General features: G+C 45.9%; 3 protein-coding genes across 8 annotated transcripts; 2 read left to right on the plus strand and 1 right to left on the minus strand.

Moving 5' to 3' along the window:
* The first annotated feature begins 19,549 nt into the window (after positions 1-19,549).
* On the plus strand, positions 19,550-103,659 carry PAK2 (p21 (RAC1) activated kinase 2). Of its 6 annotated transcripts, none has more exons than XM_054038922.1 (17): positions 19,550-19,750; positions 20,661-20,711; positions 25,412-25,527; positions 59,717-59,927; positions 68,878-68,978; positions 69,630-69,780; positions 70,913-70,944; positions 71,517-71,621; positions 73,639-73,768; positions 74,595-74,658; positions 77,128-77,176; positions 79,861-79,973; positions 82,102-82,219; positions 85,499-85,598; positions 92,106-92,302; positions 97,961-98,098; positions 99,188-103,659. In XM_054038922.1, the coding sequence occupies exons 4-17, from the start codon at positions 59,741-59,743 to the stop codon at positions 99,272-99,274; spliced, it is 1,572 nt and encodes a 523-aa protein (XP_053894897.1). In that variant the 5' UTR covers positions 19,550-19,750; positions 20,661-20,711; positions 25,412-25,527; positions 59,717-59,740; the 3' UTR covers positions 99,275-103,659. The 6 variants fall into 6 exon arrangements, with proteins under 6 accessions (XP_053894897.1, XP_053894899.1, XP_053894894.1 ...); XM_054038924.1 differs by having other exon boundaries at positions 19,550-19,707; XM_054038919.1 differs by lacking the exon at positions 25,412-25,527.
* A 9,249-nt stretch (positions 103,660-112,908) lies between these two features.
* LOC128843286 (aquaporin-12-like) lies at positions 112,909-118,522 on the plus strand. Its single transcript, XM_054040005.1, has 3 exons — positions 112,909-113,515; positions 114,634-114,750; positions 115,637-118,522. Exons 1-3 carry the CDS (start codon positions 112,909-112,911, stop codon positions 115,813-115,815), a joined length of 903 nt encoding a protein of 300 aa, XP_053895980.1. The 3' UTR covers positions 115,816-118,522.
* Positions 118,523-128,228: 9,706 nt separating this feature from the next.
* On the minus strand, positions 128,229-141,588 carry LOC128843754 (galactose-3-O-sulfotransferase 2-like). Its single transcript, XM_054040861.1, has 4 exons — positions 141,506-141,588; positions 133,938-134,045; positions 131,292-132,288; positions 128,229-130,471 (listed from the first exon to the last, which is right to left on the minus strand). The coding sequence occupies exons 1-4, from the start codon at positions 141,547-141,549 to the stop codon at positions 129,632-129,634; spliced, it is 1,989 nt and encodes a 662-aa protein (XP_053896836.1). The 5' UTR covers positions 141,550-141,588; the 3' UTR covers positions 128,229-129,631.
* Positions 141,589-143,253: the final 1,665 nt, after the last annotated feature.

Below are 143,253 nucleotides of genomic sequence, written 5' to 3' on the forward strand. Positions count from 1 at the left end.
GTCTCCGACTTTGGTGACTTCTGCTAGGACCAACCTCTGGCACACCATGGGGGACTCCGCCACCTGCACACGAAACTGGGGGTTGTATAGCAGGGGCTCCACGAGGAGATCTGCCCCCACGGTGGCCGCCACGGACCTGGTCACTGAAAACAGTTTCCAGGTCCGGAGGAGGTCCTGGTAGAAGACCGGCAGCTCGGAGAGGCCTCGCGGAAGACCTCTCGGATGGAGACAAAGGAGCTGCCGGTCATATCGGAGCCCTCGGAAGCGGCGCAGGAAGGCGTGCGCCAATAAGCTCCATGCCGGACTACCTGTACCATAAAGGAGCCTCTGCAGGGCCTGGAGGCGGAAGACGTGGACCTGAGCGTGCAGACACTTCAGGCCCTGCCCTCCCTCCTCCAGGGGTAGATGGAGAACCCCCGCAGAGACCCAGTGCAGTCCTGACCAAAAGAACTCCAGAATCAATGTCTGGAGGGTGGTCAGGAAACCCGGGGCCGGGACCAGGGTGTTGAGCTGGTACCAGAGCATGGACAGGACTAGTTGATTGAGCAGCAGTGCTCTCCCTCAAAGGGAGAGACACCGGAGCAGTCCTGTCCATTTCCAGATCCGCTCCGACACTCTGCCCTCTAAACCTAGCCAGTTCTCCGGTGGAGACGGATGCGTGGCAGAAAGGTAAACGCCGAGATAGAGCAGCGGACCCGCGCTCCACCGGATGGCCTGAAGCGTGGGTGGGAGGGAGCTCGCCTGCCACCCGTCCCCTACCACCAGGCCAGAGCTCTTGACCCAGTTAACCCGAGCAGAGGAGGCCGCCGAATAGATGGTCTGGCAAGCCTCCACCCGCACCAAGTCGCCCGGGTCCTGGACCACGAGGAGCACGTCGTCGGCGTACGCCGACAGGACCAGCCGCAGCTCCGGCTCCTGCAGCACCAACCCTGCCAACCTCCTACGGAGGAGACAGAGGAAGGGCTCGATCGCCAGAGCATACAGCTGGCCCGAGAGGGGGCACCCTTGTCGTACTCCTCGCCCGAAGCTGACTAGTCCGGTCAGGGTCCAGTTGAGCCTGACCAAACACTCTGCGGAGGGGTACAGCACCTGGAGAAAACCCACAAACTGGGGCCCGAAGCCAAATGCTCACAGAGTGCCCAGGAAATACCCATGGTCCACCCTGTCGAACGCATTCTCCTGATCCAGGGACAGGAGGGCGAACGGCAGACCATCCCTACACCCGAGTTCCAAGAGGTCCTGGACCAGATACAAGTTGTCGAAGATGGTGCGGCCCGGGACGGTGTAGGTCTGGTCTGGGTGGATCACGTCCACCAGCACGGACCCTAGCCGCAGCGAGATGGCCTTCGCTACGATTTTATAGTCTGTGCTGAGAAGCGAGATGGGACGCCAATTCCGTAAATCGCGGAGGTCCCCCTTCTTCGGCAATAAGGTGAGCACGGCTTGCCTGCACGAAAGATGGAGGACCCCGCCCTGCAAGGACTCAGCCCAGAGGGTGACAAGGTCCGGGCCGAGGACGTCCCAAAACACACGGTAGAACTCCACGGTCAGCCCGTCCATGCCCGGAGATTTATTGGTGGGCATGCGGCGGAGGGCTTCCGAGAACTCGGCCAGAGTGAGAGGCAGCTCCAGCCGGTCTCGGTCGCCCGCGCTGACCGTCGGGAGTTCATCCCAGAGCATTCTGCAAGCGTTAGGATCGGTCGGATCCGGGGAGAAAAGGCCTGCGTAGAAGGCCCTGGCCCTCCCGCACATTTCCACCGGATCAGTGAGGGGGGTGCTGTCCTCTGCTAGAAGGCAGGTGACGTACTTCTTGGCCCCCCTCTTTTTTTCCAGGGCGTAGAAGAAGCGGGAGCTGCAATCCATCTCCCGAAGGAGGCGGATGTGGGATCGAACAAAGGCACCTCTGGCCCGATGGTCCTCGAGGGTCCGGAGCTCTTCCTGCTTCTCCCGGCACACTCCGCAGAGGGATGGATCACTGGGGCTGGCGGCCAGACGCCTCTCCAGCTCTAAGACCTCCCGTTCCAACTGCCCTATCGCCGCATCCCTCCATCAGCTGGCGCCCCGGGTGTAGTCACAGCAGAAGAGCCGGGCGCGCACCTTCCCCAGGTCCCACCACCGCTGCGCCGAGGGAAAGGCACGCCGCTACCCTCGCCAGGCCAGCCAGAACTCCCGGAAGGACGCCACGAAGCCCACATCCTCCAACAAGCTATTATTAAAGTACCAATAGGCCGGCCTCAGCCTCTCCGCACAAAGAGAGGCTGTCACGGTGGCTAGATGGTGATCTGAAAAAGGGGCCGGCCGGACGCTCGAGGACTGGGCCCGGGAAAGATGGAAGCATGACATATAGATGCGGTCCAACCGGGAGTGGTACGACCGATGGACCTCCACCTGGACAAAAGTGAATGTCGAAACATCATCCGGGTGGTGGTCGCGCCAGACGTCCACCAGGGAGTGATGTTCGACAATCTTCCAGAGGACATCCGCAGCGGCCGGGTGCTGCTTGGTCCCTGAGCGGTCCCGTTCCTCAAGGGTGGCGTTAAAGTCCCCGCCCAGGACCAGGCACTCGCGAGGATCCAAGGTGCCGAGGAAGGCGGACGCCTGCTGATAAAAACACAACCTCTCTGGGCCCAATGTCGGGGCGTAAACGTTGACGAGATTAACTACAAAAGCCCCTCCATGTGGACCCGGAGGTGCAGCAGGTGCCCCGGCACAGCCTCGGTGACCCCCAGCACCTCGGGCCGTAGGTCGGGGGAGAACAGGGTCACCACTCCAGCCGTACGAACTGTGAGGTGGCTAAAATAGACCCTGTCCCCCCACTCCAGCCGCCAGCTAGCTTCAGCGGCCGGATCCGTATGGGTCTCCTGCAGGAAAATCACAGAGTACCCCCCCTCCCGAAGGAAGGAGAGCACCTGACTCCTGCGGAGACCCATCCTACAGCCCCGGATGTTTAATGTTGCGAAGATGATCGGTGCCATGAGGAGGGCTGGGGGGGATCCTCGCTAGCAGAGACACCCACGGCCTCCGTCGAGCCGCACAACAATCCATGACCTACCCCATAAGCAATTAAGGAGTCACGGAAGAGGCGGACCCGTTGGTAGGCCGCGGCGGCCTGCCTCCCGGTCCTCTTATCCTCCCCCATGAGGGCCCTCGTGGCCCGGAGGATCTGATGGAAATCCCCCCATCGCTGGAGTGCAAGCTGTACCTTATTGTGGGAGCCACGGACGTCCTCAAGGAAGTCCCGTAGCTCCTCTCTCAGCGTATGGGGGGGTGGGGTTATTGATCTATGGCTATCCCCCAGCGGGGCCCCTGTCACAGCCCCGTGGCCCACCGGGATGGGCAAGCAGGGGGCAGACCCTCGACGTGGCGTCCGATGGGCTGGCGCCACATGGCCCCCCTCAGACCCTGACTCAATGGGGGGCGGCGGAGGGAAAATAGCAGCCCCTGGTGGGTCGGGACAGGGAAAAACAAAGGCCGCTCCTTGGGGGTCATCCTCTGGGATATGGAAGGAGACGGCCCCAGGGGCGGCAATAGCATCATGGGAAGTGGAGGGGACAGGGACGGGGTCGGTGACAGGGGCAGGGTCGGAGTCAGGAATAGGGACAGGGGAAGGGGCGACAGTGGGATCGGGGGGCTCAGCAGCCAGGCCACTGGGTGGGGGGGTGGCACCCCACAAAGGGGCTCAGGGATTTGCAGGGAGGGAGGGAGGTGGGCCCTCGGCGATGCCGGACTCGTGCTCCAAGGCAGATGGTAAGGCCACGGCATCCGTAGGTGGAGAATCAACGATGGGGCCCCCACCCGGAAAGGAGGTCGGCTGTCCCTCAGCCATGAGGGAGTCCCCTGGCGACTCGGGTCCCGGTTGCGTGGCACTGGCCGTCGCCTCAAGAGGTTTGGCGGCTGCTAGCGGGGTGCCATCTGCAGCTGGGATGGTGGAAGAGTCCAGGGGCTCCTCGGAGGCGGGAGTGGAAGCAGTGGGTAAGGGGATGGAATACGGGGAAAGGGGGGCCGAGGCGAGGTCGCTCAGATCGAGGCCCGCTGGCAGAGGGTCGTCCTCCCCCTGGGTAACCGGGGTTAGACCCAGGGCCTCGATCTCCTCATAAATGGAAGGGAGATCACCTTCCACCACCCCAGGGCTCTCCCCTCCTGTACCCGAAGCGACGCTCGCCTTGGTGCATGCAGGGGCTTCAGATTGTAAGGGGGCGAGAGGGGCTCCATCAGGCGTTTCCATAGGAAGGGACACCGGAGGAGGGGTAGTGATTTCCTCCGATGCTGCCACTTCTTCCCTAGCCGGCAATGGTGGACAAAACCCACCCGGGGGCAAAGCGGAAGGCTCAGCATCGGTTCCCCCCTTCCTGGTCTTCCGGGGGGCTACCGCATCAGATGGAGGGAGCGGAGCTCGAGCCTTCCGCTTGCCCCGCTTCCCCTGTACTAAGGACCAGCCCTCCATGGCATCATCCGGGGGCTGGCTAACAGGAGTTGGGTCAGGGAGCAAGAGTGAAGGCTTAGGGACTCGGGGAGGCAATGGTGGGGCAGCATGTAGGAGGGAGGATTCTCTCTGGGGCATGCCCTCTTCTATGCCTGGCGATATCCCTACCTCACCCTCCTCCACAGGCCCCGCCAGATCGCAGGCGGCAGAGGCAGGGCCCTCTCGCTCGTCTAGGCGCACTGGGAGAGATACCCCTTGTGCCCGAACGGGAGCATTGGTGGGCCGGAAAGGAGGAGGGGCGGCTTTGGGCGCCGGGCAGGTAGGGGCGTCAGCGATGATGGGGCCGGTGCCCTGCCGGGGCTCGGGGGTCCCGGATGTCCCTCCGTGCCGGGCCAAAGGGCAGTCCCTCCGGACGTGTCCCATCGCCCAGCAGAGGTAGCACCGGGCCTCCCCCGTTGAATAATGTACCTGGTAGCGGCCCCCTTGGTAGGGGACCAAGAAGGACCCCTCGAGCGCCTCACCGTCACGTGCCACCGGCGGCCGTTGTAACTGTACCTGCCGGCGGAACGAGAGGACATGACGGAGGGCGGGGTCTTTGCAGCCCAATGGGAGAGGGCTGACCACAGAGATCGGCCTCCCCAGGTAGAGAGGGCGGGTAACAGGGCGGCATTTGGAAGGAAGGGAGGGACAGAAGTCAGGACCAGTTGCGTGCCCAGGTTTTCTAGCGGCTCCAGGGGGACATACACGCCCCCCACCGCCAGGCCCTTCTCCACTGCCTCCTGGGCAGTGGCCTCCGATGCTAGGAAGAAGACGATTTTTCTGTACATCTTGGATGCCGCCACAATGGCTGTGGGCCCCACCACCCTTGCCAACACCCGCACGTAGGTCTCCACGTGAGGCGAGGTGGGTACCAGGAGGCAACGGACACCATGCTTCCTGGTCAAGGTGGGGAAGGGGTCCCGGCTGCTATATATGGTAGCAGAGGCGGTGGATGGGGGAGATGATGTAGCGGCAGGCGGGGGGGCCGCCGCCACCTGGGCGTATGCCCTGGGAACTGGGGGTGGGACACCCATAAAGCTGGTGGAGGGAACAGCAGGGAGGGACGCCGCGGCTTGTTGCGGGGCCGTGGCAGTGGGGGCACCCCTTGCCATGGAGGGCCTGGCTTTTTTAGCGGGGCCTTTACCCTTCTTTGTGCCCTGGCCCTTCCTGCCGGCTGGGGGGACTCCCCCAGAGTCAGAGGGGGCGAGGGACGTGGCAGCAGCGGAGGTCACCTCGTTACCCACCGCTGCCGGCGCTCCAGCAGGGATGGTAGTAGGTGGCTCGGCAGCGGCGGTTGAGGTAGAGGCTGGGGGGGGATGATGGTGGGGCGGGTGGAGGAGGGGCAGCAGGGTCTGCCCGAGGGGTCTCACTCTCCTCGTCCCCTGCCATAATGAGGACGGGGGGAGAGCAAACACTGGAGGGGGGGGTAGGGAAAGGGGAAGCAGGTCGACCACTCCTCCCCGCTAGGCTGTAGGCAGGGGAGGAGGGCGCCAAAAAAGGGTGGGGTGGATGGGGGGCTATCAAGGGCTAGGGGTCAGTCACTGACTCAGGGAAGGTTTCCGGCTCCTCTCGTTGCACCAAGGAAGGGAGGATATAACAGCATTGGGCGGGGGGTACAGTGAAATAGAATCAAACTAAAATGGGGAGGGGCACAAGCGCATAGGAGGGGACATGGGTGCACGCGGGGAGGGGCTAATCAGGGCAAAGGGACCACAGGGGGAAGGGAGCAACCAGGCAGGAAAATGGGGCAGAGAAACCACGGGGCTAGCTTCGGAGGCTGGGGCGGGTCAAACAAAGGCTGCAGAGGGAAAGGGCGGGGCAGGCAAACAGACAGGAGCTAGCGAGGGGCTGGGGCAAGGGGGAGGGGCAAAAGGCAGCAAGGGGCAAATGGGTAGGCAGCAGGGGCAAAGCTGGGGGCTTGTTGCAGGGGGGAAAGGGTCAGTCCAAAAAGGGCGGGGGGGAAGATACGTGCACCCACATGCGCTTGCAACAAAAACAAAGTCCTTGTAAGCTGGCTGCTGCATCAGGCCCAATGGTGGCAACAGGGCGTGGCAAGCAATGGGGAGCAGCTGAGTCCCAGAGGCAGGAGCCCAAGGCAGATGGTGAGTAGCCAGTGGGGGTGGTGGAGGGGGCAACAATGATGGTGATGGTGGTGGTGGGGGTCGGGGGGGGACGACACAGATGGACCAGGGGGCAGGCTCCACACCACACCCCGTGTCCCACAAACACAGTCTAGACCCCCACCACTGGAGCACAGTTCAAAAGTTACTCAGTCCGTGAGAACCCCCTCCACGGTGGTCTGTTCCTACATGCTTCCCAGCTGGCAAATGGTCTTCTCCTCGGGGCTCCAGTAGCAAACACAGCAGCTTTAAACGGCAGTCTGGTGGCCAGCAGGAAGGACCCCTCTCAGGTGTCAATGGTAGTGGTGTCCTCAGCAGCAGGAGCAATAGCTGGCTCCCTCCCTCCTCTTCTCTGGGGAGTGGGCCAGCAGGCCCCCCCAGGGGCTGTAACTGGAGCAGCAGCAAGCAAGGAGGGGCGGAGGGGGGTCTAGCAGCCAGCCAGCCAGGAAGCAGGTAGCAGAGATGGGGGGGGGTTAGCCCAGCCAGGGGAGTAGCTGGAGCAGCAGCAACAGACAGCAGTTGTAGGGAGAACCCAGGGCCTAGTAGTAGGAGGAGCAGCTCTCTACCTTCCTTCCTCCAGGCCAGTGGGGTACAGGAGTCTGATCAAAGGCAAACACCTTGGCCACTAGCTGAACAGTTTTCTGTTCCCTGAGTGACCAGAACAGGGGCTGCACTAGAGTACTCAGGAACCTGCTAGAACCAGTTAAGGCAGGCAGGCTAATTAGGACACCTGGAGCCAATTAAGAAGAAGCTTCTAGAATCAATTAAGACAGGCTAATCAGGGCACCTGGGTTTTAAAAAGGAGCTCACCCCAGTTTGTGGTGGGAGTGTGAGGAGCAAGAGGTGCAAGGAGCTGAGAGGGAGAGGTTGCGCTGCTGGAGGACTGAGGAGCACAAGCGTTATCAGACACCAGGAGGAAGGTCCTGTGGTGAGAATAAGGAAGGTGTTTGGAGGAGGCCATGGGGAAGTAGCCCAGGGAGTTGTAGCTGTCATGCAGCTGTTACAGGAGGCACTATAGACAGCTGCAGTTCACAAGGCCCTGGGCTGGAACCCGGAGTAGAGGGTGGGCCCGGGTTCCCCCCAAACCTTCCAATTGACCTGGACTGTGGGTTCTCCCAGAGGGGAAGGTCTCTGGGCTGTTCCCCAACCCACATGGTGAATTTCTGAGGCAAGAAAATCCGCCAATAAGTGAAGGACCCACCAAGATAGAGGCGGAACTTTGTCACATAGTTTATAATAAGAGTAATGAGTTGCTTGGGGACAGTGGCAGGATGGCCAATAGGAACAAGGACATGGAAATTGAAATTACCACATCTGAGGTGGAAGTGAAACTCAAATGTCTTGGGGGGGCCTGGATTACCTCCATCCAAGAATATTAAAGGAAATGGCACATGAAATTGCAAGCCCAAGAGCAAGGATTTTTAATGCATCCATAAACTTGAGGTGCATACCCCCTGACTGGAGAATTGCAAATGTATTTATATTTAAGAAAGGTTAAAAAAGTGACGTCAGAAACTACATGGTGATTAGTTTGACCTTAATTGTATGCAAGGTTGTAGAACAAATTTTAAAAGAGAAAGTAATTAAGGACATAAAGGTAAACAGTAAGTGGGATAAAATACAACATGGTTTTACAAAAGGTAGATTGTGCCAGACCAACCTGATCTCCTTCTTTGAGAAGATAACTGGTTGTCTAGACAAAGAAATGCAGTAGAACTAATCTGCCTGGATTTCAGTAAGGCATTTGATATGGTTGCACAATGGAAATTGGTGAAGATGGGGATTAATATGAGAATCAAAAGCTTGGTAAGGAACTAGTTAAAGGGGGGACTACAACAGGTCATCCTGAAAGGTGAACTGTCAGAATGGAGGCAGGTTACTAGTGGAGTTCCTCAAGTATTGGTCTTGGGACCAATCTTATTTCACATTTTCATTACTGACTTTGGCATAATAAGTGGAAGTGTGCTAGTAAAATTTGCGAATGACACAAAATTGGGAGGGATTGCCAATATGTAGGAGGACTGGAATATTGTACAAAAAGCGTTGGAAACTGGAGTAATACAAATGGGATGAAATTTAATAGTGCAAAGTCATGAGTTAGGGACTAACAAGAATTTTTGCTATAAACTGGGCACGTATCAGTTGGAAGTGACAGAGGAGGAGCAAAACCTGGGTGTACTGGTTGATCAAAAGATGACTATGAGCCACCAATCTGATGCGGCTGTGAAAAATGCTAATGCGGTCCTGGGGTGCATCGGACAAGCTATTTCTAGTAAAGCTATGGAAGTGTTGTAACCATTATACACTGGTGAGAACTCATCTGGAATAGTGTGTGCAATTCTGGTCACCCATGTTTAAGAAAGATGAATTCAAACTGGAACAAAGGTACAGAGAATGGCTACTAGGATCATTAGAGGAATGGAGAACCTACCATACAAGAGGAGACTTAAGGAGCTTATCTTGTTTAGCTGAACCAAAGGAAGGCTGAGGGGAGATATGACTGCTCCCTATAAATATATCAGAGGGGTAAACGCCAGGAAGGAAGAGGAGTTATTTAAATTAAGGGCCAATGTGGAAACAATAATAAGTTTAGGCTAGAAATTAGACAAAGGTTTCCAACCATCATAGGAGTGAAGTTCCAGAACAGCCTTCCCAGGGGAGCAGTGGGACAAAAACAAACAAACAAAAAAAACCCACAACTTGTTTCAAGACTGAGTTTGCTAAGTTTATGGAGGGGATAAAATCCTAGAATATCAGGGTTGGAAGGGACCTCAGGAGGTCATCAAGTCCAACCCCCTGCTCAAAGCTGGACCTAATCCCCAACTAGTATGATGAGAGTGCCTGTAATGGCATATAGCCCATCCATGATGTCTTTTAGCAAATATCTCTAGTGACCAAAGATGGGACACTAGATGGGGAGGGCTTGGAGTTACTGGGAAAACCCAGATATCTGGCTGGTGGGTCCCATCTACGTGGTCAGGGTCTAATTGATCACCATATTTGGGGTCGGGAAGGAAATTTCCCCCCAGGTCAGATCAGCAGAGGCCCGTTTTTTTTTTTTTTTTTTGCCTTCCTCTGTTGTGTGGGGCAGAGTCACTTGTTGGTTTTAACTAGAGTAAATGGTGGATTCTGTGTAACTTGAAGTCTTTAAATGAAGATTTGGAGACTTCAGTAACTCAGCCAGAGGTTATGGGTCTATTACAGGAGTGGGTGGGTGAGGTTCTGTGGCTTGGGATGTTCAGGAGATCCGACTAGATGATTGATGGTCCCTTCTGGTCTTAAACTCTGACTCAATTTTGCTTTAAAAAAACTGGCAAGAACCTGAGAGGAGAATAAACTGTATGGAGCTGAGAGGATCTGAAGGTGAAAAAGAATCAACCAGGGTTGGAGGCACAAAACTCAAGTGAAGAGAAGTGAAATATTTTTAAAGCGGAAGAAAGTGTATCTGAAAGAAACATGAACAAAATTTAGGAGGCTACCTTAGTTACAGAATTTTCTCCAAATGTGTTCAATGGTGCAGGATTCAAAGATGGCAAACCTGGGTGGAGGGGGAGTGAAGGGAATTAGAGGAGCAGACAAAGCAGTATAAAGGGGAATAAGGAAGATAAGAATAGAGAAGCAGAGACTATGGCCTTATCTACATAAGGGAAATTGACTGGCTTATTTATGACAGAATAAGCTGTTTTGCAATAGTTATTTCAGAATAGCTCCTCATGTGGACAAGGCCAAAAGCTCTGCTTCTGTACTTTTCTCTTCGGGTATGTCTACACTACAGGATTAATCCAAATTTATATAATTCAAATTTTGGAAACAGATTGTATAAAGTCGAATGTATGTGGCCACACCAAGCACATTAATTTGGCGGTGTGCGTCCATGTACCGGAGCTAGCGTCGATTTCCGGAGCGTTGCACTGTGGGTAGCTATCCCATAGTTCCCGCAGTCTCCTCCACCCATTGGAATTCTGGGTTGAGATCCCAATGCCTGATGGGGCCAAAAACATTTTTGTGGGTGGTTCTGGGTACATCCTCCGCCCTCTCCAGGGAAGCAATGGCAGACAACCGTTTCGCACCTTTTTCCTGGGTGAACAGTGCAGAGGCCATACCACGGTAAGCATGGAGCCCGCTCAGCTCAAGACAGCAGTCATGAACATTGTAAACACCTCGTGCGTTATCGTGCAGTTTATGCTGAACCAGAACCTGCAAAACCAGGCGGCGAGGAGTAGGCTACGCCAGCACGGCGGTGAGAGTGATGAGGACATGGACATGGAATTCTATCAAACCGTGGGCCCTGGTGCTTTGGAGATCATGCTGTTAATGGGGCAGGTTCATGCCGTGGAACACCGATTCTGGGCCCGGGAAACAAGCACAGACTGGTGGGACCGCATAGTGTTGCAGGTGTGGGACGATTCCCAGTGGCTGTGAAACTTTCGCATGCGTAAGGGTACTTTCTTGGAACTTTGTGACTTGCTTTCCCCTGCCCTGAAGCGCCAGAATACCAAGATGAGAGCAGCCCTCACAGTTGAGAAGCGAGTGGCGATAGCCCTGTGGAAGCTTGCAACGCCAGACAGCTACCGGCCAGTGGGGAATCAATTTGGAATGGGCAAATCTACTGTGGGGGCTGCTGTGATGCAAGTAGCCAAAGCAATCACTGAGCTGCTGCTACCAAAGGTAGTGACTCTGGGAAATGTGCAGGTCATAGTGGATGGCTTTGCTGCAATGGGATTCCCTAACTGTGGTGGGGCGATAGATGGAACCCATATCCCTATCTTGGCACCGGAGCACCAGGGTACCCAGTACATAAACCGCAAGGGGTACTTTTCAATGGTGCTGCAAGCACTTGTGGATCACAAGGGACATTTCACCAACATCAAAGTGGGCTGGCCGGGAAGGGTTCATGACGTTCGCGTCTTCAGGAACACTAATCTGTTTAAACGGCTGCAGCAAGGGACTTACTTCCCGGACCAGAAAATAACCGTTGGGGATGTTGAAATGCCTATAGTTATCCTTGGGGACCCAGCCTACCCCTTAATGCTACGGCTCATGAAGCCATACACAGGCAACCTGGACAGGAGTCAGGAGCTGTTCAACTACAGGCTGAGCAAGTGCAGAATGATGGTAGAATGTGCCTTTGGCCGTTTAAAAGGTTGCTGGCGCTCGTTACTGACTCGGTCAGACCTCAGCCAAACCAATATCCCCATTGCTATTGCTGCTTGCTGTGTGCTCCACAATCTCTGTGAGAATAAGGGGGAGACCTTTATGGCAGGGTGGGAGGCTGAGGCAAATCGCCTGGCTGCTGATTATGCGCAGCCAGACACCAGGGCGATTAGAAGAGCACACCAGGAAGTGCTGCACATCAGAGAAGCTTTGAAAACCAGTTTCATGACTGGCCAGGCTACGGTGTGAAAGTTCTGTTTGTTGAAAACCCGCCCCCTTGATTGACTCATTCCCTGTAAGCAAACCACCCTCCCCCCTCAAATCACAGCTTGCTTTTAAAGGAAATAAAGTCACTATCGTTTAAAAATCATGTATTCTTTATTAATTGATTATAAACATGGGGAGAGAACCGACAAGGTAACCTGGGTGAGGTTTGGGAGGAGGATAGGAGGGAAGTAAAAGGCCACTGAAAAAATTCAATATAATGACAGCCTTTTGGTTGGGCTTTCCACTGGGGTGGAGTGGGAGGGTGCACGGAGCCCCCCCCCACATTCTTACACATCTGGGTGAGGAGGATACGGAACATGGTGAGGGGGAGGGAGGTTATACAGTGGCTGCAGCGGCAGTCTGTTATCCTGCTGCCGTTCCTGAAGCTCCACCAGACGCCGGAGCATGTCCGTTTGATCACGCAGCAGTCCCAGCGTTGCAGCCTGCCACCTCTCATCTCGAGCATCCCTCATGACCTCACGTTCACTGGCATCTTTTCTGTATTTGTCTGTTTCAGCTGTCCCCCTGCTGGATTCCTTTTTTCCCCTTCCTTTCTGTTTGTGCTGAGTGGCCGCCCCCCCACCCTCCCCGGCCCTGGAACTGACCAAAGTCACAGCCTGGCCCTGCTCATGGAAATGGCTTGTGCGGACTGACTGGAGCCATTGCTCTGCTCAGGGAGGTGGGGGCTTTTTCACTCCTTTGTCTAGCTTCTTTGTTCGGACCCGGCTCGGTGTAGGGTGCTCTGCCCAGGTATGCAAGACCTAAAGTGGCCACATAGCTGAGCATATGACTCATACCTGTGACTCAGAACTTGCCCAGACATGTCCTGTGCCTACCTGCAGTTTCCCTGCCTTCTCTCCTCCCCTGAATTAAGGGGAACCAATCAAAGTTACTGGCGGGAAACTGCCTGAATTTGCCCTTAAAACCGGATATTTTCTGATCAGACCCCTGGAGAAGGTCCTTGCTTTGCCACCTTGTCTGATCTGCTAGGGGTCTTTGGGGGGCCCTCTCCCCGCTCTCATTTGTTTTTTGAGCATACCCCAGTTTTTAAACTCCCCTCCCATGAACAACGAATTTGTGCCTGGAGATCTCCTGATTATTGTAAGCGAATTGAGTCCTCTCTGCGTCTTCTGATGCTGAAACTGCTGTTCCTCCTGCTGCTTTGGGGATTGGTAAGGAAAAATCTCTTGCACACTCCCCTTGTTCTAGTTGCTGGCTTTCTTTCCCCAGCAGGCAGACCCAAGCTAACTCCTTGGTCTGTATCTGTAATCTGCTTCTAGCTCCGCAGCACCTTTGCTGCTAGAAATAAGCCTGCTTGCAGCCACCACTAGTTAAACACCACCCCCCTTGAAGCTGTATCCTGGGCACACACCACTCTGCCCTCTGGAACTACCCCTAGTATAAGGTGCACCCATTAGGTTAGATTTAGCCTTTAGTCTAGATAAATTGTAATTTCATTTTGCATAGTTGTGGCTAAGTTAGGTTTAGAAAATTGCTTGCATCTGTAAGTTAGGCTTAAAGAATTGTTGCGTTGTGTTTTATTACTTGCTAATTTGGGTACTCTTGGTTAAGTTAAATCATAAGATTTTGCTGTGTTCTGTATAATTGTCTCTCTGCTGTTTAAACTTGCAGCCTGTCTGCTCTGTGTCTCTCTCTCTCTCTCTCTCTCTTAATCCCTTCCCCCACATGCTCACCCCGCTCCTACTGCTGCCAAACCTCAATTGTATTACTGAAGTCTAGCCTAAAACCCCATTGGTTACCCTTTTTCTCTCTAACACACCTCACATTTTACATTTAACCGCTGTGACATATTTTTACCTAGAGTTGTTGGTTATTTAACACATTTTACCCATAACTGTTAGTTGGTTATATGCTGCTGTGACACACCCTTTATATAGGAACTGTAAGCTACCTGTTACGTTTATACTTCAGTGTTAATTGGTTACCAACTGTATTGTACCCCACTATTGAAACCCCCTATCCTATTTACTAAAAGAAACCCTTCCCCAATTGTTTACCTTAACAAACCCCAGACCCCTCACTATTGAATTTTCCCTGTTTTTGCATTTTCTTAATAAAGTTTATTTTGCACCCCACCAGTGCAGTAGTTGTCCCCCAAGATCCCCTACCTGCTGACAGGGTCAGTATTTAGGGCTGGTCTACACTTAGTCCGGACTTCGGACTAAGGTACGCAAATTCAGCTAAGTTAATAACGTAGCTGAATTCGAAGTACCTTACTCCGGACTTACCGCGGTCCAGACGCGGCCGGAAGTCTCCCCCCGTCGGCGCCGCGTACTCCTCTCGGCGAGTTGGAGTACCGGCGTCGATTGTGAGCACTTCCGGGATCGATTTATCGCGTCTTAACCAGACGCGATAAATCGATCCCAGAACATCGATGGCGTGCCTCCGGACCAGCCGGTAAGTGAAGACTAGGCCTTAGATACCGTGTCCTTCCACTCATTCAAATGAGCTCTTTCATTGGAGGTGCATTTCATTATTTCCGAGAACACCTCATCTTGCGTCCTCTTTCTCCCCCGCCTTATCTGAGATAGCCTTCGGGACTGAGGCGGGAGGCTTGAAAAATTTGCAGCTGCTGGAGGGAGGGATGAAAAAAAGGAGAGAAGTTTTTAAAATGATACATTTTTACAGAACAATGCTTATACTCTTTCATGGTGAACAACACTATTCACATTACATAGCACATGTGATTTCAGTACAAGGTCGCATTTTCCATCTTAATATTGAGTGCCTGTGGCTTTGGTGTTAGAGATCACAGACGCAGGTCTGGGCAACAGAATTCAGCTTGTATGCGGCCATGGTAAACCATTGTCTTTTGGCTTCTGCGCCCTCCTTTCCCACATACCAAGCAAAGCCTGTTGACTGCTGCGGTTTTCCTGTTAACCTTCAGCAGCAGAAAACAAACTAACCCCTCCCCCCCATCCAATTCTCTGGGATGATCGCTTTATCCCTCCCCCCCACCGCGTGGCTGGTATCAGGGAAGCTCCCTGCTAGCCAAACGCGAAAAGCTCAGGCCCAATTTCCCCTCCCTCCCCCCCGCTTGGCTAACTGCAGGGAAGGATTTCTTTTCAGCCACAGGCAAACAGCCCAGTAGGAACGGCCACCTCTGTCCCCTTAATTAAATTCCCGTATTTCAACCAGGTTACCATGAGCGATATCACTCTCCTGAGGATTACACAGCGAGATAAAGAACGGATGTTGCTTGAATGCCAGCAAAAACCGGGACCATACGCTGCCAGGCTTTGTCATGCAATGATACCAGATTACTTGCTACTAGCATGGCGTGGTCAAGTGTCCTACCATGGAGGATGGAATAAGGCTGCACTGCCCAGAATCCTTGTGGCAAGGCTTTTGGAGTACCTCCAGGAGAGCTTCATGGAGATGTCCCTGGAGGATTTCCGCTCCATCCCCAGGCACATTAACAAACTTTTCCAGTAGCTGTACTGCCTGCGAATGCATCCCAAGTCCTCAGGGCAAAGTAATCATTAAACGCTTGCTTTTAAAACAAGTTTTATATTTTAAAAGGTAAATTCACCTGAGTTCCCTTCCACTGGGTCATGGTCTTGTATACTGGGTTGGGAGGATACTTCAGTCAGGCTGAGAAAAAGATCCTGGCTGTTGGGGAGAACAGAGTGCTGTGTGCTCTCCGCAAACTCATCTTATCCTCCTCCTCTTCATCTGCAGAATCCTCAGGTGTAGCGGATGAGATTACCCCCGCCTCGGAATCCACGGTCAGCGGTGGGGTAGTGGTGGCAGCCCCCCCCTACAACTGCATGCAGCTCGGCATAGAAGCGGCATGTCCGTGGCTCTGACCCGGAGCGACCGTTTGCCTCCTTTGTTTTTTGATAGGCTTGTCTGAGCTCCTTGACTTTCACATGGCACTGTAGTGAGTCCCTATTGAGGCCTCTCTCCATCATGCCCTTGGAGATTTTTTCAAAAGTTTTGGTATTTCGTCTTTTAGAACGAAGTTCTGCTAGCACTGAATCCTCTCCCCATATAGCGATCAGATCCAGTACCTCCCGTATAGTCCATGCTGGTGCTCTTTTTCAATTATCGGCCTGCATGGTTACCTGTGCTGATGAGCTATCTGTGATCACCTGTGCTCTCCACGCTGGGCAAACAGGAAATAAAATTCAAATGTTCACGGGGCTTTTCCTGTCTGTCTGGCCAGTGCATCCGAGTTCAGATTGCTGTCCAGAGCGGTCACCATGGTGCACTGTGGGATAGCTCTCGGAGGCCAATACCATCAAATTGTGGCCATACTAACCCTAATTCAAAATTACAATATCGATTTTGGCACTACTCCACTCATCGGGGTGGAGTACAGAAATCGATTTTAAGAGCCCTTTATTTCGAAATAAATGGCTGCGTTGTGTGGACGGGTGCAGGGTTAATTCGATTTAACGCTGCTAAATCTGAATTAAAGTCATAGTGTAGACCAGGCCTTCCACGTGGTCATTTTATTCCAGAATTCGTGTCTGCACATGAAGTTATTCTGGAATAGTTATGCTGGTCAATTTCCCTGTGTATTAAAGGCATATGCTGTCAAAAGAGAGGTGGGGTGGAGAGGAGTCGAGGAAACAGTTGAGAGCAACAGAAGTTGGAAAGTTTAATAGAGAGATTGCTTCTGACCTTGTGGATAGGTCTTAAAGTCTGCTACTTCTCCAAGGCTGTGTGAAAACAAGTTGCCTGATAGGTGGGAGAAGTTGGTGTTTCTGATTTTGAAGGAAAATCAGCTGTTGCATGAAACCTGGGGTGAAAGGAGAGCTTAGCAAAAGGGAGAGGTCAGGACATGTGGATGAGCTGGGAGGTCAACTCAAAGATTAAATCTGTGGTAGGCAGCTTCTGGAGAAGCCATGGAGACTAAGCATGCTGTTCTCAGCTTCTCTTACTGCTGCAGAACCTCCTCCTTCAATTTTGGCTGCACTTTTCCCTGCATCTCCTTATTTATGCACACCCTATCTGTGGCCCTATGAAGTTGCAAAACTGCCTCATCAGCCTCCTCCTGATGCTGGCCAAGGTGGCCATCCACCATAACAAGAGGAGAATGCTCGACAGGGAGGTATTTTGCGACTGTGGGGTCTATTTCCATTTCTCCCTTCGCTCACGTATCCGGGTAGAGGTCCTCTGGGCTGCATCCACTGGCTCCCTAGACACCTTCCAGGAGCAGTGGGTACTGTCCAGGATTCTCTGCTCGGCGTCCCCCTCTGACTCCCTGTTTATGACCCTCTGACTCTCTCTCCTGTTCCTGTTTATAATTTATTGCCCCCTGAACTTGCTTGAGGCCTGGGTTCAGTAGCTCCTCCCCTTAGGCTGTGGGAGGGGCCTTCCAATATGTATGGGCTTGCACCCCTAGGGACTTCAAGAGATACGTTTACTGCTGCAGAACCTTCTCCTTCAGTTCTGGCTGCACTTTTCCCCGCACCTCTTTATTTACACACACCCTATTTGTGGCCCCACAAAGTTGCGAGACTGCCTCATCAACCTCCTCCTGATGCTGGCCAAGATAGCCGGCCACTATACCAGGGTAGGAAGTTGGATGGGGTAGGGGGTGCTCTGCGACTGTGGGGCCTACTTCAGATCCTCCCTTAAGTCCTGTGTGGGGGAAGAGTTCCTTTGGGCAGTGTCCACTGGCTCCCTGGACACCTATGAGGAGCAGTTGGCGCTGTCTGGGGCGGGAGTCTCTGCTTGGTGTCCCCCTCTGCATCCTTGATTTTGAACCTGTCTTTAATGTCTGGGTGTACTGGTTGCTCCCCGTAGGCTGAGGAGAAGGGCCTTTATCTGTGGGTAGGACCACACAAACCCATCTTGAGTGCTGCTATTGGCACCCCTGTGTTAGAAGAGTGGCACACACCGGTGAATGGTGGAGGATGGCAATAGTGGAAGCTGCTGCCATTTGTTCCCCCTAACTACCAATGTGTTTTGATGGTAGGGCAAGAAAAAGCTGTGCAAGCTACGAGCTGCAGAGACTGGTGGTGCTTAAGGAATGTAGAACTCTGCTCGAACATGGTTAATTTTTCTTCAGTGATGTTGATACAAGCATTAGTTCCCCCTCCCCCAAACACCTTAAGGGAAGAGGAAGGATGAGTAAAGTATATTTGTAGGGATGTGAGATGCAGCCACCTGGTGCTGCCAGGCATCCTTGCATAACTTTGTCACAAACACAGAATAAACTAACATTGTCTCTGAAATACAAGAAAATGTGGATTTCAAGGAGACAATTTGTGTCCTGTCTCCTATTGCAATAAAGAAGCAGGATACCCACTCCCTCACTCATGGTAAAGACATTTTATTCAGCACTCTAAGACATACTGAGGAAATATATCAAATTTCAAAAGAAAGGAAGTCAGAGCTGAAGTGTGAATTAGCGATAGACAAAAGTGCAGATGACCAGAGATTCTATTCTCCGACAATTCCATCTCTCTTTTAGAAAGCAACCAGCTCTTAATCTGTGTTTTGCCACGTACAGTAATGGTGCTATAGAATAATTAGAGACTGTTTGGCTACTATTCAGGAAATATATTACTTAAGGAATTTTGCATTTTGAAGTAGTTTATTTCACAAATAACAGCCATCTATCTGTAGGGACTGTAGGCAACTATCCAGAGGTGCCACTAGACTCCTCGTTTTTAACCAAAGGCTTGTCAGTTGCTGCCTATCAGTCTTCTGTAGGATTTCTCAGGCCTTCAGGACTTTTGAGGGTGAAGCAGCATTTTAGTGCCCCCTGGCTATTGGGGTTGCCATTTTAAAGTAACAGGAAATCAAAGAGCAAGAAAATAAGCAGTCCAACTGCAGGTTAGGAGCTGCTGGCAAGAGCACACACTTGCACCTGGACAGGATAGTATTTATTAAAAAAGTCTTTTTGCCCCCAAAAGGGGAAAGAATTGCACAGCTCAGAGAAGCAAAGGACTCCAGGCTTTTCCATAGCCTGTATGCCCACAATGAGAAAATAAAAAGCCTGCAAGTGTAGTCTGACTGAGGCACGTATTAATACATGGGTTTTGTTTTAAATGAGGGAAATAATCCCCTCCTGGTAAGTGAATCTATCCGTGGTGGGGGAGGGGGCGAAGCTCTGTCTTTAGCTGCCTGGACAGGGGTGACCGACTGGGTGCCGCTTTAAATGCCTGTGGCTCCTCTTTAGACAGGAACACGCAGAGAGCTGAGGATTGGTGCTAGGCGCTGTATGGCCGCATGGGAGAACCCAGCCCCCCAGCGGAGGCCAGCATTTAAGACAAATGACGTATGGCTTGTGGGGGAGGGGGCTGCGGGACCGCTCCGCTTCCGCCTGCGTCGGGAATCGGGGCCGGACAGGTGCTGATTAACCAGGACAACACTTTCCAGCGGGCTCCGCGCAACGTCGGCTGCCTGTCTCGGGGGCAGCCCGGCAGCGTTGTTGCATCATGGGAACTATAGTCCTCAATCGAAGCACCTCCCCCTCCGCATTGCCGCTGTGTCATGGGAACTGTAGTCCCCGCGCCCTGCGCGTGAACATCTGCGCGAGGGGCAGCCCCTCCCCCTTCCCCTCCTGGGCTGTGGCCACGCGCGGCGGTTCCGCTTCCCCCTCCGGCTGCCGCCGCCTCGGTGGGTCCCACTGCCGCCATTGCAGGAGGCTCTGTGCGGCGGCCGCGCCGTGCGAACGAGAGGTCCCGCCCCGCAGCCCCCTCGGCGACTGGCTCCTTTCCGGAGGTGGGTGGCGCCGCGGCGCAGCGGGCAACCCCGTCTGCCCCCGGTGAGTTCAGCGCCCGCTGCGCGCCGGGGCGGGGACCGGCTGAGGGGGCAGCGGGGCCGGGTGGCCGTTCCCTCCGCCGTGCACGCGACCCGGCGGCGTGTGCATGGCCTGGCCCGGCTAGCGGCTGGGAGTCTCCCACCTACCGTGGGCGGAATCCTAGTCCTCAGGCTGGCGGGTGGCGGCGCCTCCCCGCCGCTTCCTCCTGAGTCGCTTCCTTGTTGGGGATCACTGAGGTGTAGGCAGCGCCCTCTGCCCAGCCCCGCCGGGTAGGGAGCGCCCGTCCGCTCGGCACAGAGCCTGTAGGACGGAGACCAGGTGCTCAGGCACCCGCCGCCAGGCTCCTGCAATTCCCCCAACTGCGAAACTCCGCAGGAGGGTGCACTCCTTCCTGGCGGGGGCGGCGTGGGCTGCATGGCACGGTGGGGTGGCGGGGAGAGGGTTTTGGGATACCTGTGTGGGGTAGCGGGGGGAACCTGTACGGACCTTACACTGCAGTGTTAGGGCTGTCAGGGTTTGGCGTAATAGGCCTGGTCAATACCTGGCTGCAGCTTAGGGCTATGAAAAACTTTCCGTCCTGTGTGACATGGTGGTTGATCTAACCCCTATTGTAGAGGTAGCTACCGTCTCTCCGGGTGAATTTACTACAGCCATGGAAAAACACCTTCCATAGTAAGTGTCTATGCTACAGTGACACAGCTATAGGTGATTTTGGGATGGCTGCATAATAATAGTACTTGCAAAAACATACTCGCAACAACTTTGTGCCCCACCATCTTGTAATCACTCCAAGAAATAGCACATGAATAAGACAGAAGTAGAGTTAAATGAGCCAATATATTTGTTATTTCACTTTAATACTGTTTTTAAAGTTGTAATATAATTCCCCCCTCCCCAATTCTCTTCCTTTCAGATACTACTTTCTGCTTTTAGAAGTGCCTTCATGTTCAACAAAACTTAATGGGTAATGAAATTGTCTGTCTTTCTAGAAACAAATATTGAGTTTTTAAAAAATTTTTATGTATAGTTATTTTCTTATCATGAGTGATTTTTGGTGTAGTTTAAAAAAAAAAGACACCTATAAATTTATTGTGCTGCTGATATATGCTGAACTTAATTTGTGTAAATAGACATGAAAATTTAGGCCTGAAACTAAGTACAACCTGTGTTTCTCCCTATCCTGTTTGTCTTTAATTCTCATAGATAGGTATGATAGAAGCACGTTTCTGTGGGGTTGATTTTTTTTCTGGGGCTGCTCTCTAAAACTTAAAGGTCATCCATGTTTTGGGAGGTGGGCGGTACACCATTGACCTCTGTGTAATTTTAACAAGCTTTACAAAAAGAATTAACAGAATTCTTAGTAAAGTTTTACCCAAACTTAGTTTTTGTAACTATTTTTCCAACAGAAATATTTCTGGTAAATAGCTGTGTTTTATGGGATTTCTTTTTCTGTAACATTCTCCTGTAGTGTAAGCAACCCAAATATTGCAGCATTCCATTACTGTGTTTTTTTTTATTGGAGAATTCCTTGGAGGATCAGCACCCCATGTTTGTTTATGCTTTGTCTCAATGTAGTTGCCATTGTCTCTTTTTTGTTTTGTTTTGTCTGTTGATGTCACTTTCTGTCTTCTGGCTTGTTTTCTTCTTTTTAATTTCCTATTTTTGTTCTTTTTTTTCCTGCTCCCCCCCAGCCCTGCTCATGAGAAAACTATAGAGTTGAAGGCCAGAAGGGATCATTAGATTATATAGTCTTACAGGCCATTACATTTCAGTCAAATACCCCTGTGTTGAGTCCAGTTACTTTAGATGAATAAAGCATTTAGTTCTTAGGAGACTAAACTATTGTTTGCCACAGGCAGAGAACAGGAGAGACAGGTGCCACCCAAGTCCTTGCAATGGCAGGAAACTGATTAGGTGAGATGTGTGTGGCTAGATGATCCCAGCACTCACTCTGTAACCCATACTGAGGAGGAAGGCGAAAATCCCTGCAAATCTGACCAGGGGGGGAAATTCTTCCTTACCTATATCTGGCGATCAGTTAGACCCTGAGCATGTGATCAAGACACACCAGCCACATGTCTAAGGCAGAGAATTAGGATGCAGATATGAGAGGGTGTGTCTAACCGTGTCTCTGACTTACCCATTGAGAGGGCTACTTTTAGTCCAGTACTTACTTATCTTCTCCTGTCCTGTTTTTTCTTCTTCTTTCACTTCTCCCAAATTCTTTTTGGGTTGGAATTTCAACTCCTAAAGTGTTGTCTGAGAGCTGGCCTGAGCTTCCAGTGCCAGTATCCTCTTGCTGCAGATTAGCAGATCATTAATTGAGGTGTGTCTGCTGTCGCCACAATGAAAATATAGTGGCTGTCAGAACAAGTCTCCTAGTTGTGTTTAAAGGGCTTATTTTTTTTTAAAATGGTTTATTTTGATGCCATCGTTAAACCACATCAGTATCAAAGGGTCTGTCCCTAAGTTCCTTCTAAGCTGCGCAGCAGGCTATTAAGGGCTGTGCAGGTACGCAGCCTGGGAGAGGTGCCTCTCCCCCCAGCCCTGGCCCTGGAGCTGCCACGGCTGTGGAGAGGCCCTTCACCCCCAGTCCCAGAGCTGCCGCGGCGAGAGGGGCCTGGGGGGAGTCCTCTCTCCCTGCTGCAGCCCCGGGGAAGCCTGAACCCCAAACTCCTCATCCCCAGCCCCACCCCAGAACCTGCACCCCCAGTCAGAGCCCTCAGCCCCTGCACCACAACCCTCTGTTCTAGCCCTGAGACCCCTCTGGCACCCCAAGTCCTATCCCCAGCCAGAGCCCTACCGCACTCCAGACCCCTCAGCCCCACCCCTGCCACTCATTATCTCCATATTGGTGCACATAACAAAATTCATTCTGCACATGGATGGGTGTAAAAAATTAGAGGGAACATTGGTCTGGCCTAGTAGTGGCATGAGTGAAGATGCTAATGCTGGAGTCTTGTGCTGGGACCCAAGCAGCATTTCGTAAACTGACGTGTTTGACTGAAATGTACAGGTCGGGAGAAAAGGAGGGAGGATAGGAGAGACATGGTAGTGGAAGGAACTGAGTTAGATGGGGAAAGTACCTGGCTACGAAAAATGATTTGCCGAAGATCCCCCTCAGTCATTAACAGCACCGACATATGTGGTGGGCTATGGAAGTCCTATTTAAATACTTTAAATTTAAGCATTTAAAGTAATCTAAAGCAGTTTTTACCCATGCCATTTTGTAAAATGACTTAAATGTTTTGAGCAGTAGTGGTTGAGCAGGTAGATGATTTATAGTATATAATTTGTAGGCTTGGAACTAACTTCAGCCAATCAGATGATATCTCTCCTTCCAAGCTATTTTATAACTCCTCAAGGTATAAAATCAAATAGCTACAGGTATTTGTGACTTGTACAGGGCTGAAACAAATTATAAATTTAACTTTCCTGATGTATATTATTGTTGGCAGTTCAAGCAGAGTAGAACCAAATTGTCAGACAGGTGGTTGTAAAGCTTTCCACTGAAGAGATTATTCCAGAAACGTAATTACAATGATCAGTTTCACTGCTCTTTTTTTCTCTTTATGAAAGCAGAAACCAGTTGGAGCAGTAAGAAGGTTCAAAAAGAATACTAGATTGCTATATATTCCTTTGAACTTCTCATGTTAACTAGGCAGTGTTTTCTTGGAAATATTGTAAGTGACTCTCAAATATAAGTCTGCAATTGCCAAGCAGAGCCTGGAAAATATTACCATGCCATAAATAAGAATTATGTATAAATTACAATTGAACATTACTAGAGCAAGCATTGCAGTCAGACCAAGGATTCTTGAGATGCTTTTCTGTTTAGGGGTGGGGTTCTTTGTATCACTGTAATGTAGGATGAAAAGAAACTATGCTTAATATTCGTATTATGCATTTTGATGAAAGTATGATGTGTTAAGTGTTTTGGCATTAAAATGTTAGTTGAGATAGTGAACTAGCAGTTTTGGGGCTTGGATCATTGTGTTGTAAGTGGAAGGAGTTAGCTTTGTACTTCAAGGCTTTACATTGAACTAGATTGAAATCTTGGAGCAAGATTTCATAGAAAGTCAGTTATATTAGCTTACTTGGGTATTGGTCTGCATTTTACTGCCGGTATACAAGTCCTCTGGTCTAGAGGGTAGAGGCTGGTACTGGGAGTTTGGAGACATTGGTTTTGTTCCCAACTCTGCATCCTTAGACAAGTCACTTCTTTTCTGTTTTCTCAGCTACAATATAGGGGATCAGGCCTTCGAAATTTCACACCTGTTAGCCAGAGTTAGCTATGAAGGTGGGCGTAGCCCTCAGCAAAGTCAAAGGGCAAAGTCCAAGGGCAGTGAGGCCCTCCTGATCATTCCCAGCTATTGGAAAGGGAGCAGTTACTGGGTCTTTTTCCTGAAGCCTGATTGGGGATGTCCTATTTTGTATCAGCTTCTTGCAAGTAGTTATCAGATAAATGTGAAACTGCTCTCGTTGAGGAAGACACTTCCTGTCTCATCACCACCTTCAGAGCATCCTTGCTGTTGCATGTGGGTTTCTGCTTCTATACCCTTCCCATAGAAACTCTTTGGGTGAAGGGGGAGGGGTAAGGTCTTCATCACTCCTTCCCCAGTCAGCCCTCTGCTTGGTTCCTCTTCCACTATGACTAGCTGCAATGCTTGCGTTCTCAAACAGCAGTAGTATATGATTGACAGTTTTACAGCTGCCCACTGGGTTCTGAATAACTGCAATAAATCTGACCAAAATGTTTTAAATTTCACTCTGCTGCTGTTTGGATAAGCCATGGCTAGCAGCAGTACTGGAGCTGTCTGTCTGCAGATTCATGAAAACAGTACATGAGTTTTGGCTCTTTCTGAAGTCATTTCTTCAGCAATTAGGACTAGACATTTATTTTTTAAATGAAAAATTTCTGCAGATATTGCTGGTTAGGTTTCATTTTAACTTGACAGTTCAGGCTATCTGCTTACCCAAAGCAAGTAGATTTTTTGAAGCTCTCAGGTTAATGATACTTAACCACCTTTTTAAAGCACTTTGGAATTTGTCAATGAAAAGCATTATGTCAAGTACTAGTTATGTAATAGTGGTTAGAACCATTTTAACTAGCTTGCTTTGTTTATCTCTGGAGAGAAATTTTGTGTAGTTCTCAAAAACAAAAGATCCCCACTAGGTGCTTTACAGAACAACTAGAAAGACAGGCTCTTTTCCCAAAGAGCTAAATCTAACTTCAGAGATGGCAGGATAGGTTGAGGATAACAAATAGGGAAGAAAAATGACATGGGCAACAGCTGGATACAGAGTTTAATCAGGAGCATATCTAGATGCTCAGTTTTTAAAGAATGATTGACTCAGTATTTGGGAGTATCATTACAGATGTATGCCTTAAAATGGATTTGAATGAAGAGAAGTTAATAGGTTGGCAGTCCTCTATTATTGTTCCTTGTCATAAAATTTCAATATTGTTTAAAGCATGCTTGTCCTAGATATATTGGTAAGATAGGTAAAATGTTGAATGGGAGCTGGACATGCATTCTAGAAGATTCTTGGTAGACTCTGCTTGATTGTATATACAAAAACTACAAACTCAGATTTGCCCAAGGTTGCTTGTTTCACTTGAAGTTGATTACTTGTTACTGAAATATTTTATTCTTGTTCCAGAAAATTAATCGTTACCTGTTGCCATCAAACAGCTGCTATATTTGAATCTTGCATCAGAGTAGTTGTCTCTGAGCTAGTGAAGGTGGTAGTTTTCTTTCCCTGCATACACTGTTGTGGTAAGATACATTTACTCCAACCTTCTACTTTTGTAGTTTTTTAATATCTCAATTTAATACAGGTACAGGGGTTGGGAAATCATCTGGTGTATTAGAATATAGAATGATAGTTTTTAATCAAATCTGAATTATGAATGATGGCAGTTAACATAAAAATAGTCTTGAGTTTTATGGATGCCAGTGTGACCCACTGGGTAGTACTCAGGAATCCTGGCTCGACCACTGATCTGCTGTATGACATTGGGCATTTCTCTGCCTCTGTTTCCTGACTGTTTCACTATAGTCTTGTCTTTGTAATTGTAAGCTTTTGGGGCATGGATGTTATTGTGTGTTTGTACAGTGCCTAGCACAATGAACCCCCGTCTTGGTTGTAGTGGTTCTGTGTTACAGTATAGCATCATAGACTTTAAGGTCAGAAGGGACCATTATGATAGTCTAGTCTGACCTCCTGCACAACTCAGGCCACAGAATCTCACCCACCCGCTCCTGTAATAAACCCTATATCTATGTCTGAGCTGTTGAAGTCCTCAATCATGGTTTAAAGACTTCAAGGTGCAGAGAATCCTCCAGCAAGCCTCCCACGTTGCAAAGGAAGGCAAAAAATCCCCGGGGCCTCTGCCAATCTGCCCTGGAGGAGAATTCCTTCCTGATCCCAAATATGGCGATCAGCTAAACCCTGAGCATATGGACATGCATCCGACGAAGTGGGCATTCACCCACGAAAGCTTATGCTTCAATACATATGTTAGTCTTAAAGGACTCTGTTGCTTTTTACAGATCCAGACTAACACGACTACCCCTCTGATACCTGAGCATGTGGGCAAGACTAACCAGTCAGACACCCAGGAAAGAATTCTCTGTAGTAACTCAGATCCCACCCCATCTAACATCCCATCACAGGCCATTGGGCATATTTATCGCTAATAGTCAAAGATCAATTAATTGCCAAAATTAGGCTATCCCATCATGCCATCCCCTCCATAAACTTACCGAGCTTAGTCTTGAAGCCAGCTATGTCTTTTGCCCCCACTGCTCCCCTTGGAAGGCTGTTCCAGAACTTCACTCCTCTAATGGTTAGAAACCTTCGTCTAATTTCAAGTCTAAACTTCCTGATGGCCAGTTTATATTCAGTATCATTTATGGTAATTCTTCCTTTGGTCACAAAATTGAATAAAAGAGCAGTGATTAAACACTTCCACAATCTGAAGAGTTGTCCCCCTCTGGAAAGAGAATAGTGTAAATTGAAAGTGTTTACGTCTTTGCAACAAGTCAGAAAATTTAAGATAAGCTTTCCTATTTGATGTATAGGGTGTTGCATGATCAATTGAAAACTTTACAGGTAAAGTTAATCTGTCACATTGAGGAATTATGGCTGAAAGTAGGCAACCAGTAAGTAGTTATGAGAGGTTTAAATACAATTTAAAATGTGATATATTCTTTTCATAATAGGATTTGGCATAATATGCACCCTCTTCCTTTTGTACTGAACATTAGCTTGAACAAGAATGAGGACAGCTGGCAGATACTCTAGTGCAAGAGATGTGACTGGGCTAACAAGGCCTTTATTATGCAGCTTCTGACTGCTTCTCTGAAATTTTCTCCTTCCTGTTAAGTTTAAGGTAGTTACTTCACCTCTGACTCATCACATACCCACAAAAGTTCACAACTATCAGCATGAGCACATGCTTTCAGAATTTCTTTAATGCAATTCAGCGTTTTTGTCCAATATATCATGGTTTATTTCACAAATTTATTTGAGGGACATCATCTCATCAGTATTTTCTACCTTAGGGCAGATTAGTTCCTTCCCTGCAGTGTCTTGCTTCCTAAAAACCCAAATAAAATTTTCAAAAGGCACCACATTTAGGATGACACTGAAAAGGGGATGTTTCTGGAATGATGCATTCCATTCCCCCAGACCAAATTGTTTTGTCCTCAAAAATACTGTTCTTATCATGTGTTATGGTAGCTGATGAGTCTCAGAACTTATAGAAAGGACTCTCTACTTGTCCTGGTGCTGATGCCTGTTGCAGAATTCCAGGTTGAAATGTCATCCTCTATTAAAGATGCACTTTGAGGAACTGCCAGATGGTATTCCACTTACTTGAGGTCAGAGTTCTTCAGATGCTGAGGGTGCATTTCTGGTGGTCTGGCACTTCGGTGCGAGAGATTTTCTGACAAGGATCCTGTTGTCAGCTCCAGCTGGAACCCCGGGAGGTAGGATTTCCTGGATCTTAAGGGTCCTGAAAAGCATAGGCCTCCTCTGATTTGGCCTGGCAACCTCAGTTGTCAGCATTAGGGTGCCAGTTGGGTATGTCTGGAGAAAGCACCAGGAGTCAACACCCTTCGAAGGTTTGGAAGACGTGGATGTCATAGCACTCAGAACAGTCATCAGTGCAGAGCCCCAACTACCACTCTGTAGGATCTGTTGGATTATTGGGTTAGGCAAGATTTTCTTCAGAACAGCCTTCCCTTAGCACTTTGTGGATGAGCTCTTGATCCAGTGGGAGACGGATCTGAGTTCAGTGCTGTGGACCTCTCAACTGAAAAAAGCAGGTTTCTTGCCATTCTCCTGCAGTTCTACATCTAGTTTGGGCTCACGAATATCATTTGGGCTTCAATTTTTAGTTTGGACAGCTCCCAAGTTTAAATCTGTCAGACTTTTTTCCATCTCGGTACTGTGCACCTTTGGACTTTTGGCCTTATGGTACTCTAGCTCCTGTGTCAGTAGTCTCTTTAGGCTTGTCCACATGAACAATTAGACTGTGATGAGCTGGGGTGTGACTCTACCCCATGCTAGCTTGCAGCAGGTGAACTGTCTGTATGCACCCTGCTGACATGTTAAGTTTGTTAATGCACTTTGATCTAGTCCCATTTCAAAAAGATGTCTAATTCAAAGTGCTCTAAGCAACATCGTCTCCTCTTTCTAGGAAGTCTCCAAGGAAGAGGTGAAGGCTGCTGTGGGCATACCTTTACCTTTTCTGTTAGAGTTCCGTAGAGTTAGATCTTGTCGGACCTGGGTATGTTAGCTCTTAGTAGCCAGCTACTAGTATATCCGCACTAATACAATCATGTAAACTGTCAAAGGCACAGTTTGCAGTGGTGGAGCTTACCCATGTTTGAACTTGTAGTAAGCTTCACTGGTGCAAATCCTAACTTAGAGAGACTACTTCCTCTCCCTAGGCAAAATCACGGACAGTACCTCAGACTAATAGAGGATAGTGCCCACTGTCAATACAAGGTACTACTTTAGGGTATGTCTTGACTGCACAGATAACCTGGTGATTGGCACCTGGGTTAGCCTAGCATGGGTACAAGCATCCCCCTGGCAAAGCCCCAGCTGTGTTACTATGGTCTTCGCTGTTTCTGCGTGCTCCTGTGTATTGGGGGCATGTCCCATGGTGGTTTGTGCTGAAACACCCTGTCAATTGCTGGAGAATGTTTGTTCTTTGGGGGGATTTGTGGGAAGGGCATTGGAGGACTCTGATTAGTCAAATGATTTAGCCTTTAGCCTGCATCCTTACAGCAAAGGGGGCAGGTTCCAACCCATGTTAGAGCAGAGCTCAGATTCTGTACCCTCCCCCCGAACGCAATGCTAAACTGAGTAAGCTAGCCTGGACATAAAGTACCTCCAAACATGGGTCAGAGGTTTTACTTTGTGGGTGATCGGGGGGTTGGGCTAAAACCTGGGTAAGAGCCTAGGTTAACTGTGTAGTGAAGACATACCCTTGCTCTTTGGGTTGTTAGCAGCCTGAGTGTAATTTACAAAGTGCTTGGTGGTCACAGACAGCTCTTCTGCATCAAGGGGTTGTGTATGTTGTATCTGTATCTGAGTCAATGGCTAATAAGAGCCCTATCTCAGTGAGGTAATTCACACCCTTTGGGTATCTAGGTTAGTCCAAGAGAGTGAACCAATAACCCATGTTCTCGACTCTGTCCACCAGTCTCAAACCCTGCTTCAAACTCCCCCCTGCTGGCATCCACAACCAAGATAGCCACATCAGTCTGTGCAGCTCCTGTGATCATATTTGGGATGAAATCATTATGGCCCGGATCATCCATCAATGTAATAACTTTAGTTTGTCTGAAATTTGGTCGTATCCACATCCATTGTTACCAGGGCTGGCTCTAGCATTTTTGCCGCCCCAAGCAGCGCCAAAAAAAAAAAAAAGCCGCGATCTCGGCAGCAGCTCTACTGCTGCTCATTCTATGGCAGCAATTCGGTGACAGGTCCTTTGCTCCCAGAGGGAATGACGGCCCCGCCGCCGAATTGCTGCTGAAAGGGCCGGACGTGCCGCCCCCCTCTTCATTGGTCGCCCCAGGCACCTGCTTGCTAGGCTGGTGCCTGGAGCCGGCCCTGATTGTTACTCCTCTTTCTCGTCCCCAGTTTCATCCAAGACCCATAAGCAAATGAAACTTTGCCAGCCTTTTTGGATTCCTGCTCGTATTTGTGCATAGTTTGTTTGTTCACATTGCCCAGAAGGTAGAGTAAATGACCATTAGAATGTTTTTACCTGCATCAACATGTCCTATTACTACTATCCCCACTCAGGTTCTAATCTTCACTGTGGTTCCCCTGTATTCCACTGAAACACTAGCTTGCCTGCTTCAGGACAAGTTCACAGATGCAATCCAGGCAGTGGATTGCATCCTATCCTGCTTCAGAGCAGAGGCCCATTGAAATTTTATCTGAACGCTTCAAGTCCTAATGTTGGGCTATAACCTGGCTAGGTGAGTAGTTCTGTCCCTGTGTCTGAACTGTGACTAAGACATCTATAAGACATCTGGCTAGGTAGCAGTTCTGCGAAAAGGACCTAGGGGTTACAGTGGACGAGAAGCTGGATATGAGTCGACAGTGTGCCCTTGTTGCCACGAAGGCTAACGACATTTTGGGCTGTATAAGTAGGGGCATTGCCAGCAGATCGAGGGATGTGATCATTCCCCTCTATTCGGCATTGTTGAGGCCTCATCTGGAGTACTGTGTCCAGTTTTGGGCCCCACTCTACAAGAAGGATGTGGAAAAATTGGAAAGAGTCCAGCAGAGGGCAACAAAAATGATTAGGGGGCTAGAGCACATGACTTCTGAGGAGAAGCTGAGGGAACTGGGATTATTTAGTTTGCAGAAGAAAAGAATGAAGGGGATTTGATAGCTGCTTTCAATTACCTGAAACGGGGTTCCAAAGAAGATGGATCTACACTGTTCACAGTGGTACTAGATCACAGAACAAGGAGTAATGGTCTCAAGTTGTAGTGGGGGAGGTTTAGGTTGGATATTAGGAAAAACTTTTTCACTGGGAGAGTGATGAAGCACTGGAATGGGTTACCTAGGGAGGTGGTGTAATCTCCTTCCTTAGATGTTTTTAAGGTCAGGCTTGAAAAGCCCTGGCTGGGATGATTTAGTTGGGAATTGGTCCTGCTTTCAGCAGGGGGTTGGACTAGATGACCTCCTGAGGTCCCTTCCAACCCTGAGATTCTATGATTCTAAATGGAAGTGAAGCTCTGGGTGACTTTTTTTTTTTTTTTTTAATAGGGCGGGGAATTTATGTAGCCTACAGTCACTTCATTTGTTCCCTTTTACTTTTCTGTCAGACTGGATCATAGTGATCATCCATCCTGAAGTAGGAGATGGACAGCGCTCCCTCCAGGGCTAGCCACCGGGAGCTAGAAAACTGTTCCTCTCCTCACCTGAGTTGAGCATGCTGCCTCCAGTATTTCCTACCTCTGACAGCTAATTACCTCTGGATTACCAGACTAGCTGGTATGATTTAAAGCCAGGGCTTTGGAGCAGAGCCCGGAGCTGGAGTGCAGAGCAGCTCCAGAGCAGTGGAGCTGCAGGTTTTTACCTGGTGCTGGAGCGGAGCTGGAGCACAGCTCCAAAACCCTGCTTAAAACACTGTAATTTCAAATATTTTATTTGTTGTAATTATATACTGGCATTCATTATGTTCAGAACTTGAAAAATCTGCCTAATATCTACTAAACTGATGAGTAAGCCTACTTGCCAGGGTGATTAATATGCTTGCCATCATGCCCTCTGCAGATACATCCCAAAGGCTTGAATTCTTTACTGGAGACTTGCTAGCAGCAGGGAGAAGCTACTGATGGAAAGGAAGACAACCACAGGTGAAGTGCAGAGGCAGTGCTCAAGGCCCCCCTGTTCCCTCCTCTTTCTGAGCACTGAGCGAGGATACTGTGTTTTTTATGAGAATGCTGTCCCTGGTCTCTGCTTGGAACTTTTTCTTTTTTTAAATTTTTTTGTATTAGCCTCTAGCTTGTGGGTGTTTGTACTTGAAGTAACATCCTCCTCTAACTAATGGGAGGAAGAGTTTTGTCTCTTGATGACTCTCTCAGGAGGTCTGGCAAAGCAGAGGATTGAATCCAATGTCTTGAATATCCAAGTACAGTGTTTACTGCCTTGGCCCTGGTCTACACTGGGGGGGGGCGTCGACGTAAGATACACAACTTCAGCTATGCGAATAGTGTGGCTGAAGTTAGCATATCTTAGGTCGACTTACCTGGCCACGAGGATGGCGGTGAGTTGACCGCTGCCGCTCCCCCGTCGACTCCGCTTCCACCTCTCGCAAGCTGGAGTTCCGGAGTCAACAGGGAGTGTGTTCGGGGATCGATTTCTACCCGCCGATCCGGCAGGTAGTGAAGACCTGCCCTTAACAAACAAGACCATCCTTCCGACGTTTTGTTGCTTTGGATCTGCAGTGCATCTTGGTAAGGGATAAATGTGGGTAGGGAGGTGGTAGTGTTTATGCATTCCTTGGTAATCTAATGCAATAGACTGTTAAACCTCCTAGGTAGACACAAATGCATTTAAAATGCTCTAATTAATCTGCATTATAGAAGGTAGCTCCTTCTTGCCTCATTTACTGATCACTTATCCGTGGTACGTGGCACCTCAGGAGGTCATCTAGTCCAACCCCCTACTCAAAGCAGGACCTAATCCCCAACTAAATCATCCCAGCCAGGGCTTTGTCAAGCCTGACCTTAAAAACCTCTAAGGAAGGAGATTCCACCACCTCCCTAGGTAACCCATTCCAGTGCTAGCTGTGGAGGGTCCTTCTGACCCTGGGTGGGTTACACCAAGGCAGCCTTTGTGGTGAGAAATTTGGGATGTGGAATTCTAGGGGAAAAGAGAAATCCTGGAGGATATTCGCCCCTCACTAAAGAACAATCTATTGGCTAAAGCGGTAAAATCCTGGGTTCCTTAATGGAATGGATTAAACTGATTTATGAGAAAATCTATCTAAGCAGAACTACTACCTCCAGCTATTGATATTGAAGTGATAGGCTACAATTTTGAAATTGGTGTGTTTAAAATTAGGAACTTAAGCCTATTTATGCACCAACATAAGGGGCTTGATTTTCAGAGCTGCTCGCCACCTGAAGCTTCCATTGAATTCATTTGGATGTGTCACTCAGGACATCTGAAAATCAGACCCATTTTATTTAGGTTTCTGAATATGCTTTTAGGTGCCTAATTTTAAACACCCTGATTTGAGAATTTCGACCATACTCATTTATAAGGAGGAGAGGTTCATTTCTGTACATGTCCATTTCATTTTGAATAGATGTAAACTTTTGTGCCTCTGACTGTTGTTCTAATCACTTTTTTTGGCCAGTTTCATATTATTTCAGCCAACAGATCAAATATAAAATAAGCAAACTGGTATTAACAGTTGTAATTCATTTCAACAAAATATTACTACATTTTTTCCATGGTACTCCTTTACATAGGAAATAAGTACATGTTAATACTAAACAATTCATTACTTTGAGAGAGGCCCACTTTTCCAATCTGTGAAATAGCATTGAGTGTTTGGTACTCATAGTAACAAAAACAAGTTATCCTAAATTTCTGCAATAATACCCCACTTCTAAAATCAAAATACTGAGTATGGAAATGCAGTGAGTAAAAGTATTTTGTGTGCTTGTTCCTTCTTCTCCATGCCAAGATATAACTCGGTTGCAGGATTCTTAAGAATTTATCAGACTACAGCGCTGAGCTACAATTGGTTCCTGGCATAGTTTTCATAGATTAATAGAATCCAAGGCCAGAAGAGACCATTGTGTTTATCTAGTCTGAACTCTTATATAACACAGACTAGAGAATGTCCCCAAAATAATTCCTAGAGCAGATCTTTTGGAAAAACATCCAGTCTTGATTTAAAAATTGCCACTGATGTCATGACCCTTGGTAAATTGTTCTGATGGTTAATTACCCTCATTGTTAAAAATGTACACCTTATTTGTGATCTGAATTTGTCTAGCTTCAACTTCTTGCTATTGGATTGTGGGGTGTGTTGATTCATGTGTCCAGACCTACTTTAGAGGGCCAAAAATAATTCTCTGTATTAAACAGAATCATAACCAATATAATCAGGGAGTTGATTGTCATTTATTCAATGCTCTTCAGATGCAGTTTCAGAGGGAATAGGCGAGAAATTAGATATATTTGATCTGCTTCTCTTAGGAGCATATGTGCTTTTACCCCCTCCCCCCGCCCCCAAAAAGGCGGGGAGGGTAGAAAGGAACTGCCTTCTATATGTCTTTGTCTACAGGGAGTTTTAAGACAGTCTCTTCCAAAACAGCTTCTCACTATCTATTCACAGAATCTATGGTTTTTTTTTAGTAGCAAATGAGGCAACTCTAATAGGAGTAGAGAAGGGATGGCAAGACCTTAGCTAACATCAAAATACTAATTGGCATTAGGTAATACTACAGTATTATTAATGCAGCTGTATTGAAAATTAAATGTGACGTAACATTGTCTCCCTGGAAGTATATATTGAACTGTTTTATGTTATAGGCTATGATTCAGACTTGTAAAACAGCTTTGGAGACAGGATAAGTAATCTACATCACCGTTTTAACAACAACAACCCCAAATTGCCCTACAACTGGATGTGTATAGGATGTAGGTTGTGTACAGAGGTGAGGGGTTGAATGCATTTCTGGAGATGGTAATTCAGATTCGTTCCCAAATTAACGTCTGGTTTATTAATCCTTGTTCTGTCACAAAACCATCATGCTATTTGACATAAATCAGCATGTTTGCCAGTCTCTGTTCCATAGACACTTGTGACTGGAATAGCATAGTCAGGATTGAGGTCTATAAGATGGAGGCTTGTGCCAGCATTTGTCTTAGCTGCTGTGTCAAGGCAATGCTACTAACTTCTCTCTTTCATGAATGCTAATTCTTTCACTTATTTAGATTCTTCCCCACCGTATATGTATGGTTTGAGGAGGGTTGGAGAGAAGGCCTCTTTGTCTTTGTGGCACGAGGGTTTATCCCTGAACTCTCCAGACCACAGGAGTTATCCCTCTACCCAGCAGGTGGAAATAGAAGATGAAAATCTTTGAGTAGTCTACTATAAATCTTTACTGTTTCTTTTTCTGTTGCAAATAGGTCAGGGAATCTGGGTCTGTCATACTCTTTTGAATTGACTTGTACTTCCTTCTGAATATTCTACCTTTAAAGGGTCGATTCTACCCCCTGCTTCAGAATCCTGTGTGTGTCTTGCTCTCAAAGATTTATTATAGCTTCCATCCCTCTGGATGTGGTTAGATGGGGACTCCCTTTTCAGTTTGTGGTTGGAATAAACCCCAAGACTTGTCTTGTGTATGACACAGCCAGACTCCTGCTTGGTGAACTCTTATAGGCTATTGATGCTGTAGGTGAAATCTGTGAGACAACCGGTATAGTCACGCTGTCACTAGATGCAATTGTGGAACCTACGAGAGCTCTCGGAACCACAGTTATGTTTTGGTCTAATTTTTAAGATCATTTCTCAAGGAAAGCAAGAAAAGAAACATAGATTGAAAGGAAGACGAATGAGAGAAAAACCAAGAAAAGACAACTTTAACTTTTTCTATATCCATTTAAAGCTAGTCTTATTTCCCTGGAATAACAAGTTACCCACTGACTGCTCTATCAGGATTCTCAGTCCTTCGCTACTCTTGATATTCAGTCATGTCTGAACGCATTTTCTAGAATTTGTTACTGGCATATTTACTTTTGTCCAGGATGGATTTGATTTAAATGAAATTTGATTTAAATCATAATTTGGTAGAGTCCTAAGCATGTTCCATCCTCTAAGTCTGTCTTCTGCGTGTTTAGTCTCCCATGTTGATAAACCTTCTCCAGTAGCTGACAGTTTCATTATTCTAGTGGAATCTAGCTCTTCTGGGATGTCATAGAGGGAGAAATGATCTCATGTATGGTAGGTAGGCCCAGTACAACACTTAATGGAGGCAAGACAGCAAGGCAGAATTGGCGACTAGAACTAGTAACTTTTTCTATATTGCATTATTAGTTAGGCCGTCAGTGTAATGATATTTAAAAGAAATACCCCCCCCCCATACCATTACGTTTCTTCCACAATTGACTGAAAGAACCAACCATGCTCCTTTGACGATTTTTCACTTCACTCTGTATCAAACTGGTGTGTGAGTATTCTAAGCAGACCTGGCAGTATTGCTTATTATTAAGGTTGCCCAACATTTCCCATTGTAACACCCTGTTTTCAGTTGATTACAACTTTGTCAGACTTTTGAGCTGAAATTTTCCATGCCGGGTGTCTGCCTCAAGGCTGAATGTTTTTTAAAGTTTCAGCCAAAATAGTTCCCAGCTGTTTCCAAGAGTGAGCTTAGGGAACCTGTTGTTTGGTCATGTTTAAAAAAAAAAAAAAAAAACCTCTTATCACCATTTCATGCTTTTAGGGATCTAATGAAGAGCCATTGGGGAGCAGAGGAGCTAGTTTTTCATTTTTAGCCCACTCATTGTCTAAATTGTTGTGTAAGAACTGTAAAAATTACTTTTCATGTAACAAAGAATAAATTACAGATACCATGAGTTGTCCTCTGATACCTAGAAAAATGAGCAGAATTGGTTAGCAGAAGGTCAACCATGACTCACTAGTGTAGGAAGTCCTACTGAATGAAGCAGTGCACTAACTAGGATAAACAATAAGGATCATAGTTCCTTATTGTGGGAGTAAAATATTCACCAACTGTACCTTTTCCCTTTCATATCCTTTAGCATGTGTCTGATTAGCTTTTTCTATACCACTCAACAAATTAAGTGTGTGAACCTTGTGAGTATACCCAGAAGCTTGGTGCTAATATTTTTCAACCTGGGAATGTGGATATGTTCTATATTATAAGTAGAACACCAACTAAACTTATTCTGATATGGTTTCTAGACTTTGACTTAATGAGTTGTAATTCAAGGAGTCATTTGTTCATCCTTTCCCTCCCCTCACCCCCCAACCCCTCCAAAAAAACCCCCAGAACTTGTTTGAGTAATTAGGTTGTGGGAGAAACTAACCCACATCAACCTAAAATATATCTGCTAGTTTGTGTATGTGGGGACAATTTTCCTTGGAGAGTTTAAATTGATTCTCCCTTTAAGAAAAAATCTGTCTTAATTTACTTTTATTGCATACAAATTGACTATGCTTTTCTGTAAACAAAAATTACACTGGTCCAAGCTTCAAAACTTTGTTAAATCATAGAATAGAATTGCATCCAGATCTCCTGACTTCCTTGTACACAGATATTCTTTAAAGAAAAATAAAACTTTAACTATCAGTGTGCAGTGTAGTTGGTGGAACTTTTTCAATCTTATTAGAAACAATACGAATACCAAACTTATCAGAGTTGAGGACAGCATGTCCTAAGTATCTAGCTTACATTCTCTCAAATGTAATGTTAATTTTCTGTACATTATCCATTTTTATTTACTGTTACCATGCTTTGTACAGATTTTTAACCAACACCTGTATATGTAGTCCAGTTGTTTTATGTGCATGAGAAACTTAAAAAAACTTAAAGCAATAGAAATAAATTTTGATTTGTCTGAGATTCAAAAATTGCACTTTGTGCATGTGGAGTAGTTTCTTAATGATCCATCAAAATTCAGAAGAGTATAATGTATGGGAAATTTGTCTGCAAACTAGAATATTTTAAAATACATTCAAGTTTTGTGCATTGAATGAGACACAGGGCTCTGTGGAAGAACTGCCTCATTTATGCAGCAGTAACATACTATATGCTATAAAAGAGGTAGGTTTCATCATTGTTAAGCCTGAGGATTAATGTTAGTATAACTTACATGTCCTATCTTAATGTTTAGGTAGCTGTGCGTAAGTTGCACCCTTTCTACCCTTTGTCGGCTTGTTCATCTTTCTTTAGCTTGTGAGCATCCTAGGACAGGAATTATGATTTCTTTAGTTAGGTAAGTGCCTACCACATAAGTGCTGTTTGAAAGAAATAACCCATTTGGTCAGGGTTAAGGTTGTACACCAATAATTCTAACATTTCATGACTGAATGCTTATCTCTACAATCTTGGCTTTTTGAACAGTGTGCTTCATTTAGGAAGAAGCATAGTCAGTAGATGGGGCACTGGACCTGGATTTAATAGACCTGACTTCTGTTTCTCCAACTGCCACTGACCTTTTGACCATGGGCATGGCTATTTGCCTCTGTATGCTTGTTTCCCCAGCTGTAAAATGAGGATAACACTCATTGGTGTAGAACAGGGGTTCTCAAACTTCATTGCACCGCGATCCCCCTTCTGACAACAAAAATTACTACACGACCCCAGGAGGGGTGACTAAAGTCTGAGCCCACCTGAGCCCTGCTGCCTGGGGGGGAAGCCAAAGCCCCAGGGCTTCAGACCCAGGCAGGGAGCCTGTAACCTGAGCCCTGAAGCCCTTGGACTTCAGCCCCAGGCGGTGGGGCTTGAGCTTCGGCCCTGGGGTCCCAGCAAGTCTAAACCAGCCTTGGCAACTCCATTAAAATTGGATTAAAATTGGAGACCGGTGTGTTCTATCTCTTCTCTCTCCAGCCTTACCATTCTTTCTACCATTGCTTCTAACGTGCAACAGTTGTGGTGTCAATGCCAGTAGCATTATGAGTGATGGAAACCAAAATCTCGTTTTTCCTGCTTCTAATAGTGCTACTAGTGATCCCCTGATGGGACAGTGGTAAGCCATGTTTCAAGGATCAATCATTTTACGTCGGATTGTGATTGTACCCAGGATATAATTTTGTAGCCTGTTATGAATGCTGGCAGAAATATATGAATGATCAAGGTGCACAGGTAATCCATGGTGTGACACCCTCAATCCAAAATGTGATGCTCCAGAATAGTTTGTTCACTTAGTGCTTAATATGTTGCATTTAGAATAATTGATTTCATAAAGACGGGCTGTTAAGCGATTTTAAAAAGTAATCACATGATTAAACAATAATAGAATACCATTTATTTAAATATTTTTTTGATGTTTTCTACATTTTCAAATATATTTATTTCAATTACGACAAAGTGTACAGTGCTCACTTTACATTTATTTTGGTTACAAATATTTGCACTGTAAAAAAAACAAATAGTATATTTCAATTCACATACTAAAGTACTCTAGTGAAATCTTTTTATCATGAAAGTTGAACTTACAAATGTAGAATTATGTAAAAAAAAAAACTATTCAAAAATAAAACAATATAAAACTTTAGAGCCTACAAATCCACTCCGTCCTACTTCAGCCATTCGCTCAGACAAACAAGTTTGGTTACATTTGCAGGAGATAATGCTGCCTGCTTCTTGTTTACAACGTCACCTGAAAGTGAGAACAGGCATTCGAATGGCACTGTTGTAACCGGTGTCACAAGACATTTACTTGCCAGATGCACTAAAGATTCATATGCCCCTTCATGCTTCAACCACCATTCCAGAGGACATGCGTCCATGCTGATGATGGGTTATGCTCGATAACGATCCAAAGCAGAGCGGACCGATGTATGTTCATTTTCATCATTTGAGTCAGATGCCACCAGCAGAAGGTTGATTTTCTTTTTTGGGTTCTGTAGTTTCTGCATCAAAATGTTGCTTTTTGAAGACTTCTGAAAGCATTCTCCCCACCTCATCCCTCCCGGATTTTGGAAGGCACTTCAGATTCTTAAACCTTGGGTCGAGTGCTGTAGCTATTTTTAGAAATCTCACATTGGTACCTTCCTTGCGTTTTGTCAGATCTGCAGTGAGTGTTTGTAAATCAAGCAACATGTGTCGGGTCATCATCTGAGACTGCTATAACATGAAATATATGGCAGAATGCAGGTAAAACAGACCAGGAGACATACAACTCTCCCCTAAGGAGTTCAGTCACACATTTAATTAATGCACTATTTTTTTAATGAACATCATCAGCAAAGAAGCATGTCCTCTGGAATGGTGGCTGGAGCATGAAGGGGCATATGAATGTTTAGCATATCTGGCATGTAAATACCTTGCAATGCTGGCTACAAAAGTGCCATGCGAATGCCTGTTCTCACTTTCAGGTGACATTGTAAATAAGAAGCAGGCAGCAGTATTTCCTGTCAATGTAAACAAACTTGTTTGTCTTAACGATTAGCTGAACAAGAAGTAGGACTAAGTGGACTTGTAGGCTCTAAAGTTTTACATTGTTTTGTTTTTGAGTGCAGTTATGTAACCAAAAAAATCTACATTTGTAAGTTACACTTTTGTAATAGAGATTGAACTACTGTACTTGTATGAGGTGAATTGAAAAATACTTTTATCATTTTTACAGTGCAAATATTTGTAATAAACTAATATAAAGTGAGTACTGTACACATTGTATTCTGTATTGTAATAGAAATCAATATATTTGAAAATGTAGAAAAACATCCAAAATATTGAATAAATTTAAATTGGTACTCTATTGTTTAACAGTGCGATTAATCACTATTAATTTTTTTAATCGCTGTAAATTGTGTTGTTAATAGATTCATCGACAGCCCTAATAAAGACATTGTGAGGGATGACAGGCACAGACTAGTGGTCCGAATCGCTGTCGTATCACAAACAATTAATAGTAATTTGAGTTTTCCCTACCTTTAAACTTCCCCCAAAAAATTCACATTTCCCCTTGGGCTTGGAAGAATTCAGCTTGTTCAAATAAGAGCTTGAACGTGTGTTGCTCCCAGCTATTGAAGTATTAACAAGTGCTAGCAACCCAGACCTCTGCATTTGTAGGGATCACAGATGTGTTGGTGATGTGAACACACTGAATGCCCTCCTCCCTCTTCCCTCCTGTACTGGTTCTTGGGAACCTGTAGAGAATTTAAATTGATGGGCATTTCCTTCTGTTTGGTTCTCTACAGGCTTATATGGGCAGAGTTAATGGGGGAGGAGCACAACAATATATATTTGCACCATGCACACATCTGCAGTCCTAATAAAGCAAGCAACCTGGCTTGTTTTTGTTTTATCCTACCCAATTTTCATGCCTGTCTATCTTGGGTGTTAATTACTTATGAAACAAATGTGATTAATGAGTTGACGTTTGGAAGATATAGAACAAAGATATAGAACAGATATATTCATGCTTTGTTCACTTATAATTCACTCACATTCATTAACACGCATCAACTGTAATACTATTATGTGCCAAATTTATATTTTATTTAGCAGAAATTATAATTAAAGTTATTGGAATTTGGTGTAGTTTAGTCATGGAAGAAGATACCAGAAGGTTTATGGTTGGATATTGAAGCTTTTACATATGCCATCTTTAATAGTGAAAAGCAAGATAGGCACAGAGCATATCTTTTCTAATGAAAGATCTGTCAATGATTGAGAGTAACATAGTAGGAAGTGATTTTTCTCCAGATTAGAGTCTGTAGCCTTTTGGGGTTTTTTGCAGAAGCTGTCCACACCACGAACCATTGTTTGGCTTTTTGTTATAACTGGATGTGTAGATTTTATGAAAGTGAGGATCACTGTGGCAACCTACTAGGAGCTTTAAGAGCAGTATATCTTTGCTTATTAATCATTACACAAAAATCATGCCTTGCTGTGCCAGCACTAAGGGGGAAGATTACTGTCAGCAGTGCTATTTGCAATACGTAGGTTGTGGGCCATCTCGATATGAAAGAGAGTGGCTTATGATCGCCATGGGTCACTTAGTAGAACTCTGTGCATGTCACTTGAAGTGCCCTTGATCTAAGATGACAGCATTTGAGCATAGTGTAAGATTACACAGAAATGGCCTTAAGGGGGAAATATTTTGTTTCTGGGTGTTTCTTGTCTATGGCTTTGGAGTATGTTCTACCTTATTTAGAAAGAGGTGTCAAAAGCTTTGCAACACTTTCAAAACACCCCATCATCAGAATATATTTCTTCTGTAGTTAAGTCTACTGTAGAACATATGATCAGTCCGTTTTGGAGAGACAAGTCCTTTCTCCATGATTAATGTTGAAGCTACCTTTTGGATTTGCTTTTATGCAGTATTTGTTCTGACACTGCCTTATTTTTTCTTGCCTTGTCCAGTTGATAACTAAATTCCAACTGTTTATTTGACCTAGGTTTGCTCCTTTACTTGTGAGTGTGCTAGCAAAAAAAGATAGGGAGGAGCAGGAGCCTGAAAAAGGATAGAATGAAAAGAATTTGCCTGGGTTGCTATTGTGCGCACCATTTGGCTTGCTAGTTATTATTTTGCAAGGTAGTACTCTGAACTTCTCCTGTATCCCTTGTAGATTAAGATTTGTCAAAGTGTGTAGCCTGGGGACAAACACGTGAGGGAGAGACTGCCTCTGTTCTAAACATTTCCAGGCATGAAGTGGTGTGTGCGCTGTGGGAATGTGGCAGGAAAGGCTCATGTAAGTTCTCTGCTTCATCAGTGAGGAGGCCTCTCCTGCGAGTAAATTTAAGAAGTTATTTCCCTTGTATGGGTTGTAAAGTGGTTAGATTTCCTCTAAGCTTTTATCCTAACACTGTTTCTTAAACATTTGAAGCTAGACTTTTTCTGGTGCAAGTAATAACTGTTAGTCAAACCAGATAACTCAATGAAGTGTAAAGGTCTTCACTTGGTTGGAGGGGATTAGAGTAGGGTTTGTTCCTTTTCCCCCGTAAATGTCATTGTGTTTTTAAACTTTCATCTTTTATGTCCTATAGCTATGTAGTCTGGCGTTGGGCATGTGCATTAGTTTATCTGAGACTATCTAAATCTGGTAAGACTTGTGGCAATGAACCCTATTAAGATTGGTGTCTGCCTTACAAGGTCAGACATATTCGACTTCAGTATATTAGTATATAGAAGCTAAATCAGTGTTTCGTTATGACTAAGTGGAGTGGATTACCATTTTGACTACTAGCGACCACTGTCAAGATTATTCTTGTTCTTGCTTCTCACAAGCTCAATTTTGGCAGATGGGAAATCTGCAGTTGAACTTGCCAAAGTCTGGATACATGCAATTCTATGTGTGCAACTAGTATTTTTCTATAAATTTTCAGATGAGCTAAAAGGTAGAAATAGCTTGAAAATACTTGAATTTGGCCTCTTAGTATAGTTTTTGGATCCCTACAGATCAAGCTGAAGGAATCTTATGAGATCAATCTGTTCAGCTTTTAATAGTTCCTTTTTGTGTGTTGCTTTTGGTATGAAACAATCTGAATGTATTGGTTCTATCTTAAACCTGATTAGAATTTTTCTACAGTGAGTAAGTCATTTTAAATTGATTAGCTACTGTGCTAACATCAGAGGGGTAGCAGTGTTAGTCTGAATCTGTAAAAAGCAACAGAGGGTCCTGTGGCACCTTTAAGACTAACAGAAGTATTGGGAGCATAAGCTTTCGTGGGTAAGAACCTCACTTCTTCAGATGCAAGTAATGGAAATTTCCAGAGGCAGGTATAAATCAGTATGGAGATAACGAGGTTAGTTCAATCAGGGAGGGTGAGGTTCTCTGCTAGCAGAGCATGTGCTAACATGCTTGCTAGTGATGGGGCAGGAAGTGAGCTGTGGCTAGGTAACACAGGCTGAAATAAAAACTTGTCAGAAAACTGTTTTGAGCTAATCCCAGGGAGGAAGTGAGCTACGATCGGCACTAAGTGAACTAATTGTAGGAAACTTATTGCTCACAGACTCACAGACTTTAAGGTCAGAAGGGACCATTATGATCATCTAGTCTGACCTCCTGCATGATGCAGGCCACAAAGCCGTCTCAACCCTTACCCTTGACTCTGCTGTTGAAGTCCCCAAATCCTGTGGTTTAGAGATTTCAATTAGCAGAGAATCCTCCAGCTAGCGATCCCCGCCCCATGCTGCGGAGGAAGGCGAAAAACCTCCAGGGCCTTTGCCAATTGCTCAGTGGGAGCCTGTCAAGGCTGCTTCCCCACTCTGAACTTTAGGGTACAAATGTGAGGGCCTGCATGAAAACTTCTAAGCTTAACTACCAGCTTAGATCTGGTCCGCTGCCACCATCCCAAAGCTAATTCCCTTCCCTGGGTAGCCTTGAGAGACTCTTTACCAATTCCCTGGTGAATACAGATCCAAACCCCTTGGATCTTAAAACAAGGAGAAATTAACCGTCCCCGCTCCTTCCTCTCACCAACTCCTGGTGGATCAAGATCCAACCCCCTTGGATCTAAACACAAGGAAAAATCAATCAGGTTCTTAAAAAGAAGGCTTTTAATTAAAGAAAGAGGTAAAAATCATCTCTGTAAAATCAGGATGGAAAAATAACTTTACAGGGTAATCAAACTTCAAGAGCTCAGAGGACCTCCCTCTAGCCTTAAGTTCCAAGTACAGCAAACAGAGATAAACACTCTAGCAAAAGGTACATTTACAAGTTGAGAAAACAAAGATAAACTAACACGCCTTGCCTGGCTGTTTACTTACAAGTTTGAAATCTGAGAGACTTGTTCAGAAAGATTTGGAGAACCTGGATTGATGTCTGGTCCCTCTCAGTCCCAAGAGCGAACAACTTCCCAAACAAAGAGCACAAACAAAAGCCTTCCCCCCACCAAGATTTGAAAGTATCTTGTCCCCTTATTGGTCCTTTGAGTCAGATGTCAGCCAGGTTACCTGAGCTTCTTAACCCTTTACAGGTAAAAGGATTTTGGAGTCTCTGGCCAGGAGGGATTTTATAGTACTGTACACAGGAGAGCTGTTACCCTTCCCTTTATAGTTATGACAGAGCCTTTACAAATATATGTGCACATACACATGCTGCACTTTGCCTTGTACCGAAAAACTGTTTGGTCTATGAAGACCTCTCATAAAACCAGTGGCCCCAAAATGAAGATTGGAAGTATCTATCACACAGGATCTATACCTGCTTATTGAAGGTCTGCCACCAACTTTACCTTTTCTCCTTTCACTTCCAGAATAAATGAACAAAAAAAATCAGACCTTGTCCCATTCAGGAAACTTTTTTGAGAAGATTGTTTCTCAGAAAGTAATAAACAAAGGGGTAAGGAGGAATTGGCAGTCAGAATCATTGGAGACATGGATTGGAGCGCTGAGAATAGTTTTCACCAGAACTTTGAACAAGTGTTGCTATAACATGAACTGCATTCTGATTCTCACTCGGTGTTAAATCAGTTTACTATACCAGTCCTTATAAGACATTTCCTCCAGTCATTCTTTCTAATAATTTAGACATTAGTTTAATAGAACTGTTGAACCTGTTATTGTTAAAACCCAAGGAGGGTTTTTATTTTTTTGGCTTGTAATGTGAAAGCTTTAATATTTCAAATACTTATTCTCTGAAATTATTATACATATATAGCTTCTTCCCTTCTCCACCTCTGCCCAAATCCTTGGATGCTATACAACAGGATAAAACACAGTGCAGTATATTTAAAACATAAATCCTGCACTCCAAAACAAGTGTCAGTTTAACAAAGGAGAGAAATTCGATTTCAGGGGAATGAGATAAATATAGGGCTACGGACAGTTATTCTGAAAATACCTTTGGGAGAAAAAATAGCTTTAAAAAACTGGCTTTTAGAAGTGGGAGGAACCAAATGAGATTTCTAGTGTGGAGCGAGTTCTGTATCCTAGGAACCACGTCAGTAGCAAACATGATGACCCACCCACTTGCTTGCAAAGGTGGAAACCATAAAAGGATGGCATTTGAGCTCAGAAACCAATGCAAACCAAAGCTAGTCTCAAAAAAATTCAGGGCCAGCACAATTAAGGGCTATACCTAACAGGTTTCCCAGTAAAGCACCCACTTTACACTCATGAAAAAGAGGAATATATCAAGGTGAGAGTGTTCAGACTAGTTTGCTACACCAGTACATTATTTGATATCATCCTTGATAACAGCAGTACGCTTCTGAGAATGCTGCAGAATTCTTCTTAGGCTTTTCATCTTTATTACTTTTATATTCGACGCGTCTTCTGTTTGTCTCTTGTGTGAACTGGGTTACCCAACAGGTTCTCAGACCCCCTTCCTCCCACAGAGAAAGTCTAGTACAATAATTGACTATAACGGGTCGGCAGCCATCGGCACGCGGCCCATCAGGGTAATCTGCTGGCGGGCTGCAAGACATTTTGTTTACATTGACTGTCCGCAGGCATGGCCCCCTGCAGCTCCCAGTGGCCGCGATTCGCTGTTCCTGATCAATGGGAGCTACAGGAAGCGGTGGCTAGAACATCCCTGCAGCCCGCGCCGTCTTCCGTAGTCATCTCTTCGCCACACCTAACATGCCCACTTGTCTGAGATGTCAAGAAGTTAGGGAACAAGTCTAATGAATATGAATCTCATGCGCCTCACTGAAGTATCTTCAAGCCATCTGCATAAAAGTCGCACAGAAATGTGAATTAGGCTCCTGTTTTGCCAGTACTCAATAACTACTCATAAGTGTCAGAATTGTAATTGTTTCCTGCTTCTTGCAATCATACCCATAAAGCTATGATTCAGCAAGCCAGCCAATGTGTGATGATGCAAGAACAGCTATGTCAAGATATTGCCAAGTGAGACACCTTTTCCCTTCTGTAGTGGCAAAGGGGGTGGGGGGTGCGGGGAGGAAGAGCTAGCCTCAGACTGCAGATCTTGCGTGCACTCTACAGTTTTTGCTCCAGCCTTTGTACAGAGTGCCAGCCTCTCTGCAGTGGTTTCAAAAACACTTCCTGCCTCTGTGCAAACTGTTTCCCTGCAGGCTGAATAGGGAAGGAGAGTTCACGCCCCACTCCCTTGCATGTAAACCTGAGTTACAGCATGAATTGTAACCATTAATACATGTAAAAGTGATTTTTATTTTTATCATAAAATGAGCTGTGTTGTGAGTGGAAAAAATTTTAAAATATCACAAACTCAAAATTGTTTTCATTTTGCAGGGTTTGAAATGGACCCATTTTTGTTTAAAAATTTTTTGTAACTTCAAAATGTTTAATTTTTATCAAATCAATTTTTATCAAAACATTTCTTGTGGAAAAAAGTCATGTTCATAAAACTTGAGCTATAAATGCAAGTGGTTAAACCGGGTGGTTAATTTAATACTAATGCCATTCCATTCTGCTTTTGTCACATTGGCCTGCAGCTCTGCTCTCCCCACCATGTTGCTTGGGATCATTTTCCTCCTGAATGCTCCACATCCTTCATTCGGGCAAGGTCTTGGGTGTTTTCAAGCACTCTGGGGGGGAAAAAAACTAAACAGCTGATCAACTGGGCTTCAGAAGAGGAGATCTAAGGAATTTGCACAGCTGCTGTTCTGTCATTTTTAAAGTGCCTTTTTTCCCTCATTGAATGGATGGCCTTGGTGATTTCCCAGTGCTCTATTCCCCTAACCCTGATTGCTTTAGTCCCTGTCTCCCTCCCCCAAAAAAGGAACAAGTAGTTCTAGGCTAAATATTTTAGTACAGTTACTCCTGGGGGCATTCTGTGCTAAAATTTTTAAAATTCTGTGCACAATATTTTAAAAATCTGCAAATTTTTGTGTGTCAAAATAACACTACATAATCATGCCAGTTTCAATTATTTTGGTAACTTATTTCAAAATACTGGTCAGCAAGTATATCTGTAATAATACAGACACACAAATGCCCCCCAGAAGTAGACAGTTAAAGAAACCCCTATGACACCAAGTTCCTGTTTCTCTGCCCTGTGCCCCCAAGAGCCCAGCCAGGGGGCCAAACACCCACAACACCTGCCCCACAGAGCCCACCTGCAGGCTCCCCCAGAGAATACACCCGAACCTTCTCCTCCCCAGAGTCCAACTGCAGGCCCCGCCCAAATACCTGCACTCCCCCTTGCCCAGACACCCATTCCCTCCCTCCCGCCCCCCTCAAGCCCAGGAATCCAGAGGGAGAAACAGCCTGTTGCACAGTTTACTGCGTGCTGCCCTCTTCTTCCCTCATTGCATGCTGGGAACTGCGGCTGCCAGGAACTCTCATGCTCCCTCTCCCTCTCCTTCCCTTCTCCCCTCCCCCCCCCCCCCCCCCCCCCCGCCAAAGTGTCTTCTATGTGAAAGCTGGGCTCTGCAGAGCCCATTGGCCCCTAGTGGCGGCTAGCAGCACTGCAGCCCATTTCAGGGGTGGGGTGGGAGGGAAATTCAGCGTGCACAATGTTAATTTCTGCTTCTGCATTGCACAGTGGTACAGAATTCCCCCAGGAGTATACAGTGTAAAGTAAGTTTTTGATGTGAGTTGGCTCAAGGTTGCTCATACAACTCCAAAAAAAAAAAAAAAAAACTTAAGAATTTTAGGCTTCCACAAGAATATTAGAAAAAATGTTTGAAATATGAGTTGTAAATTATTTGATATTTAGCATGAATTAATTTTAATCCCACAACTAAGATGTCATTAATTTACCTACACAGCATACTATCCAAACTTCTCAAAAGAAATAAGATGAATAAAATATGTCCCCTGGAGAGCTAATAATCGAAACTGCACAAGAACAAAACACAGGACAATTGTTCAGTTGCAACAGGGGGTGAAGGTAATATCAAGGCACTCAAAAGAGAGGCATGTGGGCACAAGAAAAAGTAAATATAAAAGACAAAGCTGGCACTTGTATTTCTGCCACTTTCTGCAGGTAAAGAACTAGTAGTTGCTGTTACAAATTTATGTTATAGACTCAGACTTTAAGGCCAGAAGGGACAGTCATGATAATCTAGTCTGACCTCCTGAATATTGCAGGCCACAGAACCTTACCCACCCGTAACCTCTGCCTGAGGTACTAAAGTCCTCTAATCTTGTTTTTAAGACTGTTATAGAGAATCCACCATTTACTCTAGTTCAAACCAGCAAGTGATCTCTGCCTCACTCTGCAGAAAAAGGTGGAAAACTTGACTGGGAGGTCAGGGTCTCTGGTAATCTGACTGGGAGAAAAATTCCTTCTTCTTCGAGTGCTTGCTCATGTCCATTCCAATCAGGTGTCTGTGCGTGCACATTCACGGTGGCCGGAAGATTTTTCCCATAGCAGCATCCATTGGTTCGGTCTGGGCGCTCCCTGGAGTCGCGCCTTCATGGCGATCAGGGCCGGTTCTAGCTTTTTTGCCGCCTGAAGCGGGGTGGGGAGTGGGAAACGATCAGCAGCACTTCGGCGGCAGCTCTAATGTGCCGCTTCATTCTTCTGTGGCAATACAACGGCGGGTCCTCCGCTCCCAGGGACTGAGGGACCCGCCGCCGAAGACCTGGATGTGTTGTCCCTTTCCATTGGCTGCCCCAAGCACCTGCTTCCTTCGCTGGTTCCTGGAGCCGGCCCTGATGGCACTCAATATAGAACCCTGCCGACCTCCCACCCCTTCAGTTCCTTCTTCCTGCCAGTGACGGTTGGCTGGAACTTCCTGTAGCCCTTGCTTAGTAAGCGCGTTCTATAGTTGCCTGTATATAGTTGCCTTAGTATCTGTTATTAGTATTAGAGTTGTTGGGGGTTCCTCCCCATTCAGTCTCCCCAGAGCTGTGGTATGCCGCAGTCCCTGGGGTTTAAAAACCGTTTGGCCTGTGCAAGTGCATGCTGAAGAGCAATCCACACTCTTCATGTTTACGGTGCCTAGGGGAGGGTCACCAAAAGGATCGCTGTAAGATCTACTGCAAGTTCCGCTCTAGAACCCTTAAAGAAAGGGAACAGCAGCTTAAGGTGATCCTCGTGGAGGCAGCTCTACGCCCCCACTCCAATCCGGGCTCAGAGGACCCGGCTTCTAATGCGTCGTCCTTTATGCGGAGCACCGTGACACGGTTGTCAAGCTCGGTGCCAAGAAAGGACTCATCCCGGGACGCTTGGCACCGACATGCCTCCTCACGAGACCTGGCTGAGAGCAGGCATGGATCCCACTCACCTGTGCCTCAGAAGAAAAAGAAGCCAGACAGTCGCTCACCTCCGGCTAAATCCAGAGAAGTGAGACCCCAGGCGGGCCACAGCTCCGGATCCCGTACTGGGGCTGCATCGACTCGTGCCAGGTGAGGCAGTTGAGTCCGGGACCCCCAGGGTTGCCGGTCCCTACAGAACAGCTACAGCTCCCTTCCATGCTGGAGGCTTACCAAGCCACTCAGGACCTCCTGCACCTTATGTTGCCGTTCTTGCCCCCAAGGGAAGGAAGAACCTCTAGTGCTGGTGGACTGACCCCCCACCCCCATCCCCCCCGGTGCAGTCAAGAGGGAAGCTGGCTATGATGTCCAGGCACTCCACCTCTCCATGTCCCTTGGCACCAGCCCACTCGGGCAGAGAGCCTACCTGCTCCCCAAGCTCTTGAGGCACCGAGGCTTGGCTCTTCCATGGTCTTCAGTCTCTGAGACCTCGGGGTCAGAGTCCAACTCCTATCACTGCAGGAGAAGTAGGAGCTGTACATTGAGGTCTGGGAGAGACAGGAGGGAGCCCCAGGCGTGGCCTCCGCAGTGGCAGAATCCATCACAGTGGCCCTTCTGGAACCCCTGGGCCTTTCACCAAGGCCAGGGAGGGACCCAGGGTCACCGTTCCACTGCATCTTCTGTGGCCTCAGCCACCTTCATCCCGCCATCGGCTATGCAGTTTCCCTTGGCACCTGCCCTCACACCAATGCCTCTGACAGCAGCACCAGATTCGGCATTGACCCCGATGCTGCCCTCGGCACCGCTAATGGGCCTGGCTTCCACGCCGGCACCATTGTCGATGTCAACTATGGCGCAGGCACTGACAACTCCGCTGTTGGCAACCGGCCCTCCATCTTCATCGGCGCAGACAAAGGGATCAGCACTGGCTCCATCGACGGTTCCTCCCGTCGTACTGATGATGGCACCAACACTGGGTTCAGTGTCTGCAGCCCTGGCACCGTTGAGCGCACCATTGGCACCGATGCTGCCCCAAGAGTCGAGGGACCCCCTGGGGGCGGATGGCAGGGAGCATCCACTCCTTATAAGCGTTTCCTCTTCATCATCACCTGATGAAGCATTGGCGGGAACAGCCATAGCCCCAGCGCTCGAGGACAACAAGGTGCTGCAGCAGTTGCTGCTCAGGGTCTGGGCATTAAGGCCGAGGAGGTAGTCGAGGAGGCTGATCCCATGGTGGACATCCTTGCCCTTCCCGTATTGCCCTACTACTCATTAAAGCCATTGTTGGACATCACCAAGACCCTGTGGCAGACGCCAGCTTCCTTGCAGCCCTCTGTCAAGCGCAATAAGAGGCATTATTTCATGCCCTCCAGATGGTTCGAACATTTATACTCCCACCCATCCCCTGACTCTCTTGTTGTGGATGCTGTTAACCAGCATGAGACTCAAGGTTTCCCAGGGCCCTCTCCAAAAAGCAGGGAGGCTAAACGACTAGACCTTGTTGGGAGAAAGGTCTATTCTACAGGGGGTCTGCAGCTCCATATCTCGAACCAACAGGCCATCATCAGCAGGTACTCGTATAATACCTGTGTAGCAATGGCCAAATTTACGGAGCCACTTCTTTCAGACTCACAAGCCGAGTTCTCAGCCTTGGTGGAGGAGGGGAAGCTGCAGATGCTTCCACTAGGGTCATGGCAACTGGGGTAGCCATGAGGAGGGGCTCCTGGCTCCAAGTCTCGGAGCTCCCTTACAAGGTCCAGCAAACTATTCAGGACCTCCCATTTGGGGGTGTGACTCTTTTTTCTGAAAAGACTGATGAGGCTACACAGCTTGAAAGACTCACGAGCCACCCTCAAGTCATTGACCCTGCACACTCCTGCCACACAGCAGACACACTTCAGATCACAACCTCCTCCGAGATTCCATCAGCAGAACCAACAAGATGGTTTTCGGAGGAGGAACAGGAGTGGAAGGAGGAGGCAACACCAATCCTCCGGCCAGGGCTCTGGCCAGCCCAAGCCGCCCAGTGGCCCTAAACCAGCCTCTTGAAGGTGTGGTCGAGTACGGCACACCAGATCAGAGACTGAATCTACCCTGCCATACCTTTTCCTCCCGACTGTCCCATTTCTACCGTGCATGGCCCTGTATCACTTCGGACCGCTGGGTGCTTTGCACGGTAGAGAGGGGATACTCCATCCAATTCTGTGCCCTCCCACCCTTCCACCCCCCTTCCTCATCCCTCTTCATGGACCTTTCTCACAAGCAACTCCTCATTCAGGAGGTGCAGTTGCTCCTATCACTAGGGGCAGTGGAGGAGGTTCCTCAGAAGCACAGGGGTGAGGGCTTCTATTCCCGCTATTTCCTAATACCGAAGGCCAAAGGCGGCCTCAGGCCTATCCTGGACTTGCGAGAACTCAACAAGTTCGTAAAGAAACTCAAGTTCCACATGGTCTCCTTGGCGTCCATCATCCCCTCAATAGATCCAGCAGACTGGTGTGCCGTCCTCGACTTTCACATCGCAATCTCTCTTCCCCACAGGAAGTACCTCAGGTTTGTGGTCAACGGTACCCACTATCAATTTACTGTCCTCCAGTTCGGCCTGTCAGCAGCACTTCGAGTCTCACCGCGTTGTTGCGGAGGCACCAAGTACAGGTATTTCCGTACCTCGACGACTGGCTGATCAAAAACCACTTCAGTGGAAGCTCAGGTCATGTTTATCAGAACCAACTTTGACAGCCTGGGTCTACTCCTAAATGAAGCGAAATCAACTCTCATCCAGAGGATAGAGTTCATAGGTGCAGTGCTGGACTCGACCTAAATCAGGGCATACCTGCCACAGGCGAGGTTTCAGCCCCTCAACGACATAATCCAAGGCCTCATGCAGTTCCCCACCACTACAGCAAGAAACTGCCTGAAACTTCTCAGGCACATGGCTGCCTGTATCTACGTGGTGCAGCACGCCAGACTCAGGCTTTGACCGCTCCAGTCGTGGCTCGCGTTATTGTATCGCCCAGCCTGGGACAGCTTGGACAGGATCGTGACCCTGCCTGGTCTGGTCCTTGACTCGCTCCGGTAGTGGATCAATGCTCAGGAGGTGTGCTCAGGGGTTCCTTTTGCTGCCCCACAGCTGTCTCTGTCATTGGTGACAGATGCATCAGACTTGGGCTGTGGAGCTCACCTGGGAGACTACAGAACTCAAGGCCTCTGGTTGCAAGCAGATCTGGTCTCCACATCCATGTCTGAGAGCAGTGTGCCTAGCATGCCGGACATTCTGCCCTTACCTAACTGGACAATGTGTTTCAGTCATGATGAACAATACAACAGCAATGTTCTATATCAACAAACAGCGGTGCACACTCCTCTCCCCTGTGCCAAGAAGCCCTCATGCTGTGTATAACATTCAATTCACCTGCAAGCTGCCCTGGGGTACAGAACCAGCTGCCGGGCCACTTCAGCAGGTCGTTCCACAGCCACGAGTGGTCCCTTCGCCTGGATGTCACAATTTCAATCTTCCAGAGGTGGGGGTTTCCCCTGATAGACCTCTTTGCCACGCGACGCAATAGGAAGTGCCAGCAGTTCTGCTCCTTCCAGAATCACAGCCCGGGCTCCGGCACAGATGGGTTCCTCCTCCATTGGGGAGGTTCTCTCCTATATGCCTTTCCAACGATATCGCTCGTTCGCATGATGTTGCTCAAGATCCGCACAGATGGAGCTCAGGTCATACTGATAGCACTGGCCTGGCCCTGTCAGCACTGGAACACATGCCTCCTAGACAGTGGGAGCCCCGATTACCTTGCCGCTCTCCCTGGACCTTCTCTCACAAGATCACGGATGTCTCCAACACCCGAACCTCCAGTCACTCCATCTCACAGTGTGGAAGTTCCATGGTTAAATCCGTTGGAGCTTTCCTGTTCAGACCAGGTTAGACAGGTCCTCCTTGGCAGTAGGAAACCCTCTATGAGAGCCACGTACCTTGCCAAGTGGAAAAGATTTTCAGTCTGGTTGGCGCAACGCCATTTGCCCCCGACACTAGCTTCAGTGCTGCACATTCGGATTACCTTCTCCATCTGGAGTAGGGGGGTCTCTCATTGTCTTCAATAAGGGTGCACTTAGTCGCCATCTCAGCCTTTCACCCGGGCGTGCAGGGCCGCTCGGTATTTGCTAATCATATAGTCAACCAATTCCTAAAGGGGCTCAACAGGTTATACCCTCACGTCCATCAACCGGTCCCTGCTCGGGACCTCAACTTGGTCCTTTCTAGGCTCATGGTTCCTCCCTCCCCTCCCCCCCCTTTGAGCCTTTAGCAACATGCTCCCTGCTCTACCTCTCTCACAAGGTGGCGTTCCTGGTAGCAATAACCTCAGCCAGGAGGGTGTCTGAGCTCAGTGCCTTAACATCAGACCCCCCCCCCCCACACACACACACACACCGTGTTCTGTAAGGAAATGGTTCAGTTCAGGCCTGCCCCTGCTTTCCTCCCGAAGGTTATGTCGAAGTTTCACGTCAACCAGGACATCTTCCTCCCAGTTTTCTACCCTAAACCTCATTCCAGCGGCAGGGAGCAGAGACTCCACTCTCTGGATGTCCGCAGGGCACTGGCCTTTTACATCGAGAGAACGAAACTGTTCAGAAAATTGGTCCAGTTGTTCGTGGCGGTGGCAGACGGATGAAAGGTCAGCCTGTTGCATCCAAACACATCTAGTCATGGTTAGTGTCCTGTATCGATGAGTGCTACAACCTGGCAGGTGTTCCCACACCTCCGATCACTGCACACTCCACCAGGGCGCAGGCTTCATCTACTGCAGGGGTCTCAAACTCAATAATGTCACTGAAGATGGTGTTCAGAAAAGAAAACCTTTCTATTGTATTTTTTATTTCAAATATAAAACTCTCATACAATTTTATACAATTTTTCACCTGCCAGAGAATGTTTAGTGTTTGCCAGACACCTGGCAACGCTTTAGTTCTGTCAATTTGTTGATGTCTAGCCTCAGTGAAACCTTCAAGTTTGCAGCAAGGTGTGCATCAGATAATTGTGTTCGGTATTTTCACTTGTTTATATTAATTGTGGGGAAAAAAGTGACACTGCCTCCATGGCTGACTCTGCCTGGCAACTAGTGATGGGAGCTGCTGGGGGCGGCGCCTGCAGCAGACATTGCTGGCAGCGTGGCTGCATGTGTCTCTTCTCCGTGGGCCACAGTGGGGAGGTTCTCGGGCTGCAGATGGCCTGCAGGCCGGGATGTTGAGACCCCTGATCTACAGCGTTCCTGGCTCAGGTTCCAACCCAGAAAATCTGCAGAGTGGCGACATACACACTTTTGCTGCTCGCTATGCGATTACCCAGCAGGCCAGAGACGATGCAGCCTTCGGATGAGCAGTATTCCAATCAGTGGGCAACTCACCCTTGTTCCCCTCTGTCGGAGTAGCCGGCAAGAAGGAACTGAGGGTGGTGGGTCAGCAGGGCTCTATATTGAGTGCCATGAAGGCACAACTCCAGGGCACGCCCAGACCGACCCGACGGATGCTGCTATGGGAAAAATCTTCTGGCCACTGTGCACGTGCACATGCACACACCTGATTGGAATGGACATGAATAACACATCTTGAAGAACAACAGTTACGAGAAGTGAGTAACCGTTTTTTCCTGATCCCAAATATAGCGATTAGACCTACCCTGAGCAGGCTGGCAAGACCCACCACACAGATACGTGGGAAATAATTCTCTGTAGTAAGTCAGAGCTCCCACCCTGTAGTGTCCCATCTCCCGCTGTTGCTGCTTTACGTTAATTTTTCAAGTGTGAAAACAGTAGTATTGAAAGAAAATCTGAACCAGCAATGGCAGGTACTACAACTCCTTTACAAAAAGGAGAGTCTGGCCTTCCTTTGTGTACCAGACAGAATATTTGAAAAAAAACATTGAAGTAAATTACTCTCAAAGCATGTATTGGGGAGCCTAGCCAGGTAGAAGAGAAGTTACGGATATATCTGAAGCTTCTATTGGTCACAGCCATCTGTCAATCACAGAGCTTAGCTCTCTGTGCTTCTCCAGCCTTGGAGCAGAGAGGAAAGCCTGGGTGGCTGAGATCCCTGTCTCTCCCACAGCTGTGTTTGGAGGGCTCTTGTCAATTTCGATCAAAACATCAAAAATGCAAATTTTTCCATGAGAAGGTTTTCAAGAAAAATTCCCTTTTCAGGAGAACAAACAAAAATTTTTGCGTTACCAGCTGCCACTCAGAGCCTCATTTGGGGGATGACGGGGACACAGGAGGTAGAGAATCAGGGCTTTGGCCTTCCAGGAAAGCTTTTTTTAGTCCGTTTCACTGGGGGGAGTGAAATTGACAAGTGCCTTGCTGGCAGGCAGCTGCCGTTTCATTTTTTCCAGCAGAAATTTGAATTTCTTGGCAAAACTAAAATTTTCCCATAGAAACTTTTGGTTCTGCAGAAAAGGCATTTTTGTCAGAAAATCATTCAGATGAAAAATGTTCAATTAGCTCTGTTTGGCATGTCTTCAATCACACATAATTATTGACAATATTTGAAAACAATTAGGCCTATGCAAATTGATGTATCATTTTTATTCTAACAACATTCCATACAGACATCTGTCAAGTGGTGGTAAATTTGTTCTAAATAAATAGGGATTTAAAATAAAATCTGTTTTCTGCTAAATGGGTGTCCTCGAATCAATAGCACTAGGATTGTGAGTCTATGTATCCCCACCACCACAGATATGCACATTTTTATTAAAGTTCCATTAAAAGCTAGCCATAGAGAGTCGGCCCCTTGAGTTTCACCAATGTCATTTATTCCCAGCACATAAGATCTGGCATTATCAAGAGGCCTGAATGCAAATTTTTCTCCTGCTCTGCACTGTTTCTTTAATAGGGATTCATGCTGTTCCAACACCTTCCATTTTGCTAGAACCAGTATCTTCCATGAAAATCTTTTTGTGTACGCTCATCATCCCTACCTTGAAGTAATGAAATTTTGGAATTCTGTTGCCTCAGAATGTAGATGTTGGAAAAGACAGAGGGTCCTGCATACAGCTACGAACATCTGAAAGCATTGATAAACTCAGCAAACCTTTGGGCTTTGAAAAAGTCGCTTGAATCTCAACAACTAAATCTCCACTGTATTCAGATATTGCAACCATATCTATTCCTACCTCGTCAGAGAAAAGTGTCTGAAGAAAGATTCTTCTAGGTAGACATTATAGAGCATTGACAGCTGTCCCACATCAATCTCTCAGTAGATAGCAACTGTCCAATTTACCGTTCAGCTAGTACTAGTGCATAGTACTACCTGGCATTATAAAGATATTTGTAGAGAAACTATATTACTTAGATGTTTATGGCAACAATTAATTTAATATTTCAGACTACATGATATAAGACATTAGACTCTTGTGGTCTTTGAAGTGAGCTTGCTTTGTTTAGTAGTTAGGAACTGGCACTGTACAGACTCATTGGTGAGAGGCTAGATGATGGCAATCAGTTTATCGTTTCTCTGCCAAGAACATGTCAACCTACAAAGATGCTATAGAGCATAGTATCTGTGCTGTGAAAATAAGATGTGTTGATAAAAGATGTCTCACACATTTTACCCTGACTCCTTTAAATGCCCTACTGGTGTGTGCCTAGGATCAGTCAAGTTCCACCCCAGTATAGTAAAGTTTGCTGAACTGGATGAAGACCTATGAGGCATCCATTTTCCACATAGTTTTGGAGAGGGGGAAGAGAGGTGCTTGGCATGGTTTTCTTAGTGAAGACAGACAAAGAGTTGCAGGAATCACGAGGGTGCCATTTGCTTCTCGGTTATCACCAAGATGCAATTTGGTAAGCATTTTTCTTCACAGTGTATGTTTTCTATTAGTATGCTCCATATTTCATTATGAGTAGAGACAGTAAAAATCAGCAGGCTATTCTGGGGGGAAATCCTGTGTAGGTTTTCCCGAATGTGGAACTTCTCATCTAGGTTCTGGCTCTCCTTGGCCTTTCTCCATTTTCATATTAATGGAGGCATTTGAACATAAGGACACCACTGCTTTTTTTATAGAAATCCCGGTAGCAGCCAACCACTAGTAGCTCTCAACATTGTGCCTGTCTTCTAGCCCAGTTGTCTCAATTATCTGAATAATCAAGAAGCTAAGAGCATTGGTTTCTCTTTGTCTTGTAGGAGACAAGAAGCTCAATCTTGTCATTTGAGCAGCTCCTGTTTACTTTAACAGTTAAATGTTTCTTAAACAAAATGCTAAAGTCTTGGGAAATGAACAGTTCAGGGATCCTTCCTGTTGCTCGCTGCCTTTAATCCTTCATCACCTTGCGTTCATCCCACCTGGTTTATACTGCCCACCCAATTTTAACATTACCTCCTACAATTTGCAAAAATGCTTATCCACAAAAATCAGGTTATCAAATCTCATTTATTAAAAATCAATTTCAAACAACCTCTTAGTAATTGTGAATATACTTTTGCAAATTTTAGGCAATGTAACTCTGGGATAAGAGTGAGTGAAGGTTTATGAGCAGGGAAAATTGAATTGTCTGGGTCTCTAACTGTTCATTTGCATATTTTTTCATCCTTAACACCTTAATGCTTTTTTGCTTTAAATAAAATGTGTACATTGTACAATCAGTTCAAGCAATCAAGCCTTTTGGGATCCAGCTGAATATAAGGCACTATAGAAATGCAAGGCTATTATCGCCATCACTTGTGGAAATCCCACCATGCAAAATTTCCTGCTGAAGAATAATAAAAAATTGTTTCAGAATGCTCCCAAGTTTGAATATTTTCTTAATTGACATATGTTTCGGTATTGGATGTAAATACTTCAGTAATCATAGCTGCTCTTCAGTCTGGGTCAATTACTATTTGCTGAGAGCGCACCTTTCATTCAAGAATCTTAAAGCATTTCCCAGAGATAAGACCCATTTTACAGACTGGAAAATGGAAGCAAAATGACTTTCAGTAGTGGAACTGGCTGGTTCCAGATGCCACTTATTACTGATGTATATTAAGCCACTTCCAGCCTCATCCATAAGACAGTTGAGGGATTGTTTTTGAGTCCTGACATGCTTTTGAGGTAGAGTTCTGTCACATTTAATCAATGGTTATTTTGGAAGAACCCAGGGTAGCTTTTCTTGCCAGGTTTTCTTTCAGACATTCCTTTTCCATTGAATAGGGGTAGTGTCTTGTAAGGGATTTGTACTGGAGGTGTTGCTTCTAGGGTGCATATAAAAATTCTTTCTATTTGTATCATTCATAATTGGTGGCTGCTGGAATTATTGTAATTGGTCTTTTCCTTATCTGTCTTCTGTGACCCTGTTTAGTTTGACTTTTTGACTTGGTTTACTTTTGAGACTTTTCTTGCAGTCTGAGGTACCAAGAAGGGTGGTGTCCAGTCAGCATATGTAAAAGTAGGCCATTCAAAAGTAGGTAGTAGCAAATGTGCTGCTAGGTGGAGAGGAGGAACACTATTTTCATTAAATATCTACTTTAGTGTTAGCAAAGTGCTTGTCACTGTGTGAAACCTAAATGCTGTCCCTGCCCCAAAGAGCTTGCATTATAAATAGGCTTGGCGGAATTCATTTAAACAGAAATCAATGTTTGGTTTTAAGCATTTTGATTATTGATTTAAATTTTCAAAGTTGCAGGAAATTATGGTGGGGTCAGACAATAATTATTTAACAGTAGATGTTGAGATTCAAAAGGTTAAAACTTTATAACAGTTGAGAAACACAAATCAACACCACATTTCAAAATATACAAAATAAATATCCTTAAATCAAACTCTAAGTACTCAAGCAGCGTTTTCCTTTCTTTGCCTATCTGTAAATTTTTATTATTGATGAAAATATATTTGTCAGTTTGTGTATGGTGAAATTGACATTTACGACACCTAGAGATAAAAATATCCTTTCAAGCCTAATTATAAAATGGATAAGAAAAGACTTGGAGATTTAGATGATGGTGTTAGCTTAGTTAACATGCCTAGTACACTTCCAGTGGAAATGCATCCTTCTTCCTTTGTAGTAAGTTTTGCTGGCAATTTGGAAGGAATCCGGCATTTGTTTCTAGTGCTTTGTTACCTTACATTTGCCAGTCATGTTTATACTTGTTTCTTATTTTCCATTTCAGGGCTTTGTCTAGCCATTAAGAGCCATGTCTGATAACGGAGAACTGGAAGATAAGCCACCAGCCCCTCCCGTCCGAATGAGCAGTACTATCTTCAGTTCAGGGGGCAAAGACCAGTTGTCTACCAACCACAGCTTGAAACCCCTGCCCTCTGTACCAGAAGAGAGAAAACCTAGGAACAAAATAATCTCCATCTTCTCTGGCACTGAAAAAGGTAAGATATCTCAGAGCAGGCAAAACAACCTTCCATGAGTACTGGATACGTTTCCCCTTGCTCTTTCATTAGGCTGTACGAGTGTTGCAGACACTCAAAGAAGTCCCTGATATGAAGATTAGTGTGAATCAGATCTCATTATTCTAGTCTTTCCAACTGCAGATAGTACCTCCTTTAAGGAAGTCCTAATGTCCAGGATACACGTTTGATTTGGCTAAGAGGAAACTTTCCTTTGCAACTGGAGGCCCTTGAACGTGGACTGTTGGGGGGGAACACTATAACTAAATTGGTAGCTGGCAGAAAAAACCTCCAAAATAAAATTCCATTCTACCATCTTAAATCACCCTTCAGAAAACCCCTTTTACTTTCTGCTCCCCTTACTGTTCATAGCGTCTGCTTTTTGTCTCTAGTCCTACACTTGGGTTATAAGCCCTTTTTGTTATGTACATGTACAGTGCAGTGGGTCCCTGGTCCTCGATCTCCTTTTGGAGCCTCTGTGTGCCACTGCAATGCAAATAAATAACGAACTAGCCTTCCTTCTTCCACATGCACCCCATTTATAAAATTGTATTTGAGCAAGATCTTCCCAAAGCCTAATAAGTTACAGCCCTGGAAGTTCGTTTTAGCCTTAACTTAAATTTCCCTGCATTTCAGAACCATAGGGGAAAAAAATTAAAATCACAAAATTAATTTGCTAACAGAATATATACCAAATAAATCCGGTTACACAGTGTAACCTGAGTCTCCTTTAGACATAATATATATCGTTGGGCCTTTTAGAATGTAATTGATTTTTTGCATGGGTGTTTTCCTTTGGAGATTATTACTATATCTGCTAAGTGTGTGTTTAAAAAATATTAAAGCCTGTACAAATATCTGAGAATTAGAAATTGTCACTGTAGAGGAGCAAATATTTAGACATTAAAATAGAGCTATTTTAAATGTATTGGCATCAGTGTGGTTGGATTTTGTGGGTGAGGGACTAGAGTAACATGTTACTATCTGATATTACTAGGAAACCAGTTTTAGCCTCACTGTTTTTACTTCCATTTAATATATTTAATTCGACTACCTTCTGGTTCTGTTCTTCCCCTCCCTGCTTCTTCTTATGCCTGATATACCCAACGGGACTGTTTCAATCATGCTGATACAGGTTTCATCACCTTGCTTGGAGAGACTTTGTTCCTCTAATGATTTATTCACCATATTGAGTCTTTTCCCCTAAGGCAGTTCTTACTTCACTCATCTATCTGTCCCAATAGCAGTCAGTCTGTGACTATGCTTTACCTCATAGAAGAAACCCCAGAGGCAGGATCATGCATATTCATAAGATGGCTTTCAGTATTCTTCTGGAATTTCTCTACAATGGATAACAGGCATTAACCTTTGGGAATGGAGTATGTATTCTGGAATAAGGTCACTTTTATTCTGGAATAGTGTCCAGACAAGTGAGTCATCCAGCAGCTGTGGTGGTCAGTTTCCCTGTGTAGACAAGTCCTCAACAGTTAAGGCCTTGTCTACACTAAAGGGAAAAGTCGATCTAAGCTGTGCAACTTTAGTTACGTGAATAGCATAACTCAAATTGGCATCGCTTAGATCTACTTACTGGAGGGTCCACACTACACTGTGTCAACGGGAGATGCTCTCCCGTCAACTGCCCTTACTCTTCTTGATCTGGTGGAGTACCGGAGTCGACATCTCAGCAATCGGCGGTTGATTTAGCAGATCTTCACTAGATGTGCTAAATCGACCCCTGGTGGACCGATCGCCGCAGCATCAATCCCGGCTGTAGAGGAGACAAGCCCAGTGGGGTGAGGTAAGTCTGAAGGGACAAGTGTGGTGACAAACTTCTGCTGCTGATTATGGGTGATGGATGGTGACGGGACCAAAACCTCCATGCTGATGGGAAGGGAACAGACCTCCCAGCTACTCATTGGTTGATTAAGTGAGCTGAGGGAGAAGGGCAACTTCTGAATACTGCATATGGAGGATGGGGGCATGGTGTTAACTTCAGGTCACTTCCAATGAGACAGACAAAACCTTACAAAACTTTTAAGGAACTGGGTCTTTTTTCAGTCTGAGGATTGGGTTCAGTGCCTTTTGTCTGCTGCAGGCCCCAGCTTGATCCACTATTACTACAGAGATCAATATTTTACCATTATGATGGCAATAGTGGCAGCACATGTCAGGTACTGTTGTGAAGGACACAGTATAAAAACCTGGGTAGAATAGCATCCTCCCTCATCTAACCTAGCAGCTGGGGCACTGCCTGTAGGCTTGATTTGCTTATCTGACATTTGCACATATGCCTTCACCTGAGTACTTGCAACCCCCCTCCTTCAAACAAGAATGAAAGGTATTACAATAGTAAGACCCCCATGGGAGGAAAGACCACTCATGTTTGGATTGGCATAGAACAGTGAAAGACCCTCATTAAATTACAAAGTGTAATTGGGTTGAAGCATCATTTAAAGTGGAGAATATAAAGGGCCCCCCGCCCCATGTGACCAACTGGAGCCATGTTCTCCCTCACTGCTCATGCTCCCCCAGATATTCTGTAGCTGTTTACCATATATAAAAAAATAGGTGCCGACTTACAGTAACTCCTCACTTAAAGTCGTCCCGGTTAATGTTACGTTGTTGATCAATTAGGAAACATGCTCATTTAAAGTTGTGTAATGCTCCCTTCTAACGTCGTTTGGCAGCCGCCTGCTTTGTCTACTGCTTGCAGGAAGAGCAGCCCGTTGCAACTAGCTGATGGGGGCTTGGAACCAGGGTGGACCGGCAGCCCCCCTATCAGCTCCCCACTCCCCTAAATTCCCTGTGCAGCAGCTGCCTAGCAGGCTAGCAATTGCAGCTGTCCCTCCCCCCACTGCCATGTGCTGCTCCTGCCCTATGCCTTGGAGCTGCTCCCTGAGACTCCTGCTTGCTGTACGGGGGGGAGGGAAGGAAGAGGGGGGCTAATGTCAGGGTGTCCCCCTCCCCTCTGCTCCTGCACCCCGCTTACCCCATCTTCCATAGAGCAGGGGGGACACACCAGGGCTCAGGACGGAGGGAGCTTGGAGGGAGCTTGCAGCAGCTGCGGCCTCAGCAAGCTGATCTAATTAACAAGGGAGTGTACTTAAAGGGGAAATGCGCATATCTCCCTCCATTCCTGCTGCCTTGTAGAGCGAGAGAGAGTTAACTCTTGAGGCCTTGAGGGCTCAGCCAATTGCTAGTTCATCATTTGACAGTAAGGGAAATATCCCGTCCTCTGACTCCTCTACCTCAACCAAGCTTCACAATCATAATCACTGTGTACCAGTATTAAATTGTTTGTTTAAAACTTATTGTGTGTGTGTGTGTGTGTGTGTATATATATATATATATATTTGTATATATCTATATCTCTCCCCGGACATGTCCGGCTTTTTAGTTGTAAATTGCTGTCCGGGAGGATTTTTTAAATATCTAAAAACATCCAGAAAATACGGACATATGATAACCCTACCCACTGCCCCCTCTCCTCTTGGGGTGTCAGCTCACTCAGCCTGCGGATTGCAACCCCCCCATGCTCCTGCAACCCTGCGCCCCACGGCTTGGAGTGGTGGCGTCTCTGCAGCCAGCTGCTGCTGCGGGGAACCCGCGGTTGCTTCTCCCTCCTCTGAGCATCCCCTGCAGCTCTGGCATAGTCTCAGTCTCTCCCCCCCCCCCCCCCTCCATCCTGGCTGTGCAAGGAGCCCCCCCCCCCTGCTAGTGGTCCGTGCAGCCGGGGCTGCCCCCCCCCCCCCCCGACAGAGCCGCTGCCCGGGGGCGGGTCCCGGCACAGGGGAAAGTTTCTCAGCACGCGGCGGCGGCGGGTCCCAGGAGCCCAAGCTCCCCCACCCAGGAAGGGCCCGCGCTGCAGCATCTCCCGCAGCCTGAGCTGCCGCAGCTTCGCCAGGTCAGGCTGGGAGGGGGGTGGAGGCTTCCCGGAGGGAGGTGAAGGGTGGAGGACTCTGAGGTGGGGGGGATTCTGAGGGTAGGGGGCTATGGGAGGGAGTGGCGGGCTCTGAGGCAGGGGCTGTGGAGGGGGTGGGCTATGGGAGGAGGTGGGGAAATGAAGGGTAGGGGTTATGGAGGGAGGTGAAGGGGAGGACTGAGGTGGGGGTGCTGTGGAAGGTGGTGGGGGCTGTGGAGAGTGGGGGTGCTGCGGACGGCAGGCTCTCAGGAGAGGGGGTACTGAGACAGGAGAAGGCTGAGGATGGGCCCTGTGGAGAGTGGGTGGCTCTGGGATGAGGCCTGGGGGGGTCCGGCGGGCGGGTGGAAGGCGGCTCTGGGGTGAGGCCTGGGGGGTCCGGCGGGTAGGTGGGCGGGAGGTGGCTCTGGGGTAAGGCCTGGGGGGTCTGGCAGGCAGGCGAGGGGCGGCTCTGGGGTAGGGTTACCAGATGTCCGGATTTTCCCGGACATGTCTGGCTTTTTGGTCCTCAAATCCCCGTCCAGGAGGAATTTCCAAAAAGCCGGATATGTACGGGAAAATAGGGAGGCATGGTAAGGGGACCGCCTCCTCCCCAGGCTCCAACTTTCCCGGCTCCCGCCGCTCTCCACCACAGTGGGGACCAAAGCAACTTCCCCAGCGCAGCAGCAGCCGGGGGGTGGGAGGGAGGAGGGGGAATGTGGGGTGCTCAGGGGAAGGGGCGGAGTTGGGGTGGGGCCAGGGCCCTGTGGAGTGTCCTCTTTTTGCAGTATTGAAATATGGTAACCCTTTCTATTTTTTATATAAAAATATAAAGTCTTTTGTCTGGTGAAAAAAATTTCCCTGGAACCTAATCCCCTCATTTACATTAATTCTTATGGGGAAATTGGATTAGCTAAAAATCGTTTAGCTTAACATTGTAGTTATGTTCCCGAAAAATGCGACTTTAAGTGAGGAGTTATTCTACCTAGTTGCCAAGGGATGCTCCACCCCAGGTCCTCCCCCGCTCCACCCCTTCCTCCAAGCTCCTTACCCACCTCTTCCTGCCCCTGCTCCTCTCCCCCTCCCCCAGTGCCTCCTGCATGGGTGGAACAGCTGGGAGGGAGGGGAAGGAGCTGATTGGCAGGGGCTGCTGGCATGCTGTAGGGGAGGCGCTGACCTGTCTTACTGTTTTGTTTTGTTTTTTTTCCCCTGTGGGTATGGATTTGGTGCATCTATCCATCCGCCAACTCTGTACCCACAGGAAATTTTTATATATATATTTTTTTAATATATATATAATGTGTTTTGAGAAACTCGTGTTAGGGGAGCTGTGGATCAGGAACCCCATGACACAATACACAGCAACTTGCTTTCCTTTGATCAGTCTCTGTTCCCTTGTTTAGGAAACATGATTACATTATTCTAATGGCTTTTACTAGAGCGTTTCATCTTCCATCTGTTTGAAAGTAAAATCAGTCTGTACATGTATTTTAGAGCACTTTAAAATATAACTCTTAAACCAGAAAATTTGATCTCCAAACATAACTTCCAAAAGAAGCCCCTGCAGAATGCAGGCAAAGAACAAGGAGCATGCATAAGACACTTAAAAACTGCCAAGGGTAGAGTTTGAACTCATGCCACCTGGTTGTAGCTCGGGTTCAATGACCACATGTCATCTTGAGCCACCCAGTTACTGTGATGACAGATTGCCTGGAAAACAATTTGCTGCATATGCACATTTCTGCCTTTTAGACACGTCAGCATGGCATGCCCTGACCTCGAATTACAAATGTTACTCTTAATAACATCTTCAGTAAAATCCTCTCCCACTCAGAGGAATAGTGAGTGCCCTGCCTTAGCTGAGGTAAATCCTGAGCGATTGAGATCAGTTTGTGGGCGATCAGAGCCTTCGTTTAAGGTGTGTACAAAACAAATTAGAAGAACAAAGTGATTTTTATAAAATGCCGGGTTTTTCAAGAGGTGTGTAACTTAAGATCCCAGATTTGGAACGCTAACCCTACCCCTCACCTCCACGAGGGACTGCAAATTTCAAGACAGTCCTCAGTGTGAGGATGTAGAGCATGTAGAATTAATTCTTTTAAAAAGTAATGGACTCTCAACCTTAATTCCAACACTCCGCTATAATTATAGCGCCTCTAGTGTGGTGCAGTCCTGTCAAAATAAGTATATTTGATGTGTTCACTCAGCTTTGGTGTTCTACTTGTTGCTTTTTTAAGTGATCGTCCTTGGAATAAGTCAGAACAAGCACATACCGTGTCATGTTTTCATGCGAGCCAGAAACTGCAGAAGTTCTTTGCCATATCACTTAGCTCTGTATAGTGTTAAAATCTTGCAATAGGAAAATAAGCATTCTATACTTTGGCTCCAGACATTTGGTCATGCTAATGTATATTGTGCGTATTTGCTGGCTTTCTTGTGGGGAATATTTATTAGTGACTGAGCTAAGATTCCTTCAGTGTAATTTGGGGCATTTTTAGTGTGGGTTTTTTTTATATATTTTATAATCCGGGGTTGTGGTTTTCTCCAGGATTTTACATTTCTGCTTGTTTTGCTCCCCATTAGCACCACCTTGAAAGATCCCATATTTTAACCTCCATCTGAGTAGTGCTGTGTACATGTCTTGCTCTCAAGCCTTTCAACCATGAGGGTAATTGGAAAATGGCCTGAGGTGTGCTGTGCTCCCTCCTCTCCAGAGGCTCAGAACACTACTAATTCTGCAACACTCTAAGCTACTGTTAGCGCTGAGAATAAGGGGCCATATCTTAAACTGATTTGTGGTTTGAAACACAGGAATCACACTGTACTAAAGAGAGTCCCTTTTAAATACAGAACTGTAATGCAAATATAATCAGAGGTTCAGAAATAGTGTGGCCTCACAGTGGCCTTGTTAATGGAGCCTCAAGTACCTGCTGCCAAAGTGTGACTCATTGATCCAGCCTCTTGGCTCAGTTCTGCTGCCTGCATTTGTTTAATGTGTTTCTGTGGTCTGTTATTTCTGTGGGTGGAGCAATGGTTCTTAATGTTTGCCCAGTGTACTAATAAGATGTATATTTGATTGAAAGAAGAAGGGTTTATTTGTGTAGCACATGCCTGGGGATTTAAACACGAAGTTATGTCCTCTAGAAGCCATCAAATGCTTCAGACCAAGAGTGTTTCTAAGGAACATAAGTCATTTTCTGTTTCCACATAATTAGCAGCAAAAGGTTGGGCAAGGAGTGATGCTCTAATGCTTTCATATAAAGAGAAAATCAGGTTTTCCTAAGCCTTTAGTTGAAGTAATTTTCTTTATAAGAGCATTTGACAATCCATTTACATTTTGGCTTCCAGACCTGTGCAGCCATATTAAAGATATCCTGTTTATAACAGCAATGTCTTTCCAATGTATTGTGTAGCTCTAGGCAGGCCACATGGCTTTTCAGTGCTAAGTATAGTTTTTAATTCCCTTTCCTTTCCTGTTAGTGTGAGGGTCTGTACGGTTAGAAATACAGTAAAAGCTGGTAATTACAAACAAATCCTCAGATGGCTCCATGTTTGAATGAATACCCAACTGTGAAACCCCCAGTGGATAAAGTCTTATTTTTATTAACTGTTGTCTGGACCACTTCGCTCAACTGTAGCATGTGCTGTTCCCCATATTTCTGCATCTCCGTAGACACATCACGGTTAAAATTGAGGTGGTGCTACTTGAGTTGCTTATAACTTAACTTTTTTATTTATTTATTTATTTCCTGGACTGAAATTTGATGATGATCCTTAGTCTTGAGGTGATTTTAAAACAAAGTAAACAAACACTGCAGCTCAAATTATATTTATTTTAAAATTTCTTTAAAATTTATAGCGTCCCCTTCACTGAGAAGCTTATTTTGTTTGGAAACTTGTAAAGCAACAATTAAGTCAGACAGAAATAGGTATTTAAAAATGGGTGCTGTGCATGCACTGTACTTCATTTATTATAATAAGCACAATGTGGCATTATTACTAGATTTATGCACACTAGAATAAATTCAGCTGTTTATCAGTAAGTGGACCTAGTGTCAGAATCTGCAGTCGTTTCCAAAATCACACATTGAACATATCTGATGGTAGGTCAGGCTCCCCCATGCCCTGCTACCCAGTCCCCTCTCTGCAAAGAGATCTTGAAAGCCTCACCCACCCCCATTTCTCCCTACACTAGGGAGTGACCACTAAAGGACACGAACTCTTCCTGGGAGGAAGTGGGGGGTAGTGGAAGCAGCAGTCAGTATACCTGTCAGTGTTTCTGGTTTACCTGTGGTGTCACCATCTTAATTGTGGGTACATTTTTGTTTAAAGGAGACCTGATAATTTGTGGAGGAGATGGTATAAAAATGGACCTTGAGCAGAGTATGGGCAGCTTAAAAAAAAAAGGGGGGGGGGTAACAAGGGAACTGATTTGTATTTAGTATTTTAATTTAAAAATATAAACAAAAAGGGTAGAGGCAAAGATTTTTGTTAAAAGCCTGAAATTAGACAGCAATGGAAATAACCTAATAGTTTGTTTAAGAACATAGCTAATTAAAAATGTAATTGAATCTGATTACGGCTATACACATAGTTCATCGAACTGCATGATCTTATACCTATTAATCTTCCTGATTCATCACCCTTTCCTGTGGCTTGTTAAACCCACTTTTGTATCTTGTCTTAAATTAGGTACTCTTTGAGGCTGGAGAGACTTATGTTTTTGTACAGCACCTGTCACAGTGGGGTCCTGATTCTGATTCAGGTTTTGAGTGCTACTACAATATAAATAACAACTTTCAATGCAATGAATTAGCAATTCTTACATTGAAACTTAAACTAAAATTAAAATGTTGCAGGACAGTCTGCTCCATGCATTTATGAAATGTTCATGTCCAAATTTCAGAATAAATAAAAAGGATATATTACACCTCAAAGATTATCATTGTATTAAACAGGGACAATGGGGATCTTCTATCTTGTGACTGAACCTTCTCTGAATTTAAGTGGATGGTTTTCAATGTCATCTTTTAGGAAGCAAGAAAAAGGAAAAGGAAAGGCCAGAAATTTCTCCTCCATCAGACTTTGAACACACCATCCATGTTGGCTTTGATGCGGTTACTGGAGAATTCACTGTAAGTATACCTGTCCTAGAACTGTTCAGAAAGCCATAAGGTTCCTTGCTGAAGTGAGGAGAATTTGTCACTTAAGAATAAGGTGTAAGTTAATCTGTTCCTCTCCATCACAAGTCATTTACAATGCCTACCACACCGAGACCTTGGTTGGCCTCATAGGTGTTACTGCAATATAAATGTTTAATATTAGTCACTGGAATCCTGATGCTTTACTTTATACCACATGGGAGAACCCTTTAGTGAGAATTCCTATTAGCCTGTAGAAAAATGAAGTAGCCCCTTTGGTTAGTTCACTTCCATTTACAATAGATATGTACATAGAAAATCAGACTGAGTGATGAATGGGGAATTTAATGTACCTCATCAGGAGAGGGTGTATGTAGGGACAGGGGCTGCAAGGTACACAACTTCTTCCTACAGTGCCCCAGTAGGCCAGAAGACCTGATAGAGCTATTGAATGTTTGTGCTAGCTTAGCTGAAGGCTTGGTTTATATTGTCACCTACACATGTTCAACTCAGTGACTGAAACCCCCACCACATCTGAGTCACTTAGAGTCACAGATTAATGCTTACATGTGGAAAGAAAATTCATTCTGATTTTTTTTTAAATGACTTAAAAATATTAAGTATTAAGGTTGTTTTCTGTTTCAGGGAATGCCAGAGCAATGGGCTCGATTGCTACAGACCTCAAATATCACCAAGCTAGAGCAGAAGAAAAACCCTCAGGCTGTACTAGATGTGCTGAAATTCTATGACTCCAAAGACACTGCAAAACAGAAGTACCTGAGCTTCTCCGCTCCAGGTGAGAGACAAGTACATACGAGACATTCAGAGGAAGAGTTTGGTTCTTACAATCCAGTCTGCTCTTCCCTGTACGTCATTACTTAGAATTGGGAAGGTAGGCCCATGCCAAAGGCTCAAACTAGTATCTAATGAGTAAGGGACACTCATAAATAAAGGTTCCACTAAAGTTGCACTCTTTGTCCAGTCAATTTCCTGTTTCAGGTGGGTAAGAGAACAAATGGAACAGGATAATTCAAAATGGCAGTACCAGTCAGCTAAAATCAATTAATTAATGACCTGTCTTTATGAAGCTAGAACTATAAGACTATGATTAACTGGTTAAGTTCACTCCCATTATCTCTAGTCAGAACATGCTTTTGGGCAATTACTGTGCAGTAACTTGCATTGGCTCAACTTTCCCAAATGATAGTTTTGGGATAGCTCAGTGGTTTGAGCATAGGCCAACTAAACCCAGGGTTGTGAGTTCAATCCTTGGGGGGGTGCATTTAGGGATCTGGGGCAAAAATCTGTCTGGGGATTGGTCCTGCTTTGAGCAGGAGGCTGGACTAGATGACCTCCTGAGGTCCCTTCCAACCCTGATATTCTATGATTCTATGATAGGACCAAAGGTTCAGTGTAACTTGTCTACAACTTGCATTAGAAGTGATAGGTGTGTGTGGGTGGCTGGGAAAAACGTTTGATTGTATTTTTCCAGTGTATGTGGTTCCTTTTAGCTGTTTAAATCAAAAAGATTTCCACTGTAAAAATAGCCTGGTGATAGGGGTTTTTCACATCTTTGCCTTATCAGTTTGGTCATAATCTTCTCTTTCATATGCACATCAAAACCAGTGCACAATTTGACAAAACAGTCTCCACTCAGGTGAGATCCAGTCATGTAGCAAGTCAGGATTTGAAATATATATTGCCTGACCTGTGGGGGGAAGAAGGTTTTGTAACACCTGTCTGCATCTAGTCAGGGAAATTGATGTTTCATTCATCAACCATGAAAATTCACCTGGTTGGAAGCAGGGAAATCTCATGAACTGTCCAGAATTCCTGATGTGTTGCTCATGTTTTCTAGAAAGTCCACTTTTATTATTTATTATTCCACTAATTATTTATATTCACTTATTACTCTTCTTGCTGTTTAGAAAAAGATGGTTTCGCTTCAGGAACACCAGCAGTAAGTGTATTTATTATTGCTTGCACTGTTCCAGGCCTACTCAATTAGTGGTTTTTTTTAATTAAATTAAAACTCATATTATATACTTCATAATAAATTTAGTAACATTTTATTGAATTATATTTTTTAACCAACGTTTCCCACAGGAAACAAAATGCCCAGTAGGTGGTTTAGTTTTAAGGATGTTTACGAATTGTGTGTCTGTTAAATGCTTTCCATGGATGTCTATTTCTTATTTAAAGAATGGTGAGAAATACTTAACATATGCTTCTGACAACTTAGAGTAGTAGAAGAGGTAATTTAAATATTCAGATATTTCTTTTTTAATAAAAGTATTGTTAAAATATTCCAATGAAATGTAATAAACTGAATATTGTAATAAATGTAGTGAGACGCTTATGTCTCTCAGCATACTTAATTTAGTTCTAAATGACTAAGAATTCCTGGATCCCCATTCTAAAAATGCCTTAAAACTCATAAGCTGTTTACAATTTTGGGGAAAAACAACAGCTTTGCTTCTAGTTTATAAATACTTTATTTCCCCTTTATTCCATTCAATAACAAAAATATAGCCCAATGCCAAAGGTTCAGAGCCCTCAACAGCAGTAGCAGAAGATGACGATGATGAAGAGGTTCCTCCTCCGGTTATTGCCCCTCGACCAGATCATACAAAATCAGTGAGTTTTTTTTTTTTTTTTAATTTACTCTGGTATTTTTGCTTTTTTTTACATTACTTTCTGGTCTGTCTATTGCAGGCCTCTTCCCATGGTCCCTGCCCACACCAGATTGGGGAAGGTTATTCTTTGCAAAATGTCACTTTATTTATATTAATTTTATTTTAGTAGTCATGTTTTTTCCTAACTATAGCTAGCTCCCAGGTACCAGTTGGACCATGAGTATCCAAGTTAGTGCTATATTTTGGAGGGCTGCATTGAAAAAATCCCAAATTCATTTCCTCATCCTCTAAAACACCTTATAAGGAGGATCATTACAAAACTTTACCAATGCACCTAGAAAATCCCAGATATTGTGGGTAATGTACGTTTTAAAAAAACTTAAACTCACATACACCTCTACCCCGATATAACGTGGCCGTGGGGTGCCAAAAATCCCTACTGTTATAGCTGAAACCCCGTTATATTGGGGTAGGGGCAGCAGGGCTCTGGCGGTGATTTAAAGAGCTCTGGGCTCCTGCCGCTGCGGGGAGCCTGGGTCCTTTTAAATCGCCGGCGGAGCCCCGCTGCCGCAGCCCCGGAGTAGGGGTGGCAGGGCTCCAGCGGTGATTTAAAGGCCCTGGGCTCCCTGCAGCAGCCAGAGCCCCGGGCCCTTTAAAGCGCCGCCGGAGCCCCACTGCTACCGCGCTATATGCTAACCCGTGTTATATCAGGTCGTGTTATAGCGGGGTAGAGGTGTACTGTGTGCTTGATTTTTTTTTTTCTATTAAACATTATCCCATCACAAAAAACCCTCTGCATTGTAGTTGTCCGGGAATTTATTCCACCAACAAGAATATTATTAGTACTAAATTTTACATGTGAGAACTTAACACTTAAGTTCTTAGTTAAGCTTTAGCACCATCTTTAACTCCCCCACCCCAACCTCTCTCCAGAGACCCTCCCTATGCTCCTATAAAGGCCAGATATCATCTTCTCTTCCACTGTTGCCTTGTTTTGTCTGAAGGGTAGGTATGGAATGTATACAATGTTCACAGAATATTGCTTTAAGGAATAGGCCACGTGACATTTAAATAAGGATATAGGTGGAACATTACATGTCTAAAGATCTGTAAATATTGCCACATTAGCAAGTATAACTGTCAATTTATGCAGTTTTTCAAATGATGAACAGTTAGATAGTTTAGGGGAGACCCATGTACAAATCTGAACTATCTTCTGCTCCCCAAAACCAAAAGATTGGGTTGTGCAAAGGTATCTACTGCATCTTCATTTTCCTATAGCTCACTACTTCACAAAATCTCCTTTCAGATTTGTCCCATAGTTAAATAAAGAGCAGTTTCCATCCTCTTTGATGATGGGTGGGCATCATGTAATGTGAGGAGAGACTGAAGAAATAAGAGAAAATGTACAAAGGATGAAGTGGCAGTCAAACCCTACCCTCTATTCCAGCATATGGTGTAATAAGGACATCCTATTAGAGAACAAATGAGTAGAAAGCCTTCCCTCCACCCCGCAAAAAAAGTGGAGGTTAGACTAATGTGCTTCGTAATGTCTGTATTTCCAACTAAGCTTTCAAATTAGCAGTTTATGGAGGTGAGTACCACACTATGTAGTTCACGCTTCTGCAGTGTTTGAAGAGATTTCCACCTAGTCTGGCAGAGCAAAGCAATGATGTACCAAAATACACTGTAGAACAGTTTTTGCAATGAGTCCCAGCTGTAGAAACTATAGAAGCCAGAGGCATCAGGGATCTCTTTCCAGAGTAAATCGACCCCTAGCCATCTGCGCTGTCCAGCAAGTCTACAGGTCAGTCTTTCAGAATCAAGTAGTGTTGCAGTCACGTTGGCTAGTATTCAAAAGCAGCAATTCTCAGAACAAGTAGCTCCTGGTTTCAAAAGTTTTAAGTGAAACAATGGTAGTGGTCAGATAAGAATTTATGGTAGTTTTGAACCTGAAAGTCAGTGGTCGCAAAGAGAACTCTGAGCTCTAATAGTGAATGTTCTTTCTTTCCCCACAGATTTACACACGGTCTGTAATTGACCCTATCCCTGCACCAGCTGGTGACACTTGTGATAGTGCTGCCAAGTCAGCTGACAAGCAGAAAAAGAAGACCAAAATGTCAGATGAAGACATCATGGAAAAGCTACGTGAGTTGTATTTTTTTTAAAATACAAATTCCAGTATTGATGCTAGTTATCAGTAATTCTCTTATTTATATTGGAGGGCTCTGTGCAGACCTCATCAGCACATTGCTTTGAACTGATAATATCTATTGGAGTCTTTACAGAAAAGACTGCAGGTATCAAATCAGCATGATGTATGAACTGAGGCCATTATAAAACAATCTGTACAGATGCTTGGTTGTAGTTTCTGTTAACCAGAAAATGGAGACAAATGATTAAGTCTTTTGACGAAGCCATCATCCCCATTTTTCATATAAGGGTGATGTAATCCAAATACTTGGTTATTTTCTGTCATCTGCTAGGTGGGAGGAACTGTATTCAGGCATCTGGACTGGTTTTGAAGAATGGAAATTAACAAGTAAACAAAATTTCCCTGTTTGGCCCTAAAACAGCTTCAATGTCGCACTTGTGGCATGGTGATCAGCTTCTACGGAGCTGTTCCTTTTAGTGCAGAATACAGTGGATTTTTGCTGTTACTAATTCCATAACCTTCATAGATGCACTCATTCACCAAACCAATGCCATTGTCTAGCACAAAGGAGGCAATGACTTAGTTTAAAATAGGCAGTACAATTACTGGATTTATTACTGATTCATCCCACAAAGGTTTTACAAGTCACAAACATCATACAGAAGAATATCATTTAATTGAAGTGCAGTTCAGTATAAAAAGTTATTTTTATGACCATAAGAATCAAAAGAAAAAAGTACACATTGTACTCTAATAAAAAGTGAAGAATGCTCTCTTAAATCACTGGTTGGTTTTATGTTTTGTGTGGATTTTTTTTAGGGACTATTGTGAGCATAGGAGATCCCAAGAAAAAATACACCAGATATGAAAAAATTGGGCAGGGGTGAGTATTTGTAGAGCTGTCCAAAATTTTTCAGTGAATGAACCATGATTAAAGGTGTGATGTAGTTTTGTCATTTAGCCACTGTTTATTAAAGCAGACATGTCAGTGTATAAGCAGTAATAATCAGATGCAGGAGACTTCAGACAGTGGTGGAAGTTTTGAATCTGTTCCTTTATGGGACTGTGCTTGTGCATTAATGTCTCTTTGGAAACAAACCACTTTCTGGTGAGATTGGATGGGAGTGAAAATGTATTCATTTAAGTGAACTTTTGTCTTTTTTCTGCTCTTCCCCTTCATGAGATAAACGTATCTGTTCTTTTAATGTTATGACTAGTGAAAAGCTAAGGGTGATAGAATGCAAGCTTTTTCTACCCCGGTCAAGGTGCTATCAATCTAGTGTAATTTGCTCTAGATATTTCCATGAATCATTTCAATGTAAAAGTTCAGTTGAAGGATGAATATTGGCAGAGCTTGCATAATTTTTTTAATATAAACATTGTTCTTACTGTGTTTGCATCCCCTCTAACAATATTTTGATATTTTGTGTGTGTGTGTGTGTGTGTGTGTGTATGTATAGAGGAATGAGGGGTGGAATAGAATCCCCTTTAGAATCGATTGTCTGATTTATCCGATATTTGGGAATAGCACAAGGTATAGGGATTTGCATACACTGACATGCAAGAAAAGTAGTTTTCCTCTTACTATGAAAGAGGCTGGTCCTATGATGACTAGTGTGCTCTTTCTGAGCTGGCTGGTATTTGTATTTAGTACTCCTTATTTGACGACTACTTGAATGCCCTTCTTTCTTAACATAACAGCTGCTATACTGGGTCGGACCGTGGTCTATCTTGCCCAGTATTTTGTTGCCAGCAGTGACCCGTTCCTGAACTTCAGGGGGAGAGTACAGAACAGGGTAATTTATGGAGTGATCCACCCGTCTTCCACTCCCAGCTTCTGGTGATCAGAGGTTTAGAGTCACCCGGAGCATGGGGTTCCACTTAGCTAATAGGCATTAATAGACCTATCCTCCATGCACTTATCCAGTTCATTTTTTTTACCCAGTTACACTTTTGGCCATGGCAGTGAGTTCTACAGGTTAGATGTGCGTTGTGTGAAAAAGTATTCCCTCTTGTTTCTATGAAAGCTGCTTGCTGCCTATTGATTTCACTAGCTTTCTAAAGGGAAATCAGGTCTTGCCAATCTATTAGAATTCTTTGAGAGAGTCAACAAGTATGTGGACAAGGGTGATCCAGTCGATACAGTGTACTTGGATTTTCAGAAAGCCTTTGACAAGGTCTCTCATCAAAGACTCTTAAGGAAACTAAGTAGCTGATGAGAGGGAAGGTCCTCTCGTGGATCAGTAACTGGTTGAAAGATAGGAAACAAAGAGGTGGGAATAAGTTCGGTTTTCACAATGGAGAGAGGTGTACAGGAGGGTTCCCCAACGATCTGTCCTGGGACCTGTGCTGGGTTCAGCATATTCATTAATGATCTGGAAAAGGAGATGAACAGTGAAGTGGCAAAGTTTGCGGAGGATACAAAATTATTCAAAATAGTTAAGTCCAAAGCAGACTGTGAGGAGAATTAGAGGGAATCTCTCAAAACTGGGTGACTGGGTAACAAAATGGCAGATGAAATTCATCATTGATAAGTGCAAAGTAATGCACGTGGGGAAAAAACAATCCCAGCTGTACATAAACACCTCTACCCTGATATAACGCGGTAAAGCAGCGCTCCGGTGGATCAAAGCAAGTTATATATAACGCGGTTTCACCTATAACGCAGTAAGATTTTTTGGGGCTCCCGAGGACAGTGTTATATCGGGGTAGAGGTGTATACATGTGTTTACATATATGATGGGGTCTAAGCTATTACCACCCAAGAAAAAGCTCTTGGCATCACCGTGGATAGATCTCTGAAGATTTCCACGAAATGTGCAGTGTCCGTCAAAAAGAACTATTAGGAAAGCGATGGAAAATATCACGATGCCACTGTATAAATCCACAGTGTGACTGACACCTTGAATGCTATATCCAGTTCTGGTCGCCCAAAAAGAAATATGGTGGAACTGGAAGAAGTTCAGAGGAGGGCAGCAGAGATGTTCAAGGATATATAACAGCTTCCTTTCAAGGAGACACTAAAAAGATTAGGGCTATTCAGCCTAGAGAAAAGATGACTAAGGAGGAATATGATAAAGGCCTATAACATCACTATGAATGATGTCGAAAAAGTGACTAGAGAAGTGTGTGCTTACCCTTTCACACAATACAAAAGCCAGGGGTCATCCAATGAAATTAATAAGCAGCAGGTTTTATACAAACAAAAAGAAGTACTTTTTCACACAAATGCGCCGTTCTTGACAGTTTTTAGTGTGCAAAACTTATTAAAAAAAAAATCTTTGATCTGTCTGCATGTATATTCTTGTTAGATTTGAAATCATACAGCTGATCACATACCTTGTATTCACAGGGCTTCAGGTACAGTTTTCACAGCTATCGACGTAGCAACAGGACAGGAGGTAAGATCTGTGTGAATATTTTCCGTTTAAATCTGCAGCTATCGGTGATGGAAGTGAATTGGATAGGTTTTTTTTACTAGTGGCTCCCATCTCTGGCATTACTTCCCAGCAGAATATTTGTCATAGTCATTTGTAACAGTGCAGTCCTTGTTTTGTAGTAACCAGATGATGAATACTAAAAATAGGGTTTTGTTTTTCCAATGAAATGCAAAGGGACCAAGATGTTCAGAGTCATGGGTTTTGAAAACTATTTAATCTCTAAGTGTTGTAGGCAATATTGTCTTGAATTCTGACCAATAATTTTGCATTTAGCCTTCTACATAGCTTCATCTGTGACCATGATAGTCTTGCCCATATGGAAATTGCCTCTCGCCAAACAATTCCTTCTATTTTAATTAAACTACCTTTTCCATATCCTGTTCCCAGATTCTTCCCATTGATTACACCCATATCACCTGGCAGACGTAGTGGCATCATTGTCATTTACAAATTGTTCGTTAAGCCTTCACCATCCTATTTGCTTTGATGTTTTCCTTCGAACGTCTCTTACTCCACTGGTTCCCTACAACTAAAATTCACAATTGTCGGCTTCTTTCTAAAGTCATCTTTTCTTCAATTGCTTTACCCATCAGCTCGCTCTGTCTCTCCTGCCACCACCTCCTCTGGCACCTGAATGTTCATTTTGCTAATAGCTGAAATGTTCTTACCTATAGCTTTGCCTCTCACCTTTATAGCTGTTGGCTTCTTCCTCTTTTCTACCTCTTCTGCCTAAGAGTAACCACACCCTGGATTAATGAGTAATTTTCCCCTGTACTTTCCTTTACCTGTCACACACTAAGTACTTTATGTGCTTGTCCATCTATAACAAAATCCCATACCTGGATTCCGTTTTTCTAGCCTTTCTTTACTTCCTGTTAGAAAAAACTAACTCGCTGTACATCTTTCAACCAATCTACCCTATAAAAACACTTTCCATTGCCTATCTCTCCAGAACCCATGGTACAATAATAGCTCAAATCCTTAAGACCCCCCCCCCCACCCCAAAAACCTAAAATTCTGGTGCACCAAAATATGCAGTATTATCATGTTTTATTGTGAATATTACATAGCCCCTTTCCCAGGTTTCCTTCTGATCTTTAGTGATACTATTGCTATTCTGTAATCTCCGGAGTCATTCTAACACTGCCAATTCAGTCCTTAACACACTTGACATCTCTTCTACTCTCAACAGAGCTTATTATTTCTTCCACTCCAGAATTGCATCTGTCTGTGGCAGTATCACATTGTCCGCTTTTCCCTGTCCCTTCCAATAACGCTACTGATCTTCTGTGTAGTTCCCACGAAATCTCCGGTGTCTGACCTCATTGATCCAATACTTGATCACTTCCAATCTCTTTCCTCCCGCTAGCAGTGAAACCATCTTTCACATGGCTTCCTCATTACTCCTTTTACCTCACTGCAGCATTTAGACAATATGCACCTGCTATCTCTAAAAGCTATTTTAGCTCTGGAGGTGATGACAGACCATTCCTTCTCCAGTTGTCTTAATTATAAGACATCTACTTCCAACTCATAGATGGACATGGTTCTTCTTGGCAAGAAGAATACCGTAGTTATTAATGGTCAAACTCGTTCCTCTCAATTTCTCAACCTTGATTTTCTTTTCAGACTTTATGGCTGTAATTTTGAAATTGTCACCCCACCAAGCTCCTCTTTGTTCATTGTCTTGCTATGCTGTAAAAGTTCCCATCTCACCTGTTTAACAGCATGTCTGCTTTTCTTTCATCACTCACTTTATTGAATCACTCTTTCGGGCATTGTCTTGTCACACCTTCATATTTGCAGCTCCTTTTGCCTTGCAAATGCACTTTTATCCAAATGCTATTCTGTTTAGAACAAAACATACAGAAACAACCCTTGTCCTGAAAACCTTGCACTGGCTATCACTTGTATCCATTACAAAATCACTCATCTTCAAGCCTGTTAATAGCTTCTCTCTTGACTCTGATTTCATTTCTGTCCCCCAAACCCTTCCTCCACTTCTCTCTATTCTGATCTGCACTGTGTTGGCAGTGACTCTTTTGCTGGCACTGCATTTCCTCGACTATGACGGGATGAAGTTAAGAGTGGTGTAAGTTGCACATTAGTAATTTGGGATAACTGGCGATGGAAGAGGAATTAACAGCAGGAAATGCAATTAACAGGACAATGTAGGAAGGTGTAAGATAAAGCAGATCTCCTGTGCCCGTCACATCACTTCATAGTTCCTGTTCTTTTCCTGCCATAACCCTATCCTTTGCTTCCCCTCATGCTGCAAGCTACTCCTGCCTGAACCAACACTGACTTTCTGATGTGCAATTTAGATCACCATTTGTGTCACTTCTGAATTTGGCTCACTGTCTGGAGCAGTCATGCTGCCACTTTATTGACTTGCTAGCCTTTTTTATAAAATACAGCTCCAGTCCCACCTTGTACATAGCCTACAGCCAGCAAGCTGTTGGACAGTTTGACAGAGCATCCCTTGTTATTACTAACCCACATGCCTTGTCTACTCCTCTGTTCTAATCATTCAATTATCTTTTACTGTAATATTATAATTGTTATTTAGTGTTGCAGCGGGTTGGCACTCAGGTTTGTAGGACTAACACTTCATCTTGTGTTTTACTCTTTTCCCTCGTTTTCAGGTTGCTATCAAACAGATAAACCTGCAGAAGCAGCCCAAGAAGGAGTTGATTATTAATGAGATCCTGGTAATGAAAGAGTTAAAGAATCCCAACATAGTCAACTTCCTAGACAGGTAAATGCAGACAATCAAACAGTTAAGCTTCCTTCTCCCAGGAGTCAGGATTCTAACCTGACATCTTCTATGATTCTATGATCACTGTGGGTATGTTTCCACTGCAGCTCAAAGCATGCTTCCCAGCTCAGGTAGACAGACATGTTAGCTTTGCTTGAGCTAGCACTCTAAAAACCACTAAAAATAGCCATGTGGCGAGTAGCATGGGCAACAGGTTGAGCTAGCGCCTTAAATACAAACCCACCTGGCCCCCCTGTGCACATACTCAGGTGGTACAATGAGTATTTGGGTTAAGAGATTGCCAGGCAAAAGCCAGGTGTGTTGCAGGGCATAGGGCCGGTGATTCAGTAAGTAGCATTCTTTTCTGATTCGGTACCAAACCAATATCCCAAACTGGGGTTGGGGAGCACTGTGCTGCTGGAGGTACTGTTTTAGATGAGATGCAAAACTGTTATCCTGACTTTTTAGTCAGAAGATCTTTTGGCATTTTGGTAAGAGAAGCTTGGCCCCAGCTTTTAAATCCAGTCTGTCTACCTAAAAATGTTTTTTTCCTAATTGATCTAAAACTCATAAAAATGTAGGGCTGGAAGGGACCTTAAGAGGTTATGTAGTCTATCTCCCTGAACTGAGGCAGAACCAAATACACGATACCTAGCAGGTGTTTGTCTAAACTATTCTTAAAAATCTCCAATTATGGGAGTTACACAACCTCCCTTGGTAACCTATTCCAATACTTAACTATCCTTATAGTTAAAAAGCTTTCCTGACATCTAACCTAAATCTTCCTGTCTCCAGGTTAAGCCCATTGCTTCTTGTCCTACCTTCATTGGACATGGAGAACAGTTGATCACTGTCCTCTTCATAGCGGCCCTTAACATATTTGAAGCTTGTTATCAGGTTTTCCCCTCAGTCTTGTTTTCTCAAGACTAAACATGCCCCGTCTTTTAACCTTTCCTCATAAGTCAGATTTTCTAAATCTCTCACCCCTTTTGTTGCTCTTATCTGGATACTCTCCACTTTTCCACAATGTTTCCTGAAGAGTGGCACCCAAAACTGGACATAGAACTCCAGCTTAGGCCTCACCAGTGCCAAGTAGAGGGGGACAATTACCTCCTGTATCTTACTGTTAAATATATTAAGTTTCCCCTTTTCGCAGCTGCATCACATCATTGGCTTACGTTCAATTTGTGATCCAAAATCCTTTCCTGCAGTACTATTGCCTAGCCAGTTATTTCCCATTTTGTATGAATGCATTTGACTTTTCCTTTCTAATTGTGGTACTTTGCACCTGTCCTTATTGAATTTCATCTTGTTGATTACAGATCAGTTTGTCATGATCATTTTGAATTCTAATCCTGTCCTCCAAAGTGCTGGCAACCTCTCACAGAGTGGTGTCATCTGCAAACTTTATAGCATAGTCTCCACTCCATTATCCAAGCCATTAATGAAAATATTGAATAGTATTGGACCCAGGACAGACTCCTGTAGGACACCATGAGATAAGACCTCCCAATTTGATAGTGAAACATTGATAATGACTGAGTACAGTTTTTCAGTCACCACCCACCTTAGTAATTTCATAGACCACATTTCTCTAGTTTGCTTATGTGAATATCATGTGGGACTGCCAAAAAGCTAAATAAGATAAATCATGTCTACTGCTTCCCCCCATCCACTAGGCCAGTACCCCGTCAAAGGAGGAAATTAGGTTGGTTTGGCATGATTTGTTCTTTACAAATCCATGCTGGCTATTCCTTAACATCCTATTATCCTCTAGGTGCTTACGAACTGATAGTTTAATAATTTGTTTCAATATCTTTCCAGATATTGAAGTTAGTCTGACTGGTCTATAATTCCCCAGGTCCTCATTGTTCCCCTTTTTAAAGACCGGTGCTATGTTTGCCCTTCTCCAGTCCTCTGGGACCTCACCTTTCCTCCATGATTTCATTTGATTGCTAATGGGTCCATGATTGCTTCAGCTACTTCCTTAAATACCCTAGGGTGAATTTTGTAAGGCCTGTTGTGAAGTATTCTCTTGAACAGTTGCTGCAATACACTGTCAGTCATTTATCAGTTCTGATTCTCCACTCCTGGCAAATGAGCTTATTTCTGTATTTTCTGCCTTTAGTTTTCTTGTAGGCGATGAATTGTTTGTTGTGATGGAGTACCTTGCTGGAGGGTCACTCACTGATGTGGTCACAGAAACTTGCATGGATGAGGCACAGATTGCTGCTGTTTGCAGAGAGGTGGGTGTTACGTTTCTGTGGCTAGGGCGTGAGAGTGCAATCTTTCCTCCCCCATTTTTTGAGATACATTTATATTACTGGCCAGCCACTGCAACAATTGATTTGATGTCCAGGCTTCATTTAACATCTTCACTAATAAACTGAAAGAGAAATTAAGCAGCATTCTAACTAATTTCGAAGAGGATATTTAATTGGAGAGCATTTTACTGACTCTAGTGATTACTGGGAAATAATATGAAGATGAGATGTGCAGAAAAATAGCAAAATGAGTAACAAAAAAATGCAACCTAAAAGATCTGGGGGGGAAAAATCCAAAGCAGTGGGAGGGGAACCAGTGATGGATAGAGCTGGCTAAAGGTGACAGCAGAAAGCAAATGAGACATGAGTTTGCAATGCAACATGACAATAAAAGCTGATGGAGTCTTGGGCTGGTATATAGATACCTCAAATCATGGAGCAGTGGGGTAGGAGTGTCCCTTTCTATTTGGCACCTGGAATATTATGTTCATTCTGGTTACAATGTTACTAGAAAGATACTGACAGGCTGGATGGAGTTCAGAGAAGCGCAGCAAAAAAATTTCAGGTGGCTGGAGTGATTCACTTTCAAAGAAAGATTTGAAGACAAACCTACAGATATTTAGCAGGTGTAAACAATAACAGGGAAATCTGTAGTTGTATGAGTGTATATAGCTAAGAGTAATGAGTGAAAAAGTGGGATGAATATGTAGAAAACCTGAGCTCTGTTACCCCGTGGAATATTCTCCAAATGTAAGGGATGGAATAGCTATCACCGAAAAGGCTTAAGAATAGACTGGGTAAAACAGGATACTGGAGTCACAACCCTAGTGGATCACAACCCTATATTTGCATGGCAATGGGCTGGATGATTGAGTGTTTTTCCCTCTCTCTAACTAGTTTTGTGGTCTTTTCAGGCATTAAATTATGGAATGGCCCTCTTTCTCTGTTTCTTCAGCTATTTTCAGAAAAATAATTTAAAACTAACAAAATTGTAGCTGCTGATGATCAGTTATTTCCCTGAGTCAAAATGCAAGAGACCAGCACAAACTCAATTTATTGTCGGGGTAATTGTATTCTCTACCCTGCACAGGAAGCTTTTAAAAGCCCCTTAGCATGCATCAGTGGGGCATCTGCTTAGATGATGCACTGCAAGGGATGGGCTGGGAAGCACCCTCATACCTCAACATGTGTGGATAGGTAATTATAAAAGTAAAATAAAAGTAACTAGTTACAGTAAGATCAGATGTGAACAAGAATGTTTTTTTAGCCTATAAAGTCTTAAAAATAAGTATACTCCTGCTTGGATACTTCCAGTCTGACATCTTTTTTTTTTTTTTTTTTTTAACTAATTTGCATTTTAATTTCTAGGAATCTTTTTGCCCAGTTAATTTGTCTTCAATTTTTTGGCCTCTCCAGTTTCTTTATATTTATTGTTTATATTGCTGCAGCACCTAGAGGGTCTGTTCACAACCAGAGCTGGACAAATATTTAGGAAGAAATAGTCCATGCCCCAAAGCGCACTTTACCGATTTCATCTGAGAATTTTCAGGCAGGCTATTTCAAAATAAAACAGCTTTCTTTTCCAGTTGCAGTACATAGAACACTTTCAAAGCAAACTTCTGAGGCTGAATTCCTAGCCTTGGTTTTTGTTTTAACAGCTGAAATCTCTAATGATGGCATTAAAATCAGACCAGTAATTTAAACCTAAATTAATTCTAAAGCACTCTCTTACCATCATCAGATTAAACTAATTTAAGGTTTTATATCAATTCAGGCTCCTTGACAGTCTTTAAGGTTTTAAATCAATTTAAACTAAAATAAAGCAAACAAAGAAAAAAACCCAAAACCCATAATCTGGGACAGTGGAGGGTCTGTTGAGGGCCAGCTGCTAGGTGAAGTATTAAGAAGTATTAAGTATTAAGAGGCAACAGAGGGTCCTGTAGCACCTTTAAGACTAACAGAAGTATTGGGAGCATAAGCTTTCGTGGGTAAGAACCTCACTTCTTCAGATGCATCTGAAGAAGTGAGGTTCTTACCCACGAAAGCTTATGCTCCCAATACTTCTGTTAGTCTTAAAGGTGCTACAGGACCCTCTGTTGCTTTTTACAGATTCAGACTAACACGGCTACCCCTCTGATATTAAGAGGCAGTTATCATTCAGGGATAAGACAGTGTTCAAGGCAATCTGTAAAAGTCATGCCTGTTCAAGAAACATTTGTAGATTTTGAGAAGTAAGATCAAGTCAAGTTTTAAGATTATGAATGTGTAAAATCAGCAAGAGTGGTCTCTTGCTTAACTCATCTTAAATCATTTCAAAGCTAAAGCTCTTCAGAGCCCAGCAATATTCTTAACTGATTTAGATTTTGAATAAATCTAAAAAAGAAAAGCAGGTAAAAATTTTTAAGCTGTTGATTTCAAACTCAGCTTTATTTCTGTGTCTCATTAAGAGTCTACAAAACAAGCCAAGTTTAAAGAAAACGGTGATTTTAAAATGATCTGTCTAGATGCCAAATACAAAGTTAAATTGTCTCCAGTTTCCAATAAATTGAAAATTAATACTCTGCATTTAACTAGCCACCCATGAATGAGTTTAAACTTAAGCTTAAAACTTACTTAAAACTCTTTTTACTCAACCAATAATTCTACTGCCCAACATGTAAATTCAGAATACTCATGACTGGTAAATCAAAACCACTTTTCTAAGCTGAGCATATGTATTAATTGTCAATAGGGGTTAATTTGTGGAATAATTGAGAGAGCCAGAATTATGTAAAAATTTTTATAATGGAAACTGTTTCGCACCCATCATTATAGCAAGCACTACATTATATTTAAGAGTGAAGCATTCTCCTTATAGTGAAACTCTACCAAAGGAAACTGATCTCAGTAGTCAGTCAGGATTCCCCAACAACTGAAAAGCTGTGAAAAGTAACATGTAGCAAAGTGAAAGTGCTTTGGAACTTTGGGGAATCTTGGATGATGCCTGGCTGGTGAGCACTTTTAGTTCATTTTGCAATTCTGTGATGGCAAGGAAATAGCGTATTCTCTGAGGTTAAAGAAGCAGGTTTTAACCTCTGTGAATTTTGGGTGGCAGTAGTTTGGTTTCTCATCATAAGAGCTTCCTCTGCTGGATATTTAAAGTAATACCTGCTACCTTTTTACGCATTGCATTATAAGTGCACAAACTTTGCTTTTTGATTCACAATACACAAACTGTATTTCCTTTTGATAAATGTTTTCCTTTTCCTCCTCCCCGTACAGTGTTTGCAAGCACTAGAGTTCCTACATGCCAACCAGGTAATCCACAGAGATATTAAGAGTGACAACGTGCTTTTAGGAATGGATGGATCAGTTAAACTCAGTGAGTGCCAGACAATTGTTTCAACCTGCTGCTGCTTTTTAAACATTTTGCAATGAATAGTATGTTTGTAAGTGCATAGTTGTCTCAGATATTTGAGATGAATTTTTACTAAAAATCAGCAATAGAATTCATTCTGCTTTGCAAAAAGAATTTTGCCCACTATAGTTGGGTTTGTAATTCTGAGCATCTGAAAGTTACTGACTTTGAGTGTATCAAACAAGAAGATGTTTAAGTAACTTGTTACCACATGAATGCATTTGTAAATGTGAGTTAACCTGCAATGTAAAGTCAGATAAAGATACAAAGATTGCCAGTGAGGGAAGCTGGCACTAATCGGAGCCGCCTTATTGGCTCCTTTCAGATTCAAATGCTTTTGCACTGTCCATTTAATTGACAGGATGAAAATTAGACATTTGTATTTCAGTACTGCCTAAAGGCTGCAAACCAGGTAGGGTCCTATTGTGCTGGACACGGCACTTGTCTGAATTTTTTTTTTTAACTACGGTTAAAAGTATCTACAATGATAAAAATGTTAGAGATCAGGGAAATATTTTTTGTTTTCAGTGTTATATTGTGCATTTGACAGCACTTATTATGCAGTCAGTCAGTTGTTGTGTGTGTCTCTCATACAGCAAGTGGGGAAAGAAAAAAAAAATTCAAAAATTTAGTGAATTTAATCTCAGAAGTTGCCAGGAGTGCTTAGGGAAAGGTGCATTAAGATTTACATACTGAGCACCTGAAAGTTTGCTAAGCGCTACAGAGATGCCTAAAAAGACATGGGGTGACACTCTGAAAGCTGCTTTCTGGATTTGGACACCCGGGAAATCTACCACTGTTCCCTGTTCCAAGAGCTTGTAGTCTAATTTCAGTTATGATACAGTAACCCCTCACTTAGTCATTCCGGTTAACGTTGTTTCGTTGTTACGTTGCTGATCAATTAGAGAACATGCTCATTTAAAGTTGTGCGATGCTCCCTTATAACGTTGTTTGGCAGCCACCTGCTTTGTCCACTGCTTGCAGAAAGAGCAGCCCATTGGAGCTAGCTGGTGGGGGCTTGGAACCAGGGTGGACCGGCAGCCTCCCTCTCAGCTCCCCTCTCCGCTAAGTTCTCTGTGTGGCAGCCGCCCAGCATGCTATCAGTTGCCAGGCAGTTCAGCTGTCCCTTCCCCCACTGCCGTGTGCTGCTCCTGCCCTCTGCCTAGGAGCTGCCCCCGAGAGCCTCCTGCTTGCTGTGCAGAGGGGGGGAAGAAGGGTGCTAATAACAGGGTGTTCTCCTCCCCCCACTCTTGTACCCCATCTCCCGTACCTTATCTCCACAGGTGGGGGACACAACAGGGCTCAGGACTGAGGGAGCTTGCTGGCAGCAGCTGCAGTCTTAATTTGCTAATCCACCTAAGGCAATGTACTTAAAGGGGCAATGCACGTCTCTCTCACACAGGGTGTGTGTGTCTCTGTCTCTCTCTGCCATGCTGTCTCCCCTCCCTCCATTCATGCTGCCTTGTAAAGTGTAAAAAGAACGAGGAGTACTTGTGGCACTTTAGAGACTAACACATGTATTTGGGCATAAGCTTTCATGGGCTAAAACGCACTTCATCGGATGCATGCAGTGGAAAATACAGTAGGGGCACGTGCGTGCGCGCACACACACACACACCATGGGAAAAAAAGTATATACATCTTCCTACTGTATTTTCCGCTGCATGCATCCGATGAAGCAGGTTTTAGCCCACGAAAGCTTCTGCCCAAATAAATGTTAGTCTCTAAAGTGCCACAAGTACTCCTCCTCCTTTTTGCTGATACAGACTAACATGGCTACCACTCTGAAACTTGTAGAGTTACCCCATGAGGGCTCAGCTGAGTGCTAGTTCATCATTTAGCAGTAAGGCATTCCCTGGGAAATATCCCACCCTCTTCCACCCTCTGACTTCACCACCTCAACCAAGCTTCACAATCATCATTGCTGTGTACACACACGTACAGTCTTTTGTCTGGTGAAATTTTTTCCCCTGAAACCTACACCCACCCCCCATTTACATTAATTCTTATGGGAAAATTGGATTTGCTTAACATCATTTCGCTTAAAGTAGCATTTTTCAAGAACATAACTACGATGTTAAGCAAGGAGTTACTGTACGTAGAGTTTGTAAACAGTAGTGGGGAAAGGTGAACAGTGAAAGATAATGGGGTTACTCAGGTAAATTAAGTGCACGTCTTAAGGGTATATAGAGGGATCTGTCAGTTTTATAGGGCTGTGGAATTTTTGCTTTGTGTACAAACGGAGTATTTGCAGGCTATCTTCCAAATGAGATGACAAGTGAAGGGAAGCAGTGGAAGGCGTGAGTGGGAGAGATTGAATGGAAGGAGGAGAGAGGATTCTAGCAGAGGATGTGTAGAAAGGAACGATTTAAGGAAGGACAGGGACGCGGTGAGGTAGGTGATAGGAATAGGTATGAGGAAGAGGTGGTTGCTGGAAGAGGAAAGAAGAAGGGGGATCAGCAGAGATGGCATGGGGAGGCAGGGGAAAGGAACTATAGAAACTTGCTAGCTGAAGCAGGTGGCTTAGAATCTGTTGAGGTTAATGGAATCTATAATCCTCTTATTTGGTGAAGGAGGCACCTTCACAAAACGCAGTAAAAGAACTAAAAAAGAGCCACCATAGCTTAACAACCATGTAAAAGAAGCAGTGAGAGATAAAAAGGCATCTTTTAAAAAGTGGAAGTCAAATCCTAGTAAGGTAAATAGAAAGAAGCATAAACACTGCCAAATTAAGTGTAAAAATGGAATAAGAAAAGCCAAAAAGGAGTTTGAAGAACAGCTAGCCAAAAACTCAAAAGGTAATAACAAAATGTTTAAGTACATTAGAAGCAGGAAGCCTGCTGAACAACTAGTGGGGCCCCTGGACAATTGAGATACAAGAGGAGCACTTAAAGATGATAAAGTCATTGCGGAGAAACTAAATGAATTCTTTGCTTCAGTCTTCACGGCTGAGAATGTTAGGGAGATTCCCAAACTTGAGCCGTCCTTTGTAGGTGACAAATATGAGGAATTGTCACAGATTGAAGTGTCATTAGAGGAGATTTTGAAATTAATTGATCAATTTAACACTAACAAGTCACCGGGGCCAGATGGCATTCACCCAGGAGTTCTGAAAGAACTCAAATGTGAAATTACGGAACTATTAACTATGGATTGTAACCCATCCTTTAAATCAGCTTCTGTACCCAAGGACTGGAAGATAGCTAATGTAAGCCAATATTTTAAAAGGGCTCTAGAGGTGATCCCGGCAATTACAGACTGATAAGTCTAACGTCAGTACCGGGCAAATTAGTTGAAACAGTAGTCAAGAATAAAATTGTCAGACACACAGAAGAAGATAAATTGTTGGGCAAAAGTCAACATGGTTTCTGTAAAGGGAAATCATGTCTTACAAATCTATTAGAGTTCTTTGAAGGGGTCAACAAACATGTGGACAAGGGGGATCCAGTGGACATAGCGTACTTAGATTTCCAGAAAGCCTTTGACAAGGTCCCTCACCAAAGGTTCTTACGTAAATTAAGCTGTTATGGGATAACAGGGAAGGTCCTTTCATGGATTGAGAACTGGCTAAAAGACTGGGAACAAAGGGTAAGAAAAAATGGTAAACTTTCAGAATGGAGTGGGGTAACTAGTGGTGTTCCCCAAGGGTCAATCCTAGGACCAATCCTATTCAACTTATTCATAAATGATCTGGAGAAAGGGGTAAACAGTGAAGTGGCAAAATTTGCAGATGATACTAAACTGCTCAAGATAGTTAAGACCAAAGCAGACCATGAAGAACTTCAAAAAGATCTCACAAAACTAAGTGATTGGGCAACAAAATGGCAAATAAAATCTAATATGGATAAATGTAAAGTAATGCACATTGGAAAAAATAACCCCAACTATACATACAATATGATGTATGTATTGTATAGTTGTAGCTAATAATTTAGCTACAACTAATCAGGAAAGAGATCTTGGAGTCATCGTGGATAGTTCTCTGAAGACATCCACGCAGTGTGCAGCAGCAGTCAAAAAAGCAAACAGGCAAAAAAGCATTTAATGTTATGAATCGTTAAAAAAGGGATAGAGAATAAGACAGAGAATATCTTATTGCCCTTGTATAAATCCATGGTACGCCCACATATTGAATACTGCGTACAGATGTGGTCTCATCTCAAAGATATACTGGCACTAGAAAAGGTTCAGAGAAGGGCAACTAAAATGATTAGGGGTTTGGAACAGGTCCCATATGAGGAGAGATTAAAAAGGCTAGGACTTTTCATCTTGGAAAAGAGGAGACTAAGGGGGGATATGATAGATATATAAAATCATGAGTGGTATGGAGAAAGTGAATAAGGAAAAGTTATTTATTTGTTCCCATAATATAAGAACTAGGGGCCACCAAAGGAAATTAATGGGAAGCAGGTTTAAAACAAATAAAAGGAAGTTCTTCTTCACACAGCGCACAATCAACCTGTGAAACTCCTTGCCTAAGGAGGTTGTGAAGGCTAGGACTATAACAGTTTAACAGAGAACTAGATAAATTCATGGAGGTTAAGTCCATTAATGGCTATTAGCCAGGATGGATAAGGAATGGTGTCCCTAGCCTCTGTTTGTCAGAGGGTGGAGATGGATGGCAGGAGAGAGATCACTTGATCATTGCCTGTTGGGTTCACTCCCTCTGGGGCACGTGGCATTGGCCACTGTCGGCAGACAAGATGCTGGGCTGGATGGACCCTTGGTCTGACCCAGTATGGCCGTTCTTATTTTCTTATGTTCTTATGTTAGCATCTGTAGTGAAGATGCTGGTGGGTTGACCTGGTCCATGGGAGGTGGCTGATGTGCACTCCCATGCTAGGAGAAGGGGCCTGAGCAGTTCTTGAGGGCATCTTGGCTCTCAGGATGGTACTGTGGGTGAAGGTATCTTTTTTTCCCTTAGAGTTACTGACAGTGGGAGGCCAGTGTGAATGTAGTGAGGATCCCCAGGTGGATGAAGCGTGTGTGGGCTGCCAGTGCCTGGTCTCCTTGAAACACCTTTCCTTGCATAGTCTGCAGAGGCTCTTACCTGCCTTCTCCCTGCTGGTGCTGTGGAGGCTACAAGGCTTTTCTGGGGCACCTGGGTATTTTAATAGGCTGCCTGTAAGAGAGCTGCTGCTTCTGTCACTTTTTTGAAGTCGCCTAGATTTCAGGTTGACTGTGACCCTTTGAGGGAATGTAAGTGAATGATGCTATAGACCTAGAAGGGAAAGCCTTTATGAAAGAGTAGCAAGATGAGAGCTACTGGCTGCTACTGCTTTGGAGACTGGGAAGGAGGTGGATAGTAGCTTGCTAAACTGCCCTTGGACAGTTTTCAGGCATGAAACCCATCTGTCAGCACTATCTGGTACTAGCATTTGAAATGTAGGGAAAAGCATTTTTAAAGTTTGAAATCCTTTCTTTCAAACTAATGTAAATTTTAGGATAAATCCCAGTTTTTGCTGAGATTGTGTCCTCGTTGGTGCTCTCCATGCCTGAAAAGAAGTGGGAGATCTGCGGGTTGGACAAAGTAGCAGGATGGAATACGCAGTGAAAATGCATTGTTGCATTCCATTCATTCCAGTAAAAATAAAGGGCCAGATTTTCAAGAGACACTGGTGGAAGGTGATTGGGGAGATGCCTACTGGAGGTGGGGGAACTGTCATTCCCTCTCATGGTGGCAGGGCGGCTGGCACAAGCCCAAGATGCAGCGACAGCCATCAGTCAGTGCTTGCCTGTGGTACCCCTTCACAAGGGAGGATAGATGGGACCTGGTTGGGTGGGATCTGGCAGCTGTGACTTGTAGGGGAATGGACCAATCAGCTGAGGATTCAGCAGAAGGACCAATTGGGAAGTGGACCGGGGGGGCTCTTTCTGAGCTGCAGCTTGTCTGCTCTTCAAAAACCTGGACATGGTTGTTACGTGAAAACCCTGCCTGGACAGAAAAAGGAGGCTCAAAAAGAGGCTCTGTCCAGGAAAACCTGGATGTATGGTAACCCTATTTTTGTACTGGGACTGGAGCCCAGTCTGATGGTATCACCTTCCGGGTTCAGGACCATTACATTACACAACATAGCATAAAGGCTACACCAGTGCACAAAAACGTTTTCCCCCATGTTCTTGGTCCTTTTTTGTTGGAATTCTTGGTGGCTTGAAGAGGGATTAGACAAAACATCACTCTTTTTTAGGAGACCACAAATTACCTTTATAAAAAAGAACGTAATTCTTTGAGTAGGGGTTTATTTTAAGTAGGCTATATTCTTCAGTGTCTGTATGAACTTGCTGGTTAGACTTTCTGCTGTGATATGAAAAGTAGAAGAAAACTTTGAGATTGCAAATGTACGGATGCAAAAGATGTTTCTATAGTAATAGAAATATTTGTTAGATAATTGGTGTTTTGAGATGGGATTCACAACAGACTAGGATGCACTGAATTAACTATCACTAACTAATTCCTTTATTATCATGTAGCCGACTTTGGTTTCTGTGCTCAGATCACCCCAGAGCAGAGCAAGCGCAGCACCATGGTTGGGACTCCCTATTGGATGGCTCCTGAGGTGGTCACCCGGAAAGCCTATGGCCCTAAAGTGGATATCTGGTCTCTGGGTATCATGGCTATTGAAATGGTGGAAGGAGAGCCTCCATACCTCAATGAAAACCCTCTGAGGGTAAGATATTTCATCCTTTAGGAGTGCTTCATCAATCATGCATATAAAACAGTGGCTCAGAAATGTGGTGAAGAGATTTGGGACCTTTAACTTGTAGATTACGGGTTTGAATCCAAACCAGGTTAGAAGTGTTTAAATGGTTATCAGCTGATGGCTGTTTAGTACAGTCAAGGCAGTTCCTAGTGGACAGGAATCTACATGGAAAAAATCAAGGGTAATTAGTGCAGGTAGTTCCCAATATAAAGGATGATGATCTAATAGACATGGAGGATGATATTACCCTTTCACCCTGAGAGATGGTCTCTCCAGAACATGGTTGAGGCATATTGATAGTACCTGTTTTTAGTTAAATAGTAGAATTCATCTCTGAGTACAGACAGTCTTTTGCCAGCAATAAACTTCTGTAGGCTCAGAAAAGTAAATCCAATTACATTACAAAGAACAAAGTACAAAGCATGCTTCAACAAATAGACTTATACTCTCTCTCCATATATAAGGATATGTTTATTATAGTGTCCATCACCCTAAATTCTTAAGTATCTATAGTCATCTTGTTACTAAGGCTTGGTCTACACTACCCCCCCTAATTCGAACTAAGGTACGCAACTTCAGCTACGTGAATAACGTAGCTGAAGTCGAAGTACCTTAGTTCGAACTTACCTTGGTCCACACGCGGCAGGCAGGCTCCCCCGTCGACTCCGCGGTACTCCTCTCGCCGAGCTGGAGTACCGCAGTCGACGGCAAGCACTTCCGGGTTCGACTTATCGCGTCCAGACTAGACGCGATAAGTCGAACCCAGAACTTCGATTTCCAGCCGTCGAACTAGCTGGTAAGTGTAGCCAAGGCCTAACAAAAGCAAGTGACAGTTGCTAAAGCTATGCAATGCCACTCTTACAAGCATCTACCAATGTGAGGCGAAGCAGGTTGCATTCCTTCTACCCCTCAAGACTCAGGCCATGCCTACACTATGGGTGCTACAGGGGAACAGCTAGGCTGCTGTGGCACCATGCCATGGAAACGGTTTTGCCATCGCTGTAGGAACTCCACCTCCCTGAGCAACAGCTGCTAGGTTGACAGAAGCATTCATCTGTCGACCTAGTTGTGTCTGCACTGGGAGTTAGGTCAGCATAACTACAGTGCCCAGAGAATGAGCTATGCTGACCTAATTGAAGTGTAGACCAGGCCTATTGCATTGCCTCTAACATTCCCAGCCCTTAGTGGAGAAATGAGTTCAGAAGTTGTGCCCCAATATTTAACCAAATCAGGTGTGTATAGTGTTGGTCTGTCCACAGTTTGTCACATAGAGCAATCCCCTTTATCTCTGCATCCTTGTGGTGGGAGTCTGTCTTTGGGCTGCTCTTATTCCATAGTCGCTCATTGACATTGTTTTGTAGAATGAAACCTGCCCATGTATTCATTTGTAGGAGCTTGATTAGTGGTGAATAGTGGTTGCAAAGTATACAAAGGCATACTATACATACTCAAATGAGGTACCCTGCATAGGTCGATCATGTGTATTCATGTTTTATCTTCTTAAGGGAGAGAATTTTGAGAGTATATGTGATAAAGTCTACATTATACTAACCATGTAAAACAACCAGGAAGTAAATGATCACAACAGGAAAGAAAAATGACATTTCAGTACCAGCATCAGGTATCCATTATGGCAGGCATCCAAGTTGAAGATTCAGCAAGGAAACTTAATTTTCTTTTTCGAGTGATTGCTCCTGTGTATTCCACAATAGGTGTGCGTGCTTGCCACGTGCACCAGTGCCGGAAGTTTTTCCCTTAGCAGCATCCATAGTGGGGGAGCACCGCCGCGACCCCTGGAGTGGCGCCGACATATCGCGCTATAAAGGGGTCTGCGTGCTCTCCCCTCCTCCCCCCACCCTCAGTTCCTTCTTGCCGCTAGTGAAGGTAGTCGGAACTTGTGCTCCAGCTTTGCTGCAGCAATTCTAGCCTTAGTGGTATCCAGCTTCTCTTACTTGTTGAACTTTTCTCTGTTCGTGCTGGGCTCAGGGCATGCCCCGTGGCCCAGGCTTCAAGTTGTGTGACTCTTGTCGCAATCCTATGCCCAGAAGAGATCCACATACTCAGTGTCTTCTCTGTCTGGGCGAGGCTCACATTAGCGAGAAGTGTAAAATTTGCTGCTCCTCCAAGCCCCGAACGAAGAGGGAGCGTGAGATCTGACTCTGAGCTCTCCTAATGGAGTCGGCGTTGACCCTGGCACCGGCGCGTCAAGCCGACCCCGCGCTGGGCACCTTGTCCTCGGCGCGCAGCAAAGCGCCCCCGGCACACCATCCTGATTCCGCGCCCGGTACCGCGTCGGTGGTGCACAGTGACGCCCTGTCGATGAGCCGGCACCGCTCCCCTTCTAAGAAGCAAGGGAAGACTCAGCGGCACCGGGAGAAAGATCGGGGTGAGGCTAGACTCGCATTGGGCAGCCTACGATCCCCATCGGGACAGAGACCTCCAACTCGGGTAGAGTGGAGTAGTCCGGTGCCGTCCACGCGCGCCTCGCCAGAGGTGAGAATGCCTTTGACGCCGGAGGCAGCTCAGGCCACGTGCGACACCATGACGCTTCTGGTACCGGGAGTGCCGCTCCAGTCGGGCCCCTGATCCTGTGGGAAGCCTTCACTCAGTGCCCATCGACCCTCTCCGGACGTCTGAGGTCGAGATACCGTACCGAGTTGAAGGGCTGAGCTGCAGACCCCAGCGCGCCTCCACGCTGCGAGCAGGATTGTCTGCGAGCGAGCTTTCCACTTCCACTCTGGGAGACCGTAGGGGAGGCACTAAGAGACGGCGCCGCTCCTCTTCTAGCCTTGACTGCAGGGACAGGTCTCAGTGGCGGCGGCACCGCCGTTCCCGCTCTGGCACCCGCCGTGGAAGGCACTACGCCCGGAGCTCATCACGGGAATCCCAGGCACCGAGGCATCGTAGTCTTGGGCACCGGAGGCAATACGGAGGCAGCACCCCAGACTCCTACCTGTCCGCCTCCAGGGGCCAGAGCCGTCATGTACGGGACCACTCCAGCCGTTCGCACGGCACCGTCCGCTCGTCCCAGGCTTCGGCACGCAGCCGCCCCTCGTCGAGCCGTTCGGTGCCACAAGACGAGACGGCCCTCCTGGGCCACCTTGCGTCCCAAGGCCAGGCCGTTCCCTGGCAGGGACAGTGGTGCCAGTGGGCACCGTGGCCCCAGGCACCAGCACCACCGGGACCCTGCTCCGTGGTGGGAGCGTCCCAGGCCCAGACGACGTCACTGCCTCGGCACCGTGATGAAGCAGTGGGCACCGACCCTCCGGCACCGACTCGGGCCCTGGGTCAGGACATCGAGCTTGCAGTACAGCCGGGTGCAGACGACACTGTGGCACCGACCTCCTCGGCGCCGGACAACTGTGTGGCGCCACCACCTCCGGTCTCTCAGGAGGATTTCAGGGCCCACCAGGAGCAACTCAGGAGGGTGGCATCAAACCTCCAGCTCCAGGCTGAGGAGATGGAGGAGCCGTCGGACACATTGTTTAATGTCCTGACCACCTCGATGCTGGGACGTGTGGCCCTCCTGCTCCATCGGGGGTGGCCAACATTACTACTGGCCTCTGGCAAACTCCAGCCTTTTTGGAGATCGGACAGAGAGATGCCGAACAGAAGTACTTTGTGCCCACAAAGGGGCACGAGTACTTATATTCCCACCCAACACCGAAATTTCTGGTGGTGGAATCGGTGAACCACCGTGAGAGGCATGGCCAACCCGCTCCTACCCCTAAGGACAAAGACGCTCACAGGCTGGATTCCTTTGGGAGAAAAGTTTATTCGTCGGCGAGCTTCCAGCTCAGAGTGGCCAACCACCAGGCCCTCTTGAGCAGATATGATTTTAAGACAGGGTGAGAATTATACTGATAGCCCCGGATTGGGCCCGTCAACATTGGTACGGTACCCTACTACAACTCTTGGCAGCCCCCCCTCGCAGGCTGCCGCTCCACCCGGACCTGCTCTCCCAGGAGGGAGGTCGTCTCCTCCATCCCAACCTGGGCCCGCTCCACCTCACAGCGTGTCTGCTCCGTGGCTAGATGCGGAGGAGGGGAGGTGTACCGAGGCTGTTAGACATGTCCTGCTTGAAAGCAGGAAGCCGTCCACACAGAGGACCTACCTGGCCAAGTGGTATTGGTTCTCCTCCTGAGCAAGGGGGAGAGGCTCCTCCCCCGCGTCCGCTCCGCTCCAGCTGGTCCTGGACTACCTCCTGTCGCTTAGGACCCAAGGGCTAGCTCCCTCCTCGATCAGGGTGCACCTAGCACCCATTTCTGCCTTCCAACCTCTGGTGGCGGGACAGTCAGTGTTCTCCCACCACATGACTTCCAGGTTTTTGAAGGGTTTGGACAGAGCGTTCCCTTATGCTAGACCCTCGGTTCCCCCTTGGGACCTGAACCTGGTACTGTCACGCCTCACGGGACCTCCCTTTGAGCCCTTGGCCACTTGTTCTTGGTCCCACTTATCTGAGAAGGTGACGTTTTTGGTGGCTATCACCTCAGCCCACAGGGTTTCGGAGCTTAGGGCGCTCACCTCGGAACCCATGTACGCTGTCTTCCATAAGGGGAAGGTCCAGCTTCGCCCGCACCTGGCCTTCCTGCCGACTGTGGTCTCGGCGTTTCATATGGACCAGGACATTTTCCTGCCGGTCCTGTGTCCTAAGCCCCATTTCTCCAATGAGGAACAACGCCTACACATGCTAGATGTGCGTAGGGCACTGGCGTTTTACTTAAATCGAACAAGGCCATTTCGGGCATCCCCTCAGCTTTTCATTGCTACGGCCGAGCGCATGAGAGGGCAACTGGTTTCCACCCAGCGGATCTCCCGCTGGATCACCTCGTGCATACGCACGTGTTATGACCTGGCTGGGGTTCCCCCGCCTCCTGTTGTTAAGGCGCATTCGACGAGAGCCCAGGCCTCGCCTGCAGCCTATGTGGCTCATGTCCCTGTTCAGGACACATGTAGGGCTGCTACATGGTCCTCTGTCCATACTTCCGCATCGCACTATGCGATCATCTCCCAAGCAAGGGATGACGCTGGGTTTGGTAGGGCGGTGCTCCACCTGGGTAACCCGTAACCTTTATCATTAGAACTCCTACCCACCTCCGTCAGGTATAGCTTGGAATCACCTACTGTGGAATACACAGGAGCAATCACTCGAAGAAGAAAGGACAGTTACCTGTTCCGTAACTGGCGTTCTTCGAGATGTGTTGCTCCTGTCTATTTCACATCCCACCCTCCTTCCCCTCTGTCGGAGTTTCTGGCAAGAAGGAACTGAGGGTTAGGGGAGCACACAGCCCGCTTTATAGTGCGATATGTCGGCGCCACTCCAGGGGTCGCAGTGGTGCTCCCCCACTACAGATGCTGCTAAGGGAAAAATTTCCGGCACCGGTGCACGTGGCGAGCACGCACACCTACTGTGGAATAGATAGGAGCAACACATCTGGAAGAACGCCAGTTACTGAACAGGTAACTATCCTGTCACATGCCATTCAGTGTCTGCTTTTTAGTGTTTTCCTTTTTAGATGTACTTCAATAAATGCTTCTTCTAACTTGAAATACTAATACATTGCAAATCACATTTTTAGAATTTTAACAGATGACTTGGGTGTAACGACCTTTCTCGGTTTGCAGGCTTTGTATTTAATAGCAACTAATGGCACACCAGAGCTGCAGAATCCAGAGAAACTGTCCCCAATATTCCGGGATTTTCTAAATCGTTGTTTGGAGATGGATGTAGAGAAAAGGGGATCAGCCAAAGAACTGTTACAGGTAAGTATATGTATGATGGAGTCTCCCGAAAAGCTTGAAATTTGGCGGTTACTAAAACAGTAGTCAGCTAGTGCTGACATCGGCTTGTCTTTGTCTTCCTTTTCCTATTGAAGGATCGTTTAATGGAGAATAGTGGGAAGGAAACAGGAATAAAAATTTGAAACACAAATGTAGATGATTCTTCTACTGCAATCACTACTGGCTGCTTTCTGCCAGTGGTGATTCTTCAGTGACACCATAGCTTAGTTAAACAGAGAGGCTGCTGTAGCCAGCACAGTGAACACAGAACAGGATAGAGGGAAAATATCAAAAAAAGGAATATCTCTGCATGGGGAAGGTTGTTGGAGAGAGGAGGGCAGGGGCTAGCCAGGGTTATTGGATATTGCTATGTGGAGGAACAGCTGTCAACAAATCTGTGCTACTATGGATCAATCATTGGGCATATCTCCTTGAGGTGCTGCATATTGGCACCTTTGTGAAGTGCTTTCTTAACTTGGGATAGAAAGTGCTATGTAAATACACCTCTACCCCGATATAACGCGGTCCTCAGGAGCCAAAAAAATCTCACCGCCTTTTAGGTGAGACAGTGTTCTATCTGGTCCGATACGGCGAACCAACAAGAACCAGTACACCATGCCAGACTGTACCAGCTTCCACGGTGGTGATTTAAAGGGCCCAAGGCTCCAGCGGGGCTCGGGCTGGGATTTAAAGGATCCGGGGGTCCCCGCAGCGGTTGGAGCCTCTGGTCCTTTAAATCACCGCCTGAGCTCGGCTGCCAGAGATTTAAAGGGCCTGGTGCTCCAGCCACTGCGGGGGGCCCTGGGCCCTTTAAATCACTGCCGGAACACCAGCAGTGGGGCTCGGGTGGGGATTTAATGAGCCCGGGGCTCCAAACGAATTCGGATATAACGCAGTAAAGCAGCGGGGCTCAGGCAGTGCTTTAAAGGGCCTGGGGCTCCCCGCTGCTTTACCGCGTTATATCCGAATTCGTGTTATATTGGGTCGCGTTATATCAGGGTAGAGGTGTATAATAGTTTATTTTTGAAATTTGACTCTTACTAACTTACTGTGTTTCTCTATTCTTGGCAGCATCCTTTCCTGAAATTGGCCAAACCTCTGTCTAGCTTGACGCCATTGATCCTGGCAGCCAAAGAAGCAATGAAGAGTAACCGCTAACATTGTCGCCATGGCCTTCATCTTTTTTTAAAAATCTTTATAATATATGAAAATTGTTACTCTTGTTAGGGAGGTTGAAAAAAGTCTGCAAAAGGGAAAAACGCTCACCCAGAAGACACACGAAATGAAATATGGTGACTTTTAAGTAAACCCTTTTTAGGGTCCAAAAGGAATTGTGGACTGAATCACTGGTCTTTCACCTCTTTTGCAGACAGCCCAGGAATCCTGCTTCCCATGCCTGGGGTTTTAAGTTTTTTGATGACTTCGCTGTAACAGTTCCCATTCATTGTGCCCTCTTGGGGACTTTCAATACTTGAATGACAGATTCAAGCTTTTGGAGAGAGGCATTAATTTTATCTGCTGATCTTTCCTTCTACTCCCTTTTTCCTGTCGTCTTTCAAGTTGCTTTGGCCATCTCCCATATGACTAGGTTAACAGTAAGTGTGTCAGAAATGTGAAGGTACAATTTACCCATCCCTCCCATACCATACAATTTAGTTGTGACTGTACTGTAGAATTAACGACTTGGATACTCAAGAAACTAACTTTAAATGAAATCTGCTTGTAAGTAGAGTATAGGGAGAGGTGGAAGAGAAGAGTTCAACTGTCTTTCTGATCTGTAACTGCTCCAGGGACTTCTAATCCAAGAGAGAGAGATCTCAGTGTAGTAAATTGTTTTGGGTCAGGTTTTTAAAGGTCAGCCTACACATATAAGGAGAAGGGAGCGGATGTTTGAGGAAAGAAACACCTCCCCACCCACCCATTATATTCCTTTCTGTTTCCATCCCCACACAACTTCCCTAGACTTGTTGGCCAAGGCAAAAGGGATGTCTTGTGTGGTGTAGTGGGTGGTCTTAAAACCAAGTGTAGTATCTATGCTCTTACTTGGGCTTTGGAATTTATGCTGGTGCCTTTGACTTTTTTTACATTTCCCTCCTTTGTATCAAATGAATTTTTGTATATGTTGTAATTTTATTCCCAAAAGCAAATAATGCATCAACTAGGAGTTGTTAAGATTTAAGTATTAGAGCTATTTTTTTCCATTTTTACATGTGCTCCATTTCTACTAATGAAATCAAAAGAACAAATAATTCATCAAATCTGAGGAAAATGAAGATCCAAGACTGTTTTTTTTAATAATTCAAACAGGAGCTTATGAACACCTGGGAACACCAAAGTGCTGTTCTATGGCGACAAAGTCTGAGGCGGGAAAGTAGCTTCATCAGACATGAAAGGGGCTTACTTGAGTGGCTGATGCATGACTGGAGAGAGTCATCGTGTCATGATGGCCCCTTCTCACTAAAGACATTTTACTAGCTAGGATGGCACAAGAAAAAAAGTGCCTTTCTATAAGAGCTAGTGAGTAACTTGAGTTCTTGAGATGGTGGCAACTGAAGTGGTAACAGTAGAAATCATAGAAGTATCCCTGGTCCCTGATTTCAGCCACTGAAATTGCTGCATTTATACCTATAGATTATTTTCATAAGGAGCTGTTTGTAACTGTGATGTGCCAAATAATGCGCATGAAAGAATAGCCACTAATTTGGTGCTAAGCAGTTATGTTGCATTCCCAACTGGCAGTGCATGTCAAGCAGAGAGAGCCCAGGTCCTAGGGTGAGATGATTCCATTTGGTGTCTGACAAATTGCATAAACCAGAGTTTTACACGTTCTTTTTACTGTGGGAAGGCCCTTTTCTTCTGTTAAAGGAATAATTTCAATATTTATATGCGGATAGAAATGGCTGTTCTGGGTTTTGGTAACCAAGATGTAGCTCTGTTTAGAGCACCTGAAAAAATTAGCTTTCACTTCCTGAGCCTATATATCATGGGATTTCATTCTGTCAGAACTTTATCCTTCCACAAATTGTGCTAGCAAATTGCTTTGCACCAACAAGATACCTTATTCATGTAGGAAATAGAACCACCACACTTCAGTCTGAGTTCTTGTTATCACTAGCACAGGGGTGGGCAAACTTTTTGGGCTGAGGGCCACATCTGGGAATAGAAATTGTATGGCAAACCATGAATGCTCACAAAATTGGGGTTAGTGTGGGAGGGGGTGAGGGCTCTGGTTGGGAATGTGGGCTCTAGGGTGGGGCCAGAAATGAGTAGTTCAGGTTGCGTGAGGGGGCTCGGGGAGTGGAGTGCAGGGGGAGGTGAGGGCTCCGGCTGCGGGGATGCAGACTCTGGGTGGGGCTGGGGATGAGGAGTCTGGGATGCAGGAGGGTGCTCCAGGCTGGGATCCAGGAGTTTGGAGGGCGGGAGAGGGATCAGGGCTGGGGCATGAGGTTGGGATGTGGGGAGAGGCTCGGGTGCAGACTCTGAGCGGCGCTTACCTCAAGCGGCTCCCGGAAGCAGTGGCATGTCCCTTCTCTGGCTCCTATGCGGAGGCGCGGCCAGGTGGCTCTGCATGCTGCCCTGTCCACAGGCACCACCCCTGCAGCTCCCATTGGAGCACATAGGAGCCGGAAGGGGGCCATGTGGTGCGGCCCCTGACTCTGTGCCCTGGCTGGAGCGATGGAGCAGGGCCATTCGGCTGCTTCTGGGAGCCACGTGGAGCGACCCCATACCCTGTGCCCTGGTAAGCCCCAGACCCCACTCCCCAGCGGGAACTCAAGGTCTGGCTTAAAACGGCTCGAGGGCTGTAGTTTGCCCACCCTGCACTAGTGTAACAGGTGCCAAGCTGAATTACTTTAACAAGAAGGATAACATCAAAAGAATACGCAGCCCACTAGCCATAAAGAACTAGAATGATGCATTCCAAGGAAGTGTCATGTCATGGTCTGAATACTCTAGATGTGCTTCCTGTCTTACAAACTTGGTATGTACTGAAAGCCATTGATACCATAAACAGTAGAATGGCAGTGGCCTGGTTTCAATATATGTGACTCAAAGTAAAAGATCTTCCTGTCCATAGGGAGAAGCAAGGAGTACTGGGTTATATTGTATCTTTTCTCATCAGTGGCTCCCTGTCCATTGCTGGCAATGGACTTTTTGAAAACCAGACTCCTGGTGCAGGAGTATAAGTTGGCTTTTTCCCCACTGGTAGCAAAATCTCGTCTACCATATAAATATAATTTTGTTCTGAAATTAGCAGGAAAACTTAAAATCAGTAAGTAATTTTAACTGATTAGTTCAGTCTTCTTGATTAAAAAAAACTTCCTTCTGATCTTGCAATAGCAAATCTGTCCAGATCCAAATCTGTAGCTCTTTAAGGGGTGATTTCTAAACTTTTAATTCTTTTTTTTTTTAAAAAAAAACCTCATCCAGGAGTTACCAAAATGCATCCCAGTGCTTCTCATGTGGCTTAGAGTACTGTGAACTACAGTTAAAAAGTGCACAAGAGCACCCCTTGTATGTATATGATTCTACAATAAGGTTTCTTTTGCTCCTGTTGCCAGAAGGTAATCAGGACAAAGGAGAGAGGTCAAAGGAGAAAGTGCAGAAATATTGGGAACATTTAATTTCTGCAGCGAAGTGAGGGAAAATAGTTAAGTAGAGTCAGTAAACTGGCAAAGAAAAGTCATAGGGAAGCTGCTGCTCCGTGCTTTGTTGTGTAACCACTGTGCAGTTTGCATGTCAGTAGGTTAACTATCAATCTTCTAACTGAACATGTGTTGCATATGTCTTCCAAGTGTCCATTTTTCCCATGAGGGACCAGGTTAGAACTGAGACTAGTTCATTTGTTCTGCCCAGCCCAGATGAATAATTAGTGCAGGTAAAGAGAGAATAGCCAGAGTTTGAGTGGATGCTGAAAGCAAACTATCACTTTGGAACATGCCAGAATTCCCAAATCTCTAGCAGTCACCTCAGATGACAGGCACAATCACAAATATGCATATGAATAAATGCTACGGTAGCACAACACAGTAGTTAGAGTCAGGAGTAGAGATCAGCAGCATACTGTTTTGAAAGCAAGTGAACAGGCAATGTTTGTCTCCCAGGATTTTTTTAGCACAGAACTTGGAATAAACCCAACTTCCCACCAAGTAGACCTGCTTGGTCACACATTCTCATCTGAATATTCAGTATACAAGTACCTCTGTCCTGAGTAGCTGCAAGAGATGTGCTTCAGAGCAGTGCAGAGTAATTGAACTCTGCTGTCAGAAAAGGGTGGAAAAATCAAGGATACTGTTAAAGGTCTTTATAGCTGGAATTGGAAAAACCTCTCTGGTCTGCTTTCTCTCTCTCCTTAACTTTGCCAGATGGAAATGGATGTAGGTTCAAGCTTTATTTTTTTTTTACTGTATCCAGATTTTAATGTTTTCTTTTGTTTAATTTAATCTCATTCTGTTATTTAATTGTTTCTGCAATATTAACTACTGTATTTGATTACTTTATTAACTTTGTTCTTTCAGGGCTAGAAATAAACTTTTTTAAATGTTTGGTTTTCCCCTTCCTGAGTTTATATCTTTTTAAGATCAGAGTAGTGTAAAAGTAGTGTAAAAATGGTTAAATATTTTAAAGGGTTTAGGGGAATGTTCTCAGTGTTTGTGTATCTTTGAATTTAAGCAAGAAATGTAAATGTTTTATGCACATTTTCTTTTCAGTGTGATTGATTTTTATTTTGAGGTGTATCTCGGCTTAGTTATCCTTTGTCTTCAAAATCTTCCTAATCAACGATAACAGCAACACCAGATAACTGCAGGCTTTTCTTGCTGCTGAGCTCCATTTGCAAATCAGTCCTGCCTCCAGTAACCATTCCTGACTGTTTGAAACCAGGAGAGCAGATCTGGCTTGTCTTCCCTTTTCTTAATGGAGCAGACAACTAACAGGGTCTTTCCTGGAGGCTGTTGCTAAAGCAGCACCATTAGTAAAGAACTGACGGGACTGTCTACACAGCATCTTCTAAGACCAGAGCGCTGTAAAGTAGTATTTTGTTAGTGATGGGATTTGGAATTGACAAGCCAGTAGTCATTGATCAAGCTGCTGGCAATATGAAGTTCCTGTAAAATTATTCCTAACAAGACTGCAATATTGTTTTATTAAATGTGGCACTTTTGAGGAAATTTTTAAGTGTTGCACAGAATAGAGTGCAAGAAGCATGGAGCACAAGTGCTACCCTTTCATCTAAACAGACTATGATCTCCTTAGATCAGCTTTTGCTAGCAGTGAGAAGTCTGCAGCAGTGGATGACTTACCTGGGCTTTGGTATTGGATCAGAAGTGCCTGTTGATAAACAGTTACTAAAGAGAAAATCCTGATAGTCTATCAGTACTGAAGTCTGTCACTAAGAAAAGGACAAACAAAGTGAACCTTTCTGGGGCCAAGGTTGGTTTGGTTGAAATTTCGATGAAGTTTCCATTGTTAACAATTTTTCTGCTGTGAACATCCAAGATACATATATGCATATATCCATTACTGCCTTCTTCCTACATACTTCAGGAAATAGCTTCTCCCCCTTCTCAAATGTCCAGTCAGCAAGAAAAATGTGGAAACAAGTGGTCTTCCAGAAATGTTTACAACCTCAAAACATTGGGGCATTGGATTATGCGGTATTCTGCCTATTCAGATTTATTTTCCTTATCATGGTAGCATTGGTTTTATGTATGCAAGACCCCTTGTTCATTTGAATTCATGTTCTTAATGGTGCATTAGATAGATCTTGAATTTAATTTTAGGTTTTTTAAAAGTTGGGAAGAGAAACTGCTTAATAGTATTTATATAATCCATGTGGACGTTGAGTTCATGCCTCATTAAGGAGGGCTAGACCTTGTCTGCATAGAAACTTGCACTCTTGTTTCAGTTTAAGTCCTTTTTAAACCTATTTCTTATTTAACTGGGGTAATCCAAAATAAGCTTGGTCTAAACCTGAAACAGTCACATCCGCAGAGCTTTTTGCATCTGTTTAACTAATTTAAAATTTCATATTAAACTGGTGCAACCCTGCATGCAGAGAAGCCCTAAGATTCAGGGGAAATTGAGTTCCTACTTTCATTGTGGCAGTTTAGCTGGAAGGAGTTTCCTACAGGGCTGTTCTGGATCAGCTTTCATTTTTGCCCAAGTGTTGGCTAAGATGGTAGAGAGAGAAGGCTTGTGGATTTTTTTTCCAGTTTATTCAAAGAATCTTTTATTTTGCTTTTCATGGAAGCATCAGTGCCATTTTCCATTTAATGCCCCCCCTCCACATCAGCCTAAAATTGGCCATATGCCTAAAATAAGTATTTAAAAATAATTGTTGCAAATTTTGACAGCCCTAAAGATAAATTCAGTGTAGGAGAGAAGCTAGGGTTCCTAATTTACCTCTGTCTTTGGAAACAGGCAAGTGAAAATACAAAGCTTTGGTTCATTGGGAAAGGCTGAAAAAGCATGACTCATCTGTAACTACATATTTAAGGGGGGTTTTTTGTCCCAGAGTATCCAGTATTGTGAAAGTGGGAATCTGGCTGATAAAGGTTCCCACTGGATACGGGTTTCCAGTATAACTGCACAGGTGACTTTGACTCATTGCTCTCATTCAGATCAATACCAAAGCTACTGTTGATTTCAATGAAAATGGGAACAGGGTCATATTTATCAGGCCTTGCGCAATAATAATTCCAACAAATGGAGCTATTCTGGACTGCTTCTCAGATGGCTTTGCCTTTGTATTTCAGTGCACTCCAGGTGTGCTGCATACCTGGTTCTGTAGTGTTTCCTGTGCAGTAACATGAGATAGGAAGCTAATTGATACCATAGCTGTCATTACATAATTTGATAATTATATTAATTGTTTCTTAGTAATTTCCAAGTCCACTCTTGAGCCTGGGTTAAGTGCCATACGGTTGCAGGATATGCTATACATATTGTTACAGGTTAGGTACAGGACATAGCTTTGAAGGCCTCAGTGTGATTTCCTAAGCCTGGCTTTTAAAGCATGATCCGAGGTAGTTTTACTTTTTAAATGCATGAAATGGGCAAGAATGAGAAGGGTTTCTTTTAAAAGGAACAGATGTTTGGACTTTTACCCTTTCAGTCTTGGAAAAGTTTTGGCATAAATCATCCTCCCTCATTTTGCTGGAAAATATATTCTTGCTGTAAGCTAGGAAGAAATGAGGGAGTTTGGCAGCTTGCTCATGTGGCTGCTTTTTGTAACCGTGGTTAAAAATGTTTGTTTTTAAGGATCATATATTAGCATCAGTCTGTTGACCTGCACGAACTCTCCCTAAAGCCATATCTACACTGGAAAATTGAACTGTTTGTTTTGAAAGTGTTAGGGCTTTCTGTGCTCTTATGCTTATGATGTTGAGCTGAGCGACTAGCATGAGCCAAAAGACACCAGACTCCATGTACTTAAGGAGAGAACTAGAGAGAACCTACAAGAACAAACCCTACAACAACGTATCCTGGTCCACTCTTGTAACTGAAGAATCAAGAAATCAGATCAGCTCCACAATGCCTGTGTCCTCTATAATGGTGTAGGCTGAGCCAGCGTTCATGCTTGCTGAATAGTATTTGGTACACACATACTCCAAAAGGAGCAGTTCTGTGTGGGGACATGGGGTGTTTATATGTCAGCAGGATCAAGCGGTTCTTAGAATAGTAAACTTCTCTAGCCTAGACAAAGCCTGTGTGTCTGGAATATTAAACCCACCCTGTGGTCTTGGAACCAAGATTCAGACAGGTTGTCCTTCAGGACATATGTGACAGATTCAGATGTGGGAAAAAATCTTGTGGGCACGCTGGCTCGCCACTCTTTTCCTGCTCCCAAGGAAGTGGTCGTTCTGTAGCAAAGCATTCGAGTTAATTGGTGACGGCAGAGTTGGGGGGTCACTAGCTGCTGAGTCTTTATAAGGAGTGTGGTTTTGTCCTGAATGGTGGTTGCGGGCAACATCTGTTTAGGGGAAGTGAATTATTCTGATCTCAGGAATTTTGTCTGCTCTGGATTGGCCTAACCAGTAGAGTGCTACCACCAGAATCCCCTTCTCTGAGCCAAGGAATAAGTTACTACTTATCTGTACAGTCTTTCAACTTTCTCTATTCAGACACTGTGACCTGCCCTTTATGGTGGTAAGCCCAGATCTCCAATCCTTACTCATGGGGAGCGCCTGTTGACTCCCAAAGGGAGTTTTCCCTGAATAAGAACTACAGGATTTGATGTGTGGTGTGTTGTTCCAACTGGAGCTGCCCCCTATACTTCCCGGTGCTTTTGCACCTCCTCCCAGGGCCTCTTGACAGATCAGCTGGGTTTAGATGGAGCTTGAAAAGCTTATGCAGAGAACCCAGTATAAGAGGCTTTTCTTTGTGTGGAGTCCTTCCTTAGAACTCCCCAGGCTGGCTTTCTGCCCTTTCAGGGACCCAGCCCATGATAGGGAGATCGCACTGTCCCATACTTTGAATATAAGAATTTCTAAAACAAGCACTGTGCTGCTGCCATGATGGGGTGTCTGGGTATTAACAGACATGAGGGGGAATGGATGGAACAACACGTGCTTATTCGGCAGCAGTCAAAGGTGAAACTAGAGGGACATAAGTGTTCTTTCTGCAAACACAAGTGTGGGGAAGAAACCCAGGGTGGTTGTGTTATCGTCACAATTAACTGCTGTGCCGTCACTGAAAAGAATCCTTGTTTCCTTTATACCACAATAACAATTAAGTGGGAGGAGGGATCAAGGAGTTCTGTGATTTGGTTTAATATGTACATACTCGGTCTTCATGTCCTGGTGTGTTCTGCAAGTTGACACAGTAACAAAGAAGTCATTTTGAACTGTAAAGTGCCTAAAGCTCAGCTCAAGGTTAATTCAATACCTGTCTTCTGGGGATTTTTTTGTATAAATTGTACTAAAGGGAAAATAAAACTGAATTAATACAGCTTTGTTGGGAGCTTTGTTCATTTGTGGATATTAACATGTTGATTACACAATGTGAGAGACTTACCTTTGCGAAGAAGGTGATAGTGTCTGGTTAAGGGGATTCTCTTTTCTGTGTCTGTATCATGCCCAGCACAATGGTCATGATCCCAATTGGGTCAATTAGGTGCCATTTCTCTCTGTGGTACTTGTATGGCTCCCAGGAGCATAGTCTCTGAGCACTCAGTGTATTTATCCTCTCAACACTCTGTGAGGTTGGGAAGTACTTTTATCCCCACTGTACAGATGAGGTAGTGAGAAACACCGAAGTAACTTGCCCCAAGTTATGCGAAATTCTATAGGAGAGCAGGGAATTCAACCTGGGGCTCTGGAGTCCCAAACTTAATACCCAACACATTGGGCCATTCTTCTTCCCTAATAGCCATCATGTAAATAGTACTAATAGCAAACTTGATTTTCATAGGCCTGTGATTCAGTTTGTTCATTTGATTGTCTACATCATAAGAGTTCAAATCACATCTCTCCTTTCGTTCAACCCTGCCACAGTTTAGTTCTTAATATGTCTTTCTGTGGCCCACTAGGAACAACCCTACTTACAGAGACGAGCCACTGCTATAGACCTCTGGAATCGTATATGTAGGGTGACCAGACAGCAAATGTGAAAAATCAGGATGGGGGTGGGGGGTAATAGGAGCCTATATAAGAAAAAGACCCAAAAATTGGGACTGTCCCTATAAAATCAGGACATCTGGTCACCCTACGTATATGCAACAAGCAAGGTGCATCATGTCACTGATAGTTGCTATTGTTTTCCTCAGGTATTCCAGGATTTAAAACAGTTCTGGATTAAAGACCACTTTGGGTGGAGTTTGGTTTCAGGGGATTCGGGACATGGTGGTGAGGTGTATGTCTAAGCATGTCCATTCCACTGCTCCTCTAGAGACAAGGTTCAAATAAATCTATCACATTTGGGAGAGTGAGCTGGAAACTTGTCTTTGAGCTTGTCTCCTACCCATGGATCACTGGGGGCAAAATGCTACAGCCGCTGTAGCACTTCAATGTAGACACTACTTATGCCATCAGTGTAGGTAAATCCACCTTCCCGAGGTGGATTCGATTGAAGAATTCTTCTATCAACCACGTGCTGTCTGCATCAGGGGTTAGATCAGTGTTGTTACATCTCTCAGATGTGGATTTTTCACGCCCCTGAGAGAGGTAGCTATACCGATATAAAAGCCTACTGTAGACCAGGCCTAAATCACCTTTGCTCTGGTTTTCCTTGTCCTCGTTGGTGTCTCAGTTCCCTCCATCCTCTTTCTGTTGTATCCAGCATGCAATAATGACACTATGCTGCTTCCTAGGGGCATGCTTTGTCTTCCTGGGGCAAGAGGGCAATGCAGGGCCAGTGCAACCACTAGGCAGCCGACTAGGGTGCCATGATTTGGGGGCGCCGCTGCCAATCAAGATGCCAGCTGCAGATCGCAGACTGTAGGGAGGGAAGACATATATACTAAGAACCATGCTCCCAATGATTTGCTCTCCTGCCTTTAGAAAGTCAGCAAAGTCCTTTGATTTGATTGCTGTGTTGATAGGTACATTTACACAGTAATAGCTCCTTTGTCCTGTAGATTGCACAGCAGCCAGAAGGAGAGTGGAGCAGCTTACACTTCCTGCCTCAAGACCCCGGCTGGGGCTGAGCTGTGTTGTCAGTGAGGTGCAGCCGGGCCGGCTTGCATGGCATGCTCGGAGACAGAGCCGGCTCCAGGGTTTTGGCTGCCCCAGGCAGGCAGGCAGGCAGAAAAAGCCGCGATCGCGATCTGCGGCGGCACTTCGGCGGAAGATCCTTCGCTCCTAGCGGCAGTGAGGGACCATCCGCCGTATTGCCGCCAAATAGCTGGACCTGCCGCCCCTGTCCGGAGTGGCCACCCCAAGCACCAGCTTGCCAAGCTGGTGCCTGGAGCCGGCCCTGCTCGGAGAGCAGTCTGCAGGATTTGCAGGCAGAGGCTCTCCTGCTCCCTGGGGAGAGAAGAGAGGGACGCCGCGGCTGGCAGCTCTGCGGGCTCTCTCGCGTGGAGGGGCAGCTAAGCCTCTTTAACCCACCTCCCTGCGCCCCAGCTTTCTACCCTCCCAACGCTGCTTTGGTGTAAGGGCCGCGCAGTCCTGCCTGCCACACGCCCCCCTCCCAGAGTGAGAGACCAGCATTCAACTCCCCAGCCCGGGCGCAGGATGGACTTGTGAAGGCAAAGCAGGCGACACTCTCCCATTGCCCTGTTGCAATTGCACTTGGCCCGCTGCTGCATGCCAGGGACTGAAGAGGAGAGCGCCCATTTCACCTTGCAGCTCTTTGAATCTTACCCCGCCCCCCGGCCAAACCCAGATTGCGCGTTCTCCCCGCTCCACACCCAAACCTGGTCTGCTTCCCTTCCACTCCCCAGACAATCCCAGTCCTCCCAGTGACTGAACCCGGTCTGCTACCCTTCCCCTCCCCAGCCAAACCCAATCCTCCCAGTGACCGAACCCAGTCTGCTTCCCTTCCCCACCAAACCAGATCCCCCAGTATGACAGAGTATCCTCCATTCTAATTTTATAAAAACAACAAGGAGTCCGGTTAGTCTGTTAAAGACTAACAGATTTATTTAGGCATAAGCTTTCCTGGGTGAAAAAACCCACTTCTTCAGATGCATGGAGTGAAAGTTCCAGATGCAGTCATTATATAATGACACATGAAGAGAAGGGAGTACCTCACAAGTGAAGAACCAGTGTTGACAGGGCCAATTCAATCAGGGTGGATGTAGTCCACTCCCAATAACAGATGAGGAGGTGTCAATTCCAGGAGAGGCAAAGCTGCTTCTGTAATGAGCCAGCCACTCCCAGTCCCTATTCAAGCCCAAATTAATGGTGTTAAATTTGCAAATGAATTTTAGTTCTGCTGTTTCTCTTTGAAGTCTGTTTCTGAAGGTTTTTTGTTCAAGAATAGTGACTTTTAAATCTGTAATAGAATGACCAGGGAGATTGAAGTGTTCACTTACTGGCTTATGTATGTTACCATTCCTGATGTCCGATTTGTGTCCATTTATTCTTTTACGTTGGGACTGTCTGGTTTGGCCAATCTACCTGGCAGAGGGGCATTGCTGGCACATGATGGCATATATCACATTAGCAGACATGCAGGTGAATGAGCCCTTGATGGTGTGGCTGATGTGGTTGGGTCCTCTGATGATGTCGCCAGAGTAGATCTGGGGACAGAGTAGGCAGCGAGGTTTGCTACAGGGATTGGTTTCTGTGGTGTGGTGTGTAGTTGCTGGCAGACTCCTTGTTGTTTTTGTGGATACAGACTAACACAGCTACCCCCTGATACTTGACACCATGCAAGGCTCTAATTTTATAAATTTTATTAACAATAACAATTGGATATTATAAAGGTAGAATAAAATGTAGTAGATTTTGATATGAAAGAATGAAGGACGGAAGTGACAGTGTATTGTGTATAATGTATGTGATTTATTTTAAGATCAATGCTATGTTGTGCAAAGTGAAAACAATAACAATGTCAACACTGTCAGGTTATTCATTTATTTTTATTAAATATGTAGACTAAATAATTAAATTAATAAAATTTCAAGCCAAACGTGTATTAATTCTAATGAACAATGCCATATTATGCAGTATTCATTTTTGAAAGTTTATAATAAGCGATGCTTCGGTGGGAGGGGAGGAGAGGAAGTGGGGGGGTAGAAGGTGGAAGTTTCACTTAGGGCACAAAATATTCTTGCACCGGCCCTGGGGCAATGAAAGATAAACCTGGACTCTGTAGTGTGTCCTGCCACCTGATCAACATGGAACATTGGTTCTCAGAGGAGAGCCCCTCACTTCTCAAGCCTGGAGGATACAGTTGTATTTTAGACCCTGAGGAGAGAGGAGACCTAAAAGGATGAATGCAGTGATGAGACTCTTCAAGATCCCATGTAGTTAGCCTTCCCTGGCGTGGGTATGCAAAGAGATTGCTATCTGTTCTTCTTCCCTACACATACCTAAGCTCTGTGCTGCCTTTCCATTTCATCACCACCTCGTTGACTTTGCAGGGCTTTCACTGCGAGCTCCCTGCTCCTAACTACCTAAAAACCATTAAGGTGCTGTACAATAACGAATCCTGAACACTGAAATAAAGAGAGAAGCCACCCAAATATTCTGCCCACTTGAAGCAAAGATGACATAAGTGCTGTTTTCTGCTCCAGTTAGCAAATCTATGCAGTGAATGACCCGCTGGGCCAGAACAAACCAGTCAAAGGCTCATAACACAGCCTCACAAATAATAAACCTGGGGCAGGAGTGGGGCTTTCCCAGACTTGCTGCCATGGGGTGAGAGCTGCTGGACCCACTTGCTAGATATAGTTGTAAAACAAACCAGCAGTGTAACTTTGGAGACAAATTCTGAACAAACCCCAGGCTGCAGGTTGTTGGTGCTCTAATTGTAGCAAGTGCTGATGGTTAAAGCAGAAGGAGGGGAGAGGATATGTGAGTCACATGCAGTCTGTGGTTGTCTCCCTTCTGATTGGGGGTGAAGGCACAGGGACAGGCAGGCTGCTGGGGCTAGCAGAGAGCAGCATACGTTAACACTGGCCGCAGGTGATACTGTAGGTAGGAGAATCTCACTGTTAGCTCCTTAATGGCTTTGCATAGCTGCACATGTGGATTTTCCCGCAGACTCCCTTGACCCTGCTGACTGGGGGCCTGTCAGGCTGTGCCACGTTGGCTTAAAAGTGCCTTTATAAAGAGGAGGAAGAAAAGGTTGATCTGTTCTTTGGATGGTGAAACTCTTGCTTTGCCATCTCTGTTGGGCTTGTTATGGCGGGTTTGAATGTTTCCATTGCCTTCTTTCTCTCAGTTGTGGCTATTTGTGAGGTGATCAGGCAGGTTTCCAAGAGAGTTCTGCCTCTTGGAGTGTACCGTGGTCTTGTCAGAGAACTGGTCAGCTCATTACAGTTGTGTGCTTGCTCCCTTGAGCTGAGGATGCTGATGGAGATTGGTCCCTGGGGTGGTGGCTTTGGCCCAGATGTGATTCTGACCCTCCTCTTCATTATCTACTTGATTCATGGTGTGTCTTTTGATGGAGCTTCTGCTAACCCCACTGTGTCTCTCCAAGAATTCCTGGTCATGGATTCCTCCTTTGTGGCTACTGTTTTCAAACTTCTGGTCCAGTTTGTGGGAATGGAGGCAGCTGGGATTCTCACCACGCACTACTGGTCCTGGGAGCTGACTGATTTCCACCTCATCCAGAATCTAATGGCCCTGGATTGCAGTTCCTCTATCCATACCTCTTTGTACCATGGCATCTTTGTGGAAGGTGTCTGTTCTTTCTTTTTCCATTTGATGGCTCTCAAGTTTCAGCATAGCCACCTGCTGTACAGAGCGCCTGTCCTGGCACTGACTGTGACCACCCTGGCTTACACAGGTGAGGAGCTTTCTATGTTTCTTTTTCCCCGTAATATCTGGGTGTAAATACAAGAAAGGAGCGTATTTGAAACTCAGGGGTGCCGGGACTCAGCCCTGGCATGTCCCAGCACAAATTAAGCACTGCCTATACACCATACATCTCCAGGATTGGTAGTTCATGGACTTGCAGATGTTAAGGCCAGAAGGGCCCATTATGACCATCTAGCCAGACCCCCTGTGTAATACAAGCGGAAGAATTTCACTCAGGAATTCCTGTGCCTAATCCATGTAGAAAAATATCCAGGTCTTGATTTTAAACATTCAAAGGCAAGTCAGTTCCAGTCATTTACCTACAGTGGGTTTTTTTTTTTTTAAAAAAAAACCCTGTACTTCTAGTCTGAATTTGTCTAGTTTCAGCTTCCCAGCATTGGCCCTTGTTATGCCTTTTTCTTATCGACTGAAAAGCTGTCTCCTGTCAGAAATCTCTTTCCCACATAGGCTCTTGTTAAGAGGTGACTTGATCAGTCTACAATTTCGCTCACTCAACCCTGCTATGCTGCATATACTCAACATGTGAACCTGCACATCACCCACCCGCTCATCTGTGGCAGTGGGGTCTCCTCCAGATGCCATCTTTAGTTCTAGCTCCTTGACAAGACAGTAGCACTAGCACACCAGGAACACCATTCAGCAGTCATTTCACCTTCCACTGCTAGGTGGTGATGTTTTACAGCCAGTTTAACCCTTTACTTCTCACTCATCACCTTTCCTTGCAGTTGTCTTATGTGCTGTTTACCCTTGCAATTAGATAATGTATACTCTGCAGCATTAGCCACAGTGGACGTGAGGGTCAGGCTGTCTGGTGCTAGTAGGGTTCGTGGTTGATCTGTGTCAGTATCAGAGGTTGGACCTCATGCAGCTAGGAGGCTGGGGGAGGGATGGGTATCTATTTGACATGGAGGCATTGGGCTGAGTTAAGGTTGTTCAGGGTGACTTGACTCTGCTTTTTCAGAAAGTTCAAACACAAAGTTCTGGTAATAGAACTTCTCTAATCCTGCCTGTTGCCCAACACCCATTTGTTCAAATCCTTGTCAAACAAGTGAGACCCATTACACTATTTGTTTTCTTCTTTCACAGCTGGGCCTTTCACAGGGGCCTTTTTCAACCCCACCCTGGCCTCCATGGTTACTTTTCACTGCTCTGGGAACATCCTGCAAGAGTATGTCCAGGTTTACTGGCTGGGACCCCTCACAGGTGAGTTGTGTTCAGGGTACCGATAGGTGCAGAAGCTATTGCGGACTGGCCATGCTGGGCCACAACCTAGAGAGTGGGGCAGAGGATGCGGCTGGCGTGAAGCCTCCCTAGCATGTCTGCCATGTTAGTGAATCTGCATGAAAGGGATAAGTATTGAGCATAGAAATCGGAAACTCCTGCTGGTATGTGGCAACTCCTTGTGCTCTTATTTATTATGGGGGAAGGCTAGTCTTGCCATTGGAACCAGATGCTCCTTGCCCTTCCCAACATCCCTCTTCCCCATCAGCCAGGCTGGAACTCTGCTACACCAAACTGAGCCACATTAAATGTCACTTGCCAAACACTGGCCTGGGGGGGGGGGGGAGAAAAAGGACGATGGGACAATTTGCAAAGCATGAGGCAGATGGGATTGAGAGGGGCGGGAGAGATGACGGGGTTAATGACACAGTGATGATCACGCCTCATGGAGCTATGTTGTTGCAGGCTGTCTGCAGACTCAGGAAAACCATACTGTGGCAGTTTCACTCAGTCTGTAATTTAAAGGTTATTCTCACAGCCATAAGCCCCAGATATGTAATTTCTGAAATGAAGTTTATATTCTGCAGCACCAGACAGCTGTTTCCAAAGAAAACTTATTCACTTCGGCCTTTCTTTTGTGATCTGGTCCAATCCCAGCCCTGCTTTTGCAGGTGGAACACTTCTCTGTTAAATCCGCTTGCTGTTCTGGCAGTGCCATGTGCTAGTAGCAGGGACTTCAGCGGCTTTTGGCCCGGTTGGGGCGGGTGCCATCTGACCGCAGGAGAGGAGAGGTTGGGTGGTGCATGTCAAAGGATGGGTGGGGGAGATGGTAAATGACATGGCCTAATCCCCCTGTTTCTGCTTCCAGGGATGCTCGCAGCCCTGGTCTTGTACCAGGGGAACATCCCAAGGCTCTTCCAGAAAAACCTGCTTTACAGCCCGAAGAGCAAATACCGGACTCCCAAGGGGAAGGCTGTGCCTGGGCTCAAACAGACAAGAGACAATGGGGAAGGGCAGCCACAGTTGCGAACTAAGCCCCGGAGCTGAGTGAAGGGTGTGAGAGGGTCCCCCAGCCACTGCCCATCTCTCCTTCCCATCAGGCCCCTCCCATGGCCAGACTGACAGGAGCTGGGACTGAAGACGCCTGGCCAGCTCTGTGATGTGTGAGCAAGCGTTCGCTGAGGGCACCATGGGCTTTTCGTGTCACTGTGTAAGTGTACCAGCTGCTTTGGCCACATGCAAGCAATCCCTCAGTGCTGGCCCATGGAGACCTGGCTGTGAAAGCCCCCAGAGAACATCGCCAGCTAGCGCAGACCTGACCAGCAGCAGAGTGGTGTGATTGCAGGCTCCAATACTGTGCCACAAGCACGATCTAAAGGGCACATGCCTTCCACCCAGCGCACACCCCTCCTTCCTGATCTTCCCCAGCCCATCTCCCCTGGGGGCGGGGCAGGAAATCACCACCACTGTTCTGCTCCCTCAGTACAGCCAGGCATCCACCCATCTTGCTCCCCACAGGAAGGGCTGGCGCTGTTGCAGGGTCTCAGGGCTGTGCTCACACGTGACTATCCACTCTCTGGTTTGGCTCAAACCCTGTAATGTCACTGCCATTGAATGCAAATGTTACCTCCAGATACTAGATGCCTAGTGGGGACTTGCTCCATCTCTAGTGGTACATTAATTTCTTCTTCTGGAACATCCATACACTGTCCTTTTAAAAATAGAAAGGCAAAGCAGTGACTGCTCAGTGAAACAGCCCATTCCAAAGTGTCCTGCACCTCTTCACTGCTGGCCCCTCTGGCCAAGAGAGGCTTGAGTGTCAGAAAGTTTGAGACCCTACATTTTTCCTGCTTCACTCCAGCCTTGATGGTGAATCTGGTCCCCAGGCTCAGCCCAGCCACGCAGGGTAAAAATCTGTCTGGGGATTGGTCCTGCTTTGAGCAGCAGATTGGACTAGATGACCTCCTGAGGTCCCTTCCAACCCTGATATTCTATGATATAAGCTGAGTGGGGAAAGCCAGCTGTAATTGCTGCCCCTAGATAACAGGTTGTACTCTAAGGGGGAAATTCACCCCAGAGGAGACTATTCTGGTACGATCTGAGCAGTGCTCAAAGGCCTCAGTCCTGCCAATGCTGAGCACTCTGGCTTTGATCCAGCCAAGAACTTAAGTAGAGCTAAGTGAAAATCAGAATTTGTTGTATGAGAAATTCTGATATTTCCACATTTTCATCCCCAATTGGGACAAAAAGTCAATATCAAAATTCATCATAGAATGAAAAGTTCCCCAAAATTTCAATCTGAAAATGTCAAAATAAAATGTTTCAGCATTATTGATTGAAATAAAATGTTTGTGACTGTCCTGAGTCAAAATGCTTCATTTGCATCAGTTCAATATTAAACTATGTTTGCCAATGGTACTGTGGTGCCTCATGGGAGTTGTAGTTCAGGTGCCTCTTGCTGCTATTCACCAAGGCCAGGCTCCTGGGCCAGACTATATTTCCCATGATGCTCTACAGTCATGTAATGTCCATGTAGCCCAGTCAGGGATGTGTGTGGTGATTCACTCCATATTCTTTATGAAAACATGCTGATATGAATGACATAACTGAGATGTACTTTATGCAAGATGAGTCTTGTAAGGTATCATTGGAAAGGTTATGATTTACTGAATGTGATTATCCAATTTGGATGCCTGCATCATTTCTGTATCTGAAGTTAGGAATATTAACTATGTATCTGTATTTCAAATGTGTTACTTTGGGTATCACCCCCAACCAGTGCTTAGGTACAACAATGGAAAAGCCAGACAGTGCTAATGGGCCTTTAGCAGAGACAATGGACTATGAAAGAGCTTAGTCTTCCCGTGGATGCTGGAGACAGCCTATGAGCAATGGCTGCCACAGTCATGCAGAGACATGGGTCCGAGTCACCTGGTACTGGATACCTCTCCTCCCCTTTTGGAATGCCAGTGGTTTTCCACTAGAAGATAAAGGGTTCCCACCTTGCTCAAGAGCTATGTAAGGCAGGGGAGTGACGACATCATGGTTCTCTCCTCTGCCTCCCCACCCAAAGAGACACTGAAAAAACACCTGGAAACAAGAACTGAACTGGGGGCAGAAGGGTTGAACCCAAGTTGGAAGGGCATCTAGCTTGTGAGTAATAACTAAGATTTCAAGCTGGAGACTAGTGCATCTGCCTTTCAAGACTTTCTGTATTCTGCCTGCAGCAATATCTAGGGTGAGAACATAAGAATGGCCCTACTGGGTCAGACCAAACGTCCATCTAGCCCAGTATCCTGTCTTCCAACAGTGCCCAGTGCCAGGTGCCCCAGAGGGAATGAACAGAACAGGTAATCATCAAGTGATCCATCCCCTGTTGCTCTTTCCCAGCTTCTGGCAAACAGAAGCTAGGGACACCGTTCCTGTCCATCCTGGCTAATAGCCATTGATGGACCTATCCTCCATTTATCTAGTTCTTTTTTGAACCCTGTTATGGTCTTGGCCTTCACAATATCTATTGGCAAGGAGTTCCACAGGTTGCCTGTGCGTTGTGTGAAGAAATACTTCCTTTTATTTGTTTTAAACCTGCTATTATTTGTAACCAATTAATTATTATTTGTAACCAATTATTTTTAGTGAAACTAGCTTAGTTTGTGTGTTTGGTTTAATTTGTTTAGTAATCTTTGTTCTGTTCGTTACCCCTTTTATCACTTAAAATCTGCCTTTTTATAGTTAATAAAATTTGTTTAGTTTATTATTGAACCCAGTTTCTGTCATTTCTAACTGGGCGGGGGCGAGAAGTTGTGCATACCTTCCTCCACATTGAGGGAGGAGGCGGATATCATAATATATCTTTGAGTCTGCATTCGAAGGGAGGTGGACACCTGAGTGCTGGGGCAAGTCCCTTAAGCTGAGCCTTCCCAGAACTGATCTCAGTGTCTGTTTCATTCTGCAGTTGGATGTGGCCCTGCCTGTGTGTGTTGGAGGAGGCTTAATAGCCTGACTCAGCAAGACATGTAAAAAGGGTGCCCAAACTGGCATAACAGGTGGGCTCAGTGGTATCTCGGCACACCAGGTAGTATCTTAAGGGGGGCAACCTGTCACAGGGGGATGGCCACAGTGCATCATGGGAGATCTAGTTCAGTCTAGAACTTCAGCCAATAAGAGGGAGTGGACGCATGAAGCACTCAAACTACAACTTCCATGAGGCAGTGTGGCACTATTGACAAATGCAGTTCAATGTTGAACTGACACAAATGAAGTGGTTCAATTCAGCTAAATTGAACTTACCTAAAATGAAATTTTGTGTAGATTTTGCCTATGGAAAATCAAAAAAATTCTGCCAAATCAAATGCATTCTTGGAAAACTTGTTTATCAGTGACTGCATTTTCTGTTGGAAAATCATTGCTGGGAAACTCCCGATGAGCTCTGCCCTTTAGTATGCTCATAACTGAAAGCATATGCCTAGCCACACTGACCTCCATAGGCCTAGTCACCTGCTTAAAGTTCAGCTTATGCTTTGATTGTCTTGCTGGAGCGAGGGTCGGAGAGCCCAGCACCTCGCAGTAGGGAGCCCGTACGACGGAGCACTCTTAGGAGTGATGCTGAATTAGGGCAAACTGCACAACAAGAGACCAGTTACCTTAGCACCAACTATCAAGACAGGTAATAATGGGAGGGGGATCTGCAGGAGGAATAGGTTTCCTTGCAGTGAGATCCTGCAGTACATGGATGGAATTTAACAAAAGGGAAACAAAACTGTGGCTGTCTACCAAACGCCTATGGCAGAAGTGCTGGATTTCAGCACATTTCCATATGTAGTACGTTAGGGGAAGAAGAGGGGCCATTGTGCCCTCTATTACGTACTGCCGGGCATGAGTTGTAGCTTGTATTCTATACTTGGCTCGTGCAAGATGGATGCTACAATTGGTTGCTGGCTTCTCAGAACCAACCCCCTTCCCTCGCTACCACCAGCCACATTTATGACTTGGGATGCCTAGCCAGAGATGATCCTGCTCTGCAGTCAAGGGCTCTTTCCTTCTAGTTCCTCTGAGAGTGGGCAAGGCCTTGCTCCTATTTAGTGATGACACTGAGTGAGGCAAAATGGCACCTGATCAAGAAGAGTCGTGTGAAACTTGGGCCACTCTTGAGTGCATGGAGTGCTTTTAAAAGTGAGACAATTCATGGCGCTCAGGGGCAGTGTAGCCTGGATCCAGGCAGATTTCCTCCTCTCCCCACACTGTAGTCCTGCCCTTTAGCACCTCTTTTGGCCCAGCCCTGGGTTTCTCTTGAACAAACAGTAACTGTGACAAATTCAGCGATGTGCACTGATGTCCGTCCTTGTCGGTAATGATCCCCAACTAGGATCTGTTTGTTAGCAAGAAGAGTGCAGCACTATCTGATAGGAAGCATGATCAGGCTACTAAATTTTTGGCCCAAACCATGTTCCAACCACAGAAACTGGTGATGTGCCCAGTGCAGTTGTATTTCCCACGTGCTTAAACAGTCAGACTTCAGTGGAGCTAGCGATGACCAGGAAACAATGCAACAAACGAAAAGCAGAGCACAATAGCAAACAGTCAGGTGCCAGCATATGTACAAATATGATTGGAATATGTGAGCTACAGAGTCTCTTACAGGCAAGGGAAGCAGGGAACTGCTGTTCAGGTTTTTATACTTGTTAAAGTCAAGAGTCCTCTACTGGAGACAGGGCCCCTTTGGACACCCCTCCAAACCTCTGTACGCTCTCTTTGGCAAATGAAAACTCGAGAAGTTTAGCTCCCCGAAAAAATTTGGAGTTTTTGCCCTTGGTTCTGTTCAGCCATATTAAGAGTGAATAGTCCATTACAATCTTGAACCTCCTATTAAAGAGGTAAGGCCTCATTTGTTTAACAGCCCACACTATGGCATAGCACTCCTTCTCTATGACAGAGTAATTCTGTTCAGTAAGGGACAGCATTTTGCTTAGGAAGGCAATAGGGTGCTTCTTGTTGTCCTCCCCTGTTTGCATCAGTACAGCACCCAATCCAGTGTCAGATGCATCAGGGCACAATTCAAAAGTCTTATCAAAGTCAGGGATGGTCAGCACAGGCTCTGCAGACCAGAGCACCTTTTTCGTTATCAAAACCCTTCTGGCAAGCCTCTGACCAAATAACCTTAGTAGGTTGGTGCTTTTTACACAAGTCCGTGATTGGGGATACAATGTCGCTAAACACCCACACACACAAACTTCCTGTAATAGTTTGCCAAGCCTATGAAGGATTGGACGTGCCTTTTAGTTTGGGGCACAGGCCACTTGACAATGGCTCCACCTCGAGAGAGTCGGGGGATAGTCACCCCCTCCCAACCCAGTGTCCTAGATAAGGGATGTCAGGGTTCCCTCCCCACTCTGAATTCTAGGGTACAGATGTGGGGACCCACATGAAAGACCCCCTAAGCTTATTTCTACCAGCTTAGGTTAAAAATTCCCCAAGGCACAAATTCTCCCTTGTACCTTGGATTAGGTAACGCTGCCACCACCAAGTGATTAGACAAAACTCAGGGAAAGGACCACTTGGAGTTCCTACTTTCCCCTAAGATTCCCCCACCCCTACACCTCCTTTTCTGGGGAGGCTTGAGAATAAACAAGATGAGCACAAACCAACCTTGGGTTTTTTTAGATTACTAAAAAAACCCAATCAGATTTTAAAAAAAACAGAACTTTATTACAAAGAAAAAAGTTAAAAGAAGCACCTCTGTAAAATTAGAATGGAAGATAATCTCACAGGGCAGTCAGATTCAAAACACAGAGGATTTCCCTCTGGGCAAAACTTTAAAGTTACAAAAAGAAAACCAGGAATACATCTCCCTCTCAGATTCCCCAATGGAACCCTCACCCATCTCCTCTGTGGATTCTAAGGTTCCAACACCCTTCTCTGGGCTTCCCTCCGAGACACAAACCTCTATGCTCCCTAGAGCAGGATCTATTCCTGATATGTCTGTGACAGGCTTGCAGCCATCAGCTGTGTCAGGACTGAGATCCCCACTTTGAACTTTAGGGTACAAATGTAGGGGCCTGCGTGAAAAACTTCTAAGCTTAACTACCAGCTTAGCTCTGGTTCGGCTGCCACCATCAATGGATTCCCTCCCTGGGAAGCCTTGAAAAACCCTCACCAAATCCCTGGTGAAAACAAATCCAAAACCCCTTGGATCTTAAAACAAGGAGAAATTAACCATTCCCCTCCTTCCTCCCACCAACTCCTGGTGAATCAGTTCCAACCCCCCCTGGGATCTACAACAGGGAGAAATTAACCATCCCCCCTCCTTCCTCCCACCAACTCCTGGTGAATCAAGATCCAAAACCCCTTTGGATCTAAAACAAGGAAAAATCAATCAGGTTCTTAAAAAGAAGGTTTTTAATTAAAGAAAAAGGTAAAAATCATCTCTGTAAAATCAGTATGGAAATTAACCTTACAGGGTAATCAAACTTAAAGAGCTCAGAGGACCCCCCTCTAGTCTCAGGTTCAAAGTACAGCAAACAAAGATAAACACTCTAGTAAAAGGTACATTTACAAGTTGAGAAAAACAAAGGAAAACTAACACGCCTTGCCTGGCTATTTACTTACAAGTTTGAAATAGGAGAGGCTTGTTTAGAAAGATGTGGAGAACCTGGATTGATGTCTGGTCCCTCTCAGTCCCCGAGAACGAACAACTCCCAAACAAAGAACACAAACAACAGCCTTCCCCCACAAGATTTGAAAGTATCTTGTCCCCTTATTGGTCCTTTAGGTCAGATGCCAGCCAGGTTACCTGAGCTTCTTAACCCTTTACAGGGAAAAGGATTTTGGAGTCTCTGGCCAGGAGGGGTTTTATAGTACTGTGCACAGGACAGCTATTACCCTTCCCTTTATAGTTATGACACGCCCCCCAAATCACAGATAGTGTTGGATGTTCGGTTCCACACTGGCTGTGATTTCTTCCTGGAGTTCTAGGAGAAAACAGAGTTAATAAGACACATGTACCTTTAGACATACTACTGATTATATAAAAACTAACAATATGTTTCATTCCAAAAACAATTGTTAACCAGTTAACTCTGGGAAACTTTCCCGGGAGAGTGCATCAGCCACTTTGTTAGAAGCTCCCGAAATGTGTTGTATTTCAAAATCAAAATCTTGGAGAGCTAAACTCCACCGAAGAAGTTTTTTGTTATTTCCCTTGGCGGTATGAAGCCACTGTAGCGCAGCATGGTCTGTTTGTAGTTGGAAACGCCGTCCCCAAACATATGGGCGTAGCTTTTCCAGCGCATACACAATGGCATAGCATTCCTTTTCGCTGATTGACCAATGGCTTTCCCTCTCAGACAGTTTCTTACTGAGAAATACGACAGGATGGAATTCTTGATCCGGTCCTTCCTGCATTAAAACTGCTCCCACGCCTTGCTCGGACGCATCTGTGGTTACTTGGAACGGTTTGTCAAAGTCTGGGGCCCTTAGCACAGGGTCAGACATGAGTGTTGCCTTAAGCTGGTTAAAGGCCTTTTGACACTCATTAGTCCACTGAACTGCATTTGGCTGTTTCTTTCTGGTTAGGTCTGTCAGCGGGGCGGCGATTTGGCTGTAGTGGGGTACAAATCGCCTATAATATCCAGCCAAGCCTAAGAAGGATTGGACCTGTTTCTTAGACTTTGGAACCGGCCACTTTTGGATAGCATCCACTTTGGCCTGTATGGGATTTATAGTTCCTTGACCCACCTGGTGCCCCAGGTAAGTCACTCTGTTTTGGCCTATTTGACACTTTTTAGCCTTAACAGTTAGTCCTGCCTGCTGGATGCGCTCGAAAACTTTTTCCAGGTGCTCCATGTGCTCTACCCATGAATCAGAAAAAATGGCCACATCATCGAGGTAGGCAACTGCAGATTCTCCCAATCCCGCTAGGAGACCATCTACAAGTCTTTGGAAGGTGGCGGGTGCATTTCGCAACCCGAAAGGGAGTACATTGAATTCATACACCCCTGCCTGGGTGACGAAGGCTGACCTTTCCTTAGCGGGTTCATCTAGTGGTACTTGCCAGTACCCCTTGGTTAAGTCTAAAGTAGAGATGAATTCGGCATGTCCCAATTTCTCCAATAGCTCATCTGTGCGTGGCATTGGATAGTTGTCAGGACGAGTTACAGCATTTAGCTTACGGTAGTCCACGCAAAAGCGTATTTCCCCATCTGGTTTGGGAACTAGAACCACTGGAGATGCCCATGCACTCTTAGAGGGGCGGATTATACCCATCTGTAGCATGTCCTGGATCTCCCTTTGTATAGCAGTTTTGGCATGAGGTGACTCCCGGTAGGGTGGGGTTCTAATAGGGTGAGCATTACCTGTGTCAATGGAATGGTATGCCCGTTCGGTCCATCCTGGAGTGGCTGAGAAAATTGGTGCAAAGCTTGTGCACAGCTCCTTGATCTGCTGTCGCTGCAGACGTCCAAGGGTCATGGAGAGGTTCACCTCTTCCACGCCACCATCCTTTTTCCCTTCGTAGTAGACACCTTCAGGCCACTCCGCGTCATCTGATTCCTGGGCGGTAAACTGGCAAACGTTTAATTCTCTGGAATAAAAGGGCTTAAGAGAATTAACATGGTATACCTTAGGCTTTATGTTGGAGGTGGGGGAGGCTATGAGATAGTTAACAGCTCCTAGGTGCTCCTGGACCGTGAATGGTCCTTCCCACGACGCTTCCATTTTATGGGCCTGGATTGCCTTTAAGACCATGACTTGGTCTCCTACTTTGAAGGACCGTTCTCTGGAATGTTTATCATACCAGGCCTTTTGCTCTTCCTGAGCATCCTTTAGGTTTTCTTTAGCAAGGGCCAAAGAATGTCGGAGGGTGTTTTGTAGGTTGCTTACAAAGTCTAGAATGTTTGTTCCTGGAGAAGGCGTAAACCCCTCCCATTGCTGCTTCACCAACTGTAATGGCCCCTTAACCTCACGGCCATACACAAGTTCAAATGGTGAAAACCCTAAACTGGGATGTGGTACAGCCCTGTAGGCAAAAAGCAACTGCTGCAACACGAGGTCCCAATCATTGGAGTGTTCATTTACAAATTTACGTATCATGGCCCCCAAAGTTCCATTAAACCTCTCCACCAGGCCATTGGTTTCATGGTGGTAAGGGGTGGCAACCAAGTGATTCACCCCATGAGCTTCCCACAGGTTTTCCATGGTTCCTGCAAGGAAGTTAGTTCCCGAATCTGTAAGGATGTCGGAGGGCCAACCTACCCTGGCAAAAATGTCTGTTAATGCCTGGCACACACTTTTAGCCCTGGTGTTGCTTAAGGGTACTGCTTCCGGCCATCGGGTAGCAAAATCCATGAAAGTCAGTACGTACTGCTTTCCTCTGGGTGTCTTCTTTGGGAAAGGACCCAGAATATCCACAGCTACGCGCTGAAATGGGACCTCAATTATGGGTAGTGGCTGGAGAGGGGCTTTAACCTGGTCTTGGGGTTTTCCCACTCGTTGGCACACCTCACAAGACCGGACATAATTAGCAACGTCCTTGCCCATTCCCTCCCAGTGGAAGGACTTCCCCAACCGGTCTTTGGTTCTGTTCACCCCAGAATGGCCACTGGGATGATCATGGGCTAAGCTCAAGAGCTTTACCCGATACTTAGTGGGAACTACCAACTGCCTTTGAGGATGCCAGTCTTCCTGGTGCCCACCAGAAAGAGTCTCCTTGTATAAAAGTCCTTGTTCTACAACAAACCGGGATCGGTTAGAAGAGCTGAGAGGCGGTGGGGTGCTCCGCGCCGCCGCCCAAGCTTTCTGAAGGCCGTCATCTGCTTCCTGCTCGGCCTGGAACTGTTCCCTTGATGCTGGAGACATCAGTTCCTCCTTGGACTGTGGACTGGGGCTTGGTCCCTCTGGAAGCGATGCAGGTGCTGGGGCTGTTTCCATTGACTGTGAACCGCTGTCCGCTGGTGCACTATGTGGTAACTCAGGCTCTGGCTGAGCCTCTTGGGTAGGGTTATCTGCTGCTTCTGCCAGTTCAGGCTCGCTGGTGCCCTCTGGCGTTGGAGTTGTAGACGGGTTTGCAAGCGCTGGACTCAGGGCTGGCAATGGTTCTGGTGCTGGTTGCGTTGCCAGTTCCGGTTCTGGGACTGGCTGTGGCTGGGTCTCTGGGATTGGATCCACTACGGCTGTTGCAGTCGTTGGCACGGGATCCAGTTCCACCACCTTTGTCTGGGTCTCCGGTAACACAGACGGGGCCCTGGTGGACGGCTCAGGAACAGGGATGGGGGTGAAAGCTTGCTTAGCCTGACTGCGGGTGACTATTCCCACCCTCTTGGCTAGCTTCACATGGTTGGCCAAGTCTTCCCCCAGCAGCATGGGAATGGGATAATTGTCATAGACTGCAAAAGTCCACATTCCTGACCAGCCCTTGTACTGGACATGCAACGTGGCTGTAGGCAAGGTTACAGATTGTGACACGAAGGGTTGAATTGTCACTGTAGCCTCTGGGTTGCTGAGTTTGGGGTCCACTAGGGATTGGTGGATAGTTGACACTTGAGCCCCAGTGTCCCTCCAAGCGGTAACCTTCTTTCCGCCCACTCTCAAGGTTTCCCTTCGCTCCGAGGGTATGAGAGAGGCATCTGGGTTTGGGGATCTTTGGTGTGATTGGGGTGTAATGAACTGTAATCGGTTGGGGTTCTTGGGGCAGTGAGCCTTTATATGTCCCAGTTCATTACATTTAAAACATCGCCCTGCTAAGGTATCACTGGGACGAGGTTGGTTGGTGGAGACCGGTGTGGTGGGGTGAGAAGGCGTCTGGGGTTTCCCTTGGGATGTGGGTGGGGCCTTGGGTTGTCCCCGGTGGTAAGGTTTTGTTTCGGTTTGCCCCTTCTGATATTCGCTCCAACTGCTACTAGTTTTTTTCTTTTCTGCCACCTCCACCCATTGGGCTCCAATCTCCCCCGCCTCAGTTACAGTTTTGGGCTTCCTATCTAGGATGTACCTTTCTATTTCCTCAGGAACACCCTCTAAAAACTGCTCCATTTTTACTAGGGAAAGCAGATCTTCCAGAGATTTAACATTTGCTCCTGATACCCAGGCATCACAATTTTTGTCGATGTGGTAGGCATGACGGGTAAGTGACACATCGGGTTTCCACTTTAGGGCTCTGAACCGCCGACGGGCATGCTCGGGTGTTAGCCCCATTCTGAGTCTGGCCTTGTTTTTTTTAAAAAGTTCATAACTGTTCATGTGTTCCTTAGGCATTTCAGCCGCCACCTCTGCTAAGGGTCCACTGAGCTGCGGCCTCAGCTCTACCATGTACTGGTCTGCAGTGATGCTGTATCCAAGGCAGGCCCTTTCAAAATTTTCTAAGAAGGCCTCAGTATCATCGCCTGCCTTGTAGATGGGGAATCTTCTGGGATGGGAAGTGGTACCTGGAGGGGGGTTGTTAGCATTGGCTGGTGCATCCTGCTTAGCCTTTGCTACTTCCAGTTCATGCTTCCTTTCTTTTTCTCTCTCCTCCATCTCTTTTTCTTTCATCTTCATCTCTTTTTCTTTCAGCTCCATAGTTCTCTTGTGAGCCTCCTCTTTGGCTTTTTCCAGCTCCATCTCTCTTTTATGGGCCTCCTTTTTGGCTTTTTCTTCTCTTTCTTTTAGCTCCATCTCTCTCTTGTGGGCCTCCTCTTTGGCTTTCTCCTCTCTGTCTCTCAGCTCTATCTCTCTCTTGTGGGCCTCCTCTTTGGCTTTTTCTTCTTTGGTAGTCATTTTCCTGTTTTCTTGTGCTGGGTCACCCCCTTTGCAGTTGACAAACTGGGAAGCTCTCAGCTCTGGCTGCTGCAGAGTTAACAGTAACTTTCTAACTAGCTACTCCCGAGGATGTAAAAAGAAAAAAAAAAACAATTCAGCTTGTAAATACCTTTTACCAGTCATTTGCTAATTGAACCCTTCTCTTAACAAAGGACCTGTAAAAAAAACTTAACACCTCTGCCTTCACGCAAGGAGAGATAAGATATGCATCTATCTACTTCCAGCTCGGCTTTCCAAGCAGCTAGAAGGAAAAAAAAATCTCATTGGCTTTTGGGTTTAAAATGATCCCACCGCTGCCACCATGTCAGGACTGAGATCCCCACTTTGAACTTTAGGGTACAAATGTAGGGGCCTGCGTGAAAAACTTCTAAGCTTAACTACCAGCTTAGCTCTGGTTCGGCTGCCACCATCAATGGATTCCCTCCCTGGGAAGCCTTGAAAAACCCTCACCAAATCCCTGGTGAAAACAAATCCAAAACCCCTTGGATCTTAAAACAAGGAGAAATTAACCATTCCCCTCCTTCCTCCCACCAACTCCTGGTGAATCAGTTCCAACCCCCCCTGGGATCTACAACAGGGAGAAATTAACCATCCCCCCTCCTTCCTCCCACCAACTCCTGGTGAATCAAGATCCAAAACCCCTTTGGATCTAAAACAAGGAAAAATCAATCAGGTTCTTAAAAAGAAGGTTTTTAATTAAAGAAAAAGGTAAAAATCATCTCTGTAAAATCAGTATGGAAATTAACCTTACAGGGTAATCAAACTTAAAGAGCTCAGAGGACTCCCCTCTAGTCTCAGGTTCAAAGTACAGCAAACAAAGATAAACACTCTAGTAAAAGGTACATTTACAAGTTGAGAAAAACAAAGGAAAACTAACACGCCTTGCCTGGCTATTTACTTACAAGTTTGAAATAGGAGAGGCTTGTTTAGAAAGATGTGGAGAACCTGGATTGATGTCTGGTCCCTCTCAGTCCCCGAGAACGAACAACTCCCAAACAAAGAACACAAACAACAGCCTTCCCCCACAAGATTTGAAAGTATCTTGTCCCCTTATTGGTCCTTTAGGTCAGATGCCAGCCAGGTTACCTGAGCTTCTTAACCCTTTACAGGGAAAAGGATTTTGGAGTCTCTGGCCAGGAGGGGTTTTATAGTACTGTGCACAGGACAGCTATTACCCTTCCCTTTATAGTTATGACAAGCTGGAACAGTCTTCTCACTGGGGAAGCAGCAAGAAGTCATGCACATCTCTCTTCACATTGCGGATTTTTATGAGCTTGCGCTGCGCAGATTTTTCTATACAGTGCAAGACAGTATTATTTTGGGTTTATCTCCCAAAAGGAGTGTGCATGTGAGTGCTGGGGGAGTCCTCTCAGACAGAGCTGACTTCAGTCTGTGACTGCAGTGGGGTGTCTCCCTACCTGCAGAAGGCCAGAGAGCCTAATTTAGCAAAGCTAGGAGAGGGAACCCTGGCTGGTTGAGCAAGAAAGGCTCAGTGAAATCTCAGTACATCAGATGGCACCCCAGAAGGGGGTCCAATCAGTCACAGTGTCCACCAGTTGTCTCGTCTGATGCTTTTTTGTTCAGAGTTTGTACAGCACCCAGCACAGTGGTGGCTCTGGTCCCTGGCTGGGGTTCCTAGGAGCTATGACAATACAAATAATTAATACACAGAGTGTGCTCCAGAGCCAAAGATCTGTTATCTTGCTCTCTCCTGAGGCCTTGCTGCCCTGTGTGATCCCAAACTCCACAGAATATAACGTCTGCTCCAGATCTACACTTTTTTTACCTACTAGAATTTGAACAGTTTAACTGAAATGGCTCTGAGGCTGCAAAGCAGCTGCATCCGGGTTGGCAACCTGTCAGCTTCACCTCAGCCTGATGTAGATGGGCCTGGTTTTACCTTCTCCCCTGCCTCACCAGCAATACAGATATGGATGGAGATAGAGACCCTCTCTGGTGTGGCTCCATGAGGTTCTGCTGGCTGAATTGCATTATGTTCTGCCCACCAACAGGGGTTTCAGGGGGAGACCGGGAGCAGGGGCAAATGTTTGGGGCAGGCCGTTGTGTTTTTACTTTCTCAGCCCATTGTCCTGTTGTGTATCCTGGGTGGATGAGCTGGTTTGTAGATCCGCTGGGCCTTCTCAGGGAACTGTCTCCTGTACAGGAATCTGCTGTACTGCAGCTCAGGTGTCACCATGCGCCGACACAGCTGCCCCATCACCTCGTCCAGCCCTGGCTTCAGATTATAGCCTTGAATTGTGGCCTTGCCATACTGCAGCGGTGCCAGTGACTTGTCCCTGAGCTTGTGGGGGCCTACACTGCCCCCCCCTTGAAGGCAGGTCTTGGCCAGTTGCTCCCGCCTTTCCCGCAGAACCCTCACTTCCTGCTGCATGCGCTCCTGGCCCATGCTCCAGTCAATCCTCTGCCAGAAGGTCCTGTTGAAGTGTCTGTAGATTGCCCAGTCAAGCCTGTTCCAGCTCTTTATCTTCTCTGCCGTGCTCTCTGAAAGGGGTGACCTGGTGCTTCTCTCCCTGCTGTTGAGTGGGAAGGACACAATGCTGTCCAGATCCCAGCACAGTGCTTCCTTCAGCAGCACCATGGACTCGTCGAAGTACTCGGAGAGGAGGAGAAGGTCGAAGGCCTCCTCGATGTACCGCAGCATCAGCTGCATGTGCTTGGCAGAGAAATTGCCATTGTGGTTGAAGCCGAAGTCGAAAGCCATGAGGTTCTTGGCATAGTGGCTGTCGGGGGCTGAGGCATTATAAAACCTGGCTGGCTGGCTGAGAAACTCCTCCAGGCTCTGGGCATGGGAGAAGGGGGAGCTGCCTTTGTAGTAGGTGAATGAAGACTCCATGAGGTGGATGGGGTTCCGCAGGATGGAGAAGTAGAAGGTGGAGCTTGGCATCACTCTCTGCACCTGGAGGGGTGAGGGGAAAGAGGTGAATAGAGTGAAGGAAGCCTTCTCTGCCAGTCTAATATATCCAGGTGTCCTTTCCACAGGACTCGGGTTAACACGTCAGTTGAATTCACTGGGGAGTTAGAGAGTGTGGGCAGAGTAGCAAGACCTACCCACCAGCTGCTTTGGAAGGGGCTTTACGGGCTGTGGGATGGGTGTTTAATAGGGATATGCCCAGATGCCCAGGATCAGTGCAGTGCTTGTGAAAGGGACCCCAGGGCCAGTGCTGGAGCCTGGAGTTCTGTATTTAGCCACAGAGCAGATACAAAATGGGCAGCAGCAATGGAAGCTCCCCGCACTGCTCTCCCAGCGTGCCTTGATCTGAAGTGGAAGGGTCACCTCTAGGGGGCAAAGGGGTGGTTTGCTTTCCATGCCTACTTAGCTCCGGTTCCAGCTGTGCTGGTGGATTGGACACTCTTCTCCAAATGGCATCCATAAATCCCAACCACTACCTGACTTAGCCACTGACCCATGGTACATGCCAGGAGCCAAGTCTGTCCATCACCTGAGCCTATCATCCCCCAGTAGCAACACGATGGTGGTGTCAGGCTTGTGGACACTGGCTCAACATCTAGGATGCAGTGTCTCCAGCTTCTGGGTTAGATCTGGTGCGAGACATTGCTGATGCTGGATAGCAGTGAGCAATGAAATATCACTGTAGCTTCCCTTTTGAGAAGTCCTGCTCATTGGCCCAGAGGGGTGTCCTGGCCATTTCACTGCTATCCTGCTGCTCTTCCTCCCACCCATTGCCCTTCTGATGCCTTGAAGCTCCATCCCTTACCTGTACCTGCTGGAACCTCATGTGGTGGCACATGATGTTAAACTCTGAAGTATTGCCTGCGGTGAATCCCTCCACAGACTCTGCCAGGAAGTAGTATGGGTAGCCCAGCTGGCTGGCACCGTTGATGGGAAGGGCGAAGTTGAGGTTGTGCGTCTCACCAAAGCGGAACAGGATGTTCATGACGGTGCTGCTGGCGCTCTTGTGCACCTTCAGGAACACCACATGGGTCTTGGGCTTGCAGGCTGCTGTGTGAGAAGAGTTGGATATAGCTGGCAGGCTGTGGGCAAGTGCATCTCCTCCTGCTCCTCCAGCCCTGGGAACTGTGGTTTTGCTCTGAAGCGACTCTTTGTCCGTGCTCCATGATGCCGCCTCATTTAGCTTCTCTGCCTTTGTGACCCAATCTGGTGCTGGGGCAGCTGTTGTAGCAGGTGTGGAAGAGCTGCCCCTCCTGTGGCTGGGGGAGCCTGTGGCTTCTGCCTGGCTCTGGAATGACCCTGCAACCTTCCCAAATGGTGACCTTGAAGTTTGCTCCTTGGCAATGATCTCTGCTGTAGATTCTGGCTTCTTGTTGAAGGGATCTGCGGCCTTAGTCATGGGCTTCCTGCTCGGAGGTGGGGTCACAGTTCTATCCATATGATCCCTTTTGAGTGCCCTTTCAGATACCTGGGGCTGGGATTTCAGTCTCTTGGTTGTGTGAAGGATCCACACATCCTCGCTGTCTTCTCCATGACTATTCTTCCAGACCCCGTCTTGGCTGTCCAAGGTGCTGGCCTGGGTCTGGCTGAATGTCTGGCCCAGTTCTGTGATGTGCAGAATGTTTTCAGCAGACCTGGGCTTGGCCATGACTTTTTTCTGCCTGTTTTGTGGGATGCCACTTTCCAAAGGTTCAGGAAATTGGTGGCCAGAGCTTGTCCCCTTCTCCTGCTGGAACAAGTTCTCATGGCCAGTGGTTTGCTGGAGGACAAGTTGCTTGAGTTTCTGGTCACACCTGCAGTTGCTGTAAGAGGGAGAATGTTAGACCACCTTAGAACATCGTGGGTGATCTTAAGAACATAAGAACTGCCATACTGGGTCAGACCAAAGATTCATCGAGCCCAGTATCTTGTCTTCCGACAGTGGCCAATGCCAGGTGCCTCAGTGGGAATGAACAGAACAGGTAATCATCAAGTGATCCATTCCCTGTCGTCCATTCCCAGCTTCTGGCAAACAGAGGCTAGGGACATCATCCCTGCCCGTCTTGGCTAATAGCCATTGATGGACCTTATCCTCCATGAATTTATCTAGTTCTTTTTTTAACCCTATTACAGTCTTGGTCTTCACAACATTCTCTGGCAAGGAGTTCCACAGGTTGACTTCCCACCAGTGGATCTTCCCATTAGTCCTCACCAGATCCCTGTCTCTCTTAGTCCAGCTGAAGCCCATCTCTGATGGGAAACCCACATGCACATCACCTTCCCCGCCTTCAGCTGTTGACGTGTCCTATGCATGCTGACAAGCTCCCACCTACCTAACTGTCCCTCAACACACAGCTTGCCAATCTGATTCCAGCTGCCAAACCCTCCAACAGGCCACCTAATCCAGTCCAGCCTCCCCAGATTCCCTAACCTTCCAAGTCTCCAGGTGACCTCAACCTGGATATTAGGTAGAGTGCTAAGGATTGCCAAGGGCTTGAGTGGCTCCTTGGTCTCTCCCAGTGGCACGTATGTTTGTCTCCTGAGGATGCAAATGATTTAGTCCAACCCAAGTGATTGCACTCAGCACAGGGGTAACTGGGTGAAATGTAACAGCCTATGTTATAAAGGTCACTCTATGATCAAAGGGTCCCTTTTGGCCTTGAAATCTATGACAACTATGAAATAAGTGTGCAGATCTATTACTATCATGCAAGATCTGCCTTCTAGGCTCAGTCTGAAGATCCAGGTGTTATGGTGCCTGGCTCCTGTCTTAACCTGGTAATGAGTAGGGAATTGCTAGTTGGCTGTGGTATGAAGAATCTTGCTGTTTCTAGAAACTGATTGTGACTTGCTAGAGTTGGGCACTGTGGATATGATGATACTGGTAAGCTGCAACTGGCTGTCTCTAGGATGCTGGGGGGTGAATCCAAATGTACAAGCTGACAGCAGAGCTGGGTGAATAAATCATTCAATTAATTTTATTTTGTTTGGAAATTGCCTCCATAAATCATGATTTCCCCAAATGTATGTGAAATTCTCAGTCTGTAGCTTGTTTACAGGTGGTTTGTTGCAAGTGTCTGATATTTGAGATTCAAGTAGTTTCCACAGGACACATAGCTAAAATCGCATATTTCTGTTCCCTGGTTGGATAGAGGCCTCATAAGATCAGGTTTCCAGCAATGCTTGGGATCGCAAAAAAAGATTCACTTTCTGCAAATGCTCTGCAATATTTGGTTAAGAGTCACGATTTTGCCAAATATTCCTGAGTCATTCTTGAGCTATTCTTGGAAAGGGACACAAAGGGGCACAAACACACCTGAAGTAAATCTGGCTGAAAATTGGAACAACCCAGAACAGAAAACATATTTTGGTTTTGGTGTGTGGGGGTTGGCAGCATTTGGCCAACTCCTGTTCTCAGTCTGACTCTTGGGAGTTCTAAGGTGAAATATTCTCCATCCTATGTGGAACTTACCGGGTAGGTTGCAGATTCCCCACAATTTGAAGAGTAACACACAGGATGGTGACGAGGGTGAGGGAAATCCAGAGTCGTCCTAGGTGATTGTGTGTCAGTTTCAATTTCCTGAAGGGAAACACATGCACCAGGTTTAATATAGTCATTCTAGCTTGATAGTGTTTTATAATACATGCCCAGCTGTAAAAATGACAGCGCAAGGTGCAAGGCAGTGGGGAATAAGGATCAAAGAGATACCTTTGTGTTCCTCTTTTTAAACAGCAGGTCACACTTTTTACAAGGGTCCCTGTGGTATAATGGAAGGGGCACAGAGTCAGCCATGGCCAATAAATCTTGTAGCTTGTAGCAGCCCGGTGGGAACTTCCAGCTGTGGGACATTTTTAGCTAATTGAAAAGTAAATACTGATAAAAGCTAGAAATCCTATTTGCCAGGCTCTTCCATTTGCCTCTAACCATGAGATTTTGCTCTGGAAAGTGACTTCATGAAATCACCTTCTCACTCAGTCATGTTCCCTGTGTGTATTCAAAGTAGAGCCAATGATTTTAGCAACAGAAACAGGCTTTCCCTACTGTTAATTCTTGCTAGCGGCCCAGAGCAAGCACAGCTAAGAAACAAGTTTCTGTGCCACAAGTTATACCACTTTCATTAAAATGCTAGAATTAATCCACTGTTGCATGTCTACACTGTGCTCCTTGTGGCACTGGAGCACATCCGCATTAGCAGCTCTCGCAATGGCAAAGACAGCAGTGCATTGTGGTAGCTATCCCACTGTACAACTGGACACAGAATAAGTCCTTTATGCCAGGACTCTTCATCAATATCCAATTTTATGTATCATTAGAAAATATGTATGTTACACCATATTGATACACCCTTTTGTGCACCACTTTCACCTATGCAAGCCAATCAGTTCTGAAGTGCTATGCAAGATATGAGGGTTTCCATATCAGTTTATGGATATGGGGTATGATTTTTGAAAAGCACCTACATGACTGAGGTGCACAAGTCCCACTGACTTTTGAAAAGCTCACCCATTCTACTTGGACATCCTCCACATCATGCTCTTCTTTGCCACTGTTGCCAGAAATGACAGATTACCGCAGTGACTAGAGAGCAGTACCCTGGGCCGGCACAGATAACAATTGAGGAGGATATTTTCAAAGAAATTAAGGTGAGTTAGGCAGCCAGCTCCCATTGACTCCCCTTTGTGCCTTTTTGAAAATCTCCCTTTTGTAAATAAATAGGGAATAAATTCATGTTCTGCTATGTGCATGGTGTATGAAATACATTGCATTCTTGTCCAAACAATGTACACACTATGCCTATTCTGTGTACAGTCTCCAGGGCTGCCAGTCTGGTATTGTTTTAGAAGCATTGAGCATGCTGGGCCAGGTGCTTGGCTGGTGTAAATCAGTGTAGGTCCTTTGAAATCAATGGAGCTATGCCCATGTGCACCAGCTGAGGATCTGACCTACAGTATTTACCTCTATAAGATTCAGTCCTCCAAGGTACTGATCACTTTGACCTACTCAGGCAAAGCATTTCAAAGTGCTTAACTTTAAGCATGTGAGTAGTCCCATTGACTTCAGTGAGGCAACTCACATCCTTTGCTGGAATGAGTCTCAGTGATCAGCACCTGGCAGGATAGAGTCCATATGTATTGTGCGAATAACGCATTATTTTTGTTTAGCTTTTCAAAGTATTTCTGGCAATGTGTAATATTCAGAAATGAGATCAATACAGATTTGAAACCTTTTGACAGTACACCTCCAATGCAGTTGTGAGTAGTGGGGACTTTCTAACACTTGAACGTCCTCCTTACCGGTGGCCATGCTAAATATGTGCCACTACCATATGTTTGTGATGCTAGCAATTATTACAAATAGGCTATCTCTATAATAAAGTATATTTCCTGGGTAGCATATTGTAGCCAATTTTATTCAAGGACATTCTGGCCTTTTGTTTAGAGTTTGATTAAAAAGGGAAACATACCCAGCCAACTGGTAGCTATCCAAACTGCCCTCCTCCCCTTCCCCCACATTTTGAAGGAACATTTTTAATACACACTCATCTAATGAAATTCATTGAAAACCTCATGCTAAAGCACTGGGAAGTCACTGTTACTTTCACCACTGTACTTCAAGTTTGCCAAAATAGCTGAGCTCATCTCTATCTTCAAAGTGAGTTGTGTTTCATATTTTCACTTTATATCTGTAGGATGCGACCAGATAACCCAGAGGAAATATCATTTTATCCTAGTTGTGACACAGATCTGCCGATTCTTCTGTCATAGAACCATTCTGTCAGATCTAGGGGATTTGAGGAAATATGTTAATTTCAGATGCTACCCAGTGCCTTCTGAACAGAGAAGCTCAGGGATAACAAAAAGTCTGAATTCAGCCTGCCCTAGTCCTTGTAAAGAGAACCACCCTTCAGAGGTTCTCAAACCGGGGAGCAGAGAGGTACAGAATATATTCTACAGGGGGGAGGGAGAGTGAGAAGCAAGGGATGGGTGGGCTAGGGAGTGGAGAGGAGTTAATGGGCAGGGCCATGTCTGCTGTACTGCCCAGGTAGGCTGGAGACTGTGGGAATCAGCTGACAGTATCTCCAGCCCAGGTGACGTGACAGCCAGTGATGGATTTAGAGTTAGTGGCCCCCCCCGGCCCTGTGCTCAGCTTCATTTTTGGGGCCCTCCTTGGGACCCAGCCAAGAAAAAGAACATTCTCTCTTATCTCCACCCACCCCCGTTTTTTTCATTCTTTTTTTCTTCATCCTCCTCCTATAAGTAATAGCAAGTAAATGAAAATAAAGTGAGGTACCTTGATTGTTCTTGTAGTCTAACTTATTTTTCCACAGACCACTTGAAAATTGCGGAGGGTCTCGACGGACCACTTAATGATCTTTCCAAATATTGTAAAAAAACGTTGGGGTCTGCAGGGTCTGGCCAGGAGCTAGGGTGAGGGAGGGGGCTCAGGGTTGGGGCAGGAGGTTGGGGTGTGGAGCACTTACCTGGGGCATCTCCTGTTTGGTGCAAGGGGTTCAGGTGGGAATGTGGGGGGTGCAGGAGCTCACGTTTGGTGCTCAGGATGGGGATGGGGATGTGGGGGGGTTCAGGAGTCAGGGCATAGGGTGTGGGGGGGCTGGGTATGTGTGGGGGATGCAGGAGTCAGGGCAGGGGGCTAGGTGTGTGTGAGGGGTGCAAGGGGATGTGTGTGGGGGGTGCAGTAGTCAGGGCAGGGGGCTGGGGAGGTGTGAGAGGGTGCAGGGGTCATGGCAGGGGCTGGGTGTGTGTGTGGGGGGGTGCAGGAGTCAGGGCAGGGGGCTGGGTGTGTGGGGGGGTGCAGGAGTCAGGGAAGGGGCTGGGGGAGTGTGAGGGGGTACAGGGGTCAGGGTGGGCAGGGGGCTGGGGGTGTGTGGGGGGTGCAGGGGTCAGGGTGGGCAGAGGGCTGGGGGTGGGGACTGGGTTCATGGGGGTGCTCATGGCAGGGGGCTGGAGGGGGTATCCCCTGATTCCAGCCCCTTCCCCCAGGCCCTGCCCCCGCCTCTTCTCATCCTCCTCCCCTGAGCAGGGAGCGTGCTGAGGCTCCGCTCCTCTTCCTCCCTCCTGCCGGCAAGCAGCTGATCCAGCTGATCGGCGGTGTGTGTGGGGGAGGAGGAAATGTAGCACGCTGGGAAAAGAGGTGGGGGAGGAGCTTGGCTGCAGCAGGAGCCAGCAGCATCAAGCTTCTGCCCCTACGTGGGGGAGACAGGGGGCGGAGAATAGCGGGCCAGGCCGGGGCCCCTTTGGACCGTGGGCCTGGTGCCATGGCGCCAGTGGCACCATGGTAAATCTAGTACTGGGCAGGCACAGCGTCACATGATGCAGGTTTCCCAACCCCATTGTTCCATGGGCATCCTACTACATTGCCAGCTGCTTTTCAACTGAAGTGGGGAAGGGAGGGAGAGTGTGTGTGTATGTGTGTGTATACAGGGGGGAGAGAGACAGTGTGTTTTGGGGAACAGAGAGTGTGTCAGCATGCTGTCTTGTAAGTTCAGACAGCGGCAGGAAGCAATAAGTCCTGTGGCAGGGGGAGGGGAAAACCCCAACATCAGCCCCTGCCTCCCTCCCTGGGCTCTCTGCACAGCAATCACTCTCTCCTTTTCACACACACACACACACACACACACACACACACACACACACACACACACACACACACACACACACACACACCCTCTGCCACTGTGTTCAACAGCACAAGCATTCCACATTAATGGTTTGCTTTGTGTCCCAGAGCAGATCAGCACAGCACACAACGGCTGTCAGAGTAGTGGTTTGAAAGGGGAGGGGCACATGTCTCCAGGGCAGCCGAGTTCAAAACAATGAGCAGAGTGGTCACTTGAGGCATTATGGGACAGCTCTGGAGGCTAATTACAGTGCAGAAAGCAATCAAGTGTCTACACTGGCAATAGAGTGCTGGAGCCTCTGTGCAAATAGCCTTACGACTCTCGTCAAGATGTTTTTTTTTGCCATGCTGCAACTGAGGAGTTTCTGCACACAAAGTGGCTTGGCAGTGTGTACACGGCTGCAGTTTGAGCACAAAAAGCTGCTTTACTGTGCGGAAACTTGACAGTGTAGATAAGCCCTAAGTGAGCTGGATTGTAGTCCTGGGGAATGAGCAATGGACCTGTTTGCTATGCTCAATCATTTATACTTGTGCAAACCCAATGGTGACAAGTGATAGCTGCACAGGTGTCAGGGAGGGGCCCATTTGCCTTGCAGAACCTTAGAGGTGGTGATGCATGAGACGCAAAGAGCCCAGATTGATGAGAGCTAAGGCGCTCTTGCTTGAGCCTGGTCTGAACTGTTCTCAGACCCAGGGATGAGAGACACAGCTCTGGCAGGGCAGTTCTGTGGAAGGGGGCTATGTACATTGGTAGAAGTAGCATTCTTCAAATGAGAAGTTAACTTGAGAAGTCCCTATACCTGATTTTATTATCTCATTGCCAATTAATAATAATAATAGTTAATAACCTGGAGGTGTTGTCAGCTCCTTTCTTGAGAGTTTGCTTTACTTGACCTACAATGCTCGTTAAACTTCATCCTGTCCAAACCTTCACCTTCAGAGTGGAGACAGCTGCTGCCCTGGTAAAATAGTTACTTTGTTCCCCAGCTCTATCCCATTAATCAAACAATGCAGAAGCGTTAATACACAAATTTAAATTGACCATGTGATGAGCAAATATTTATTGATATGCTACTGCTTGTCTATTCCACGAATGCTGCGTCTGCTTTTCAGCCCACAATGACTCATACTGATGTATTGAGAAACTTGCCAAAGTTGCATTGAAGTGTTTGACTAGGTGGCAGAGGCTTATTTAATTAATGACAGGGGACAAATATTCTGTACTCCAGGGAATGATCCAGGGTGCTTTGAACAGAGTTTAAACTGCTTTCTCACTCATTTGTCAACAAATCACAAACACAGGGCTGCCTCCCCTGAAGGTTTGGAAGAACATAACACCTTCATTGATATCATGGCCCCACTGAAGACAATAACAAAACTCCCATTGACTTCAACGAGGCAATGCAATCTTCTCTTGTGTATGTTGGTGTGCTAAAGGTTCCCCAGGATGGTGTATTCACCCCGAAATAGGCTGGGTGAATCAATTGTGTGGATCTGAATCTAGACTCTGAGGGGGTAAAAAAACCCAGAATTTTATCTTCTTCTTCTGTGTACTGCAGTAGCATCTCTGGGTCCCGACCAGAGCCTGTCATGCCAGAAGCTAGACAGAGAGCAAAATTGTCCCTGCCTCAAAGAATAAACATTCTAAACGAGGTGAGATAAACAGAGGGGAGGACCAGCTCCCACTGCATAGTGGTACCTTGTATAATAAGCAGCAGTCTCCCTTTCCATTCCTCTTATCCCATTTAGAAACCAAACCAAACCCTCTGTTTCATAAGAATGGCCACACTGGGTCAGACCAATGGTCCATTAAGCGCAGTATCCTGTCTTCTGACAGTGCCTGGCACCAGATGCTTCAGAGAGAATGAACAGAACTGGGCAATTAGAATGATCCATCCTCTGCCGTACAGTCCCAGCCTCTGGCAGTCAGAGGCTTAGGGACACCCAGAGCATGGGGTTGCATCTCTGACCATCTTCGCTAATAGCCATTGATGGCCCTATCCTCCACAAACTGATCTAACTCTCTTTTGAACCCAGTTATACTTTTGACCTTTACAAAATCCCCTGGCAATGAGTTCTACAGGTTGATTGTGCCTTCTGTGAAGAAGTACTTCCTTATATTTTTTTAAAACCTGCTGCCTATTAATTTCATTTGGTGACCCCTGGTTCTTGTGTTATGTGAAGGGGTAAAAAGTACTTCCTTATTCATTTTCTCCACACCAGTCATGATTTTATAGACCTCTATCATACCCCTCCCTTTTTCATCAATTTTCCAAGCTGAAGAGTCCCAATCTTTAATCTCTTTTCATATAAAGCTGTTCCAGATCCCTAATTCTTTTTTGTTGCATTTCTCTGCACTTTTTCCATTTCTAATATATCTTTTTTGAGCTGTGGTGACCACAGCTGCATGCAGTATTTAAGGTGCGGGAAGGCCACCATGGATTTATATAATGGCATTATGCTATTTACTCTTATTATCTATCCCTTTCCTAATGGACATTAACATTCTGTTCGCTTTTTTGACTGCCACTGCATATTGAGCTGAAGTTTTCAGAGAACTATCCACAATGACTCCAAGATCTTTCTTGCGTGGTAACAGCTAATTTAAACCCGATCGTTTTGTATGTATAGTTGGGATTGTTTTCCAGTGTGCATTGCTTTGCATTTATCAACACTGATTTTCATTGGTCATTTTCCCCCCAGTAACCCCGTTTTGTGAGATCCCTTTGTAACTCTATGCAGTCAGCTTTGGACTTAATGATCTTGAGTAGTTTTGTGTCATCTGCAAACTTTGCCACCTGACTGTTCACTCCTTTTCCCCACTCATTTATGAATGTGTTGAACAGCCTTGGTCCCAGTAGAATGGGAACAGAATTAGTTGTTACCCCATTGGAAAACAGGGAACATGAGTATGGCCAGAGAAATGAGTATGGCAAGCAGGCATATTTGCTCAGTACCACCTCAGCTGGCTGTGAGTCTCCTTCCAATTCCAACGTGAAGGAGGCAACATGCACTTGGGATTAGGGAGATCTGTGCTTAAAAAAAATTTTTAAACCAGGCAGCAGCAATACAGGCTACTGCCTGACTTGCCCCAGTGAGCTCACTGCTGCCATTCCTCCTTTGCAGCCCCAGGGCTTCCTTAGAGCGATTGTTCCTGCCAGCAGAGATGAGAAATGCTACTTCATGTCCTAGTGAAGCTTCAATGCTCTTATCAGTTTGAATTTCCCCAATATTCCTCAGAGCATGTCTGCTGCTTCCTTGTGAGTTCCAATGATACTCAATGCTCAAGTCATTACATAGCACCCAAGGTACACAAGTGGACCAGACAAGAGACAGATGGTCCTGACATCAATAAAATGGAACAGGATTTATTTCAAAGGTATAAAATAAAATACACTTACGTGATCAGGTGCCTTTTGAATTTCAGCATGGTGTGCTGGGGCATTTGCAAGAGCACCGACTCCGATTGTGAGAACTGCGTGGAGTGCTTTGAGATGGGAACTGTGTAAAGCAAATATGTTTTGCCTTTTCCTGAGAGGCTGCTCCAAAGAGCCCCTCCCAGCTATTCCCTCAGGCAGTGAGCATGGCACGTACATTCCAGAGCATGCACTGTACCTGAAGGCTCGCTGCCAGCGACCCAGGGACTACTCTGTGTTAGCACCTTTTCAACTGAAAAGCAAATGGCAAACAATGGTTTGTTTGCACAGTTGGGCTGTTTCACACCAAGTGTCCTTGTAAACGATTTACTTTCTGTGCATCTAATTCATAGAGTACCCTGGTGGAAAGGGGGGGAGGTAGCTGTGCCATGCAGATTCATGGTGCTCTCTGCAGTAGGGTCTGCTCACTGCCATGGTTGCACATGCTAGAAACTGTTTTGTCTGGCTTTGCTCGGACATCTCGGTTACATTACTCTGCAATTGTGCTTACAAGGGAGGGTTCGATCATGCCCCTTCTCTTCCATCTCCAGGGTGGTTGCTTGGGGCCTTGTCTCTCTCTATAACTGCATCCTAATCGCTGGCCGTTCAGTCTTCGTGGTTGCTACCATGTGCCCCTAAGCTCACTCACAGTGGCTTCCAGGGCTAGGCACTGGCCATGCCATTTGAATAGGGAGTTACAAGGATGAGCAAAGTCCAGGAGAGAAGAATCAGCATGTGAACTTTGAGGGACATGCAGACAGGTTGCAGCCAGCCTCTCAGAAGATCTGCAGCCCATTGAGTGTTGTAGCATAAGCCAAGCTCCAATTAGTGGCTGAGGAGGAAACTTTCTCTGGGTGCAGGTTATTCTGTAAGAGACGATTACAGCATTTTTTACATTTTCCTCTGAAGCGTCTAGCACCAGCTGCTGTTAGAGACAAGGTACTGGACTAGCTGGATGACAGGTCTCATCCAGTCTGGCAGTTCTAAACCTAAGCAGTAAGGTCAGTCTTGGCCCCAGAGTCACTGCACAGGAACAAACCTCCATCCACATTGCTCTTCCAGAAGCAATTTGTGGCCAGAGGGATGGTCTGAGGACTTAGGGGTTAGTGTGTGCCCATGGTGTTAGCCTGTATGGAGAGAGCGAAGCCTGCGAAGGCAGCGCTTGTGCTGCCAGGGGCTGGTGGAGTCAGGGAGCTGATCCACATCAGGCACAGATCTATGAAGGACAGGTGGTAGTGAGGTGCCCCCCAACCCTGGGTATCCCTGGGAGGTGTCAGGCTATTTCAGGGGCAGTGAGGCAGCTGACCGCTCCCATGGCAAGCAGTCTGTGGGGTTTGTCACTCAGGGATTCTCAAGAGTCCATAAAGTTTGGTCCCAATCCACCAAAGGCCCATGTTTGTTTACAAGAGTTCTCAGAAACACAAGGGAATGTATACAGGGCTGAGCCATATCGCGCTAACGTCTGAGACACAAACAGATCTTGCTCTATTTCATACATCTGTATCTCGGTAAGCCAAGATCAACAATGGTGCCTCTTACTGTGAGTGTGATGACAGCAAACCACAGCCAACAGAACAGTGTCACTTCGGTCTGAGATCCTGGCCTGGAAGAAGGGCAGCAGCAGCTGTATATTTGCAGGGCCACAACCAGGTCCCCCTTCCAGTCCCCACCTTGTATCAGTATCTCTGTCTGATGGTCAGTCTGACCAACATTGTTAAACATGGTCCCGGTCT

This window comes from Malaclemys terrapin, chromosome 9 (assembly GCF_027887155.1).
Source record: "Malaclemys terrapin pileata isolate rMalTer1 chromosome 9, rMalTer1.hap1, whole genome shotgun sequence".
Classification (NCBI taxonomy): domain Eukaryota; kingdom Metazoa; phylum Chordata; order Testudines; family Emydidae; genus Malaclemys; species Malaclemys terrapin.

Bases quoted from the DNA above. Each gene is read 5' to 3' on its own strand.
- LOC128843754 (XM_054040861.1), bottom strand. From the start codon at position 141,549: ATGCCCCAGCACACCATGCTGAAATTCAAAAGGCACCTGATCAC. The intron at 134,046-141,505 runs GTAAGTGTATTT...GTTTCCCTTCAG, and splicing joins TTCAAAAGGCACCTGATCAC to GAAATTGAAACTGACACACA. The intron at 132,289-133,937 runs GTAAGTTCCACA...TCCCTCTTACAG, and splicing joins GGGAATCTGCAACCTACCCG to CAACTGCAGGTGTGACCAGA.
- LOC128843286 (XM_054040005.1), top strand. From the start codon at position 112,909: ATGGCGGGTTTGAATGTTTCCATTGCCTTCTTTCTCTCAGTTGTGGCT. The intron at 113,516-114,633 runs GTGAGGAGCTTT...CTTCTTTCACAG, and splicing joins GACCACCCTGGCTTACACAG to CTGGGCCTTTCACAGGGGCC. The intron at 114,751-115,636 runs GTGAGTTGTGTT...TTCTGCTTCCAG, and splicing joins CTGGCTGGGACCCCTCACAG to GGATGCTCGCAGCCCTGGTC.
- PAK2 (XM_054038922.1), top strand. From the start codon at position 59,741: ATGTCTGATAACGGAGAACTGGAAGATAAGCCACCAGCCCCTCCCGTC. The intron at 68,979-69,629 runs GTAAGTATACCT...TTTCTGTTTCAG, and splicing joins CGGTTACTGGAGAATTCACT to GGAATGCCAGAGCAATGGGC. The intron at 98,099-99,187 runs GTAAGTATATGT...TATTCTTGGCAG, and splicing joins CAGCCAAAGAACTGTTACAG to CATCCTTTCCTGAAATTGGC.